Raw genomic sequence first — 144,179 nt, 5'->3', positions numbered from 1 at the left:
TGTGAGTGTGTCTGGTGCATCTACATGTGTATTGTGTGTTTGGTGTGTCTGGGAGTGTACTAGGAGTGTGTCTGGTGCATCTGGGAGTGTATTGTGAGTGTATCTGGTGCATCTACAAGTATTGTGTGTCTGGAGTGTCTGGGAGTGTATTGTGAGTGTGTCTGGTGCATTTGTGAGTGTTTCTGGTGCATCTGGGAGTGTATTTAGTGTGTCTGGTAGTATATTGTGAGTGTGTCTGGTGCATCTGGGAGTGTATTGTGAGTGCATCTGGGAGTGTACTAGGAGTGTGTCCGGTGCATCTGGGAGTGTAGTGTGAGTGCATCTGGGAGTGTACTAGGAGTGTGTCCGGTGCATCTGGGAGTGTAGTGTGAGTGCATCTGGGAGTGTACTAGGAGTGTGTCCGGTGCATCTGGGAGTGTATTGTGAGTGCATCTGGGAGTGTACTAGGAGTGTGTCCGGTGCATCTGGGAGTGTAGTGTGAGTGCATCTGGGAGTGTACTAGGAGTGTGTCCGGTGCATCTGGGAGTGTATTGTGAGTGCATCTGGGAGTGTACTAGGAGTGTGTCCGGTGCATCTGGGAGTGTAGTGTGAGTGCATCTGGGAGTGTACTAGGAGTGTGTCCGGTGCATCTGGGAGTGTAGTGTGAGTGCATCTGGGAGTGTACTAGGAGTGTGTCCGGTGCATCTGGGAGTGTATTGTGAGTGCATCTGGGAGTGTACTAGGAGTGTGTCCGGTGCATCTGGGAGTGTAGTGTGAGTGCATCTGGGAGTGTACTAGGAGTGTGTCCGGTGCATCTGGGAGTGTAGTGTGAGTGCATCTGGGAGTGTAGTGTGAGTGCATCTGGGAGTGTACTAGGAGTGTGTCCGGTGCATCTGGGAGTGTAGTGTGAGTGCATCTGGGAGTGTACTAGGAGTGTGTCCGGTGCATCTGGGAGTGTAGTGTGAGTGCATCTGGGAGTGTACTAGGAGTGTGTCCGGTGCATCTGGGAGTGTACTAGGAGTGTGTCCGGTGCATCTGGGAGTGTAGTGTGAGTGCATCTGGGAGTGTACTAGGAGTGTGTCCGGTGCATCTGGGAGTGTAGTGTGAGTGCATCTGGGAGTGTACTAGGAGTGTGTCCGGTGCATCTGGGAGTGTAGTGTGAGTGCATCTGGGAGTGTACTAGGAGTGTGTCTGGTGCATCTGGGAGTGTAGTGTGAGTGCATCTGGGAGTGTACTAGGAGTGTGTCCGGTGCATCTGGGAGTGTAGTGTGAGTGCATCTGGGAGTGTACTAGGAGTGTGTCCGGTGCATCTGGGAGTGTAGTGTGAGTGCATCTGGGAGTGTACTAGGAGTGTGTCTGGTGCATCTGGGAGTGTAGTGTGAGTGCATCTGGGAGTGTACTAGGAGTGTGTCTGGTGCATCTGGGAGTGTAGTGTGAGTGCATCTGGGAGTGTACTAGGAGTGTGTCCGGTGCATCTGGGAGTGTAGTGTGAGTGCATCTGGGAGTGTACTAGGAGTGTGTCCGGTGCATCTGGGAGTGTAGTGTGAGTGCATCTGGGAGTGTACTAGGAGTGTGTCCGGTGCATCTGGGAGTGTAGTGTGAGTGTCTGGTGCAAAAAAGCATCACAAGTACTGTCACCAATTATTGCAACACTCTTTAACAAATCCATCGAATCCTCCACCTTCCCAGCAATTCTCAAAATAGCGAGGGGTCACCCCGATCCACAAAGGAGGTGATCAAACTGACTTGAATAACTATAGACCAATATCTAACCTACCTCTGCTCTCCAAAATCTTTGAAAAATTAATTCACAGACAGATATATTCCTACCTCGTCTCACACAACATATTAACCCTTAAACTGTCCATGCAGATCTACATTCACATGCATGGTGCTCCAAAAGTAGATCTATGTTTCTTTTACATATTTTCAAATATAACAAAAAAAGAAGTAGATCAAAGTTTTTTTACACGTTTTCAAATGTAAAAAAAAAGATCTACTTTTTTTACATACTTTCAAATGTTGAAAAAATGTAGATCTACGTTTGGACAGTTTAAGGGTTAAACCCCTGTCAGTTTGGATTCAGGACTAATAAAATCACAAATGATGCTATTATACACATGCTAGAACTAATATACACTGCTCTCGAGAAGAAAGAAATCCCACTGGGAATCTTCACTGATTTTCTGCACATTAAATTAACACACTAAGGTATGAGAGGGCACTCCCTCAACTACTTAAGTCATACCTTAGTAACAGAAGCCAATATGTGTACACAAATGGAGCAAACTCTTCCACTCAACCAATCACAGTCGGTGTCCCACAAGGATGTGTCCTTGGCTCACTCCTCTTTTTCATTTATATCAATGACCTACCGAATGCATTACAGCTACTCAAACCCATATTATTTGCAGATGACACAACATACATCTTCTCTCACCCAAACCCAGCTATACTGGCTAACACTGTTAATGCCGAATTGCAGAAAATAACTTCCTGGATGATGACAAATAAGCTTACCCTCAATACTGACAAAACCTATTTCATTCAGTTTGGAAACAGAGCTGCAAATGTTCCACCTAAGACAACACTAAATGGATCACCCATCACAAGACTCACAGAGGGAAAATTCCTAGGAATCCACCTTGACAGTAGCCTCAAATTCCAGACACACATACAACAAATTTCTAAGAAAATCTCTAAGACAGTAGGGATACTATCAAAGATACGATACTATGTTCCACAATCAGCTCTCCTTGTGCTGTATCATTCACTCATCTATCCTTATCTCACATATGGAATTTGTGGATGGGGATCAACAACATTAAATCACCTAAGACCAATAATAACCCAACAAAAGGCTGCAGTCAGAATGATAACAAATTCCCACTCCCGACAGCATACTCCACAAATATTCAAAAGTCTAAAACAGCTCACCATTAAGAACATCAATACTTATTCATGTGCCTACCACATACATAGAGCACTACATTTAAACATAAACCCTCACTCAAACTTCTCCTCACCAACCTCAACAGGACGCACAACCACAACAGTCAGTGGTCAGTGGTCAGTCGTCACGTGAGGTCACAGACCCTGAGCTGCTTTGGGGATTAGCGTGGACGGTTACAAAGCATGGCTTGCTTCTGCAGTGTTTTAAAAACTGAGGTTGGAGAGTTGAAGGAGGAGGTCTTGCTTCTCCAGGAGGAGATTAGGAGGCTGAAGGTCCACCTCAATGGGTCTGGGAGAGAGTGTGAGGTGGCTGGAGTTGTGGGGAATGAGACTTCTAGCAGTGAGGTGCAGTCTGTCTCTCGCTGTGAGGAGGCTGTAGTTGGGGAGGTAGCAACGGCTACCAGCAGTGAGGTGCAGCCCAGCACCTGCTACAAGTGGCGAGTTGTTCACAGTAATGGGAGGCGCATCAGAGTAAGGAAAGTTAAGAGTGAAGATCTGAAGGTAGGAAATCGCTTCTCTGTTCTCCAGGATGAATGTACTTCAGTGGCCAGTGAAGGTAAGGGTACTACTGCCCCTGCTAATGAAGGTAAGCGCATTCTTGTGGTTGGTGACTCTCAGGTAAGATATATTGACCGTGCTTTTTGTAATAGGAATAAGAAGATGAGAGATAGAGTGTGCTTCCCTGGAGCTGGTGTTGGGGACATTGTCAACAGGCTGGATAATATCATGTCAGGTAATGGGAACAAGCCCATTATCTGTCTCAGTGCTGGTGGAAATGATATTGGGAAGGGTAGGAGAGAAGAGCTGCTAGATAAGTACAGGTCAGCTATAGATTTCATTAAGTCTAAGGGAGGGATCCCAATCATATGTAGCATCTTGCCTAGAAGGGGAGTAGGAAATGAATGGTTGTCTAGGGCAATTGGTGTAAATTGCTGGCTAGACAGATACTGCAAGGAACTTGCAATCCCATTCATTGACAACTGGAACAACTTTTATGGCAAACATGATATGTATGCAAGGGATGGGGTACATCTCTCTGGGGCAGGGGTGGTAGCACTTGCAGACTCGATTGAGAAGGCCATTGGTGAAATGCCTATGATTTTAAACTGATGGAAGATAGAGGTATGGGTGTGTGTGGGAAACAAGCAGGTTGCAACACTAGGGTTGGAAACAGTAAATGTATAAAAGGCATTCAGCATGAAGTTATAAATAAAGACAATAGAACAGGCCAGCAAACAAAGGGGGACAGCAGAGGGCAGCAAGGGACTAGCTCCCTTAAGGTTTACTATACTAATAGCAGGAGTGTTAGAAATAAGATAGATGAGCTAAGATTAATTGCAAGTGCAGGAAACATAGATATTATTGCTATAACAGAGACCTGGCTCAATCTGAAAGATAGAGAGATGCCCTCTGAATGTCACATACAAGGCTATAAATTATTCCACACTGACAGGGTCAACAGGAAAGGTGGTGGAGTAGCGATGTATGCCAGAGACAATTTAAATTGTTGTGTTAGACAAGATATTAAATTAGAAGCGTCAGCCACTGAATCTGTTTGGTTACAGCTTCTCGAGGGCCGAGAAAAACTAATTTTGGGTGTGATTTACAGGGCCCCAAATCTTGATAGGGAGTGCAGTAAACTTCTATGGGACGAAATTCGTAAGGCATCTACATACGAAAATGTTGTGCTAATGGGAGATTTCAACTATAGACAGATTGACTGGAGCAATTTGACAGGAAATTTAGAGTCGGGTGACTTTCTTGATACGATCCAGGATTGTTTTTTAAAACAGTTTGTGACAGAGCCAACTAGGGGAAATAACCTCCTTGACTTGGTTCTTGCCAGTAGGGAAACACTAATTAATAATCTTGAGGTTAATGATGAGCTTGGGGAGAGTGATCACAAATCACTCAGTTTTAATATATCATGGAATTCCCCTAATAATGGCAATCAAGTCTCCGTCCCTGACTTTCGCTTGGCTGATTTCATAGGACTGAAAAATTACTTAGGTGGGCTGAACTGGAATGACCTGACTAAGGGTCAGGTAGGTGGTGATGGTTGCCGATATGATGCTTTCCAGGGCATAGTTCTAGCTGCTCAGTCAAATTATGTTCCAAATAGGGAAATCAGATCAAACAAAAATGATCCTAAATGGATGAACAATAGATTAAAATATCTGATTGGTCAAAAGAGAGGCATATATAGGCAAATCAAAAGAGGAGAGGCGCAATTAAGAAATCGATATATTCAGTTAAAGAGAGAAATAAAAAAGGGAATTAGAAAAGCAAAAAGAGATTATGAGGTTAAAGTTGCAAAAGAATCGAAGACTAACCCAAAAGGATTCTTTCAGGTATACAGAAGTAAGATCAGGGACAAGATAGGCCCACTCAAAAGTTCCTCGGGTCAGCTCACTGACAGTGATAAGGAAATGTGTAGAATTTTTAACACATACTTCCTCTCAGTTTTTACACAGGAGGATACCAGCGATATTCCAGTAATGATAAATTATGTAGAACAGGACGATAATAAACTGTGCACTATTAGGGTCACAAGTGACATGGTCCTTAGGCAAATAGATAAATTAAAACCTAACAAATCCCCAGGCCCTGATGAACTGTATGCAAGGGTTCTAAAGGAATGTAAAGAGGAGCTTAGCACACCTTTGGCTAATCTTTTCAACATATCACTACAAACTGGCATGGTGCCAGATAAGTGGAAAATGGCAAATGTGATACCTATTTTCAAAACAGGTGACAGGTCCTTAGCTTCGAACTATAGACCAATAAGCCTAACCTCCATAGTGGGAAAATTTATGGAATCAATAATTGCCGAGGCAGTTCGTAGCCATCTTGAAAAGCATAAATTAATCAACGAATCTCAGCATGGTTTTACAAAGGGGCGTTCCTGCCTTACGAATTTATTAACTTTTTTCACTAAGGTATTTGAGGAGGTAGATCATGGTAATGAATATGATATTGTGTATATGGACTTCAGTAAGGCTTTTGACAGGGTCCCACATCAGAGACTATTGAGGAAAATTAAAGCACATGGAATAGGAGGAGAAATTTTTTCCTGGATAGAGGCATGGTTGACAAATAGGCAGCAGAGAGTTTGCATAAATGGGGAGAAATCAGAGTGGGGAAGCGTCACGAGCGGTGTTCCACAGGGGTCAGTGTTGGGCCCCCTGCTGTTCACAATCTACATAAACGACATAGATGAGGGCATAAAGAGCGACATCGGCAAGTTTGCCGATGACACCAAAATAGGCCGTCGAATTCATTCTGACGAGGACATTCGAGCACTCCAGGAAGATTTGAATAGACTGATGCAGTGGTCGGAGAAGTGGCAGATGCAGTTTAATATAGACAAATGCAAAGTTCTAAATGTTGGACAGGACAATAACCATGCCACATATAAACTAAATAATGTAGATCTTAATATTACGGATTGCGAAAAAGATTTAGGAGTTCTGGTTAGCAGTAATCTGAAACCAAGACAACAGTGCATAAGTGTTCGCAATAAAGCTAATAGAATCCTTGGCTTCATATCAAGAAGCATAAATAATAGGAGTCCTCAGGTTGTTCTTCAACTCTATACATCCTTGGTTAGGCCTCATTTAGATTATGCTGCACAGTTTTGGTCACCGTATTACAGAATGGATATAAATTCTCTGGAAAATGTACAAAGGAGGATGACAAAGATGATCCCATGTATCAGAAACCTTCCCTATGAGGATAGACTAAGGGCCCTGAAACTGCACTCTCTAGAAAGACGTAGAATTAGGGGGGATATGATTGAGGTGTATAAATGGAAGACAGGAATAAATAAAGGGGATGTAAATAGTGTGCTGAAAATATCTAGCCTAGACAGGACTCGCAGCAATGGTTTTAAGTTGGAAAAATTCAGATTCAGGAAGGATATAGGAAAGTACTGGTTTGGTAATAGAGTTGTGGATGAGTGGAACAAACTCCCAAGTACCGTTATAGAGGCCAGAACGTTGTGTAGCTTTAAAAATAGGTTGGATAAATACATGAGTAGATGTGGGTGGGTGTGAGTTAGACCTGATAGCTTGTGCTAACAGGTCGGTTGCCGTGTTCCTCCCTTAAGTCAATGTGACCTGACCTGACTAGGTTGGGTGCTTTGGCTTAAGCCGGTAGGAGACTTGGACCTGCCTCGCATGGGCCAGTAGGCCTTCTGCAGTGTTCCTTCGTTCTTATGTTCTTATGTTCTTAACACAAGACACGGATCTCTTTTCGATGTACCCCATGTCCATATCTCACTGTGTAAAAACTCTATGCACATAAAGGGCTCCAAAATTTGGAATTCATTACCAGTAAATACTAAAGTAACCAGGTCTGAACACCAGTTTAAGGCCCTTCTCAAAGCCACCTACTCACCCTAAACTAAATACTCATTACTCAATACTGAACTTTACCAAAAATCTCCCAATTACCTAAAACTTAAAACTTCAAATCTAGATGCCTAAAGTTCATACAATATTAATATTACATTATAGTATAAATACCTACCCAAAACAATACTATCCTGCACCCAATTGTAGCATTCACATACTGTAAACTACTTTCAACAACTCACAATGTTATATTCCCATAACATAATTTCAGTATTTATTACTGAAACTATTGTAATCAGAGTAAAATTACTGTCTACTATAAATAAAGAAAAATATGTACAACTTAAACAAACTATGATCAATTTCTTTAGTATTAAGTAGTGTGTAAGCCTTTACACTAAGTCTGCCCATAATGCCTAGGCATGATAGTGGCTCTTTGCACTGCAACTCATTATTGTAATTTCAAAATCTTAATGTAATCTTGCAAAGAAATAAATTTTATTTGTTTATTGTGAGTGTGCCTGGTGAGTCTGGGAGTGTACTGTCAGTGTGTCTGGTGAGTCTGGGAGTGTACTGTCAGTGTGTCTGGTGAGTCTGGGAGTGTACTGTCAGTGTGTCTGTGAGTGTACTGTCAGTGTGTCTGGTGAGTCTGGGAGTGTACTGTCAGTGTGTCTGGTGCATCTGGGAGTGTACTAGGAGTGTGTCTGGTGAGTCTGGGAGTGTACTGTCAGTGTGTCTGGTGAGTCTGGGAGTGTACTGTCAGTGTGTCTGGTGCATCTGGGAGTGTACTAGGAGTGTGTCTGGTGAGTCTGGGAGTGTACTGTCAGTGTGTCTGGTGAGTCTGGGAGTGTACTGTCAGTGTGTCTGGTGCATCTGGGAGTGTACTAGGAGTGTGTCTGGTGAGTCTGGGAGTGTACTGTCAGTGTGTCTGTGAGTGTACTGTCAGTGTGTCTGGGAGTGTACTGTCAGTGTGTCTGGTGAGTCTGGGAGTGTACTGTCAGTGTGTCTGGTGAGTCTGGGAGTGTACTGTCAGTGTGTCTGGTGCATCTGGGAGTGTACTAGGAGTGTGTCTGGTGAGTCTGGGAGTGTACTGTCAGTGTGTCTGGTGCATCTGGTAGTGTATTGTGAGTGTGTCTGGCAAGTCTGGGAGTGTATTATCAGTGTGTCTGGTGCATCTGGTAGTGTATTGTGAGTGTGTCTGGCAAGTCTGGGAGTGTATTATCAGTGTGTCTGGTGCATCTGGTAGTGTATTGTGAGTGTGTCTGGCGAGTCTGGGAGTGTATTGTCAATGTGTCTGGTGCATCTGGGAGTGTACTGTGAGTGTGTCTAGTGGGTCTAGGAGTGTACTGTGAGTGTGTCTGGTGCATCTGGGAGTGTAATGTGAGTGTGTCTGGGAGTGTATTGTGAGTGTGTCTGGGAGTGTACTAGGAGTGTGGTGTGTCTGGGAGTGTACTAGGAGTGTGGTGTGTCTGGGAGTGTACTAGGGGTGTGGTGTGTCTGGGAGTGTACTAGGAGTGTGGTGTGTCTGGGAGTGTACTAGGAGTGTGGTGTGTCTGGGAGTGTACTAGGAGTGTGTCTGGTGCATCTAGGAGTGTACTAGAAGTGTGTCTAGTGCATCTGGGAGTGTACTAGGCATATGTCTGGTGAGTGAGTCTGGGAGTGTACTAGGAGTGTGCCTGGTGTGTGGGAGTGTACTAGGAGTGTGTCTGGTGTGTGTGGGAGTGTATTAGGAGTGTGTCTGGTGTGTGTGGGAGTGTACTAGAAGTGTGTCCTGTACATCTGGAAGTGTGCTAGGAGTGAGTCTGGGAGTGTACTAGGAGTGTGTCTGGTGTGTGTGGGAGTGTGCCTGGTGTGTGGGAGTGTGCTAGGAGTGTGTCTGGTGTGTGTGGGAGTGTATTAGGAGTGTGTCTGGTATGTGTGGGAGTGTACTAGAAGTGTGTCTTGTACATCTGGAAGTGTACTAGGAGTGAGTCTGGGAGTGTACTAGGAGTGAGTCTGGGAGTGTACTAGGAGTGTGTCTGGTGTGTGTGGGAGTGTATTAGGAGTGTGTCTGGTGTGTGTGGGAGTGTACTAGAAGTGTGTCCTGTACATCTGGAAGTGTGCTAGGAGTGAGTCTGGGAGTGTACTAGGAGTGTGTCTGGTGTGTGTGGGAGTGTACTAGGAGTGTGCCTGGTGTGTGGGAGTGTACTAGGAGTGTGTCTGGTGTGTGTGGGAGTGTATTAGGAGTGTGTCTGGTATGTGTGGGAGTGTACTAGAAGTGTGTCCTGTACATCTGGAAGTGTACTAGGAGTGAGTCTGGGAGTGTACTAGGAGTGTGTCTGGTGTGTGTGGGAGTGTACTAGGAGTGTGCCTGGTGTGTGGGAGTGTACTAGGAGTGTGTCTGGTGTGTGTGGGAGTGTATTAGGAGTGTGTCTGGTGTGTGTGGGAGTGTACTAGAAGTGTGTCCTGTACATCTGGAAGTGTACTAGGAGTGAGTCTGGGAGTGTACTAGGAGTGTGTCTGGTGTGTGTGGGAGTGTACTAGAAGTGTGTCCTGTACATCTGGAAGTGTACTAGGAGTGAGTCTGGGAGTGTACTAGGAGTGTGTCTGGTGTGTGTGGGAGTGTACTAGAAGTGTGTCCTGTACATCTGGAAGTGTACTAGGAGTGAGTCTGGGAGTGTGTCTGGTGTGTGTGGGAGTGTACTAGGAGTGTGCCTGGTGTGTGGGAGTGTATTAGGAGTGTGTCTGGTGTGTGTGGGAGTGTACTAGAAGTGTGTCCTGTACATCTGGAAGTGTACTAGGAGTGAGTCTGGGAGTGTACTAGGAGTGTGTCTGGTGTGTGTGGGAGTGTACTAGAAGTGTGTCCTGTACATCTGGAAGTGTACTAGGAGTGAGTCTGGGAGTGTGTCTGGTGTGTGTGGGAGTGTACTAGGAGTGTGCCTGGTGTGTGGGAGTGTATTAGGAGTGTGTCTGGTGTGTGTGGGAGTGTATTAGGAGTGTGTCTGGTGTGTGTGGGAGTGTATTAGGAGTGTGTCTGGTGTGTGTGGGAGTGTACTAGAAGTGTGTCCTGTACATCTGGAAGTGTACTAGGAGTGAGTCTGGGAGTGTACTAGGAGTGTGTCTGGTGTGTGTGGGAGTGTACTAGAAGTGTGTCCTGTACATCTGGAAGTGTGCTAGGAGTGAGTCTGGGAGTGTACTAAGAGTGTGTCTGGTGTGTGTGGGAGTGTATTAGGAGTGTGACTAGTGTGTCTAGGAGTGTACTAGAAGTGTGTCTTGTACATCTGGAAGTGTACTAGGAGTGAGTCTGGGAGTGTACTATAAGTGTGGTTGTTTAGGATTAAAGCCTGCAGGAGAGTAATTAAGGCAACATGATGCCTATACACTGCCAATCAAGAATATTTTAATCCACAAAATAAAGATCAATCCCTGTGATTATACACTGACAGATACTCACCTCCTGGTGAATACTTTAAGAAATATCAGCTTTTGTAATTAGCAAGATTTGATTTTAGTTTTTACTAAAAAAGCATCCTGTGTATAGCTTTGATTGTTATTATTATAATGAAAAAGAAGCACTAAACCACAAAGGCTAATATAGCTTTGATAATTTAAAAGATTTTTGGTGCCACTATATTTTTCTTTAGTACACAACCCCTAAATTGAAAACTACAGTAACATAGGGTTTTCTTCAACATATGCTCCATGGCTTTCCCAGGTATTTTCTGGATATTCTTCATAAATATAAATTAGCAATTTAGAGCAATATTTACAGAGTTATGGCTTCAATACAAAATGAGCTCAAATATGAAATAAAATTTATTATACATATAGAATCTAGAATTATTTTTTAAATTTCACATTCATGAGACCTTTAGTCACAAATTTTTGGGGATTATTGTACTTAAAACCCATGTCTTTTGCTGTATTCTTCAGGCTTGCCAGTCACTGTTCACTGTTCTGGCTGCCTACCTACTTCAGCTCTTTGTCTAAGCATTAGCATCTGTTGTTTATTTCCATTCATATGAGCTTGTTCTCTTGCTAGCCTATGGTAACTGCTTGCAATTTGGTCACGTTGATTTAACTGTTCAATGGCATAATCAGAAGATTTCCTGAAAGAAGTTTTAAGATATAATATTCATAATGATAAACAACTGTATGCTAAAACCATATCAACCTAATAGAAAACTGGCATAAAACTTATGTGCGTATATATATATTATATGGGTGTGAAGCATGGGTGATGAATGTTGCAGCGAGGAGAAGGCTGGAGGCAGTGGAGATGTCATGTCTGAGGGCAATGTGTGGTGTGAATATAATGCAGAGAATTCGTAGTTTGGAAGTTAGGAGGAGGTGCGGGATTACCAAAACTGTTGTCCAGAGGGCTGAGGAAGGGTTGTTGAGGTGGTTCGGACATGTGGAGAGAATGGAGCGAAACAGAGTGACTTCAAGAGTGTATCAGTCTGTAGTGGAAGGAAGGCAGGGTAGGGGTCGGCCTAGGAAAGGTTGGAGGGAGGGGGTAAAGGAGGTTTTGTGTGCGAGGGGCTTGGACTTCCAGCAGGCATGCGTGAGCGTGTTTGATAGGAGTGAATGGAGACAAATGGTTTTTAATACTTGACGTGCTGTTGGAGTGTGAGCAAAGTAACATTTATGAAGGGATTCAGGGAAACCGGCAGGCCGGACTTGAGTCCTGGAGATGGGAAGTACAGTGCCTGCACTCTGAAGGAGGGGTGTTAATGTTGCAGTTTAAAAACTGTAGTGTAAAGCACCCTTCTGGCAAGACAGTGATGGAGTGAATGATGGTGAAAGTTTCTTTTTCGGGCCACCCTGCCTTGGTGGGAATCGGCCAGTGTGATAATAAAAAATAAATAATAAATAAATATATTATTTTCATGAACATCTTATATGTTATTGTTATTCTCAACTCCATCGGATGTAAGGCATATGGAGAGCATACCTGGAGTTTACCTGGAGAGAGTTCTGGGGGTCAACGCCCCCACGGCCCGGTCTGTGACCAGGCCTCCTGGTGGATCAGAGCCTGATCAACCAGGCTGTTGCTGCTGGCTGCATGCAAACCAACGTACGAGCCACAGCCCGGCTGATCCGGAACTGACTTTAGGTGCTTGTCCAGTGCCAGCTTGAAGACTGCCAGGGGTCTGTTGGTAATCCCCCTTATGTGTGCTGGGAGGCAGTTGAACAGTCTCGGGCCCCTGACACTTATTGTATGGTCTCTTAACGTGCTAGTGACACCCCTGCTTTTCATTGGGGGGATGGTGCATCGTCTGCCAAGTCTTTTGCTTTCGTAGTGAGTGATTTTCGTGTGCAAGTTCGGTACTAGTCCCTCTAGGATTTTCCAGGTGTATATAATCATGTATCTCTCCCTCCTGCGTTCCAGGGAATACAGGTTTAGGAACCTCAAGCGCTCCCAGTAATTGAGGTGTTTTATCTCCGTTATGCGCGCTGTGAAAGTTCTCTGTACATTTTCTAGGTCGGCAATTTCACCTGCCTTGAAAGGTGCTGTTAGTGTGCAGCAATATTCCAGCCTAGATAGAACAAGTGACCTGAAGAGTGTCATCATGGGCTTGGCCTCCCTAGTTTTGAAGGTTCTCATTATCCATCCTGTCATTTTTCTAGCAGATGCGATTGATACAATGTTATGGTCCTTGAAGGTGAGATCCTCCGACATGATCACTCCCAGGTCTTTGACGTTGGTGTTTCGCTCTATTTTGTGGCCAGAATTTGTTTTGTACTCTGATGAAGATTTAATTTCCTCATGTTTACCATATCTGAGTAATTGAAATTTCTCATCGTTGAACTTCATATTGTTTTCTGCAGCCCACTGAAAGATTTGGTTGATGTCCACCTGGAGCCTTGCAGTGTCTGCAATGGAAGACACTGTCATGCAGATTCGGGTGTCATCTGCAAAGGAAGACACGGTGCTGTGGCTGACATCCTTGTCTATGTCGGATATGAGGATGAGGAACAAGATGGGAGCGAGTACTGTGCCTTGTGGAACAGAGCTTTTCACCGTAGCTGCCTCGGACTTTACTCTGTTGACGACTACTCTCTGTGTTCTGTTAGTGAGGAAATTATAGATCCATCGACCGACTTTTCCTGTTATTCCTTTAGCACGCATTTTGTGCGCTATTACGCCATGGTCACACTTGTCGAAGGCTTTTGCAAAGTCTGTATATATTACATCTGCATTCTTTTTGTCTTCTAGTGCATTTAGGACCTTGTCATAGTGATCCAATAGTTGAGACAGACAGGAGCGACCTGTTCTAAACCCATGTTGCCCTGGGTTGTGTAATTGATGGGTTTCTAGATGGGTGGTGATCTTGCTTCTTAGGACCCTTTCAAAGATTTTTATGATATGGGATGTTAGTGCTATTGGTCTGTAGTTCTTTGCTGTTGCTTTACTGCCCCCTTTGTGGAGTGGGGCTATGTCTGTTGTTTTTAGTAACTGTGGGACGACCCCCGTGTCCATGCTCCCTCTCCATAGGATGGAAAAGGCTCGTGATAGGGGCTTCTTGCAGTTCTTGATGAACACAGAGTTCCATGAGTCTGGCCCTGGGGCAGAGTGCATGGGCATGTCATTTATCGCCTGTTCGAAGTCATTTGGCGTCAGGATATCATCGGATAGGCTTGTGTTAATCAAATTTTGTGGCTCTCTCATAAAAAATTCATTTTGATCTTCAACTCTCAGTCTGGTTAGCGGCTTGCTAAAAACTGAGTCATATTGGGACTTGAGTAGCTCACTCATTTCCTTGCTGTCATCTGTGTAGGACCCATCTTGTTTAAGTAGGGGCCCAATACTGGACGTTGTTCTCGATTTTGATTTGGCATAGGAGAAGAAATACTTTGGGTTTCTTTCGATTTCATTTATGGCTTTTAGTTCTTCCCACGATTCCTGACTCCTAAAGGATTCTTTTAGCTTAAGTTCGATGCTTGCTATTTCTCTGACCAGTGTCTCCCTACGCATTTCAGATATATTGACCTCTTTTACAGTATGTATCAGGTTATTTGGCAATATGTTCAGGCTGCTGAATGAGGTATCCTTGTCACAGTACATGTATAGTACGTATGTACTTTCAAAATTATTCTCATATGTATATACAATTAAATTAATGTACTGGTACTGTGGTTTTAAATATATATCATACAGAAAAACATCATTCCACTAACATTGAGATGAAAAAATGGAAAATGGTGCCAATAATCATAAAGAGAAAAGCTCCAGCTGCAATGTATGAGTTTGGTAATTTCTTGTTGATGCCTCGTATTCCATAATAAGGCCGACCTTCATACTTATGATCTTCCCTCCTGTCTCGCATCTCCCAGAGGGTATCATCTTTGAATACTCTGTGTGAGAAAAATTAAATACATGACTAATTAAGAAAATCTTATAAGTACATAGACTGAAATAATAAATACTGTATTAAGTTTACCCAAGACAGAATCTTGTGTAACAGTACAGTAAATTACTAAGTTGCACACTGGTTTCTGGGTTTAAAACTTATCAACTGCATGTACTTATCAGGTGCATGTGGGTCATTGAGGCTGCAATTCATATGAACACCAAAATTGGGAATACTTTAATCCCTAAAACAGAAATTAAAGTAGTCTTTCAGTATATATATGTTTGTGTGACAAACTAATGGTACATGACTTACATATATAATAGCGAATATAGTACTATACTCTAGAAAATTTCACTCATACAATAAGCCTTCATAAACATCCCTATATTCATTTGCTTACTTTGTCTCTATTACTTAACAATGTCTATCTCCTCTCGTACCTTTAGATTTAATGTTTCTATCCATATCTATAGTCTGTATATAACAATTCTATCATGATGCACTAATGTACATCTTCTTCTTCTTCTTCTTCTTTCAACAAACTAGTCGTATCCCACCTAGGTGAAACCTCTCCATCCGTAACAAGAAACTAAGCAGTTTGGATGTGACGTCCCTCTTCACAAAAGTACCTACCACAAAAGCCACCGAGATTCTATGACGTAAAGTCAATCAGGACCTTAATCTTCCTCTACCTCCCGGAGATTTTGTTGACTTGATTGAACTCTGTGTTAATTTCAACTGTTTTTCTTTCAATAACAAGCTCTACAAATAAACCTATGGCATGGGAATGGGTTCCCCATCAGTGCTGTCCTAGCCAACTTGTACATGGAACATCTAGAGTCCGAACACTTCGTCAACATCATCCCTTCAAGCGTCACTTGGTTACGTTACATGGACAACGTCCTCGTAATAACTCCCAAGCGTTTTGATGTACGGAATCTACAAGCAAGGCTCAATGCAGTTGAACCAGCAATCCAGTTTACACTAGAAGAAGAGTCCAATGACAAACTACCTTTCCTCGACGTCCTCATTCACAAAGTAGACAACAACCTAAGATTTCAAGTTTATCGGAAACCTACCAATAAAAATTATCTCACATACTTCTATTCCAGTCAAGATACTAAGACCAAAAGAGGCATCATCATCGGGTTTTTCCTAAGAGCATACCGAATTTGTAGTCCCGAGTTTCTTGACGAGGAATGTACATACTACATTCACCAAACCTTCACTGATTTACATTTTCCTAATTCTCCACGCACCAACACCACTCCCAACAAAGTTATAATTCTTTCCAACAGCCAGGTTGCACTGAACGTTTCTTAAGTACTACTTTCACAAGCTAACACCAGAGTCACCATCGCTTCCAGCACTTTGATAAAGGATCTAACCAGAACAAAATCCAAGCACCACGAACCACTCAATGCAGGGGTTAACACTCTGCCCTGTGGAGGCTGCGACAAGATTTATGTAGGTGAAACAGCAAGAAACCTCGACATCCACCTCAAAGAACACATTTATGCATGTAGGAATGATAACTTGAACAACGCCTGTGTACAACACCAAAATTCCACCAATCATCTCATGAAGTTCAGGGACGCCCAACTAGTGATCAAAGAAACTAATTTCCACAGACGTAAGTGTCTTGAATCTTCACTAATAGCTGTTTCTAATACAATTAAACAAAACAAAGGCAGCTTCACCATCTCTGAGGTCTTAGCAAGAATCCTCCTGAAAACGGTAAACCCTGCCATCACATAGTCTCTCCTGTTAATACTACATAAGCACATTACAGAGAATGAACATTGAAACAGGCCTTCTCTATCCAGCCTCCAATAGAAATATTTGTCTAACCTATTTTTGTTTCCCAAATAATAGCTTTTATATCCTTTTACTCATGTAAAAGTTAATTGTTCTAACATATTGTATTACTACTACTACTACTACTACCACTAGTATTGCACCTCACTCTGAGCCTATATATACCCTCTGTGTCCATGTATTGTTTGTAACGGCTTGACAAAGCTCCTGGAGAGCGAAACATTGCCACAATAAAATGTCACATTAGTTGCACTTGTGTCCTTTTACTTTACTTATTACAACAAGAAAAACAAAAGTTTCTCTTTTTAACTTTAGTAATGTATACAGGAGAAGGGATTACTAGCCCCTTGCTCCTGGTATTTTAGTTGACTCTTATGACAAGCATGGCTTATGGAGGGAGAATTCTGTTCCACTTCCCCATGGAGATAAGAGGAAATAGACAAGAAGAACTAGTAGGAAAATAGAAGAAAACCCAGAGGGATACCTGGAGTATACCTGGAGAGGGTTCTGGGAGTCAATGCCCCCATGGCCCGGTCTGTGACCAGGCTTCATGGTGGATCAGGGCCTGATCAACCAGGCTGTTACTGTTGGCTGCACACAACCCAAAGTATGAACCACAGCCTGGCTGGTCAGGTACTGACTTTAGGTGCCTGTCCAGTGCCTGCCAGGGGTCTATTGGTAATCCCCCCTTATGTATGCTGAGAGGCAGTTGAAGAGTCTTGGGTCCCTAACACTTATTGTGTTGTCTCTTATCATGCTAGTGGCACCTGTGCTTTTCATTGGGAGGATGTTGCATCGTCTGCCGAGTCTTTTGCTTTCATAGGGAGAGACTTTTGTGTGCAAGTTTGGTACTAATCCCTCTAGGATTTTCCAAGTGTATATAACTATGTATCTCTCTTGCCTGCATTCTAGGGAGTACAAGTTGAGGAACTTCAAATGTTCCCAGTAACTGAGGTGCTTTATCACAGTTATGTGGTGTGCTGTGAAAATTCTCTGTACATTTTCTAGGTCAGCAATTTCACCTCCCTTGAAAGGTGCTGTTAGCTTGCAGCAATATTCCAGCCTAGATAGAACAAGCGACATGAAGAGTGTCATCATGGACTTGGCATCCCTGGTTTTGAAGATTCTCATTATCCATCCTGTCATTTGTGTATGTGTATATATATACGTATATGCTTGTACAAGCATGAGTAGTGTGACCTAAGTCTAAGTAGAAGTAGCAAGACATACCTGAAATCTTGCATGTTTATGAGACAGAAAAGACACCATGAGTGTGTGTTAAGGTAGAAAGTTGAAAGTGAACACAGAAAAGAGTAAGGTGATGAGGGTATCAAATGATTTAGATAAAAGAAAAATTGGATATCAAATTGGGGAGGAGGAGTATGGAAGAAGTGAATGTTTTCAGATACAGAGGACACCCGACATTCGATGGCATCGACATTCGATAAATCCGACATTCGATGCATTTTAACGCAAAAAATTTCGCCTTGACATTCGATGGAAAACCCAACATTCAATACGATTCGTACGAGACGTGTCCATGTGTGGCCTGAACTGCCCCGTGTGTGCCAGTGTTTACAAGCCAGCCAGTGTGCGCGCATCAAAGGATACATTCGGTACATTCCATATTATCCATATTATCACTGTGTTTGGTGCTTGTTTCTGCAAAATAAGTCACCTTGGGCCCCAAGAAAGCTTCTAGTGCCAAGCCTTCGAGAAAAAAGGCACTATTGAAATGAAGAAAGAGATAATTGCAAAGTACGAAAGTGGAGTGCGTGTGTCGGAGCTGGCCAGGCTGTATAGTAAACCCCTATCAACCATCTCTACTATAGTGAGCAGGAAAACGGCAATCAAGGAAGCTGTTGTTGCAAAAGGTGCAACTTTGTTTTCGAAACAGAGATCGCTAGTGTTAGAAGATGATGAGAGACTGTTATTGGCGTGGATAAATGAAAAACAGATAGCAGGAGACAGCATCTCTCAAGCGATCATTTGTGAAAAGGCTAGGCAGTTGCATGATGATTTGGTAAAGAAATTGCCTGCAACTAGTGGTGATGTGAGTGAATTTAAGGCCAGCAAAGGCTGGTTTGAAAGATTTAAGAATCGCAGTGGCATACACGGTGTGGTAAGGCATGGTGAGGCTGCCAGTTCGGACCACAAAGCAGCTGAAAAATATGTGCACGAATTCAAGGAGTACATAGAGGCTGAAGGATTGAAACCTCATTTGCAAGTCCCAAATGAGTGGATAGAGTTATCAGAGCTTATTTCTTGGGTAGCATTGAGGACTGGGTTGGGAAAATGTTTCGTTAGTGGGATGAATTGTAAAGGACCTGCCGAGCATGGGCCAACAGGCCTGCTGCAGTGATCCTCCTTTCTTATGTTCATCAACCACTATCACAACTGCTTCCACTCTACCACCACCATCTTTGTATTTTTCTACAAACTTTTTCATAAATTATGTGTTTCTCACATTCTTTACCAAAGGGCTGGCACTAGAAGCTTTATTTGGAGCCATGGTAGCTTATTTAGCACTTGCAAGCACTAAAATCAATGGAATATTATGAAATATTTCGTAGGAGCATGTGAGGGGACCGTCACTCACTGGTAAAGAATGGCACACTGGCTGGGAAGGAAAGGCTGAGGCGGCTCAGAGCGTGAGTACGCTTCCGGGACGAAGGACTATTAGGACTATTAGCGAGTTACCGGACCATTTGCGAGCCAATATTTTGACGAAAAAACAGGACTATTTCCGAAATGGACGACTTTCAGGCCGGACGATTATTGAGGGACCACTGTATTCTATTGTTATTAATTTATTGTTATTGTTGTTATTGTAATTATTCTATTGCATTAAACTTAATATTTCATGTGGTAAAATTTTTTTTTCATACTTTGGGTGTCTTGCACGGATTAATTTGGTTTCCATTATTTCTTATGGGGAAAATTAATTCGACATTCGATAGCTCTCAGGAATGGATTAATATCGAATGTTGAGGGTCCACTGTACTTGGGAGTTGATGTGTCGGTGGATGGATTTATGAAGGATGAGGTTAATCATAGAATTGATGAAGGAAAAAAGGTGAGTGGTGCGTTGAGGTATATGTGGAGTCAAAAAACGTTATCTATGGAGGCAAAGAAGGGAATGTATGAAAGTATAGTAGTACCAACACTCTTATATGGGTGTGAAGCTTGGGTTGTGAATGCAGCAGCGAGGAGGCGGTTGGAGGCAGTGGATATGTTCTGTCTAAGGGCAATGTGTGGTGTAAATATTATGCAGAAAATTCGGAGTGTGGAAATTAGGAGAAGGTGTGGAGTTAATAAAAGTATTAGTCAGAGGGCTGAAGAGGGGTTGTTGAGGTGGTTTGGTCATTTAGAGAGAATGGATCAAAGTAGAATGACATGGAGAACATTTAAATCTGTAGGGGAAGGAGGGCGGGGTAGGGGTCGTCCTCAAAAAGGTTGGAAGGAAGAGGTATGGGAGGTTTTGTGGGCGAGGGGCTTGGACTTCCAGTAGGCGTGCGTGAGCATGTTTGATGGGAGTGAATGGAGACGAATGGTATTTGGGACCTGACGATCTGTTGGAGTGTGAACAGGGTAATGTTTAGTTAAGGGATTCTGGGAAACCGGTTATTTTTATATAGCCGGACTTGAGTCCTGGAAATGGGAAGTACAATACCTGCACTCTAAAGGAGGGGTTCAGGATATCGACAGTTTGGAGGGATATGTTGTGTATCTTTATACGTATATGCTTCTAAACTGTTGTGTTCTGAGCACCTCTGCAAAAACAGTGATTATGTGTGAGTGAGGTGAAAGAGTTGAATGATGATGAAAGTATTTTCTTTTTGGGGATTTTCTTTCTTTTTGGGTCACCCTGCCTCGGTGGGAGACGGCCGACTTGTTAAAAAAAAAAAAAAAAAATGTATGTGTAGTGTGACCTAAGTGTAAGTAGAAGTAGCAAGACATACCTGAAACCTTGCATGTTTATGAGACAGAAAAATGGACACCAGCAATCCTACCATCATGTAAAACAATTATAGGCTTTTGTTTTACACTCACTTGGCAGGACGGTAGTACCTCCCTGGGCGGCTGCTGTCTACCAACCTATTACCTAGTACTAATGTACATTTTTTTTTTTTAACAAGTCAGCCGTCTCCCACCGAGGCAGGGTGACCCAAAAAAGAAAGAAAATCCCCAAAAAGAAAATACTTTCATCATCATTCAACACTTTCACCTCACTGTTTTTGCAGAGGTGCTCAGAACACAACAGCTTAGAAGCATATACCTATAAAGATACACAACATATCCCTCCAAACTGCTAATATCCTGAACCCCTCCTTTAGAGTGCAGGCATTGTACTTCCCATTTCCAGGACTCAAGTCCAGCTATATAAAAATAACCAGTTTCCCTGAATCCCTTCACTAAATATTACGCTGCTCACACTCCAACAGATCGTCAGGTCCCAAATACCATTTGTCTCCATTCACTCCTATCTAACATGCTCACGCATGCTTGCTGGAAGTCTAAGCTCCTCGCCCACAAAACCTCCTTTACCCCCTCCCTCCAACCTTTTCGAGGATGACCCCTACCCCGCCTTCCTTCCCCTACAGATTTATACGCTCTCCATGTCATTCTACTTTGATCCATTCTCTCTCAATGACCAAGCCACCTCAACAACCCCTCTTCAGCCCTCTGACTAATACTTTTATTAACTCCACACCTTTTCCTAATTTCCACACTCCGAATTTTCTGCATAATATTTACACCACACATTGCCCTTAGACAGGACATCTCCACTGCCTCCAACTGCCTCCTCGCTGCTGCATTCACAACCCAAGCTTCACACCCATATAAGAGTGTTGGTACTACTATACTTTCATACATTCCCTTCTTTGCCTCCATAGATAACGTTTTTTGTCTCCACATATACCTTAACGCACCACTCACCTTTTTTCCCTCATCAATTCTATGATTAACCTCATCCTTCATAAATCCATCCGCCGACACGTCAACTTCCAAATATCTGAAAACATTCACTTCTTCCATACTCCTCCTCCCCAATTTGATATCCATTTTTTCTTTATCTAAATCATTTGATACCCTCATCACCTTACTCTTTACTATGTTCACTTTCAACTTTCTACCTTTACACATACTCCCAAACTCATCCACTAACCTTTGCAATTTTTCTTTAGACTCTCCATGAGCACAGTATCATCAGCAAAAAGCAACTGTGTCAATTCCCATTTTGTAGTTGATTCCCCATAATTTAATCCCAACCCTCTCCAGAACACCCTAGCATTTACTTCTTTTACAACCCCATCTATAAATAAGTGTATATTAAACAACCATGGTGACATTCCACATCCCTGTCTAAGACCTGCTTTTACTGGGAAGTAGTCTCCCTCTCTTCTACACACCCTAACCTGAGCCTCACTATCCTCATAAAAACTCTTTACAGCATTTAGTAACTTACCACCTATTCCATATACAGTGGACTCTCGACATTCGATGGCATCGACATTCGATACATCCGACATTCGATGCATTTTAACGCAAAAATTTCGCCTCGACATTCGATCGAAAACCCGCTATTCGATACGATTCGTACGAGATGTGTCCACGTGTGGCCTGAACTGCCCCGTGTGTGCCAGTGTTTACAAGCCAGCCAGTGTGCGCACATCTAAGGATACATTCGGTACATTCGATATTATCCATATTATCACTGTTTTTGGTGCTTGTTTCTGCAAAATAAGTAACCATGGGCCCCAAGAAAGCCTCTAGTGCCAACCCTTCAAACCACTTTAGGAAAGTCATAAAGGAACGGGAGGTACAGGCCTCTATGGACAGATATGTTGTGCGACAGAAGTCCAGTGACTCTCAAGTTGGTCCTAGTGGCATTAAAAGAAGAAGGGAAGTAACCCCGGAAAAAGACTTGATACCTCAAGTCCTAAAGGAAGGGGATTCCCCTTCTAAACACTAACACCATCCACACTCTCCTCTCCTCCTATCCCATCAATCATCACCAGATCTTAAAAATAACTATGGGCACCTTACTGACAAAGAGAATGAAATGTGCTTGATTTTAAATAATTATTTTCTCTCAGTTTTTACACAGGAAGACACTAACAATATTCCAGTAATTAATTTTTACAGTGGGCTAGAAGAAGATAAATTATGTAACATCACAGTCACTAGTGAAATGGTTGTGAAGCAGATAGACAGACTGAAGCAAAGTAAGTCGCCGGGTCCTGATGAGGTTTTTTCAAGGGTTCTTAAGGAATGCAACATGGAACTCTGTGAACCATTAACTAATATTTTTAATTTATCTCTTCAAACAGGTGTAGTGTCTGATATGTGGAAGATGGCTAATGTAACTCCTATTTTTAAAACAGGGGACAAGTCGTTACCATCAAATTACCGTCCAATAAGCCTGACCTCAATTGTAGGCAAATTACTAGAGTCAATTATAGCTGAGATTATAAGAAGCCATCTCGATAAGCATAGCTTGATTAATGATACTCAGCATGGATTCACAAGAGGCCGGTCTTGTCTAACTAATTTATTAACTTTCTTCAGTAAAGCTTTTGAGGCTGTTGACCACAATAAAGAATTTGATATTATTTACTTAGATTTTAGTAAGGCTTTTGATAGAGTTCCGCACCATAGACTGTTAAAGAAAGTGGCAGCTCATGGAATTGGGGGAAAAGTGCTCTCGTGGATCGAGTCATGGCTCACTGACAGGAAGCAGAGAGTGTCCATAAATGGGGTTAAATCCGAGTGGGGATCTGTAACAAGTGGCGTTCCACAGGGATCAGTCTTGGGCCCGTTGTTGTTTATAATATATATCAATGTTCTTGATGAGGGAATTACTAGTGATATGAGCAAATTCGCCGATGACACAAAGATGGGTAGGATAATTGATTCAAACGTAGATGTTATGGAACTTCAGGAGGATTTAAACAAACTCTATTCTTGGTCAGAAAAGTGGCAGATGCAGTTCAATGTAGATAAATGCAAGGTTCTGAAGCTTGGGAGTGCCCATAACCCTAGTACTTATAAGTTAAATGATGTAGAACTTAGCCATACAGATTGCAAAAAGGACTTGGGGGTTATGGTGAGCAGCAACCTTAAACCAAGACAGCAATGCCTAAGCGTACGTAATAAGGCAAATAGATTACTGGGATTTATATCAAGAAGTGTAAGCAGCAGAAGTCCAGAGGTCATACTGCAGCTTTATACATCATTAGTAAGGCCTCACCTAGATTATGCAGCTCAGTTCTGGTCTCCGTATTACAAAATGGACATAAATTCGTTAGAAAACATTCAGCGTAGGATGACTAAATTAATACATAGAAATCTTCCTTATGAAGAAAGATTGAAGACTCTTAAGTTACATTCACTTGTTAGACGAAGAATGAGGGGAGACCTGATCGAAGTGTATAAGTGGAAGATAGGTATTAATAAAGGGGATATTAATAAGGTCTTGAGGATGTCTCTCCAAGAGAGAACCCGCAGTAATGGATTTAAATTAGATAAGTTTAGATTTAGAAAGGACATAGGAAAGTATTGGTTTGGAAATAGGGTAGTTGATGAGTGGAACAGTCTACCTAGTTGGGTTATTGAGGCTGGGACTTTGGGTAGTTTCAAATCTAGGTTGGATAAGTACATGAGTGGGAGGGGTTGGATTTGAGTGGGACTTTCACATAAGAGCTTATTTCTTGGGTGGCATTGAAAATTGGGTTGGGCAAATGTTTTGTAAGTGGGATGAATTGTAAAGGACCTGCCTAGTATGGGCCAGCAGGCCTCCTGCAGTGTTCCTCCTTTCTTATGTTCTTATGTTCATTAAAGGTAAGTGTCAATCATTCTGTTGTTATTAATCTATTGTTATTGTTGTTATTGTAATTATTCTATTGCATTAAACTTAATATTTCATGTGGTAAATTTTTTTTTTTCATACTTTTGGGTGTCTTGCACGGATTAATTTGATTTCCATTATTTCTTAAGGGGAAAATTAATTCGACTTTTGATATTTTCGACATTTGATGAGCTCTCAGGAACGGATTAATATCGAATGTCGGGGGTCCACTGTACTTGCAACATCTGCCACATTGCTCCCCTATCCACTCTATCATATACCTTGTCTAAATCCACAAATGCAATAAAAACTTCCCTACCTTCATCTAAATACTGTTCACATATATGCCTCAATGTAAACACTTGATCTACACATCCCCTACCCACTCTGAAACCTCCTTGCTCATCCGCAATCCTACATTCTGTCTTACCTCTAATTCTTTCAATTATAACCCTACCGTACACTTTTCCTGGTATACTCAATAAACTTATTCCTCTATAATTTTTACAACACTTTTCCTGGTATACTCATATATTTATTCCTCTATAATTTTTACAATCTCTATTGTCCCCCTTCCCTTTATATAAAGGGACTATACATGCTCTCTGCCAATCCCTAGGTACCTTCCCCTCTTTCATACATTTATTAAACAAAAATACCAACCACTCCAACACTATATCCCCCCCTGCTTTTAATATTTCTGTCATGATCCCATCAGTTCCATCATTCTACGTAATGCCTCACGCACCTCCCCCACACTCACATCCTGTTCTCCTTCACTCCTAAAAGATGGTATACCTCCCTGGCCAGTGCATGAAATTACCATTTCCCTTTCCTCATCGCCATTTAAAAGTTCCTCAAAATATTCTCGCCATCTCCCCAAAACCTCCATCTCCCCATCTACTACTCCCCTACTCTGTTTTTAACTGACAAATCCATTCATTCTCTAGGCTTTCTTAACTTATTTAACTCACTCCACAATTTTTTCTTATTTTCATTAAAATTTCTTGACAGTGCCTCTCCCACTCTATCATCTGCTCTCCTTTTGCACTCTCTCACCACTCTCTTCACCTTTCTTTTACTCTCCATATACTCTACTCTTCTTATAACACTTCTGCTTTGTAAAAACCTCTCATAAGCTACCTTTTTCTCTTTTATCACACCCTTTACTTCATCATTCCACCAATCACTCCTCATTCCTCCTGCACCCACTCTCCTATAACCACAAACTTCTGCCCCACATTCTAATACTGCATTTTTAAAACTATTCCAACCCTCTTCAACCCCCCCACTACTCATACTTGCACCAGCCCACCTTTCTGCCAATAGTTGCTTATATCTCACCCAAACTTCCTCCTCCCTTAGTTTATACACTTTCACCTCCCTCTTGCTTGTTGTTGCCATTTTCCTCTTTTCCCATCTACCTCTTACTCAAACTGTAGCTACAAATAAATAATGATCCGATATATCAGTTGCTCCTCTATAAACGTGTACATATTGGAGCCTACCCATCAACCTTTTATCCACCAATACATAATCTAACAAACTACTTTCATTATGTGCTATATCATACCTTGTATATTTATTTATCCTCTTCTTCATAAAATATGTATTACTTATTACCAAACCTCTTTCTACACATAGGTCAATTAAAGGCTCCCCATTTTCATTTACCCCTGGCATCCCAAATTTACCTCCACAACATTTTTGCCCACTTTAGCAATGAAATCCTCAACCACCATTACTCTCACACTTGGTTCAAAACTAATGTACATATATGTATGTGAATAATATTTATTGCTTTTATACTTTTATATATGTCTTCTTTCAACACACCAGCCGTATCCCACAGAGGCGGGGTGGCCCAAAAGGAAAAACAAAAGTTTCTCCTTTCACATTTAGTAATATATACAGGAGAAGGGGTTACTAGCCCTTTCCTCCCGGCATTTTAGTCACCTCTTACGACACGCATGGCTTACGGAGGAAGAATTCTGTTCCACTTCCCCATGGAGATAAGAGGATATAAACAAGAACAAGAACTAGAAAGAAAATAGAAGAAAACCCAGAGGGGTATGTATATATATGCTTGTACATGCAATGTGTAGCGTGACCTAAGTGTAAGTAGAAGTAGCAAGATGTACCTGAAATCTTGCATGTTTATGAGACAGAAAAAAGACACCAGCAATCCTACCATCATGTAAAACAATTACAGGTTTTCATTTTACACTCTCTTGGCAGGATGGTAGTACCTCCCTGGGCGGTTGCAGTCTACCAACCTACTACCTAGGACTAATGTACATATATGTGAATAATATTTATTGCTTTTATACTTTTATATATGTACCCCTAAAATATAATTTTTTTCTCCATTCTCAACATAATTTTTTCCTCTCAATATTTCCTTGTCTACTGCTTTCATTCTATAGGATACCTTTGCCTATAATTATATACATTAAAATACATTAAGTAGCTGTATGATAAACAGCAGTTATCCAGGGAAGTACTACCTTCATAAATGTGCAAAATGGTAGCCTGTTAAATATTCTTACGTTTTTAATATGATCCTAGTGGGTTTAGCACTTGGTTTTGATTATAATAATATGTAATCTTAAGTTTTTAGTCTTGAAATACCTGTATCAGTTTTTAAATTCAGGAGGCCTACTCTGAAACTGGGCTGTGAGAACGATGATCCCCAGAGCCATTAAGATATACAAGATATATCTTTCAAAATCCCAAGTACAGTAGTACATAATTGCATATGCTAACAAAATAAAATAAATATCCAGAAGCGTACAGTAGTATTGACAAGAATTACATTCATCATTACTAATGGAACATTTTTACTCTAATGTCAATATGTAGTCTCTTGTAATATACATAACTGTAATCAGCAATGTATGACCCTAGTGGTTTAGTGCTTAATTGTGATTATAATAATAATCTATAACTGTAATGGATTTGCATACATACACTTTCTGTTGTGGAGCATCAGTCATTATACCACCATACTGGCGCATGTTTGGACGTTCTTGGTATGCAAGGTCTGCATCATAAGCAAGACGTAAGTGTGGCTTACTTAACACTGAGTAAGCTTCATTGAGAGAAATAAACTGTTGATGGTGTTTAGCGGAGTCAGGATTTTTATCAGGATGAAGCTGCAAGAAAACAAGAATATTAAAGCTATATTTCTGAAGGTAAAGCCATTTGGGAAAATTATATGCCTTCCCAATACATGTATACTGTATAATGTATTTTACAAAATTACTGTGCTGTAACAAACTAACAATTAGTGACTGCTGCTGTAACATTAAAATACAGTATACAGTACTGTTCTCACATACTAAATATTTTTTGCACATCTATGAAGATTTCCAAATACGTTATAAACTGTAATTCATAACATCTTCATGCTTATAAAAAATTAATATCTAGAGAGACATTATTATTATTATTATTATTATTATTATTATTATGGGGAAGAGCTTAACCCAGGTTTGGGGAACCTTTTTACGTTGGAAGACTGCATTAAAGTTAGCTGTAATCTAATAAGGCTGCATTCAAGAAGTTTTGATTAGATACACTGCAAAATGTTGGTTATTTTGTAAAAAGTTAATTACAATATGATATAATAACTTCAAGAAAAATAATTCAGTCAAAAGGCCGCACTTAATACACTAGAAGGCTGCAGGTTGCACTAGAAGGCTGCAGGTTGCACTAGAAGGCTGCAGGTTGCACTAGAAGGCTGCAGGTTGCTCACCCAGCCATAACCCAGTCTGGGAAATGGGAGGTAATTAGGTTAAATCTGAGGAAGGGAGAGGGTTTTTCCAGTTCTTTGGATTAGTAGCCTTTCACCAGCATCAGAGCACCACCCCTGGAAGGGCCTAAAGAGACAAAGAAATGAGAAAATGTTATCTTAAAACATGGCACAATACAGAGTACATGAACCAAAAACTCAACAAGAATGTCTTTTTCTCTTGAAATATTCTGAATGGTTTTCATTTATAAATGTGGCTGTACATAACACACATTGTTTTTACCTTTTACAAGTAAAGGAAATAATAATACTCTTACCTCTTTTGATAAACGGAAAAAAGCTTCTTTAATATCACTCTGAGTGCAGTCTCTCTGCAGTTCCAGAAGCTCATAATGATTTTTACATTTTGAGCTGAAAAAATAACTAAATATAAACATACATAAGAACACTCAAAGTAAATCTGGCTAGTATGAAATTAAAACTATTTGTACAAACACACAACACAATAAAATACCATCACACAAGGCATATGGCACTAAACCCTGTGGAGGGTCAAATACAACAATGTCCAATTTCATGTTACGGCAAATAATACCCAAAATTAATAAATTATTCCTGACGCAGTTAACATAACATAATTATATGTTTTCAATAAAAATAACTAAACATTAATGCAAAAATATACATTCACACAGTACTGTATATACACTGAGAGGTGTATAAATTCTGTAATATTTTGAGCATGCAGAAATGAATGGCAATTTAGCAAATAGTGTTTGCTTAAGTTGGTGAACAGGTTGCACAAAGACGTACAGGAGCACCTGTAGGCAATGGGTGAGGTATGTGAACAATTCTCAATCTACAAAGCATACCCTCTAGTGACAATTCTTGCTGAAAGAGAAAGGCCAAAAACCCACACCATGTTGAACCCTATAAGGGGTTCACCAAGCCAGCCACCTCCCAATAATGTAACTATGTACAGTATGTAGCCCATTAAAAGAGGGAAATAGTTATTATATATGACCTAAATGTGAGTTCTGAGCAGTGATCTCACTGCCAATGCCAGGAAAGTGTCAAGTTAAAAATAGTCTCTGTGAGATGTTGAAATGACAACTGATTTAACCAGTTTCATTTTGTTATTACATAGAACATGTATGTTTCAAGTCTAAGTTGAGGTTAAAAAACAATTATTTGTTGGACAATGTCCATGAATATTTATGACAGCATTGTATTTCAGTGACAGTGAAATAAAGTCAGTAGTATACTGTATGTATTTGCAGTATATTATCAAGATGTTGCAGCATTTTAGGAATCCCAACAGGAAAGTTCATACCTGCCAATGGAGAGATGCTGTATGACTTGGTATCTAAACCAGGAAAAACTTCCCATAAGTAATCTCTTATTTAGGGTCAAACGCTCTAGAGTTCTGCTCTGCATTTTTTATTCCTGGTAAACTCACGCCCAAGGCACTGTCTTATTTCTTGATTATGATGATTTTATCAAGGATTCTAAGGAGTAAAGGGTAATGATTACATTAACAAAAATCATTTACATAATGGCCAAGTAATACAGTGAATCACAATCAAGTCGTCAGGTTATTGTAGTTAATGAGGTCATTCCAGTTATGAACTTGGATTTACTGTATACATGTACTTCATGTATACATGTACTTCATGTACTGATAATGCTCAAATTAATTGCAAATAACAAGGCAGATTTCTAGGCCTATATCCTACAAATATCTATGAAAAAAATTAGGAACAAATCTGATATTACTATACAAGTGCATATGTAGTTCTACATTACTAAACTCTAATGGAAATAAACCACTCTGACTTTTTTTGGGTTATCCTGGGTAACTAACACATGTTACCATGTATGATAATGGTACCTGTGTACCTGTACCTAAATAAACTTACTTAAAGTAGGACTATATACCCTAGGAAACTTTTTTTTTTTTTGGATGGTTCTCCCGTACAGCAAATTTTATAATAAATGAAGACCAGTGGCAGCTCGTCAAAAAATAGAATGGGGGGACTGTGTGACTGCAAGCCTCATAGAACAGCATAATAAACATTACTAAAGTAATGATAACTGGGTGTGTCCTGCATCAAATGTAGCTCCTCGCTGCCAGTTGTAATGCCAGTAATACCTATACTATCGTACAGCATCAAACTTCTATTTTTAATAATTTTTTATCTCGTTTGAACAAAAGAATGAAAAATTCGCTTATAAATACATTGAAAAAAACATACAACAGATTTTTCCTGTAATATATCTGTCAGTTGCAAATTATTTTAGCATAAGGCTGATGAAGTCATACGTCTGGCAGTGAGCATCTGGTGGGGACTGCAGCTCCTATGGATGAGCCGCCATTGCTGAAGACCTTCTCTGACATGACACTCGTACTAAGAAAAAATGGATTATTTTCACAAAAAATCTAAAATAATAATTTGCCCAATAAATATCTGATTTAAGTTATGCAGATGATACCTGGTGGTAGCACAGTATACAGGAGAGGCTGAAAGAGACAGTACTAGGTATGATAATTGTATGTACTTATAATCATAATATATATTTTTACAAGTACAGTAGTACATGTATTAGGTTGTTAGGTAAGACACACATGCAACAGTTAGGTATCTTTATTTCTAAACATTTCGCCCACACAGTAGGCCTTTTAGTCGAGTACAGAAAAGTTGGTAGAAGCAGAAGAGATTTGAAGATGATGTAATCAGTCCATCACCCTTGAAGACGTAGTTTTGATTATTTAATATTATAATGAAGGGAGACTGCTAAACCCATAGGATTATGCAGCGCCTGTGGGGGGGGGAAATGTGTAAGGTATTCAGGCTTAATTCAGGGAACCGGAGCACAGATCCAATTCCTTAGATGAAGAACCCCTAACCAACATCAAGGAACCATCCTTGAGGGGACGCAGTTTTGAGGTGGTCAGTCTTCAAGGGTGATAGACTGATTACATCGTCTTCACGTCTCTTCTGCTTCTACCAACTTTTCTGTACTAGACTGAAGAAGCCTACTGTGTAGGCGAAATGTTTTGAAATATAGATACCTAACTGTTGCACATGTGTCTTACCTAACAACCTGTCAGTATTTCATACCATTTTAATATACATGTATACAAAATGCATGCTAAAGGAATAACAGGAAAAGTCAGTCGATGGATCTATAATTTCCTCACTAACAGAACACAGAGAGTAGTCGTCAACAGAGTAAAGTCCAAGGCAGCTACGGTGAAAAGCTCTGTTCCACAAGGCACAGTACTCGCTCCCATCTTGTTCCTCATCCTCATATCCGACATAGACAAGGATGTCAGCCACAGCACCGTGTCTTCCTTTGCAGATGACACCCGAATCTGCATGACAGTGTCTTCCATTGCAGACACTGCAAAGCTCCAGGCAGACATCAACCAAATCTTTCAGTGGGCTGCAGAAAACAATATGAAGTTCAACGATGAGAAATTTCAATTACTCAGATATGGTAAACATGAGGAAATTAAATCTTCATCAGAGTACAAAACAAATTCTGGCCACAAAATAGAGCGAAACACCAACGTCAAAGACCTGGGAGTGATCATGTCGGAGGATCTCACCTTCAAGGACCATAACATTGTATCAATCGCATCTGCTAGAAAAATGACAGGATGGATAATGAGAACCTTCAAAACTAGGGAGGCCAAGCCCATGATGACACTCTTCAGGTCACTTGTTCTATCTAGGCTGGAATATTGCTGCACACTAACAGCACCTTTCAAGGCAGGTGAAATTGCTGACCTAGAAAATGTACAGAGAACCTTCACAGCGCGCATAACGGAGATAAAACACCTCAATTACTGGGAGCGCTTGAGGTTCCTGAACCTGTATTCCCTGGAACGCAGGCGGGAGAGATACATGATTATATACACCTGGAAAATCCTAGAGGGACTGGTACCGAACTTGCACACGAAAATCACTCACTACGAAAGCAAAAGACTTGGCAGACGATGCACCATCCCCCCAATGAAAAGCAGGGGTGTCACTAGCACGTTAAGAGACCATACAATAAGTGTCAGGGGCCCAAGACTGTTCAACTGCCTCCCAGCACACATAAGGGGGATTACCAACAGACCCCTTGCAGTCTTCAAGCTGGCACTGGACAAGCACCTAAAGTCAGTTCCTGATCAGCCAGGCTGTGGCTCGTACGTTGGTTTGCATGCAGCCAGCAGCAACAGCCTGGTTGATCAGGCTCTGATCCACCAGGAGGCCTGGTCACAGACCGGGCCGCGGGGGCGTTGACCCCCAGAACTCTCTCCAGGTAAACTTCAGGTAAGGTATACATTATTATTATAATCATGGAGCGGTAAACCCATAAGATTATACAGCGCACGTGGAAGAGATGGAAGGTATTCAGTTTTAATTTATGGAACCGGAGCACAGATCCAATTCCCTAGATCAAGAGCCCCTCACAAACGTCAAGGAACCTCCCTTGAGGAGACAAGGTATACAGGCCAAGCTGACATTAGCTACTATACAGGAACCCCCTTGTTATGACAGATCATTTAGGGTAAATTAGGTTAATTTTGTCCATAAGATCCCCTTGATGTTGGTGAGGGGCTCTTGATTTAGGGAATTGGATCTGTGCTCCAGTTCCCCAAATTAAGCCTGAATGCCTTCCACATCCCCCCCCCAGGCGCTGTATAATCCTCCGGGTTTAGCGCTTCCCCCTTGATTGTAATAATAATAATAATAATGTCCATAAGATACGACCCACACCTGTCAACTTACACCAGGTGCCTATTTTACTGCTAAGTGAACGGGAACAGCAGTTATCTTAAGGAAACATGTCTTAATGTTTCCACCCGTTCCGGGGATCGACCACCGGATCTCAGTGTGGGAGTTGAGTGCGCTACCAATCAAGCTACGGGATACCTGTTGCACTTTAATAACTATATTCCTTTGTACTTCTCTGTATCATGTTCAAATAAATAAATAAATAAAAGTAAACCTACTAAATAATGTCTCTTTCCTCTTGCCTTTGTTTGTAGTTTATAGGGCCAGCCAGACTTCCACCGTACTGCTGGAACTCACATCCTGGGTAAGAGGATAATATAACAATAATAATAATATCTTCATTTACTACAAGTACATGACCAAGGTATACAGATCATAGCTGACATCAATGACATACTGCTATATAGAAAACTATTTTGTTATGCTGAGCATTTCCCGCAAATTAGGTCAGTTTTGTCCCAGGATGCGACCCACACCAGTCCACTAACACCCAGGTACCCATATTTCTGATGGGGAACATAGACAACTGATGTAAGGAAGCACCTCGTTACCTGCTGTGTTGCCTTGTTACCTGCTGTGTTGCCTTGTTACCTGCTGTGTTGCCTTGTTACCTGCTGTGTTACCTTGTTACCTGATGTGTTGTTTTGTTACCTGCTGTGTTTCCTTGTTACCTGCTGTGTTTCCTTGTTACCTGCTGTGTTGCCTTGTTACCTGCTGTGTTACTGCTGTGTTGTTTTGTTACCTGCTGTGTTGCCTTGTTACCTGCTGTGTTGCCTTGTTACCTGCTGTGTTGCCTTGTTACCTGATGTGTTGTTTTGTTACCTGCTGTGTTGTTTTGTTACCTGCTGTGTTTCCTTGTTACCTGCTGTGTTTCCTTGTTACCTGCTGTGTTGCCTTGTTACCTGCTGTGTTACCTTGTTACCTGCTGTGTTGCCTTGTTACCTGCTGTGTTGCCTTGTTACCTGCTGTGTTGCCTTGTTACCTGATGTGTTGTTTTGTTACCTGCTGTGTTTCCTTGTTACCTGCTGTGTTTCCTTGTTACCTGCTGTGTTGCCTTGTTACCTGCTGTGTTGCCTTGTTACCTGCTGTGTTTCCTTGTTACCTGCTGTGTTTCCTTGTTACCTGCTGTGTTTCCTTGTTACCTGCTGTGTTGCCTTGTTACCTGCTGTGTTGCCTTGTTACCTGCTGTGTTGCCTTGTTACCTGCTGTGTTACCTTGTTACCTGCTGTGTTGCCTTGTTACCTGCTGTGTTGCCTTGTTACCTGCTGTGTTGCCTTGTTACCTGCTGTGTTGCCTTGTTACCTGCTGTGTTGCCTTGTTACCTGCTGTGTTGCCGTGTTACCTGCTGTGTTACCTTACCTGCTGTGTTGCCTTGTTACCTGCTGGGTTACCTTGTTACCTGCTGTGTTGCCTTGTTACCTGCTGTGTTGCCGTGTTACCTGCTGTGTTGCCGTGTTACCTGCTGTGTTGCCTTGTTACCTGCTGTGTTGCCTTGTTACCTGCTGTGTTGCCGTGTTACCTGCTGTGTTACCTTGTTACCTGCTGTGTTGCCGTGTTACCTGCTGTGTTGCCGTGTTACCTGCTGTGTTGCCTTGTTACCTGCTGTGTTGCCTTGTTACCTGCTGTGTTGCCGTGTTACCTGCTGTGTTGCCGTGTTACCTGCTGTGTTACCTTGTTACCTGCTGTGTTGCCTTGTTACCTGCTGTGTTACCTTGTTACCTGCTGTGTTGCCTTGTTACCTGCTGTGTTGCCTTGTTACCTGCTGTGTTGCCTTGTTACCTGCTGTGTTGCCTTGTTACCTGCTGTGTTACCTTGTTACCTGCTGTGTTGCCTTGTTACCTGCTGTGTTACCTTGTTACCTGCTGTGTTGCCTTGTTATCTGCTGTGTTGCCTTGTTACCTGCTGTGTTACCTTGTTACCTGCTGTGTTGCCTTGTTACCTGCTGTGTTGCCTTGTTACCTGCTGTGTTACCTTGTTACCTGCTGTGTTGCCTTGTTACCTGCTGTGTTGCCTTGTTACCTGCTGTGTTGCCTTGTTACCTGCTGTGTTGCCGTGTTACCTGCTGTGTTGCCGTGTTACCTGCTGTGTTGCCTTGTTACCTGCTGTGTTGCCGTGTTACCTACTGTGTTGCCTTGTTACCTGCTGTGTTGCCTTGTTACCTGCTGTGTTGCCTTGTTACCTGCTGTGTTGCCTTGTTACCTGCTGTGTTGCCGTGTTACCTGCTGTGTTACCCTGTTACCTGCTGTGTTGCCTTGTTACCTGCTGTGTTGCCTTGTTACCTGCTGTGTTGCCTTGTTACCTGCTGTGTTGCCGTGTTACCTGCTGTGTTGCCGTGTTACCTGCTGTGTTACCTTGTTACCTGCTGTGTTGCCTTGTTACCTGCTGTGTTGCCTTGTTACCTGCTGTGTTGCCTTGTTACCTGCTGTGTTGCCTTGTTACCTGCTGTGTTACCTTGTTACCTGCTGTTACCTTGTTACCTGCTGTGTTGCCTTGTTACCTGCTGTGTTACCTTGTTACTGCTGTGTTACCTTGTTACCTGCTGTGTTGCCTTGTTACTGCTGTGTTGCCGTGTTACCTGCTGTGTTGCCTTGTTACCTGCTGTGTTGCCTTGTTACCTGCTGTGTTGCCTTGTTACCTGCTGTGTTTCCTTGTTACCTGCTGTGTTGCCTTGTTACCTGCTGTGTTGCCTTGTTACCTGATGTGTTTTGTTACCTGCTGTGTTTCCTTGTTACCTGCTGTGTTTCCTTGTTACCTGCTGTGTTGCCTTGTTACCTGATGTGTTGTTTTGTTACCTGCTGTGTTGCCTTGTTACCTGCTGTGTTACCTTGTTACCTGATGTGTTGCCTTGTTACCTGATGTGTTGTTTTGTTACCTGCTGTGTTGCCTTGTTACCTGTTGTGTTGCCTTGTTACCTGATGTGTTGTTACCTGCTGTGTTTCCTTGTTACCTGATGTGTTGTTTTGTTACCTGTTGTGTTGCCTTGTTACCTGCTGTGTTGCCTTGTTACCTGTTGTGTTATTATTATTATTATAATAAAAAAGAAGCGCTAAGCCACAAGGACTATACAGCGCTGCATACCTGTTGTGTTGCCTTGTTGCCTGATGTGTTGTTTTGTTACCTGCTGTGTTGCCTTGTTACCTGCTGTGTTGTTTTGTTACCTGCTGTGTTGCCTTCAGCGTTTGTTGATGTTTCTCACCAGGCCACCCGGCCACCATTTGCTGCTATCTGGCTATCTGGAGAGAGTTCCGGGGGTCAACGCCCCCGCGGCCCGGTCTGTGACCAGGCCTCCTGGTGGATACGAGCCTGATCAACCAGGCTGTTACTGCTGGCTGCACGCAAACCAACGTACGAGCCACAGCCCGGCTGGTCAGGAACCGACTTTAGGTGCAGTGATAGTGTGTGGTGTGTGCACTTGTTGAGTGATAGTGTGTGCACTTGTTGAGTGTAGGTGTGTGCACTTGTTGAGTGATAGTGTGTGAGTGCTAGTGTGTGGTGTGTGCACATGTTGAGTGATAGTGTGTGGTGTGTGCACTTGTTGAGTGATAGTGTGTGGTGTGTGCACTTGTTGAGTGATAGTGTGTGGTGTGTGAACTAGTTGAGTGATAGTGTGTGGGGTGTGAGTGATAGTGTGTGGTGTGTGCACTTGTTGAGTGATAGTGTGGGGTGTGTGCACTTGTTGAGTGTGGTGTGTGTGGTGAGTGATAGTGTGTGGTGTGTGCACTTGTTGAGTGATAGTGTGTGGTGTGTGCACTTGAGTGATAGTGTGTGGTGTGTGCACTTGTTGAGTGTGGTGTGTGCACTTGTTGAGTGTGGTGAGTGCACTTGTTGAGTGATAGTGTGTGGTGTGTGCACTTGTTGAGTGATAGTGTGTGGTGTGTGCACTTGTTGAGTGATAGTGTGTGGTGTGTGCACATGTTGAGTGATAGTGTGGTGTGTGCACTTGTTGAGTGATAGTGTGTGATGTGTGCACTTGTTGAGTGATAGTGTGTGGTGTGTGCACTTGTTGAGTGATAGTGTGTGGTGTGTGCACTTGTTGAGTGATAGTGTGTGATGTGTTGACCTGTGATAGTGTGTGCTGTGTGCACTTGTTGAGGGAGTGTGTGTGGTGTGTGCACTTGTTGAGTGATAGTGTGTGGTGTGTGCACTTGTTGAGTGATAGTGTGTGATGTGTGCACATGTTGAGTGATAGTGTGTGTTGTGTGCACTTGTTGATTGATAGTGTGTGTGTGTGCACTTGTTGAGTGTGGTGTGTGCACTTGTTGAGTGTGGTGTGTGCACTTGTTGAGTGTGGTGTGTGCACTTGTTGAGTGTGGTGTGTGTACTTGTTGAGTGTGGTGTGTGGTGTGTGCACTTGTTGAGTGATAGTGTGTGGTGTGTGCACTTGTTGAGTGTGGTGTGTGCACTTGTTGAGTGTGGTGTGTGCACTTGTTGAGTGAGTGTGCACTTGTTGAGTGTGGTGTGTGTGTGCACTTGTGAGTGAGTGTGGTGTGTGCACTTGTTGAGTGATAGTGTGTGGTGTGTGCACTTGTTGAGTGATAGTGTGTGTGTGTGTGCACTTGTTGAGTGTGGTGTGTGGTGATAGTGTGTGGTGTGTGCACTTGTTGAGTGATAGTGTGTGGTGTGTGCACTTGTTGAGTGAGTGATATTGTGTGGTGTGTGCACTTGTTGAGTGATAGTGTGTGGTGTGTGCACATGTTGAGTGATAGTGTGGTGTGTGCACTTGTTGATGGTGTGTGTGAGTGATAGTGTGTGTGTGTGCACTTGTTGAGTGTGTGGTGTGTGCACTTGTTGAGTGATAGTGTGTGGTGTGTGCACTTGTTAAGTGATAGTGTGTGGTGTGTGTACTTGTTGAGTGTGGTGTGTGCACTTGTTGAGTGTGGTGTGTGCACTTGTTGAGTGTGGTGTGTGCACTTGTTGAGTGATAGTGTGTGGTGTGTGCACTTGTTGAGTGATAGTGTGTGGTGTGTGCACTTGTTGAGTGATAGTGTGTGGTGTGTGCACTTGTTGAGTGATAGTGTGTGGTGTGTGCACTTGTTGAGTGATAGTGTGTGCACTTGTAAATTATGTGGTCAGAAATATGGTCACTGTCTTGAACACTATGTGCTTAAATGTCCACTTATTGAGGAATACAGAGACAGACAGTATAATAACCTATGTGACATGTCAAGATATCTTATTAGTGAAAATAAGATACCAGATATACTAAGCAAATTTCCTAAATTTGCTTGTAACAGATAAGTGAACTATAGATATGTAGATATAAATCTATATGTATTCCTGTTAACCCTTTGGGGCCTAGTTCCTAGGCCTTTTGTGTATCCATATGTTCTTGTGCTACCGTCCACAGGATGGATATGGGGTGCACAATAAACTAGCCACTTCAGTGGCAAAATAAAAAAAAAATAATATAGCGCTTGTTTACTAATATAATAATATGTACTAGTAGCTAACCCATATAACCCAGAATAACCCAAGAAGACAGGCAGTGTGGCATATTTCTATTGGGGTCCTATTTGGTTCTCCCCAGGATGCATCTTATAATTATCGACTAACCCTTTAACCCGTAAACGGTCCAAGCAGATCTACGTTCACATGTGTAGTGCTCCAAAAGTTGATCTACGTCTTTTTTACATATTTTCAAATATATATATACATATATATATATATATATATATATATATATATATATATACATATATATATATATAATATATATATAAAAAAGTAAATCAAAGTTTTTTTACACATTTTCAAATGTAAAAAAAAAAAAGATTACTTTTTTTACATACTTTCAAATGTTGAAAAAACGTATATATACGTTTGGACCGTTTACGGGTTAAAGAAGAAAATTTGATTTGGATTATTAGTAACTCAGAATAACCTATTGAGGCCCTTTGATCACCCTAGGATATTACTTGCCCTAGTCAGCTAACACCCAAGTACCTACTTACCAGTAGCTAGGTCCCAGTGGAAATAAGTCTGACTCTTTTGGGTTATCCTAGGTAATCTATGTTGCTATGTTTGATAATTTATATAACTGTATTTATGTATACGTGTACCTGAATAAACTTACTCAACCATAAATACCTAGGTATCTACAGTATTTACTGCTAGGCAAGAAGAGCAGCAGGTGTTGGGTGAGTTTCTCATACATCTTTCCTAGTTCATGGCACAACCTGGGGTCCTGTCAGGTGTAAGCCTGACACTACCTCTGCACTAATGAATTTTAAGCAAGATTAGATACAGCCCCATTGTGTGGTTACTATGACATACATGACTTATGAAGGATGCCCATTCTCAGATGTTGCATAATACATATAGGTTAATGCTTCCTTATGAATATAAAAATAATGAGATACTGTATACAGCACTTCACATGCCTAGAAGAAAAAACTATGCTTACATATCACCCTATTACAGGATAGTTTTGCCTGTCATTATAACAGAATGGTTTTCCAGCTACATATGCTCTGAAACACAGGTTTAACACTTAGTTTTAATCATAAAAATAATAATCTATAGCACAGGATGGTGTCCCTTTCATATATACTCCGTAACACAGGATGGTGTCCCTTTCATATATACTCCATAACACAGGATGATGTCCCTTTCATATATACTCCATAACACAGGATGGTGTCCCTTTCATATATACTCCATAACACAGGATGGTGTCCCTTTCATATATACTCCGTAACACAGGATGGTGTCCCTTTCATATATACTCCGTAACACAGGATGGTGTCCCTTTCTAACACAGGATGGTGTCCCTTTCATATATACTCCATAACACAGGATGGTGTCCCTTTCATATATACTCCGTAACACAGGATGGTGTCCCTTTCATATATACTCCATAACACAGGATGGTGTCCCTTTCATATATACTCCATAACACAGGATGGTGTCCCTTTCATATATACTCCATAACACAGGATGGTGTCCCTTTCATATATACTCCATAACAGGATGGTGTCCCTTTCATATATACACAGGATGGTGTCCCTTTCATATATACTCCATAACACAGGATGGTGTCCCTTTCATATATACTCCATAACAGGATGGTGTCCCTTTCATATATACTCCATATAACACAGGATGGTGTCCCTTTCATATATACTCACAGGATGGTGTCCCTTTCATATATACACAGGATGGGGTCCCAGTCAGATATACTCCCTAACACAGGATGGTGTCCCTTTCATATATACTCCGTAACACAGGATGGTGTCCCTTTCATATATACTCCGTAACACAGGATGGTGTCCCTTTCATATATACTCCATAACACAGGATGGTGTCCCTTTCATATATACTCCGTAACACAGGATGGTGTCCCTTTCATATATACTCCGTAACACAGGATGGTTCTCCTGACGTATTCCTTAATACAGGATACTTTTTATATACTCCATTGCAAAGGATAGTTTTTTCCAGTTATATTTTTTCACATTGTATGGTTTCCTTGTCATAATTCATAACATTGTCATGAAGCAGACTTTGTATGCAAATGCAGGAAGATGTGGCTTAGGTGTGATATGTATAATTTGTGAATAATAGCTATTATTTTATATATAAGCAATATTACTAGTAATTTATATTTTTCAGATGGAATTATGTCTATACCATATATAAGGCAGTAACTAGACACAACCAAGAAAAAAATCCTGTGGTTTCCATGTACACTTTTTTAAGATAAAATGGTATAGTACTCTTATAATGTACATATATAAATTAGGAGCAATTATATTAATTTTATGAAAGACATTGGTTTCAAAATCAGTTATGTACAGCTACAGAGCTAGAACATTATTGTAATAAAGTTGGCAGAATTAAGCAAGTAAGTTTGTTCAGGTATACACAAATACAGTTACATAGAATTATCATACATAGCAGCATATGTGTAGACAACCTGGGATAACCCAAATAAGTCAGACAGTAAAAGGACATATGTGCAACTAATGTGACATTTTATTGTGGCAACGTTTCACTCTCCAGGAGCTTTGTCAAGCTCCTGGAGAGCAAAACGTTGCCACAATAAAATGTCACATTAGTTGCACTTGTGTCCTTTTACTTTAGAACATTATTCACAATTCTGATTAGATTATAATCTTTAAATCAACCTAAGCATTCAAAAAATATCAACTTTGCATATGCAGTGTTTTTCATTTATTAGATTAAGTTCTAGTGATAAGGAATAATGTTAAAATACTTAATACTCAGCACAATCAGTGACTTTCCAGTAAGCTTGTAGTCCAAGTCATTTTTTTTTTTTACTATGTAATTTTTTTTAAATAGAAGTTACTCGTTTTTATTTTCAAATTTGGTTTAAAGATTGAAGGAAATGGTAAAATTTGCATTTGCAGTACATACTGTACAAATATTATACTGAACTTTTGCATTTTGCCAGAATTCAATCAAAAAAATTGTAATTTTATTGTGCTGACATTATCTTCCATAGGATTTGAAATTATTGCACGAGTTGGGTGCATGGTCTCAGCACGTACCACTGCCTCGTGTATTAGATCTGGCTGTCGAAGTGTTAGAGTTCTGCCGCAAGAAAAATGTCATATAACCTAACCATTTGGAAGATATTCTTCTGATCTTATCCTTTGCATTGCCCCATAATGCTAAGGGATGTTCCCAGCTTCTACAGTCTCTTCCTATGTAAGCAAAATTAGAATTAAGCATATAGAAATTTTTGCTGAGTGTGCCACTATATTTTCACTCAAAATCTTTCAGACATCAGTTCATATTTATGTTCTTCATGTATGTTTATAGGAATTTCTATAACATACTGCACTCTTTGTACTGTACTATATATTATCAAATTGTTAACACTAATATTGGTAATAATGTTGGTTGAATTACCACAGTAGTACTTGTGTCCTTTACCTAACGCTAATATTGGTGTTCCTAGTTGCTTTTAGTTTGTACACAAATATATCAGAAAATAAGAACATGAAAATAAATATGTAGCCATTTTTTTTTTGCACTATCATGACTCCAGTACAGTTCCATATACAGTGGTACCTCGAGTTATGAACTTAATTCGTTACAGAAGGCTGTGCGAGTGCCGATACCGAATGAATTTGTTCCTATAAGGAATAATATAATTAGATTAGTCCGTTTCAGACCCCCAAAAATACACTTACAAAAGCAGTTACATAATTGTTCGAATTGGGAGTTGTTCGAAACTCAAGGTACCATTGATTTGTAGATAAATATATAGCGAGACAAAAGTTATGTAGATACACCTACATAGTTGCTGTAGACAGGTATACATGTCCAGTATATATACAATTCTTTAACTTACCTTTAATTAATATTGTTTGTTTCCAGAAACAGCTCAGTATGGGATAAGCTAGAACAAGAGTTGTCTAACAAGAAATTTCTCTCAATAGAGATTACAATCACACTCTATGAACAGTATCCCTCTTCACTTGAAAATGAGATGCTGCGTGTCCTCACTCAGTATGCTGAAGTTGTGTACACAGGTGATTGGTGTAAAGATGTGGCACTTAGCATTGCTCACTTCAGTTCTCATCATGAATTTTTTGACATGGATCAGTCTCGTTACAAGAGTATGAAGAACCGCTCTCCATTTGAAACTCGTCAGCAGAGCAATAAAATAAATTTCTGGGCAGTCTCTCCAGTGATAAATGCTGCAGCCCGCAACAAATCTATATTTTTCTCATGTTTAAAGCTTCTGTTTAAAATTGTTGTAGAGACAAGATATTCAATAAGTTCTGTATTTGGAAGTATGGGCTATTCTGAAGAACTTAAAAGTAAAATACATAGAGAATTGCATGAATACTTCCCTTCAGATATACATCTTGTATACCTGTTAACATTACCAGTAACCACAGGTCAAGGACTAAAATATTTTGAAAACTATTCTCAAGTATTAGTTGTTCAGAATGCCTTGTCAGAAGCTTTGCAAAGAGGCGGTGTTACTACTATTCATGTCTTACTGTGCTTCTTTCCGTATTGGCTGCCAATACTTGAACAAAACCAGTTTTTGGACAAATATTTAAGACAAGAGTGGTGTGAACTTTCAAGTATTTCTTGATATATGTACAGCAGGTTAGGTTCCGGGCAACCGTTGTAAAGTGAAACAGCCTTTTTTTTCAGTTTCAAATGTATATAAAAGCCTGATAACATATTTACATTATCATATATTAAGTGAGCAATAGAGCTGGGCCTAAAAAATGCACATACAGTACACACATTACTTCTTCTTTCAACAAACCGGCCATATCCGACCAAGGCCCAAAAAGAAAAACGAAAGTTTCTCTTTTTAAATTTAGTAATTTATACAGGAGAAGGGGTTACTAGCCCCTTGCTCCTGACATTTTAGTTGCCTCTTACAACACACATGGCTCACGGAGGAAGAATTCTGTTCCACTTCCTCATGGAGATAAGAGGAAATAAACAAAAAGAAGAGCTAGTAAGAAAATAGAAGAAAACCCAGAGGGGTGTATATATATATGCTTGTACATGTATTTGTAGTGTGACCTAAGTGTAAGTAGAAGTAGCAAGATGTACCTGAAATCTTGTATGTTTATGAGACAGAGAAAAGATACCAGCAATCCTACCTTTGTGTAAAACAAGTACATACAGGCTTCCATTTACATACACTTGGCAGGATGGTAGTACCTCCCTGGGCAGTTGCTATCTACCAGCCTACTACCACAGGATGGTAGTACCTCCCTGGGCGGTTGCTATCTACCAGCCTACTACCACAGGATGGTAGTACCTCCCCGGGCGGTTGCTATCTACCAGCCTACTACCACAGGATGGTAGTACCTCCCTGGGCAGTTGCTATCTACCAGCCTACTACCACAGGATGGTAGTACCTCCCTGGGCGGTTGCTATCTACCAGCCTACTACCACAGGATGGTAGTACCTCCCCGGGCGGTTGCTATCTACCAGCCTACTACCACAGGATGGTAGTACCTCCCTGGGCGGTTGCTATCTACCAGCCTAATACCACAGGATGGTAGTACCTCCCTGGGCGGTTGCTATCTACCAGCCTACTACCACAGGATGGTAGTACCTCCCCGGGCGGTTGCTGTCTACCAGCCTACTACCACAGGATGGTAGTACCTCCCCGGGTGGTTGCTGTCTACCAGCCTACTACCACAGGATGGTAATACCTCCCTGGGCGGTTGCTATCTACCAGCCTACTACCACAGGATGGTAGTACCTCCCTGGACGGTTGCTATCTACCAGCCTACTACCACAGGATGGTAGTACCTCCCTGGGCGGTTGCTATCTACCAGCCTACTACCACAGGATGGTAGTACCTCCCTGGGCGGTTGCTATCTACCAGCCTACTACCTGGAGTTTACCTGGAGAGAGTTTCGGGGGTCAACGCCCCCGCGGCCCGGTCTGTGACCAGGCCTCCTGGTGGATCAGCGCCTGATCAACCAGGCTGTTGCTGCTGGCTGGACGCAAACCAACGTACGAGCCACAGCCCGGCTGATCAGGAACTGACTTTAGGTGCTTGTCCAGTGCCAGCTTGAAGACTGCCAGGGGTCTGTTGGTAATCCCCCTTATGTGTGCTGGGAGGCAGTTGAACAGTCTCGGGCCCCTGACACTTATTGTATGGTCTCTTAACGTGCTAGTGACACCCCTGCTTTTCATTGGGGGGATGGTGCATCGTCTGCCAAGTCTTTTGCTTTCGTAGTGAGTGATTTTCGTGTGCAAGTTCGGTACTAGTCCCTCTAGGATTTTCCAGGTGTATATAATCATGTATCTCTCCCTCCTGCGTTCCAGGGAATACAGGTTTAGAAACCTCAAGCGCTCCCAGTAATTGAGGTGTTTTATCTCCGTTATGCGCGCCGTGAAAGTTCTCTGTACATTTTCTAGGTCGGCAATTTCACCTGCCTTGAAAGGTGCTGTTAGAGTGCAGCAATATTCCAGCCTAGATAGAACAAGTGACCTGAAGAGTGTCATCATGGGCTTGGCCTCCCTAGTTTTGAAGGTTCTCATTATCCATCCTGTCATTTTTCTAGCAGATGCGATTGATACAATGTTATGGTCCTTGAAGGTGAGATCCTCCGACATAATCACTCCCAGGTCTTTGACGTTGGTGTTTCGCTCTATTTTGTGGCCAGAATTTGTTTTGTACTCTGATGAAGATTTAATTTCCTCATGTTTACCATATCTGAGTAATTGAAATTTCTCATCGTTGAACTTCATATTGTTTTCTGCAGCCCACTGAAAGATTTGGTTGATGTCCGCCTGGAGCCTTGCAGTGTCTGCAATGGAAGACACTGTCATGCAGATTCGGGTGTCATCTGCAAAGGAAGACACGGTGCTGTGGCTGACATCCTTGTCTATGTCGGATATGAGGATGAGGAACAAGATGGGAGCTAGTACTGTGCCTTGTGGAACAGAGCTTATCACCGTAGCTGCCTCGGACTTTACTCTGTTGACCCCTCAAGGAAGGTTCCTTGATGTTGGTGAGGGGCTCTTGATTTAGGGAATTGGATCTGTGCTCCAGTTCCCCGAATTAAGCCTGAATGCCTTCCACATCCCCCCCCCCCAGGCGCTGTATAATCCTCCGGGTTTAGCGCTTCCCCCTTGATTATAATAATAATAATTTACTCTGTTGACGACTACTCTCTGTGTTCTGTTAGTGAGGAAATTATAGATCCATCGACCGACTTTTCCTGTTATTCCTTTAGCACGCATTTTGTGCGTTATTACACCATGGTCACACTTATCGAAGGCTTTTGCAAAGTCTGTATATATTACATCTGCATTCTTTTTGTCTTCTAGTGCATTTAGGACCTTGTCGTAGTGATCCAATAGTTGAGACAGACAGGAGCGACCTGTTCTAAACCCATGTTGCCCTGGGTTGTGTAACTGATGGGTTTCTAGATGGGTGGTGATCTTGCTTCTTAGGACCCTTTCAAAGATTTTTATGATATGGGATGTTAGTGCTATTGGTCTGTAGTTCTTTGCTGTTGCTTTACTGCCCCGTTTGTGGAGTGGGGCTATGTCTGTTGTTTTTAGTAACTGTGGGACGACCCCCATGTCCATGCTCCCTCTCCATAGGATGGAAAAGGCTCGTGATAGGGGCTTCTTGCAGTTCTTGATGAACACAGAGTTCCATGAGTCTGGCCCTGGGGCAGAGTGCATGGGCATGTCATTTATCGCCTGTTCGAAGTCATTTGGCGTCAGGATAACATCGGATAGGCTTGTGTTAATCAAATTTTGTGGCTCTCTCATAAAAAATTCATTTTGATCTTCGACTCACAGTCTGGTTAGCGGCTTGCTAAAAACTGAGTCATATTGGGACTTGAGTAGCTCACTCATTTCCTTGCTGTCATCTGTGTAGGACCCATCTTGTTTAAGTAGGGGCCCAATACTGGACGTTGTTCTCGATTTTGATTTGGCATAGGAGAAGAAATACTTTGGGTTTCTTTCGATTTCATTTATGGCTTTTAGTTCTTCCCGCGATTCCTGACTCCTAAAGGATTCTTTTAGCTTAAGTTCGATGCTTGCTATTTCTCTGACCAGTGTCTCCCTACGCATTTCAGATATATTGACCTCTTTTAGCCGCTCTGTTATTCTTTTCCGTCGCCTGTAAAGGGAGCGCCTGTCTCTTTCTATTTTACATCTACTCCTCCTTTTTCTTAGAGGAATAAGCCTTGTGCATACATCGAGTGCCACCGAGTTAATCTGTTCTAGGCATAAGTTGGGGTCTGTGTTGCTTAGTATATCTTCCCAGCTTATATCGGTTAGGACTTGGTTTACTTGGTCCCACTTTATGTTTTTGTTATTGAAATTGAATTTGGTGAATGCTCCCTCGTGACTAGTCTCATTTTGTCGGTCTGGGGCTCCTCGCATACATGTCTGAACCTCAATTATGTTGTGATCTGAGTATATTGTTTTTGATATGGTGACATTTCTTATCAGATCATCATTGTTTGAGAAGATGAGGTCTAGTGTATTCTCCAGTCTAGGAGGCTCTATTATTTGCTGGTTTAAATTGAATTTTGTGCAGAGATTTAGCTTATAATGAGTGGTGAATATATTGTAGGTAGCCTTAATAATAAATGAAGAATGAGTATAATTGAAAAACCACTGTAGTATTAGCGCAACACTGTCAAGCAGGGCTCTATGCTTTTCGGTGTGCTAATTTGAAAATTTTTTAATTTTTATAGTACATATCAATACATAGTTACAAAATAAATTAATTTTTTATATTAGATAATGGAATCTGTTTTCTTGGATGTAAATTTATTGTACTAAATAATGTAATCATTATGAAAATAATCACACCAATAAAGAAATCCTTTATCATCTCAGAGGAACATTATCACACTGTAAATGCTACAGTTATATCAGCAAGGATATTCATGTTAAAAATAGACATTGGAATGACATTTTCTTTTCTAGTGTTTGGATTTCTTAGATCAGTCCCCATATGTAATAGCCCATTATGGCTTTGTCTCATTTTCCCTGATACCTTTTCTCCAAATTTGATTTAAAGAAGATCGAGTGTGAGTGGCCTGGTGGCTAAAGCTCCTGCTTAACACACGGAGGGTGGAAACATTTCGACACATTTAATGCTTTTCATAGATATAAGAGTGTGCTTCAAGAAGTTGAAGCTGCAGTCCACCATTGGTGAGTGAATAAAGGAGATATGGGAAGCTCATTGCTGGTTTTGTTGAATCAGTTGACTGGTCATGCATCACATCATGATTTGCTAGGTTCTGCTTGACTCAGGTTTGCTGCCAAACTTGTAGTCAATGGGTTTTGGTTTGTGGTTCCCTTTTTCTGATTGCAGACTGTAAATTGTAAGTTCAACGAGTGCCAGGTAAGATGAAGCTAGGCCTCCAGTGGTATGTGACAGAAAAGTGTATTTGGCTAGATTCTAGCAGACATTGGAGGGTACATGCCCTTTTGGTCTTGTAACTGGAAATCACTTATTTCAAACTTCAGGACTCTGTAACCTATGTGGGTTTAGCACTTGCTTTTTAATGCTGTATAATAATAATAAAGTAGCTACAGCATCCGGGCTATGATCATGGTGTCTCGTCTTCAATGTTAAGGGGGCTGTAGGGCAATTTTCCGCGCGCGCTCACCGAAAAATCGAAAAAATATGGAAATTGAGTTATATATACTGAAAAATAGCTCAACTCTTTGGCAACACAATGGTACCAGAATGAATGTTCTACGACGTTTCTACAAGAAATTATAGCCATTTATATCAGGTATGGTGACGGCGATGTTGGTACCGAGTCTGCTCACGGCCCATATATTTGGAAATTTTTCCTTGTTTTTTATCGCTTTTTTCTTGCATTATACTTTCTAATATAATAACTGACTACTTGGCATCATAAAACTGAAGACGGAGCTTATCCCTAGATTTAGCAACAGTCATTAATCATATCAAGATGCGCGGAAGGGTTGCCGCGCCAGGATAAATCACTCATTATTACGCTTATATCAGCTTATATATCAACTCTACAGCTTATTTTTCTATCAGAATTGATCTAATATGATATAATAAACACTCTAAATAACATACAAACATGTTATATACTCTAGACTGAATAAAATAGGCCATAATGTGACGAAAGATTATCGGGAATATTTCCATAAATATTGAGCTACTCCTCTCCAGGTCGTATTCTTTAGTCTGCGAGTAAGAGAAAACGGTGTTTTGAAGAGGCTAACTGCACTAGAACATCAGTTTACTAAGAAATACACCCAAACAAACGCGATTTTCGCGAAATTTTTTTTTTTTTTTTTTTGGAGACGGGGGCCGGCCGGCGCTCCCGGCCGATATCTCGGAAGTAACTTATTCAACAATTGTTCAACTTTCTCGCTTTATTACTGAATTAAATGGAATATAATACTCACAAAAGTTGTAGAATAATGATTTCTCTAATTTTCTGTGAACAAATTTTGGAAATATTCCAAATACTTTGGGAGTTATGTGGGAGTAAAGGGCAGATTTTTTTGCAATATTCCAGGAACTAACAAACTTTATTTTTTTGTGAAATAAAGAAACGTTCATTTAAAGAAAAGTGGTCACAGAAAATAAGAATAAGCATTGTTCTCTCGGCACCAAGTGTCCAAACAACCTCACGTAGTCCCATATAGGATAAAAGTTTAACACTATGGCATTTTCAGTAAATCAGTCATTTCTCAGTTGTTGTTTGAGGTATATTTTTGATAAATATTTTCAAGAAAGAGTGAAACGACTTTGTCTTGTGTACCAAAACTGGAGAAAATCGGACAGTAAACAACGGAGTTACAGATTTTGCCCGACGGCCCCATAGTGGTCTTCATGGGGACCACAGTGATAAACCAGTACTTCTACATCACTGGAGTAGGCTAATTCTACACCATCATTGTTACGAGTGCAAGTCAAGTCAGGTGAGGATTTACTCAGATTTCTGCACTGCGTAAGTTTAAAGACTATCATTATGGCCCCCCCCACCCTTCTGAGGAGGTTCCTTGAGATTAGGGGGAAAGTTCTGATCCAAGGAATTTAATTTCTAGCCTCGAAGCAAATCTGATTTCCTCCCATTCCCAAGGTGCTATATAACCCCTATAGGTCTAGCAGATCTTCTAAAAATAATATGTAATAATAATAATACTAGTAAGGTAATATAATATAGTCCCCTCAAAAAAATTTAAAAGAGTCACAATCCAGTGACTGAATAATACACAAATAAACTGCATGTAGGAATCAGCATGTGGATTGTGTAATATGGTCCCTCCAAGACTAGTGATGACTAGTCCCACCATCAAGATGGGTATGGGGTGCATAATAAACATATTAAACTAACTAACTAACATCAAGATCACCAGTATGGTTTCATCATAATCACCACTATGGTCCCACCATCAAGACCACTGTGGTCCCACCATCAAGATCACCAGTATGGTTTCATCATAATCACCACTATGGTCCCACCATCAAGACCACTGTGGTCCCACCATCAAGATCACCAGTATGGTTTCATCATAATCACCACTATGGTCCCACCATCAAGACCACTGTGGTCCCACCATCAAGATCACCAGTATGGTTTCATCATAATCACCACTATGGTCCCACCATCAAGACCACTGTGGTCCCACCATCAAGATCACCAGTATGGTTTCATCATAATCACCACTATGGTCCCACCATCAAAAAAAAAAACCACTATGATCCCTATGGTCCCACCATCCAACTGTGGACATCAAAAAAAAAAACCACTATGATCCCTCCAAGACTACCACTACTGTCCCACCAAGACCACTAGTATGGCCAATCAAGACCACTAGTCCCACTAAGAATACTGCTTAGTCCCCCATTATGACCACTATGGTCCCACCAAGACCACGATACAAATATAAATATCTTTTTCTGCAGTATACAGATAATATAGTTTACATGTAACAAAATATTGTTAAACACGAAAGAAAGCCAATAGCATGCTGCTTATTTCAGGCAGATCACTATGGTCCCAACAAAACCACTGCTATGGTTTCACCATCAAGACCACTACTGTGGTCCCACCGTCAGAACCCCCAATATGGTACCACCCCTAAGATCTCTCTGGTCCCACCAAGTATACATAAGTTTATTTAGGTACAGGTGCATATAAGTATAATTATCAGACATAGTAACATGTATGTAATTTATCTAGGAAAACCCAGAAAAGTCACCAGCACTATATAACAGCACTTCACTATATAACACGACTCTTACTAAATGATTCACTATCACTATATAACACAGCTTTATCACTATTCCTATAAGGTACCTAACATTCTTGTGGTGTATAAATAGATTTTTTTCTTTGTTAAAACTTGTATCTCCCTAGCCTAGTTGTTAGCACATCGCTCTGAGAGTGATAAGACTCAAGCGTTGTGGGTTCGAACCCCACTAGTACCTAGTAGTACCTAGTTAGTGTATCCCTCCCAAGTTCACCAGCAAGATGGTAAGTCAAGAGAAGAGTGAGGATGTGGAATTCCTTGGTGTATATCACCCTCTCATGGAGACTACCAAGCCATTGTCGGGATTTGATATCCAGACCATCGTTCGTGAGACTCCTCGCACTTTCGGTAAAGTATGTGAAGTCTGTAGCAGCGACGAGCTACTTCGCGGGCCTCCAATACCCAAAGGTCACGGTCGTATTGTACTGCTGTCTCATGAACCTCACTGCATCTCTCTGTACGTCTCTCATGATAGAGTATTAATCTACCATAATGGTGGTAGTGAACTTACCGCCCGCAGAGTGGTGAAGAAATACTACAAGAATAACCGTACCTGTTACAGAAAATTGAAAAGACTTACAAGAGTAGAACAGGTAGGCGGTACCTGCGCCTACCATGCACTGGCCTTCATGGACCTAACTGTCAGTTCTGGTCTCAAGGAGGCCAAAGACATCTGGCGCTGGTTCTACATGAGAATGCAATATCTCCCAGATGTTAAAGCAATCAATATGGTCGACTCAATGCTGACTGAATTCGACAATGATATAGATACTTCCACCGACAATTTCCAAAAAAGTGTACTGCGATCCGTGATTAAAAGTCATCTGGCTGATATAAGGAAGATGGATACGCCTGTTAAACGTCAACTGGACATAGAGACGCCCTCAGACCCACCACGAAAAATGATAAAGATCTGAATTATCAGATAAAAAGGACATAAAGTTAAATAAATAAATGATGTGTGTATGTGTGTGTGTGTATGTGTGTGTGTGTATGTGTGTGTGTGCGTGTGTGTGTGTATTTTTTTATGAGTGGGTTCGAACCCCACTCAAGGTATTTTTTTATGAGTGGGTTCGAACCCCACTCAAGGTATTTTTTTATGTGTGGGTTCGAACCCCACTCAAGGTATTTTTTTATGTGTGGGTTCGAACCCCACTCAAGGTATTTTTTTATGTGTGGGTTCGAACCCCACAAGGTATTTTTTTATGAGTGGGTTCGAACCCCACTCAAGGTATTTTTTTATGAGTGGGTTCGAACCCCACTCAAGGTATTTTTTTTTTTTATGTATTTTTTTGTGTGGGTTCGAACCCCACTCAAGGTATTTTTTTATGAGTGGGTTCGAACCCCACTCAAGGTATTTTTTTATGAGTGGGTTCGAACCCCACTCAAGGTATTTTTTTATGAGTGGGTTCGAACCCCACTCAAGGTATTTTTTATAAGTGGGTTCGAACCCCACTGTGGGTTCGAACCCCACTCAAGGTATTTTTTTATGTGTGGGTTCGAACCCCACTCAAGGTTTTTTTATGAGTGGGTTCGAACCCCACTCAAGGTATTTTTTATGAGTGGGTTCGTGGTACTCAAGGTTTTTTTATGAGTGGGTTCGAACCCCACTCAAGGTATTTTTTTATGAGTGGGTTCGAACCCCACTCAAGGTATTTTTTTATGAGTGGGTTCGAACCCCACTCAAGGTATTTTTTTATGAGTGGGTTCGAACCCCACTCAAGGTATTTTTTTATGAACCCCACTCAAGGTGGGTTCGAACCCCACTCAAGGTATTTTTTTATGAGTGGGTTCGAACCCCACTCAAGGTATTTTTTTATGAGTGGGTTCGAACCCCACTCAAGGTATTTTTTTATGAGTGGGTTCGAACCCCACTCAAGGTATTTTTTATGAGTGGGTTCGAACCCCACTCAAGGTATTTTTTTATGAGTGGGTTCGAACCCCACTCAAGGTATTTTTTTATGTGTGGGTTCGAACCCCACTCAAGGTATTTTTTTATGAGTGGGTTCGAACCCCACTCAAGGTATTTTTTATGAGTGGGTTTGAACCCCACTCAAGGTATTTTTTTATGAGTGGGTTCGAACCCCACTCAAGGTATTTTTTTATGAGTGGGTTCGAACCCCACTCAAGGTATTTTTTATGAGTGGGTTTGAACCCCACTCAAGGTATTTTTTTGATGAGTGGGTTCGAACCCCACTCAAGGTATTTTTTATGAGTGGGTTCGAACCCCACTCAAGGTATTTTTTATGAGTGGGTTCGAACCCCACTCAAGGTATTTTTTTATGAGTGGGTTCGAACCCCACTCAAGGTATTTTTTTATGTGTGGGTTCGAACCCCACTCAAGGTATTTTTTTATGAGTGGGTTCGAACCCCACTCAAGGTATTTTTTTATGTGTGGGTTCGAATCCTACTCAAGGTATTTTTTCAAGTTCGTAGGTATTTTTTTGATGAGTGGGTTCGAACCCCACTCAAGGTATTTTTTTATGTGTGGGTTCGAACCCCACTCAAGGTATTTTTTTATGTGTGGATTCGAACCCCACTCAAGGTATTTTTTTTGTGTGGATTCGAACCCCACTCAAGGTATTTTTTTATGAGTGGGTTCGAACCCCACTCAAGGTATTTTTTGATGAGGAGATGTGCCAGTACTGTCAGCACGTTGTCCAGCGGCCCCTAACACACTATCTTCTGGAGTGCGAAGTTACTGAGACACTCCGCAGGCAACTAGGAGTGATATTCCCTCCCGAAGAGGAACCAGAGATGACTGCGGCCACACTAGTGTACCATGGAGTCAACGAACCAGACAAGCTGTTACCTGTGATAACGACATATCCTCCTCCTCGCTAGTGTCCATAGTTAGGAGTACATACGGTGTTGTCGCTTATGAGATGCACCAGTTGAACTGACCAGAAGAGTGCTTGAACAGCATATGTCGCATCATTGTAGAAACCTTTCTCCCTCGGGAGCCAGAGACGGGTCATCGCAAGATTGAGACCCGTGCCAGGACTACGGTCTTGGCCAACATTATACATACATACATATTGTTTGTAATGGCTTGATAACGCTCCTGAAGAGCGAAACGTTGCCACAATAAATGTCACATTAGTTGCACTTGTGTCCTTTTACTTTACATATTGTCGGTAATTCTACCAACTTTATTACAATAATAATGTGACTGACTGTGGGTTCGAACCCCACTCTTTTTTTTTTTTTTACTGACTGTGGGTTCGAACCCCACTCTTTTTTTTTTACTGACTGTGGGTTCGAACCCCACTTTTTTTTTTTTCTGACTGTAGCGCTGTATAGCCCTTGTGGCTTAGCGCTTCTTTTTTATTATAATAATAATATGACTGACTGTGGGTTCGAACCCCACTCGTTTTTTTTTTTTTTTTTTTTTTTTACTGACTGTGGGTTCGAACCCCACTCGTTTTTTTTTTTTTTTACTGACTGTGGGTTCGAACCCCACTCTTTTTTTTTTTTTTACTGACTGTGGGTTCGAACCCCACTCGTTTTTTTTTACTGACTGTGGGTTCGAACCCCACTCGTTTTTTTTTTTTTTTTACTGACTGTGGGTTCGAACCCCACTCGTTTTTCTTTGTTTTTTTACTGACTGTGGGTTCGAACCCCCCCTGACTGTGGGTTCGAACCCCACATTTTTTTTTTTTTTTTACTTTTTTTTTTTTTTTTTCTTTTTTTTTTTTTTTTTTTTTTTTTTTTTTTTCTTTTTACTGACTGTAGCACTGTATAGCCCTTGTGGCTTAGCGCTTCTTTTTGATAATAATAATAATATGACTGACTGTGGGTTCGAACCCCACTCTTTTTTTTTTTTTTTTTACTGACTGTGGGTTCGAACCCCACTCGTTTTTTTTACTGACTGTGGGTTCGAACCCCACTCTTTTTTTTACTGACTGTGGGTTCGAACCCCACTCTTTTTTTTTTTTTTACTGACTGTAGCGCTGTATAGCCCTTGTGGCTTAGCGCTTCTTTTTGATAATAATAATAATATGACTGACTGTGGGTTCGAACCCCACTCAAGGTATTTTTTTATGACTTGGTTCGAACCCCACTCAAGGTATTTTTTTATGACTTGGTTGGAACCCCACTCAAGGTATTTTTTTTATGCAAACGACTATTACAAGTTCCGCCCTAATACTTGTAAAACCATAATTTCTTTATAATGTGTGAAAAATCATAAGAATATCTTGATAGATAGTGAAAAACAGTCTACTAATATAATAACTTTTAAGAAAAAACTAAAAACATGATTGATGGCCGAGAATCATCATAACTGGATGTTCAACATTGTAAACTGTATGTACTCATTATGTACTCAGTAGGCACTCAGTAGGTGTTCAGTAGGTACTCAGAAGGTACTCAGTAAGTGCTCAGTAGGTACTCAGTAGGTGCTCTGCTCAGTAGGTGCTCAGCAGGTACTCAGTAGGGACTCAGTAGGTGCTCAGCAGGTACTCAGAAGGTACTCAGTAGGTACTCAGTAGGTGCTCAGCAGGTACTCAGTAGGTACTCAGTAGGGACTCAGTAGGTGCTCAGCAGGTACTCAGAAGGTACTCAGTAGGGACTCAGTAGGTGCTCAGCAGGTACTCAGAAGGTACTCAGTAGGGACTCAGTAGGTGCTCAGCAGGTACTCAGAAGGTACTCAGTAGGTACTCAATAAGAGATAAGATTTCGTTAGTATTTTTAAGCTATGTTATTGATGTTTAATTATTGTTGGTTCCAATATGTTGTCACTAGAATTTATTTTTAGCAGTAATATATGGTATAAAGTTAATTTTTTATGTGTGTTTATTTTACTAGTGTTAGTATTTATTGTAGTAATTATTGTGAGTTGAAATAAGATTTATAGAGGCGAGTTAAACTGCTTTTGTACTTTTGTGAAGAACTTGTATTGAAACTGTGATGGTAAATTATTATGTAAACAAACTTTATAACCCATAACCCGGCCGGGTTTTAAACCCGCGGTCAGAGAGTCTCACAACTCCAGACCGTCGTGTTAGCCACTAGACCAGCTAGCTTAAACCCGCGGTCAGAGAGTCTCACAACTCCAGACCGTCGTGTTAGCCACTAGACCAGCTAGCTTAAACCCGCGGTCAGAGAGTCTCACAACTCCAGACCGTCGTGTTAGCCACTAGACCAGCTAGCTTAAACCCGCGGTCAGAGAGTCTCACAACTCCAGACCGTCGTGTTAGCCACTAGACCAGCTAGCTTAAACCCGCGGTCAGAGAGTCTCACAACTCCAGACCGTCGTGTTAGCCACTAGACCAGCTAGCTTAAACCCGCGGTCAGAGAGTCTCACAACTCCAGACCGTCGTGTTAGCCACTAGACCAGCTAGCTTAAACCCGCGGTCAGAGAGTCTCACAACTCCAGACCGTCGTGTTAGCCACTAGACCAGCTAGCTTAAACCCGCGGTCAGAGAGTCTCACAACTCCAGACCGTCGTGTTAGCCACTAGACCAGCTAGCTTAAACCCGCGGTCAGAGAGTCTCACAACTCCAGACCGTCGTGTTAGCCACTAGACCAGCTAGCTTAAACCCGCGGTCAGAGAGTCTCACAACTCCAGACCGTCGTGTTAGCCACTAGACCAGCTAGCTTAAACCCGCGGTCAGAGAGTCTCACAACTCCAGACCGTCGTGTTAGCCACTAGACCAGCTAGCTTAAACCCGCGGTCAGAGAGACTCAGAACTCCAGACCGTCGTGATAGTGTGGTGTGTGCACTTGTTGAGTGTGGTGTGTGCACTTGTTGAGTGTGGTGTGTGCACTTGTTGAGTGTGGTGTGTGCACTTGTTGAGTGTGGTGTGTGTACTTGTTGAGTGTGGTGTGTGCACTTGTTGAGTGTGGTGTGTGTACTTGTTGAGTGTGGTGTGTGCACTTGTTGAGTGTGGTGTGTGCACTTGTTGAGTGTGGTGTGTGCACTTGTTGAGTGTGGTGTGTGCACTTGTTGAGTGTGGTGTGTGTACTTGTTGAGTGTGGTGTGTGCACTTGTTGAGTGTGGTGTGTGCACTTGTTGAGTGTGGTGTGTGCACTTGTTGAGTGTGGTGTGTGTACTTGTTGAGTGTGGTGTGTGTACTTGTTGAGTGTGGTGTGTGCACTTGTTGAGTGTGGTGTGTGCACTTGTTGAGTGTGGTGTGTGCACTTGTTGAGTGTGGTGTGTGTACTTGTTGAGTGTGGTGTGTGTACTTGTTAAGTGATAGTGTGGTGTGTACTTGTTAAGTGATAGTGTGGTGTGTGTACTTGGTAAGTTGTAGTGTGTGCACTTGTTAAGTGAAAGTTAAGACACTTGTGCAACATCTGGTTATCTTTATTGTAGACGTTTCGCCATCCAGTGGCTTTATCAATACAAATTCTTGGACATAATAAGAAAAACGAAGAACTATATACAAAAGATGAGGTAATCAGTCCCTCGGCCTTGGAGGTGGTGTTTAGAGCACCGTGGTTGTAGAGATTCTGAAGCTTTTGCTTCTGATGACCAGAGCTTTGGTAAGATGGGTAAGGAAGAAGGATGGGTAAGGATGGAAATATTGGAAAAGGGTGGGAGGGGGGGGGGAGAGGTAGGATATAAAAGGTAAGTGGCCCAACCACTTTGGTGCAATTTAAAAAGTCAATGTGAATTAATAAGATATTCTTTAAGAGGTATAATACTAACCCATCAGAGTCACCTCACTACAGTATATAAGCCACGTCTACGGCCCTATGCTGTACATTCTACAAGATTGATGGACTGAACACATCGACTCCAGGCTGAGGGACTGATTACCTCATACTCCTCTCCTTACGCTTTCCTCTTTGTATTGGACTGATGAGGCCACTGTGTGGCGAAACGTTTCCTGAATAAAGATTCCCATATGCTGCATAAGTGTCTCAATCTTCAACTTGTCGGTTTTTCAAACCATTCATCACAATCCCCCTTATGTATGTTGGGAGGCAGTTGAACAGTCTCGGGCCCCTGACACTTGTTGTATGGTCTCTTAACGTGCTAGTGACACCCCTGCTTTTCATTGGGGGGATGGTGCATCGTCTGCCAAGTCTTTTGCTTTCGTAGTGAGTGATTTTCGTGTGCAAGTTCGGTACTAGTCCCTCTAGGTGAACAGGACAACAGGTATAAGAAAACGTGTTAAAATGTTTTCACTTCCCGGGCCGTGTGTGTGTGTGAAGCGAGTTTTGCCAACCAGGTCACTGGTCCACCAGCACTGGCACACAGTATTGTAATACACACAGTAGGTGGTCACGCCTCAAATATCTTTTATTATACAACAAAGAAGTTCAGTTCCATAGTCAGATAGTTCCTGACTATGGAACTGAACTTCTCCAGGCTGAGGGACTGACAACCTCAAATTCTACGACTTCAAGGGTGATGGACTGATTACATCGTCTTCACATCTCTACTGTTCCTGCCTACTTTCTGTATTCGACTGAAGAAGCCTACTGTGTAGGCGAAACGTTTCGGAATAAGTTGCCTAACTGTTGCCTATGTCTTATCTACCAACTTGTCGGTATTGTATACCATTTTGATATTCAATATTTTATTACATGTAAACTATATTGTGTATTACTGCATAAAAATTAAAATTTGTTTACTTAATAAATGAAAGTATAGAGAGGGAGGAGAGTGATTTCTTATATAATTAACATTCGTATAACTTAGTATTTTAAGTTGATCTCTATTGAATGTTTATGTAAACTATTCCTATTTCACCTCTTTTATTGTAAGTGATCTTCACGTAGCTGCTTTAATTTTAATTTTAAAGGTTATAATCATGAATGATATCTGCTGTTTCTTACAGCTAGGCTTTAAATAATAAGATATTACAAGGACCAGAATGGAAATAAGTTATTTCATTTGGCTTTTTTTGGATTATCCTGGTTTATTTACACATATTACTGTGTATGATAATTGTGATCATTTTAATTTATGTAAGTATTATGTGTACTTGTACATAAATAAACTTACTCTTCTCTGCTGGATGCTGTAAGACATACATAAATATATAACATTTCCATGGCATAATTTGGTAAGCATTGACTGGTAGTATAGATGTGACTCGACCAACATTAAACAGTGCCAACTTGAAGCATCGAGTTACAATTACTGGTCTAATTCTGACTACTGATAGTACAGTGCCAATGTTAGTGGAGTCTTATTTTACCTGAACTGACAAATTCCACTATTCTTCTCTAAAGGTCTCTAACCTTCATCAAGAACCGTGTTTGACACCCATATTTTTTTTCCAGATCTACGAATTTTTTCAGTTACTGTCTCAGTTGAGTGCTGGGCATCAACCTCTGGTGGGGTATGGGCATGGGTGCCCACCTGACCTACATAACAACCTGGTGTTGCCATTACTATTCTGACCTGACCTGTGTGTTCCTGGTTCTCGCAAGTTTGTGCAACATTTCTTGTGTAGGACGTGTGAAGTAGAACCTGTGAAGTAGAACCTGTGAAGTAGAACCTGTGAAGTAGAACCTGTGAAGTAGAACCTGTGAAGTAGAACCTGTGAAGTAGGACGTGTGAAGTAGAACCTGTGAAGTAGAACCTGTGAAGTAGAACCTGTGAAGTAGAACCTGTGAAGTAGAACCTGTGAAGTACAACATCACTGCTGCTGCCTCTCATAACAGTAAGTTTATTTACCTTAATTATGACATAAAATAATGACAAGTTGATTATTAAGACACATGTGCTGTACTTAGGTGACTATATTGTTGAAACCTTCCTCCTACACAGTAGCCTTCTTCAGTCAAAGATGGATTTAATAGGTGTTGTAGTGAAATAAAGACGATGTAATCAGTCCTTCAGATGGTCAGTCCCTCAGTCCTCAGCCTCAACCTTAACCTGAGCCTCAGCCTGAGCCTCAACCTCAGCCTTAGCTTCAACCTCAACCTGAGCCTCAGCCTGAGCCTCAGCCTGAGCCTCAGCCTGAGCCTCAACCTGAGCCTCAACCTGAGCCTCAACCTCAGCTTCAACCTCAGCCTCAGCCTAAGCCTCAACCTCAGCCTAAGCCTCAACCACAGCCTAAGCCTCAGCCTCAACCTCAGTCTCAACCTCAACCTCAGCCTCAGTTTGACCACCTCACATATTATTTCTCCAAGGTTGATGGACTGATTACATCGTCTTTATTTCACTACTACGCCTGCAGAATCTATATGACTGAAGAAACCTACTGTGTAGGCGAAACGTTTTAACAGTAAATATACCCGAGTGTTGCACATACATGTTAATCATTATTTAGTTACAATAACATAACTTTTATTGACTTTAAACTTTTACGTTTGTCCTTAGTAATCTGTTATGATTGTAACAATACAAATAAAATAAGTTTGAGTAAATCAAATGCATGAAAATGTTATAATAAAATTAATTACAATAGAAATAAATGAATAAATTGCATGAACAGTAGACAGCAAAAATCAACTTAATACAACAGTTACAGGAATGTAACTACAAGAAATATACTATAATAATATAATACAGTTCAAGTTTATTTCTTTTCTGCAGTGTACAAAATGGAGTGTACATGTAATAAAATGTTGTTAAGCCTGAAAGAAAATCACTTTCCCTCCCATTCTGTAGCTTCATTCATTAGATTTTTTTTTAGCTCCTTCTAAACTAATAGTTCTCTTTCTGAACTGTTGCTGCTGTTGCTGCTGCTGCTGCTATTCCTGGTCCTAGCTAGTTACATGCCTAGCACCTAGCACTATGCTGGGAAGAACAGGCCTTGTTCACCAAATAATATGGGGAGCAAGACATTTTTCACTAGCATCAAGGAAGCACTTGCAGTTGACATGTTGCAGGTTAGTCTCAGTATTTAGTAGTCATATACCATTGTACTTTATCTTGACCCCACAAGGGAGGTTCCTTGATAAGTAAATTTATTTAGAAACAGCTACACATACCATATTTCGCGGCTTATAAGACTTATTTTATTTTCAATGGTTTGGTATCGGACATTTCTGGGAAAGCTACAGCCCACCCCATACCCCAAACTTATAGCTCCTGTCACTGACCTTCAGTTTATAGGAGGCAGGCTGGTTTTTGGAGACATTTTACGGGAAAAATCCATCTAATAAGCCACGAAATACGGTAAGTACAATTATCATACATAGTGTAAATTACCTAGGCTAACCCACAAAAGCTGGTGACTTGCTTCCATTGGGGTCCATTGGTGGCCCGGTGGCCTGGTGGCTAAAGCTCCTGCTTCACACACGGAGGGCCCGGGTTCAATTCCCGAAAGGTGGAAACATTTTGACGCGTTTCCTTATACCTGTTGTCCTGTTCACCTAGCAGCAAATAGGTACCTGGGTGTTAGTCGACTGGTGTGGGTCGCATCCTGGGGGCCAAGATTAAGGACCCCAATGGAAATAAGTTAGACAGTCCTCGATGACGCACTGACTTTCTTGGGTTATCCTGGGTGGCTAACCCTCCGGGGTTAAAAATCCGAACGAAATCTTATCTTATCTTATCTTATCTTATGAGTAAGTTTATTTAGGTACAAGTAACTACAAAGGACTACAATGAAAATAAGTCACTGTTGACTTTTTTGGGTTATTCTAGTTAATTTACACTATGTATGATAATTGCATTTATGTGTGCCTGTACGTTACATATTATCATACATAGTAACATGTAAATTACCTAGGATAACCCCAAAAAAAGTCAAAAGTGACTCATTTCCATTAAGAGGGTAGCACCAGAATTTCTATACTGGGGTACTTAGGGATGACTGTTTAGCTGGAAGGGGGCTTAGAGACTTGTTTTGAAGTGGTATTATTATTTTTACTATTTTTATTTGGGAGGCTTTGGAGAGGCTGAGGGATTTTTGGGGGGCTTGAGCCCCCAAGCCTTCCCTTGGTGCTGCCATTTGGTGAGAGGCTTTGTTCCAAAGAATTGGACTTTATCACCTCTACCTTATATCTTACCTGATTTACTCCAATTCCTCTCAATGCTATATGACTCCAAGTATTAAACTTATGCTTCCCCAGTGAATGTAATAACTGTTGTACCCAACGAATATCAAAAGTAATCCTCGTCTCCAAGTAGGGTTGCCATTTTCACATTAATTGCTCCTCATGTATTTCTGCATGGTCAAAATGGACCAGAAATTTTAATATTTGTTATTCTTAGTTAGGTTTGGTTAGGCACGTATATTATCCTATATTTTATTATAACTTGACAGTAATGAAATTGACTCAGACAGAGTGAGGTGTACATACATGGTTCCATTTGAGTCATACATTTTCTCACAAGTGGTAAAAATTTGAGAGATGAGCTACTGAAGCAGCCTTCAAGGGATGCCTTGATGTGAATGAATAGTTACTGATCCGAAGAATTGGATCTACAGGTGTAGTAAGTTCCATTAATATAATAATAGTGTGGTATCTTAGTGTGTGAAGCATGACTATTAAATATATGCTAAAACCCTATCCAAATGTTTGTGTGGTAATAAGTATGTACTTGGGTGTCAGTTGACTGCTGTGGGTTGCATCCTGGAGAGGACCTAAAAAAAAATATCCCCATTGGAAATAAGCTGATTCATTGATGGGTTTTCTTATGTTATCCTGATGTTATGGAGGGATTGTCTCCAATGTCTTGTTTATAATGGTAGCATCTAGAGGTGGTCATGCTCACACCCTAGTTTTGTTAGTGTATTCCAGCCTCAAAACTACTTACTAATGAGGTCAGCTGCAATAGGAGCTGCCCTGGAGTTTCATGACTCGCTTGCTGTGAGTTCAAGCCCCACCGATACACGTACTGTGATTTGAATTAAATATTATCTGTGGCCGAGGAGAATTCCAAACATTGTGGAGGTCCTCTTAGCTATTACAGGAATATCAGGTTTCGCTTAGAAATCAGAAGTGATCTATATAGGTCTTAACATACTAATGGAGTATATTTAGCTTAGGAAAATTAAAAAAAAAAAGAATAAATAAGTTGGTAATCAACAGGAGTGTTTTGAATATAAATGAACCTTTTGCTGAATGAAGTCTTATTTTATTTGTGTTTATCATTTTACCTATAAAAAATTACTATTATCAGTGCTTAAAAGATGTTTCTGAGAATTTGCATATTCTCCTGCTGCATAAATAAGGCACTTAGAAGAAAACTGATAAACTTGGTAGTAAGGGTCAATTGCATTTTCTGTACTAACATATTCATCATTCTTTCATTAGGCAAGTTGATCAATTTTCTTCCAAGCATCTCAGATACATGAACCATTTTTTTATTTTTATATACAACAATACTTTAAGTCTTCAACAAGGAGGAATAGTTTATTTTTTTTTTTTATTATCACACTGGCCGATTCCCACCAAGGCAGGGTGGCCCGAAAAAGAAAAACTTTCACAATCATTCACTCCATCACTGTCTTGCCAGAAGGGTGCTTTACACTACAGTTTTTAAACTGCAACATTAACACCCCTCCTTCAGAGTGCAGGCACTGTACTTCCCATCTCCAGGACTCAAGTCCGGCCTGCCGGTTTCCCTGAATCCCTTCATAAATGTTACTTTGCTCACACTCCAACAGCACGTCAAGTATTTTTTTAGTTAGTTTAATATGTTTATTATGCACCCCATACCCATCCTGTGGGCGGTAGTCAAAAGATTACAGAGGTACATAATTGGTCCAGGGACTGGACTCCAAAGTTTTGATAGCTGAGCAAGTTACAGAGGTAATGAACTCACAATTTACAAAGGTCAAGTATTAAAAACCATTTGTCTCCATTCACTCCTATCAAACATGCTCACGCATGCCTGCTGGAAGTCCAAGCCCCTCGCACACAAAACCTCCTTTACCCCCTCCCTCCAACCCTTCCTAGGCCGACCCCTACCCCGCCTTCCTTCCACTACAGACTGATACACTCTTGAAGTCATTCTGTTTCGCTCCATTCTCTCTACATGTCCGAACCACCTCAACAACCCTTCCTCAGCCCTCTGGACAACAGTTTTGGTAATCCCGCACCTCCTCCTAACTTCCAAACTACGAATTCTCTGCCTTATATTCACACCACACATTGCCCTCAGACATGACATCTCCACTGCCTCCAGCCTTCTCCTCGCTGCAACATTCATCACCCACGCTTCACACCCATATAAGAGCGTTGGTAAAACTATACTCTCATACATTCCCCTCTTTGCCTCCAAGGACAAAGTTCTTTGTCTCCACAGACTCCTAAGTGCACCACTCACTCTTTTTCCCTCATCAATTCTATGATTCACCTCATCTTTCATAGACCCATCCGCTGACACGTCCACTCCCAAATATCTGAATATGTTCACCTCCTCCATACTCTCTCCCTCCAATCTGATATTCAATCTTTCATCACCTAATCTTTTTGTTATCCTCATAACCTTACTCTTTCCTGTATTCACCTTTAATTTTCTTCTTTTGCACACCCTACCAAATTCATCCACCAATCTCTGCAGCTTCTCTTCAGAATCTCCCAAGAGCACAGTGTCATCAGCAAAGAGCAGCTGTGACAACTCCCACTTTGTGTGTGATTCTTTATCTTTTAACTCCACGCCTCTTGCCAAGACCCTCACATTTACTTCTCTTACAACCCCATCTATAAATATATTAAACAACCACGGTGACATCACACATCCTTGTCTAAGGCCTACTTTCACTGGGAAAAAATTTCCCTCTTTCCTACATACTCTAACTTGAGCCTCACTATCCTCGTAAAAACTCTTCACTGCTTTCAGTAACCTACCTCCTACACCATACACTTGCAACATCTGCCACATTGCCCCCCTATCCACCCTGTCATACGCCTTTTCCAAATCCATAAATGCCACAAAAACCTCTCTAGCCTTATCTAAATACTGTTCACTTATATGTTTCACTGTAAACACCTGGTCCACACACCCCCTACCTTTCCTAAAGCCTCCTTGTTCATCTGCTATCCTATTCTCCGTCTTACTCTTAATTCTTTCAATTATAACTCTACCATACACTTTACCAGGTACACTCAACAGACTTATCCCCCTATAATTTTTGCACTCTCTTTTATCCCCTTTGCCTTTATACAAAGGAACTATGCATGCTCTCTGCCAATCCCTAGGTACCTTACCCTCTTCCATACATTTATTAAATAATTGCACCAACCACTCCAAAACTATATCCCCACCTGCTTTTAACATTTCTATCTTTATCCCATCAATCCCGGCTGCCTTACCCCCTTTCATTTTACCTGCTGCCTCACGAACTTCCCCCACACTCACAACTGGCTCTTCCTCACTCCTACAAGATGTTATTCCTCCTTGCCCTATACACGAAATCACAGCTTCCCTATCTTCATCAACATTTAACAATTCCTCAAAATATTCCCTCCATCTTCCCAATACCTCTAACTCTCCATTTAATAACTCTCCTCTCCTATTTTTAACTGACAAATCCATTTGTTCTCTAGGCTTTCTTAACTTGTTAATCTCACTCCAAAACTTTTTCTTATTTTCAACAAAATTTGTTGATAACATCTCACCCACTCTCTCATTTGCTCTCTTTTTACATTGCTTCACCACTCTCTTAACCTCTCTCTTTTTCTCCATATACTCTTCCCTCCTTGCATCACTTCTACTTTGTAAAAACTTCTCATATGCTAACTTTTTCTCCCTTACTACTCTCTTTACATCATCATTCCACCAATCACTCCTCTTCCCTCCTGCACCCACTTTCCTGTAACCACAAACTTCTGCTGAACACTCTAACACTACATTTTTAAACCTACCCCATACCTCTTCGACCCCATTGCCTATGCTCTCATTAGCCCATCTATCCTCCAATAGCTGTTTATATCTTACCCTAACTGCCTCCTCTTTTAGTTTATAAACCTTCACCTCTCTCTTCCCTGATGCTTCTATTCTTCTTGTATCCCATCTACCTTTTACTCTCAGTGTAGCTACAACTAGAAAGTGATCTGATATATCTGTGGCCCCTCTATAAACATGTACATCCTGAAGTCTACTCAACAGTCTTTTATCTACCAATACATAATCCAACAAACTACTGTCATTTCGCCCTACATCATATCGTGTATACTTATTTATCCTCTTTTTCTTAAAATATGTATTACCTATAACTAAACCCCTTTCTATACAAAGTTCAATCAAAGGGCTCCCATTATCATTTACACCTGGCACCCCAAACTTACCTACCACACCCTCTCTAAAAGTTTCTCCTACTTTAGCATTCAGGTCCCCTACCACAATTACTCTCTCACTTGGTTCAAAGGCTCCTATACATTCACGTAACATCTCCCAAAATCTCTCTCTCTCCTCTGCATTCCTCTCTTCTCCAGGTGCATACACGCTTATTATGACCCACTTCTCGCATCCAACCTTTATTTTAATCCACATAATTCTTGAATTTACACATTCATATTCTCTTTTCTCCTTCCATAACTGATCATTTAACATTACTGCTACCCCTTCCTTTGCTCTAACTCTCTCAGATACTCCAGATTTAATCCCATTTATTTCCCCCCACTGAAACTCTCCTACCCCCTTCAGCTTTGTTTTGCTTAGAGCCAGGACATCCAACTTCTTTTCATTCATAACATCAGCAATCATCTGTTTCTTGTCATCCGCACTACATCCACGCACATTTAAGCATCCCAGTTTTATAAAGTTTTTCTTCTTCTCTTTTTTAGTAAATGTCTACAGGAGAAGGGGTTACTAGCCCATTGCTCCCGGCATTTTAGTCGTCTCATACGACACGCATGGCTTACGGAGGAAAGATTCTTTTCCACTTCCCCATGGACAATAGAAGAAATAAAAAAGAACAAGAGCTATTTAGAAAAAGGAGAAAAACCTAGATGTATGTATATATATATATGCATGTGCGTGTCTGTGAAGTGTGACCAAAGTGTAAGTAGGAGTAGCAAGATATCCCTGTTATCTAGCGTGTTTATGAGACAGAAAAAGAAACCAGCAATCCTACCATCATGCAAAACAGTTACAGGTTTTTGTTTCACAGTCATCTGGCAGGACGGTAGTACTTCCCTGGGTGGTTGCTGTCTACCAACCTACTACTAATTATTATATTTAAATTTTCTGCCAATATCAGTTTGGAGGGATATGTTGTGCATCCCCACACGTGTATGCTTCCAGACTGCTGCACTCTGAGCACCTCCGCAAAAACAGTGACAATGTGCGAGTGCGGTGAAAGTGCTGAATGAATATAGTTTATCTGTATTAGAATTTGACTACACACTAACTTGAATGATGTTCTCGGATGCCTTGTATAGTATTGTAGTACTGCCATTCATTTACCCAGATTAATAATTTAAAGATAGTAAATTTTTATTTGTTTCTAAAATACATCCACAGACAAAGAGCTACGCTAATAGATGGGAAGAAGGTTGCTGCTGAAATTTACGAGGAGCTTTATTTAGAAGTTCAAAATATGGTAGCATGTGGACGGCGAGCACCTCATCTGGTGCTTGTAAGAGTAGGTAATGACCCTGCTTCTGGCACCTATGTCAAGAATAAAATCAAGGCAGCTGATAAGATTGGTTAGTAAAGAGGAAATCTTTTAGATGCTGTGTACAAATAATGTTAGAAAATACAGTACATATACTGTATATTTTACATAAATGCACATGTACTCTGTTAGCTGTTAGTACGAAAAATTAGTGCTCATTTTATTATCTGGCTTAAAGGCAACAGGAAAAAGAAGGGAGGTATCATAATGTTTAGTGTTTTATTATAATAAAACTGTTTATATCTTGATTTAACTTAGTACAGATGCCAAAGGCCCAGAAAACATCTACAGCATAAAATGAAGTACACTAACACTGAAGAAGATACTAAAAATTACTTTTGTTTTACCTCTATATATGGGAACTTGATATATGCACCAAAGTGGCCATATACTGTACAAAAAATAACAAGAAAAGCACAAAGTCATTCTCAGCTTCAAAACCTGAAGTATTTCCTCATTTCTTGACAGATTTGTACACAGAAACACTATATACTGTATACATGTCTGTCAGTGGAACGCCTTCCTACTGAACAAAAGAAACTAATGGAAAATTAAATAAATAAAGAAATGATTTAGGAAAAACAAGAAAAATGATTTTTGAGAATTTTACTTAAAATTTAAATATAATAAAAAAAAATGGCCTTCAGTTCATGTAGTTGGGCAGGAGTAGGTATGGCCCTGGATAGTTCCTCTGATGTTATTTATGAAGGTTATCCTGGGCAGATGGTAATCCGATGTTCTGGAATCTCCTACCACTTGGATGGAGCACAAGTAGAATAGGTAAGGGCCGGTAGTTGTAGAATAATGTTAATAAGTATTATTAACACACGTCTTGCCCCTTTATCTGGCGTCTATCCTGGAAGACCACGCCAGGAACAGAGCTGACAAATAAGAGAAAATAAAACTGGTTACCCATAGTCATGATAATATAACATTTAAGAAAGAAAAAGAATGATAAATGCCAAAATCATTACTGGTAACCAGCAAACACTAGAAAAGAACAAACAGTAATACTCCTGGTAGATCACCCTACCTGATTAGGAGAAGAGTGGAGGCGAAGTGACTCTCCAAACTTCAATCCACACCAGGTAAGGTCAATATTACCAAGAGTAGAAACTAACAAATCGGACACCAGGAACTAGTTTTGCCCCAGCCCGCCAGAGAGGGGGGGGGGTGTGTGCGCGCGCAACGTAACTCGCTAATGGTTCCTGGGTGCCCGAACAACCTTAACCCCACTTACACCTACTTTTCCCTCACAATACCCCCTTCCAAAACTTATGGACGGAGTCAATAAGTCAACGAACAGAGGGAAAAGCACTAAATACAACCTCGGCTCAGCCAATCTGAAAAGTGGTTTTCAGAGCCAGAAATATAAACGACTTTAAACTTATAGGGCTGAATAGCCAGAGCCCATCTCAAGAGTCTGCTATTTGACCCTTTAAAGTTTTCCAAGTACATCAGTGGCTTGTGATCTGTTTCAAGCACAAAGGGTTTACCGTATAGGTAGTATTTAAATCTACTTATACCCCATACTAAAGCATAACATTCTTTCTCCACAGTGGAATATCTTTCTTCTCTGGGCAGAAGCTTCTTACTGGCGAAAGATACTGGGAAAGGTGTCTCCTCATAATATTGAAGTAGTACAGCCCCGAGTCCAGAATGGGAGGCATCTGTTCGGAGACAAAATATTTTATTAATATCTGGTAATTTTAGGACAGGGGGGTTTGAAAATATACTCTTAATTTCTTCGAAGCTTTGGTTGGCTTCCTCAGAACAACTAAGAGGTTCCTTGACACCCTTTTTCAAATAGTCTGTAAGAACTGAAGTTAAGCTACTTAGATTTGGTACGAAATTTCTATAGAAGTTTACAGATCCGAGGAAACTTCTTAATAACTTTTTGGTAGCTGGGAACGTACTTTCTAAAACAGCTTTGGTCTTATTAGGAAGTGGTGAAAAGTTGTTATCAGAGATAATGAACCCAAGGTATTGTACCTTATGATAGCCAAGAAAGCACTTTTGTGGTTTAACTGTAAGTCCATGAGTTCTTAGTCTTTTCAAAACAAGCGATAGTGTATTTAGATGGTCTTCCCAGGCATTTGTCATGATATAAATATTATCAAAATACACTGATACATTCTTTAGATCAGAAAGAACTATTCTCATAAGCCTAATATACGTGGCACATGCGGTAACCAAGCCGAAAGGCATAGTGCGGTATTGCATTATACCTCTATGAGTAGGGAAAGCAGTGTATGGTTTCGAGTCTGGGTGTAATGGCACTTGATGGTATGCTTGTGAGATGTCTAATTCCGAGAAGAATTTGCAGTCATGGAATTTATACAAGTCATGATCAATTACTGGCATGGGTTCTGCATCCCATTTAGTTATAGTATTCAAATAACGAAAATCTTGTGCCAGTCGGTAAGAATTATCGGGTTTCTTAACCATAACAACTGGTGAACAGAAAGCTGATTTCGAAGGTTCTATGATATTTAAGTTAAATAGTTTGTCAACCTCATTATCAAAAGTTTTCCGTAAGTGAACGGGAACAGGGTAGATTTTCCGCTTTACTGGTTCATGATCCGACAATTCAATCTTGTGTACAATAGTGGTGGTAAGTCCTGGTACCTCTGTGAATACGTCAGAAAATGAATTTACTAAGGCACTTACTTGAGACTTTTGTTTATTTGACAAGTCGTTGTTAATGTTGACATTTGACTTCTTTGGTGAGGGATCATGCGTTAAGATATCCAGTAGTTCCTTCGATTCTGTAAAAGACTCGTCATCTATAATACAAACTCTACATTCGTACGAATCACCACTTGTATCCAAGCTGAAAGAAGAAGTATCTTCGTCAAAGGCATTTACGCACAGATTAACTTCTCTTCTATGGTACCGTTTCAAAATATTGACGTGATACATTCTCTCTCTACCCTTGACATCCAAGATATAATCTACCTTATTGCAGACCTTCACTACTTTATACGGTCCGCGCCATGTAATTAGCAATTTGTTGGATTTGTCAGGTAGGAGAACTAAAACTTCATCACCAACATTAAACGTACGCTTGGAACTTTTATGGTCAAAATAGGTCTTGTACGTTTCCATAGACATCTCTAGGTTTTTACTGACCAAATCGGCGGTTTCTTCCAACCTTTCCCTTAGATCTAAAAGAAACTGATAGCTGTTTTGAACCTCAGGTTTGATATCTTTGGACCAAAGTTCATTCAAAATAGATAGTGGACCACGAGCTTGTCTCCCATTAAGCAATTCAAAAGGGGAATAACCAAGGGAATCACTTGGAATCTCGCGCATTGCGAAAAGAGCACATGGTAAAAATCTATGCCAGTCCGTTGGTTTAAGAATACATAGTTTTTTTAGTATAGACTTTAGGATGGCATGTTGTCGCTCCACTCTTCCGTTACACATCGGATGGTAAGGTGTAGTGAAAAGAGGTTTAACACCCACAAGTTGATAAACGTGTTCCATTAATTCTGAAGTGAATTGAGCCCCTTTATCCGACAGAATTTCACGAGGTATACCTACACGTGAAAAAATAGAAAATAAGGCTTCTGCGACTTCTATGGACGTAATGGATTTTAAGGGTACCGCCTCTGGGAAGCTGGACGCGTAGTCAATCATAGTTAAAATATATTTATGACCTCCTGATGAGCGAGGTGTGATAGGACCAACTATATCTACTGCAACCCTTGCAAAAGGGACTGAGAAAATGGGCATCTTTACCATAGGAACTCTCCTAGTTCTACCCTTCTGCGTGGAAAGTTGACATACGTGACATGATCTGCAGTACTTATAGATGTCAGAGGACATGCTAGGCCAGAAATATAGGTCTTTGATTTTATTATAGGTCTTCCTATGTGAAAAATGGCCAGAGACAGGCAAGTCATGAGAAATCTTTAAAATAGTTTCACGGCAATCCTGCGGAATGACTAACAGGCTTCGACCAACGTCGTTGGGCTTGTCCGCAGACACTATAGTCTTGTACAAAAGATCGTGTTTGAACTCAAACTTGTAAGAAAATTTCTTTCTCTGGGTCACCTTGCCATTTAAAGCTAACTTCCGAGATTCCTCTAAGGAAGGACAAGTCTTTTGAAGACCCTCTAAATCTATATGAGACAGCTCGATTGGCTTTCCTTTCGAAAGAACTAATGGGTGGATAGGTTTTACCTTAGACTGAGCTCTGGTAACGACGTTAATCGAGTCTAGTTGTTGTATAGATTGTGCCACACGTAGTTTCCCACTGGCGTCTGCGTTGTCCAGTTCAAGTGACTGACTTACTAAAGGTGTTACCGGAGTTTTGTAACCATCAGCTCTCTGATTTAGGTTACCCAACTGAATCTCATCTGGAACTATCTGTGAAGAAACAGAGATATTAGGTTCCAACCCTTCCTTGGAAACTCCAAATTCCAAACAGTCCTTCTCAGATGGGAAAGTAGCCCCTTGTATGTTCCCAACCAAAACAGAACATGAGGTTATCGGGGCAACTACAGCATCTACCCATCCTGAGAACCATTTGCACCTAACAAAACATCTGGCTGTTGGAAAAGAATCGCTTCTTCCTAAATAGTCAGTTAATTTAGTGGACTTATAACGTGAAGAATCTAGGTTAGGGAAAAGCTTACTCGAGATAACAATACAGGAACATCCTGTGTCTCTAAGAATGGTTGATACATTCATACCATTGACTGTACCTTCACTAAAAGGTGCGTTTATGTTTGATTCAGTGAAACATTTACCGACATTTTCACCTTTTTTTCTAGGACAGTCGGGACGTCTATGACCCCACTCATTACAGTTGAAACACTTTACTGTGAAGGCCGTGGAATTCTTAGGTACGGAGGGTTTGGATCCCTCAGATTGCTTAGGCACAACAGGCTTATATCTGCTACGCTCTTTAGGGTAGTTATTATGAGCGCACGCATATATATCAGCAGCTTGTGCCATTTCTGCAGCCGTATGAACGTTTCGTTCTTTAATGAATATTCGTAAGTCAGAGTTTACAGAAGAAAGGAATTGATCTCTTACCATCAGGTCTCGTAAAGATTCGAAATCGTGGTCAACCTCAGCACTATCAATCCACGAATCAAATAATCTGAAAAGTGTTGTTAAGAATTGCATGTAATTTTGATGAGGAGTTATTTTAATGTGTCTAAACTCCGACCTGTAATGATGAGTAGTTTTTTTGAAAGCCTGTAGTATAGCTTTCTTCAGCAGGCTATAACTAGAAATAACATCAGAGGGTAGAGTGGAATAGACGTTTAGTGCTGAACCTGACAGTAGTAAGCCAAGCCTAGTAGCCCAAGAATCAACTGGCCAGTCACAGAGAGTAGCAGTACTCTCGAATCTAGTAATATATGCCGCTATGTCATCTTGTTCTGAGAAAGGTGGTATTTGAGGCATCCTAATATTAGGTTCTTGGGAAGGGTATTCCAGTACCCCTTCATCTATTTTCTGCTTAGATAGTTCTACCTTCTTGGCTTCTAATTCCAACCTTGATTGTTCTAACTCAATTTCCTTCATTTTGAAGGCTACCTCTCTTGCCTGAACTCTATCTTCTCTAGCTATCCTTTCCTGTTCGATTTTATCCTCCCGAGCTAGTCTTTCCTGTTCCTTTTTCTCTTCTCGAGCTAGTCTTTCCTGTTCCTTTTTCTCTTCCCGAGCTAGTCTTTTCTCCTCTCGAGCTAGTCTTTCCTGTTCCTTTTTCTCTTCAATAGCCATTTTAGCAGTAATGTAACTATCAAGGCTTTGTCCAGTAAATCCCATTTCCTTTCCAGCTTTCAACCAGAAATCTAAAGAATCCATCTTGTAAAAAGAAATATTAAGCACCCAACTTCAACTGACAATTAAAATTAATAGTAACGTCTGTTACAAAAGAGGGACACAGTCCGCACACTTTAAACTTCCCAAAGTAGAAAATGAAATAAATATTTCTCCCTGGAAGAATACACTTGTGGGCTCAATAGCCTTCACTAAGCAAAATACACACGGTTCACACAGGAGGGGTTATCATCAAAGTTCCCCAGGTCCAACAAATAGGTAAACTTCTAAACCGAACCCTAGAACCAAACAACGGTAAGTCAACCAGACTACCAGTAATGACTTGACACCTCAACTAACTCACCCTTTTCTATCTTAAATGTTATACTCACAACCAGTTGAACCATCAGGACGATGTTGCTTCTAGAGTCGTATCCTGGCAAGGTCGCCATTGTCAGTGGAACGCCTTCCTACTGAACAAAAGAAACTAATGGAAAATTAAATAAATAAAGAAATGATTTAGGAAAAACAAGAAAAATGATTTTTGAGAATTTTACTTAAAATTTAAATATAATAAAAAAAAATGGCCTTCAGTTCATGTAGTTGGGTAGGAGTAGGTATGGCCCTGGATAGTTCCTCTGATGTTATTTATGTAGGTTATCCTGGGCAGATGGTAATCCGATGTTCTGGAATCTCCTACCACTTGGATGGAGCACAAGTAGAATAGGTAAGGGCCGGTAGTTGTAGAATAATGTTAATAAGTATTATTAACACACGTCTTGCCCCTTTATCTGGCGTCTATCCTGGAAGACCACGCCAGGAACAGAGCTGACAAATAAGAGAAAATAAAACTGGTTACCCATAGTCATGATAATATAACATTTAAGAAAGAAAAAGAATGATAAATGCCAAAATCATTACTGGTAACCAGCAAACACTAGAAAAGAACAAACAGTAATACTCCTGGTAGATCACCCTACCTGATTAGGAGAAGAGTGGAGGCGAAGTGACTCTCCAAACTTCAATCCACACCAGGTAAGGTCAATATTACCAAGAGTAGAAACTAACAAATCGGACACCAGGAACTAGTTTTGCCCCAGCCCGCCAGAGAGGGGGGGGGGGTGTGTGCGCGCGCAACGTAACTCGCTAATGGTTCCTGGGTGCCCGAACAACCTTAACCCCACTTACACCTACTTTTCCCTCACAATGTCCCAAACAGTCATAATCATGGTGGTTACATTTCTGAGGCTCTTGTAATAATGAGAAAATTATTGAAGTTACAACTAAATACCGGGCAACTGGGCACAGTATGTGAGTGTATGAAGGGGTCTGGGTAAGTTACTCTCCTGGTACAGTGGGGTATAGTGAATAGGGAACAATGTATATTGTTGTATGCATATCACACATGCACCAAACAATCCTATACTGTACAGTAAGTAAGTGGCAGAAATCTGAATTCAGAATTAGTCATTTGCATTGTAATGTTTGTGCACTTCTGGCAAGACAGCTATTGTGTGTGAATGATGGTAATTTTTTTTTTTAATGCATCATGATGAGAGGTCCAGTGTGGTTAATTTCTTTTTACCCAAAAATAGGTGTATACCACATCAACGCCAACAGTTTTGTAGCAAAAGAAATGCTTTTAGTATAAAACGTAAAATCTGAAAGTTCGTCACAGATAACCTGCACATGGGAGACTGAAACTTATGATATTTTGGTCTAGCCTGGGTCAGTAACTAGTCTTTAGTTAACCCTTAAACGGTCCAAAGAGACTGACATTCAAATTCGTAGTGCTACAAAAGTAGATCTACTTTTTTTACATATTTTCAAATATAACAAAAAAAAAAATGTAAATAAAAGTTTTTTTACACGTTTTCAAATGTAAAACAAAAAAGATCTACATTTTTTTTACATACTTTTAGATGTTGAAAAAACGTATGTATATGTTTGGACCATTTAAGGGTTAATACTCTAAGTTGGATTGAAATGTCATTATAAGTTTGTGTCCTACATGCAGCTTACTTGTTTATTGTTCCAGTCCATGGTATTGTTTTTTTATTCTTTAACCCTTTCAGGGTCGAGAGACCATCTCCTAAACTTGTTCTCAGGGTCGAAAATTTTTCGAAAAAAAAAATCTTATGAAATGATAGAGAATCTTTTCCCGATCATAATGACACCAAAAGTATGAAATTTGGTGGAAAACTTACGGAATTATGCTCTCGTGAAGTTAGCGGTCTCGCTGATGTTTACGCATTGGCGATTCTGCCCACTTTGAGCCCTATTTTTGGCCAATTCCTGTGCACTAGTTGACAAAAATCATATTTATTTCGCTAGAACTCCATTTTTTCTATCGAATGAGTGCAAGAAACCACCCATTTACCAATTTCAACTATCCAATAAAGTGGTTAGAAATTGGCAATTTTGCCAATTTCACACAAATTTCAGAAGATGCCAATTTCCAAATAGGGTCCAGAATAAACAAGAAAGACATTCTTGGCACTAAAATAACAAGTTCTCTGTTTGTTAGTCATGTCCCCAGGCCCCTCTTATATTTCTTTTGCTTTTCACTTTGAATTTTTATTCTTACAAAAAATAGAAGATTTACTGTTATGCAGACTACTGCGCTAGTGTAGAAATGGTATAAATAATATCAGCGCACTTGTGAAAGAATATTAGACTCACCAGTTGACATGTATTGGACGCTTGGCATGATTTGTTTACTTTTGAACTTTGGTAAAAATCGAATATTTCTGCTACTTTGAGCTCAATTTCAAGGTACTTTTCATTGTGAAACCAGTCAAAATCATCTCCATTTCTGTAATATGTCTTCCATTCTGTAAAATGAGACCTGGAAAACTAGAATACAACCATAAATACCATACAAAAATACATTGCAAAGTCGCTGTTTTAATCCAAACACACAGTCAAAATTTTTTTTTTCTCATTACGCACTGTGTGCGGCAGGATTTTTTTTATACTGCTCACACTGACCACATAGACCCATTCTTTCATATGTAAGCCTACCAGCTTTCACTAGATTTGAAGGCGCTAGAATTTAGGTGTACTAGTACGTCAATGACCCTGGTGCGTAAGCCGTACTAGTATGTCGAAAACCCTGAAAGGGTTAAAAGTCAGTCAGTCCTGCCTGGTACTAGGGGTTAATATATTGACAAAAATTATTCTGCTGGTAAGTCTCCCCCCCCCCTCAATTTTTTTTTTTTTTTTTTTTTTTTTTTTTTTTGTCATTTGGCATTACCACTATGGGCATTATGCAGAGTTACTCTGTACTGAATGTGCTGTATAAGATTTTATTCATCTGAAACATAATTTTCATATTTGTGTATGATATAGTGGAGTACATTCACTATATATTGTAGTAACTACACTGTATAGGGTACAGCATTATATTTTTTGCCTATAAATTTACTTGCCCTTGTACTAAAGTTGCTGCCTGAAACTTTGAAATTCATTAAATATATTTGTCATATCATCTTTATTTATATTTTTTCTCAACACGCTGACCATCTCTCACTGGGGCAGTGACCCAGCAAAGAAAAACATTTTCACCATCATTCACACATAATCACTGTCTTTGCAGAGGCGTGCAGATATGACAGTTCATGTGTCACTCCAAACAGCAATTTAATAAATATATTTATTAAAAGTAATTGGTGGAATGATGAAGTAAAGGGTGTGATAAAAGAGAAAAAGGTAGCTTACGAGAGGTTTTTACAAAGTAGAAGTGTTATAAGAAGAGCAGAGTATATGGAGAGTAAAAGAAAGGTGAAGAGAGTGGTGAGAGAGTGCAAAAGGAGAGCAGATGAAAGAGTGGGAGAGGCACTGTCAAGAAATTTTAATGAAAATAAGAAAAAATTTTGGAGTGAGTTAAACAAGTTAAGAAAGCCTAGGGAAAGTATGGATTTGTCAGTTAAAAACAGAGTAGGGGAGTTAGTAGATGGGGAGAGGGAGGTATTAGGTAGATGGTGAGAATATTTTGAGGAACTTTTAAATGTTGAGGAAGAAAGGGAGGCGGTAATTTCATGCACTGGCCAGGGAGGTATACCATCTTTTAGGAGTGAAGAAGAGCAGAATGTAAGTGTGGTGGAGGTACGTGAGGCATTACGTAGAATGAAAGGGGGTAAAGCAGCTGGAACTGATGGGATCATGACAGAAATGTTAAAAGCAGGGGGGGATATAGTGTTGGAGTGGTTGGTACTTTTGTTTAATAAATGTATGAAAGAGGGGAAGGTACCTAGGGATTGGCGGAGAGCATGTATAGTCCCTTTATATAAAGGGAAAGGGGACAAAAGAGATTGCAAAAATTATAGAGGAATAAGTTTACTGAGTATACCAGGAAAAGTATACGGTAGGGTTATAATTGAAAGAATTAGAGGTAAGACAGAATGTAGGATTGCAGATGAGCAGGGAGGCTTCAGAGTGGGTAGGGGATGTGTAGATCAAGTGTTTACAATGAAGCATATATGTGAACAGTATTTAGATAAAGTTAGGAGGAGGTGCGGGATTACCAAAACTGTTGTCCAGAGGGCTGAGGAAGGGTTGTTGAGGTGGTTCGGACATGTAGAGAGAATGGAGCGAAACAGAATGACTTCAAGAGTGTATCAGTCTGTAGTGGAAGGAAGGCGGGGTAGGGGTCGGCCTAGGAAAGGTTGGAGAGAGGGGGTAAAGGAGGTTTTGTGTGCGAGGGGCTTGGACTTCCAGCAGGTATGCATGAGCGTGTTTGATAGGAGTGAATGGAGACAAATGGTTTTTAATACTTGACGTGCTGTTGGAGTGTGAGCAAAGTAACATTTATGAAGGGGTTCAGGGAAACCGGCAGGCCGGACTTGAGTCCTGGAGATGGGAAGTACAGTGCCTGCACTCTGAAGGAGGGGTGTTAATGTTGCAGTTTAAAAACTGTAGTGTAAAGCACCCTTCTGGCAAGATAGTGATGGAGTGAATGATGGTGAAAGTTTTTCTTTTTCGGGCCACCCTGCCTTGGTGGGAATCGGCCAGTGTGATAATAATAATAATAATAAAAAATATTTAGATAAAGGTAGGGAAGTTTTTATTGTATTTATGGATTTAGAAAAGGCATATGACAGAGTGGATAGAGGAGCAATGTGGCAGATGTTGCAAGTATATGGAATAGGTGGTAAGTTACTAAATGCTGTAAAGAGCTTTTATGAGGATAGTGAGGCTCAGGTTAGGGTGTGTAGAAGAGAGGGAGAATACTTCCCAGTAAAAGTAGGTCTTAAACAGGGATGTGTAATGTCACCATGGTTGTTTAATATATTTATAGATGGGGTTGTAAAAGAAGTAAATGCTAGGGTGTTCGGAAGAGGGGTGGGATTAAATTATGGGGAATCAAATTCAAAATGGGAATTGACACAGTTACTTTTTGCTGATGATACTGTGCTTGTGGGAGATTCTAAAGAAAAATTGCAAAGGTTAGTGGATGAGTTTGAGAATGTGTGTAAAGGTAGAAAGTTGAAAGTGAACATAGAAAAGAGTAAGGTGATGAGGGTATCAAATGATTTAGATAAAGAAAAATTGGATATCAAATTGGGGAGGAAGAGTATGGAAGAAGTGAATGTTTTCAGATACTTGGGAGTTGACGTGTCGGCGGATGGATTTATGAAGGATGAGGTTAATCATAGAATTGATGAGGGAAAAAAGGTGAGTGGTGCGTTGAGGTATATGTGGAGTCAAAAAACGTTATCTATGGAGGCAAAGAAGGGAATGTATGAAAGTATAGTAGTACCAACACTCTTATATGGATGTGAAGCTTGGGTGGTAAATGCATCAGCGAGGAGACGGTTGAAAGCATTGGAGATGTCCTGTCTAAGGGCAATGTGTGGTGTAAATATTATGCAGAAAATTCGGAGTGTGGATATTAGGAGAAGGTGTGGAGTTAATAAAAGCATTAGTCAGAGGGCAGAAGAGGGGTTGTTGAGGTGGTTTGGTCATTTAGAGAGAATGGATCAAAGTAGAATGACATGGAAAGCATATAAATCTATAGGGGAAGGAAAGAGGGGTAGGGGTCGTCCTCGAAAGGGTTGGAAAGAGGGGGTAAAGGAGGTTTTGTGGGCAAGGGGCTTGGACTTCCAGCAAGCGTGCATGAGCGTGTTAGATAGGAGTGAATGGAGACGAATGATACTTGGGACCTGACGATCTGTTGGAGTGTGAGCAGGGTAATGTTTAGTTAAGGGATTCAGGGAAACCGGTTATTTTCATATAGTCGGACTTGAGTCCTGGAAATGGGAAGTACAATGCCTGCACTTTAAAGGAGGGGTTTGGGATATTGGCAGTTTGGAGGGATATGTTGTGTATCTTTATACGTATATGCTTCTAAGCTGTTGTATTCTGAGCACCTCTGCAAAAGCAGTGATAATGTGTGAGTGTGGTGAAAGTGTTGAATGATGATGAAAGTATTTTCTTTTTGGGGATTTTCTTTCTTTTTTGGGTCACCCTGCCTCGGTGGGAGACGGCCGACTTGTTGAAAAAAAAAAAAAAAATTGGGAATAAGTGTTGACAGCATTTGATTTACCATTTTTTAACTCTAGTAGTCTGTCACTGAGGTAGGGTGACCCAAAAGAGAGGAAACACTTTCACCATTGCTCATTCAGTCACTGTCTTCCCAGAAATGTGCTGCAGCATCCCCCACCTCTCCTTCAGAGTGCAGGCATTGTACTTCCCACCTTCAGGACTAGTCTGGCTAACTGGTTTCTCTGAATCTCTTAACAAATGTTACCTTCCTCACTCATCAGCATGTCAAGTCATGAAAATATATGAAAATAATTAGTCCTGTAGTCTGTTAGTAATCTCACAAGTTATGTACAAAATTTCCCCATTGATAATTTTTGTTAGACATCCAGATACTAAAATGCTGTATGCATTTTAGTTAAGACAACTATTCAATAAATGGTCATTTGTGTGAAATGGTCTGTGCCCAATAATTAAAAAAAGGGTGTGGGGGTGTTCAGATGTCTAAAATTTTTTCTGTTTATTTCTATAATTATTCCAGGTATTCAAAGTACCATTCACCATTTGCCACAAGACACCAGCAAGTCGACTCTCTTAAAACTTTTGAATGAGCTCAATGTTGACCCAGATGTTGATGGCATTCTGGTACAGGTAAGCTAAGTCATTCAAAAATTACCATCACTGCAGCTCTTTTGTGTGTGTGTGTGTGTGTGTGTGTGTGTGTGTGTGTGTGTGTGTGTGTGTGTGGGTGTGAGTGTGAGTGTGAGTGTGAGTGTGGGTGTGGGTGTGGGTGTGGGTGTGTGTGTGGGTGGGTGGGTGGGGGGGGAGTCATTAGTTACTAGTTCCTGAGCTGGGTCAGAATTTGTACTACATACTGTACTATATTCCATTTGAAAGTGATGTACACAGTACAGTGAAACAAGTAGAACATGGTTGATACAACAGACCTCAATATAATGGACTCTGAATTTCAGACAAAATTCACTAAGTACAGTGGTACCCCGAGTTTCGAACTGTTCCCAACTCAGCCAGTTTTGTAAGAGTATTATTGTAAGTTCTTTTGTAAGTGTATTTTTGGGGTCTGAAACGGACTAATCTAATTTATATTATTTCTAATGGAAACAAATTCTTTCGGTAACGACACTCGAACAGCCTTCTGGAAAGAAGAAAGTTTGAAATTCGGGGTACCACTGTAAATTGTACTTTTAGCTAATTTAATTTTAGTGTTTATTGCAGTATATTTCTAGGTTTTGTAAACAAGGGGCTTGAACATACAGCAGGCATGTGTGAGCATGTTACATAGGAGTGACGAATGGTTTTTGGGACTTGACGAGCTGTTGGAGTTTGAGCAGGATGAGATTTTGTGAAGGGATTCTGGGAAACTGGTTAGCTGGACTTGAGTCCTGTAGGTGAGAAGTACAGTGCCTGCACTTTAAAAGAGGGGTTCGGTTATTTGGCGTTTAGAGTAATGTCTAAACTGTCGTATCTGCATGCCTCTGCAAAGACAGTGATAGTGTGAATGATGGTGAAAGTAATTTTTTTTTTTGAGGTCACCCTGCCTAGGTGGGAGATGGCCAGTGTATTAAAAAAAATCTGTTGTGTACATTGCTATATTAGGTATGCAGTATGGTTCTTCAGTGCTTTTTCTTCATTTTTTTTTATTTTCCTGATTTAGCAGACACTCTGACAAGAATTTTCCTCCTTTATGTGCATTATATCAAGAGTTTACTATGTTTTTACACCAAGACATTCACTGCTGCTTGAATGGAGACATGGGTAAGTCTCCTAATACTTGCTGCCCCTTGTTCACCTAGCACTAAATAGATACCTAGAAGTTAGTTTACTGTTGTGAACTAATAGACTGAGGAAAATCTGAATAAACTGATGCAGTGGTCAGAGAAATGGCAGTTGCAGTTTAATATAGACAAATGCAAAGTTCTGAGCCTTGGAAAAGAAAATAACTGTGACATTTATAAACTGAATAATGTAGATCTTAATCACTCTGAATGCAAAAAAAAAAAAAAAAAAAAAAAAAAAGGAGTTCTGGTTAGCAGTAATCTAAAGCAAAAACAAGAGTGCATATGTGTTCACAATGAAGTGAATAGAATTCTTGGCTTCATATCAAGAAGTGTAAATAACAGGAGTCCTCAGGTTATTATTCAACTCGTTATATCATTGGTTAGGCCTCATTTAGATTATGCTACACAGTTCTGGTCACCATATTACAGAATGGACATAAATGCAGTAGAAAACATACAGAGAAAGATGGCACAGTTGATTCCATGAATCAGAAACCTTTCATATGACGGCAGACTGAGGACACTGGATCTGCACTCTCTAGAAAAGTGTAAAATTAGAGGGATATGATTGAGGTGTATAAATGGAAATTAGGAATAAATAAAAGGGGATGTAAATAACATGCTAAAAAAAATATCTAACCAAAACAGGACTCACAGTAATGGCTTCAAGTTGGAAAAAAATAGATTTAGAAAGGATATAGGAAAGCATTGGTTTGGTAATAGAATTGTGGATGAGTGGAACAAACTCTCGAGTAGTGTCACTGAAGTTAAAACCTTGTGTAGCTTTAAAAATAGGTTAGACAAGTACATGAGTGAGTGTGAATTGGATCTGCTTCCTAATGGTCTTGTATTCTCATGTTGTGGATTGAATCCTGAGGGTGGCCTTACTTAAGGACCTTAATGGAAATAAGCTATGTTGCTTGACTTTCTTGAGTTATTGTGGGTTATTAACCCTCTGTGTTAATAATCAGAATAAGTTATTCTTCTACATTGATTAATTTGATGGAATGTCCTATGAGATCTAATATAATGATATTAGTTATTAGTTTATACCTAGTTGTAGTAGGTTGGTAGACAGCAACCACCCAGGGAGGTACTACCGTCCTGCCAAGTGAGTGTAAAATGAAAGCCTGTAATTGTTTTACATGATGGTAGGATTGCTGGTGTCTTTTGTCTGTCTCATAAATATGCAAGATTACAGGTACGTCTTGCTACTTCTACTTACACTTAGGTCACACTACACATACATGTACACGTTTATTTATACACACTCATCTGAGTTTTCTTTGATTTTATCTTAATAGTTCTTGGTCTTATTACTTTTCCTTTTATATCCATGGGGAAGTGGAATAAGAATCTTTCCTCCGTAAGCCATGCGTGTTGTAAAAGTCAACTAAAATGCCGGGAACAATGGGCTAGTTTGGAGGGATATGTTGTGTATCTTTATATGTATATGCTTCTAAACTGTTGTATTCTGGGCACCTCTGCAAAAGCAGTGATAATGTGTGAGTGTGGTGAAAGTGTTGAATGATGATGAAAGTATTTTCTTTTTGGGGATTTTCTTTCTTTTTTGGGTCACCCTGCCTTGGTGGGAGACGACCGACTTGTTGAAAAAAAAAAAAATTACTAAAAAGAATAAGAAGAAGAAAATTGTCAAAGTGGGAAGTCTGAATGTGCGTGGATGTTGTGCAAATGATAAGAAAGAGATGATTGTGGATGTTATGAAAGAGAAGAAACTGGATGTCCTGGCTTTAAGTGAAACAAAGCTGAAGGGGGTGGGAGAGTTTCAATGGAGAGGAATAAATGGGATTAGGTCAGGGGTTTCAAATAGAGTTAGAGCTAAAGAAGGAGTAGCAATAATGTTGAAGGATAAGCTATGGCAGGAAAAGAGGGACTACAAATGCATAAATTCAAGGATTATGTGGAGTAAAATAAAGATTGGATGTGAAAAGTGGGTTATAGTAAGCGTGTATGCACCTGGAGAAGAGAGAAGTGTAGAGGAGAGAGAGAGATTCTGGGAAATGTTGAGTGAATGCATGGGGAGTTTTGAATCAAGTGTGAGAGTAATGGTGGTTGGGGATTTCAATGCTAAAGTGGGTAAAAATTTTATGGAGGGAGTAGTAGGTAAATTTGGGGTGCCAGGGGTAAATGTAAATGGGGAGCCTTTAATTGAGCTATGTGTAGAAAGAAATTTGGTAATAAGTAATACATATTTTATGAAAAAGAGGATAAATAAATATACAAGGTATGATGTAGCACGTAATGAAAGTAGTTTGTTAGATTATGTATTGGTGGATAAAAGGTTGATGGGTAGGCTCCAGGATGTACATGTTTATAGAGGGGCAACTGATATATCAGATCATTATTTAGTTGTAGCTACAGTTAGAGTAAGAGGTAGATGGGAAAAGAGGAAGGTGGCAACAACAAGTAAGAGGGAGGTGAAAGTGTATAAACTAAGGGAGGAGGAAGTTCAGGCGAGATATAAGCGACTATTGGCAGAAAGGTGGGCTAGTGCAAAGATGAGTAGTGGGGGGGTTGAGGAGGGTTGGAATAGTTTTAAAAATGCAGTATTAGAATGTGGGGCAGAAGTTTGTGGTTATAGGAGGGTGGGGGCAGGAGGAAAGAGGAGTGATTGGTGGAATGATGAAGTAAAGGGTGTGATAAAAGAGAAAAAGGTAGCTTACGAGAGGTTTTTACAAAGCAGAAGTGTTATAAGAAGAGCAGAGTATATGGAGAGTAAAAGAAAGGTGAAGAGAGTGGTGAGAGAGTGCAAAAGGAGAGCAGATGAAAGAGTGGGAGAGGCACTGTCACGAAATTTTAATGAAAATAAGAAAAAATTTTGGAGTGAGTTAAACAGGTTAAGAAAGCCTAGGGAAAGTATGGATTTGTCCGTTAAAAACAGAGTAGGGGAGTTAGTAGATGGGGAGAGGGAGGTATTAGGTAGATGGCGAGAATATTTTGAGGAACTTTTAAATGTTGAGGAAGAAAGGGAGGTGGTAATTTCATGCACTGGCCAGGGAGGTATACCATCTTTTAGGAGTGAAGAAGAGCAGAATGTAAGTGTGGTGGAGGTATGTGAGGCATTACGTAGAATGAAAGGGGGTAAAGCAGCTGGAACTGATGGGATCATGACAGAAATGTTAAAAGCAGGGGGGGATATAGTGTTGGAGTGGTTGGTACTTTTGTTTAATAAATGTATGAAAGAGGGGAAGGTACCTAGGGATTGGCGGAGAGCATGTATAGTCCCTTTATATAAAGGGAAAGGGGACAAAAGAGATTGTAAAAATTATAGAGGAATAAGTTTACTGAGTATACCAGGAAAAGTATACGGTAGGGTTATAATTGAAAGAATTAGAGGTAAGACAGAATGTAGAATTGCGGATGAGCAAGGAGGCTTCAGAGTGGGTAGGGGATGTGTAGATCAAGTGTTTACATTGAAGCATATATGTGAACAGTATTTAGATAAAGGTAGGGAAGTTTTTATTGCATTTATGGATTTAGAAAAGGCATATGATAGAGTGGATAGAGGAGCAATGTGGCAGATGTTGCAAGTTTATGGAATAGGTGGTAAGTTACTAAATGCTGTAAAGAGCTTTTATGAGGATAGTGAGGCTCAGGTTAGAGTGTGTAGAAGAGAGGGAGAATACTTCCCGGTAAAAGTAGGTCTTAGACAGGGATGTGTAATGTCACCATGGTTGTTTAATATATTTATAGATGGGGTTGTAGAAGAAGTAAATGCTAGGGTGTTCGGGAGAGGGGTAGGATTAAATTATGGGGAATCAAATTCAAAATGGGAATTGACACAGTTACTTTTTGCTGATGATACTGTGCTTATGGGATATTCTAAAGAAAAACTGCAAAGGTTAGTGGATGAGTTTGAGAATGTGTGTAAAGGTAGAAAGTTGAAAGTGAACATAGAAAAGAGTAAGGTGATGAGGGTATCAAATGATTTAGATAAAGAAAAATTGGATATCAAATTGGGGAGGAAGAGTATGGAAGAAGTGAATGTTTTCAGATACTTGGGAGTTGACGTGTCGGCGGATGGATTTATGAAGGATGAGGTTAATCATAGAATTGATGAGGGAAAAAAGGTGAGTGGTGCGTTGAGGTATATGTGGAGTCAAAAAACGTTATCTATGGAGGCAAAGAAGGGAATGTATGAAAGTATAGTAGTACCAACACTCTTACATGGATGTGAAGCTTGGGTGGTAAATGCAGCAGCGAGGAGACGGTTGGAGGCAGTGGAGATGTCCTGTCTAAGGGCAATGTGTGGTGTAAATATTATGCAGAAAATTCGGAGTGTGGAAATTAGGAGAAGGTGTGGAGTTAATAAAAGCATTAGTCAGAGGGCAGAAGAGGGGTTGTTGAGGTGGTTTGGTCATTTAGAGAGAATGGATCAAAGTAGAATGACATGGAAAGCATATAAATCTATAGGGGAAGGAAAGAGGGGTAGGGGTCGTCCTCGAAAGGGTTGGAAAGAGGGGGTAAAGGAGGTTTTGTGGGCGAGGGGCTTGGACTTCCAGCAAGCGTGCATGAGCGTGTTAGATAGGAGTGAATGGAGACGAATGATACTTGGGACCTGACGATCTGTTGGAGTGTGAGCAGGGTAATATTTAGTGAAGGGATTCAGGGAAACCGGTTATTTTCATATAGTCGGACTTGAGTCCTGGAAATGGGAAGTACAATGCCTGCACTTTAAAGGAGGGGTTTGGGATATTGGCAGTTTGGAGGGATATGTTGTGTATCTTATACGTATATGCTTCTAAACTGTTGTATTCTAGGCACCTCTGCAAAAGCAGTGATAATGTGTGAGTGTGGTGAAAGTGTTGAATGATGATGAAAGTATTTTCTTTTTGGGGATTTTCTTTCTTTTTTGGGTCACCCTGCCTCGGTGGGAGACGGCCGACTTGTTGAAAAAAAAAAAAAAAAAAAAAACCTAGTTGTACTTTAGCTCATTCCAGCACAACACATAGACAACACCAACTCCATTATGTGTATTAGTGACTATACTCTACATGACCAAAATGCTATAGCTATATACTTGTCCAAACTTCCCACCACTTCAGATATCAGTACTAAAACTCAACACACAACTCAGGATATAAATAACCATAATTTAAACCTAGAAGATGATTGATCACGTTGACCCTGATCTAAACCTCCATAATCTGACACACAATCAAAACCTATTGGAAAGTAACTGCCTTTACTACACAGCATCACAAGCCGGCACTATCCTAAACAATGCTAAAAGTCTATCAGTACTTAACTACAACATCTGGTCCTTATGCAAACACTATGATGACCTCCTGGCACTCCTTGAATCACTAAAGACACCCTTCTCCTGCATTATTCTTACTGAGACCTGGCTTAAGCAGGACACAATAGATATCTACCCTCTACCAGGATACACAGCAATCCAGAACTGCAGACCATACCAAGTTGGGGGTGGTATTGCAATCTATTACTCTAACCAATTATCCTGTATTAGCACCACTTGCTTTAGTGATGAATATGGAGAATACATTTTTGCTAATTTTACTGTAAAAAACCTTAAGACGCCCATAACAATCGGTGCCATTTACCGGATACCCCACACAAACATCCCAAATTTCAGTGAGAAATTAAAGGAACTAATAACAAACAGACAAATGAATAAGCACCACCTTCTCTTAGCTGGAGACTTAAACATCAACCTTGGCCTACTAAATGATCAGCCTGTAACTGATTTCATCAACAATATGAATAACACACTTCTCATACCAACAATAACTAAACCAACCAGGCTCACTGAAACAAGTGCAACCATAATAGACCACATATGGACCAATATACTAGCCCCCCTTAAATCAGGGATAATCACAGATAGCACTACAGACCACTACCCTTCCTTCCTCTTGACAAACATTAGTAAACCACCACTTGAATACACCAAAGTTTCATATAGACTCCATGATGAGGCCTCAATAAGGAAGTTCACAGCTAACCTAGAGACTGTTGACTGGCCTACAGAATTCTCCAAGGCCAGTGGTATTGATGACTGGACAGACATTTTTCTTAACAAATTACTTAGACTATACAACAAACATTGTCCTATAAAAACGAAACAGATCACAAACAAACGGCTTGGTTGCCCATGGCTAACCAGCACCATTCTGAAATCCATTGATAAGAAACACCAATATGAAAAGCAATATAGACAGGGCCTAATACACAAAGATATTCTTAAACACTATTCATCAGTCCTCACCAAAGTAATAAAGAAAGCCAAACAACTATACTACTCCAGTAGATTCACTGACACAAGAGGAGATATAAAAAAGACCTGGAAAACGCTCTCTCAGATTCTAGGGACCCACAAACTAAAAAAAACCAAGAATATTGTCCTAACTAAACCTAATGAAACACCACTGCATCCCACTGACACAGCTAACAAGATAAACGACTTCTTCTCAACCATAGGTTCTAATCTCACCAATAAAATCCCACGTACCAGTGCCCATGCCGGGGACTACCTAGATGGGAATTTCCCAAATTCCTTCTATCTTGCTCCAACTGAGCCCACGGAAGTCACCGAGATTATAAAGTCACTTAAAAATAACTCAGGGAATCTGTCTCATGTCCCACCATTATTGTACAAGAGAGCGGCCCATGTCCTCTCGCATGCTATCTCATTACTTTTTAACAAGTCACTAGAAACTAGCACCTTCCCGAAACTACTCAAGATGGCATGGGTTACACCAATACATAAAGGTGGTGACCCTACAGATTTAAACCACTGTAGGCCAATATCAAACTTATCATTGCTATCCAAAATCTTTGAGAAACTCGTGCACAGGAGACTATATTCATTTATAATGGCACAAAACATACTCAACCCCTGCCAATTTGGATTCAGGAAAAATAAAAGCACTAACGATGCAATCATAAAAATGCTAGATCTGCTTTACACAGCATTGGAAAATGAGGAATATCCACTAGGAATTTTTATTGACCTAAGAAAAGCTTTTGACACAGTTGACCACGGCATCCTACTCCACAAACTTGACCATTATGGTATAAGAGGCCATGCGCTTGCATATTTCAAATCTTACCTTACTAATAGGTATCAGTATATCACCATTAAAGACACAGCATCAACAACACAGCCACTTGATACTGGAGTTCCGCAGGGAAGTGTCCTTGGTCCCCTGCTCTTCCTCATATACATCAGTGATCTTCCAAACGTATCTCAACACCTGAACCCCATTCTCTTTGCCGACGACACGACTTATGTCATCTCTCACCCTAATCTTGCCACCCTCAACACCATTGTTAATGAGGAGCTGATCAAAATATCGACTTGGATGACAGCCAATAAACTTACGCTTAACACTGACAAAACCTACTACATTATGTTTGGTAGCAGAGCAGGAGATGCGCAAATTAACATTAAGATCGACAACATTCTAATTGCCAGGCATAATGAGGGCAAATTCCTAGGCCAATACCTCGACAACAACCTGAACTTCAGCACCCATATCCAACACATAACCAAAAAAGCATCCAAAACGGTTGGGATTCTCTCCAAGATACGATACTATGTGCTGCAAACTGCCCTTCTCACACTATACCATTCACTTATATATCCATACCTCACCTATGCTATCTGTGCTTGGGGTTCAACTGCCGCAACACACCTAAAGCCAATAATAACCTAACAAAAAGCTGCAGTAAGAATAATCACTAAATCCCATCCTTGGCAACACACCCCCCCACTCTTCATAGATCTAAACTTACTCCCTGTTCAGTACATCCACACTTACTACTGTGCTATCTACATCTACAGGACCTTAAATTCCAATATTAACCTTGACCTAAAACGCTTTCTTGATAGTTGTGACAGAACCCACAGGCACAACACCAGACACAAACATCTCTATGACATTCCCCGTGTCCGACTAAACCTTTACAAAAATTCAATGTATGTCAAAGGTCCTAAAATCTGGAACACCCTACCTGAAAATTCTAAAACTGCATACACATTCATCACCTTCAAAACTACCATCAGAAAACATCCTATCTCCCTGATACACCCTGTCAACTAATTACACGAATACCACCTGGTGGTTAACACTTTCACTCACCCATTTGACCATAAACAGAAATATCAATCTCAATCTCAAAATAATGAATCTTAACTAGTCATAAGTTGGCCTGTGATACTCCAGTACTGAAACTATGTATAGTGCCAAAACAAAAGCATTTACATTGCTAAACTCACAAACTAGTATTTAGTCACTTAGCCATAATACCAACTTACCTCATAATTTTGTAATATTTGAAACTTAAGATTTAATTTAAGTCTGCCCGAAATGCCTAGCCATGCTAGGTGTTCTAGTGGTACACTCTGTAATTATTATTTTACTACATGTAAACCACACAATAACCAAATTCTGTAAACTCAGCATTGTAATCCTTATAGAGAATAAACTTTGAATTTGAATTTGAATATGATAAACTTGCATCATCATAACTACCCTTCAGTCACATTCATGAAGTCATTGTATTGGTAGTCTTCACCAGAGTAGCAGATGGCAGCTCATGCACTAGTTTTTACTGTTTTTTTAACATGTCGGTCGTCTCCCACTGAGGCAGGGTGACCCAAAAACAAAGAAAATCCACAAAATGAAAATACTTTCATCATCATTTAACACTTTCACCTCACTCATACATCATCACTGTCTTTGCGGAGGCCCTCTGATACGACAGTTCAGACTGTATAGAAATATAATGTACTGTAAGTCACTATGTAGGACAGCTATAACTAGCCCCTCAAGTGAGGTATCTAGTTGCTGTTGAAGGGCACTTGATCCAAGGAATTGGACCTATCCTCCTTTTCCTTGGATTGAACCTGCTTGTTTTCCATTCTTCAGGTGCTGCATGACCCTTATGGGTTGAACAATTCTTGCAAATATAATAACAACTGAAACTAAGCCTACACTTATGAAACTTTAGCCAGTTTGTCTGATCTCCTATTTTCTTACTTGCACTAAGTACCCTGAGACCTGAAAGAAGCAAGCTACTGAATGAGACCAAACACAGATAAGCATAAATTATTGATGAGGGGATTAAAAGTAAGCTTTTGTGGATCCCCTTTCCCATAGGCTTTGAGGAGCATGGTAAAGTCAGTGACTTGACTGAATTAGCAGTAAATAAATCTATAATTTAAGAAGTTTTTCTGCTTAGTAAATACACAATTAATACAGATAAACTGATATGAAATTAAATTACTCACTGTCAGTAGTGGGCCTACTTACTCAGTTACAACTCAGTACTGGGTCATGATTCATATTCTGAACTGTGATATAGTGAGAGAGTTCCAGGGGTCAATACCCCAGCAGCAAAGTCTGTGACCAGGCCTCATGGTGGATCAGGGCCTGATCAACCAGGCTGTTACTGCTGGCTGCACGCAATCCTACGTACGAACCACAGCCCGGCTGGTCAGGTACTGACTTTAGGTGCTTGTCCAGTGCCTGCTTGAAGACAGCTAGGGGTCTATTGGTAATCCCCCTTACGTATGCTGGGAGGCAGTTGAACAGTCTTGGGCCCCTGACACTTACTGTGTTGTCTCTTAATGTGCTAGTGACACCCCTGCTTTTCATTGGGGGGATGTTGCATCATTTGCCGAGTCTTTTGCTTTCGTAGAGAGTGATTTTCGTGTGCAAGTTTGGTACTAGTCCCTCTAGGATTTTCCAGGTGTATATAATCATATATCTCTCCTGCCTGCATTCCAGGGAGTACAGGTTTAGGAACTTCAAACGCTCCCAATAATTGAGGTTTTTTATCTCCGTTATGTGCGCCGTGAAGGTTCTCTGTACATTTTCTAGGTCAGCAATTTCACCTGCCTTGAAAGGTGCTGTTAGTGTGCAGCAATATTCCAGTCTAGATAGAACATGCGACCTGAAGAGTGTCATCGTGGGCTTGGCATCCCTAGTTTTGAAGGTTCTCATTATCCATCCTGTCATTTTTCTAGCAGATGTGATTGATACAATGTTATGGTCCTTGAAGGTGAGATTCTCCGACATGATCACTCCCAGGTCTTTGACGTTGGTTTTTCGCTCTATTTTGTGGAAGGAATTTGTTTTGTACTCTGATGAAGTTTTAATTTCCTCATGTTTACCATATTGGAGTAATTGAAATTTCTTATCATTGAACTTCACATTGTTTTCTGCAGCCCATTGAAAGATTTGGTTGAGGTCTGCCTGGAACCTTGCAGTGTCTTCATTGGAAGACACTGTCATGCAGATTCGGGTGTCATCTGCAAAGGAAGACATGGCACTGGCTTATATCCCTGTCTGTGTCTGATATGAGGATGAGGAGCAAGATGAGAGTGAGTACTGAGCCTTGCTGAACAGGGATTTTCACCGTAGCCGCCTTAGACTTTACTCTGTTGACTACTACTCTTTGTGTTCTGTTTGTGAGGAAATTATAGATCCATCTACCAACTTTTCCTGTTATTCCTTTAGCACGCATTTTGTGCGCTATAACTCTATGGTCACACTTGTTGAAGGCTTTTGCAAAGGTTGTGTATATTACATCTGCATTCTTTTTGTCTTCTAGTGCATCCAGGACCTTGTCGTAGTGATCCAGTAGTTGGGACAGACAGGAGTGGCCTGCTCTAAACCCATGCTGCCCTGGGTTGTGTAATTGATGGGTATCTAGATAAGTGGTGATCTTGCTTCTTAGGACCCTTTCAAAGATTTTTATGATGTGGGATGATGGCGCTATCGGTCTATAGTTCTTTGCTATTGCTTTACTGCCCCCTTTGTGGAGTGGGGCTATGTCTGTTGTTTTTAGTGGGACGACCCCAGTGTCCATGCTCCCTCTCCATAGGATGTTAAAAGTACGTGATACGGGCTTCTTGCAGTTCTTGATGAACATGGAGTTCCATGAGCCTGGGCCTGGGGCAGAGTGCATGGGCATGTCGTTTATTGCCTGTTCGAAGTCATTTGGCATCAGGATAACATCAGATAGGCTTGTGTTTACCAAATTCTGTGGCTCTCTCATAAAAAATTAATTTAGATCTTCGATTCTTAGTCTGATTAGAGGCTTGCTAAAAACTGAGTCATATTGGGACTTGAGTAGCTCACTCATTTTCTTGCTGTCATCTGTGTAGGACCCATCTTGTTTAAGTAGGGGCCCAATACTGGATGTTGTTCTCAACTTTGATTTGGCATAAGAAAAGAAATACTTTGGGTTTCTTTTGATTTCATTTATGGCTTTTAGTTCTTCCCGCAATTCCTGACTTCTATAAGATTCCTTTAGCTTTAGTTCAATGTTTGTTATTTCTCTGACCAGTGTCTCCCTATGCATTGCAGATATATTGGCCTCTTTTAGCTGCTCTGTTATTCTTTTTCATTGCCTGTAAAGGGAGCACCCATCTCTTTCTATTTTACATCTACTCCTCCTTTTTCTTAAAGGAATATGCCTTGAGCATACATTGAGTGCCACAGAGTTAATCAGTTCTAGGCATGAGTTGGGGTCTGTGTTGCTTAGGCTATCTTCCAAGCTTATATCATTTAGGGCTTGGTTTACTTGGTCCCAATTTATGTTCTTGTTATTGAAGTTGAATTTGGTGAAGGCTCTCTCGTGACCGTGCAAACATGTCTGAACCTCGATTATGTTGTGATATGAGTATATTGTTTTTGATATGGTGACATTTCATACTAGATCATCATTGTTAGTGAAGATGAGGTCCAGTGTTTTTTCCAATCTAGTAGGCTCTATTATTTACTGGTTTAAGGTGAATTTTGTGCAGAGATTTAAAAGCTTGTGTGTGTGAGTTCTCATCTGAGCTGCCTCCTGGTGTTATCACTGCAACAATATTATTTGTTATATTCCTCCATTTTAGGTGCCTTAAGTTGAAATCCCCCAGGAGTAAGATGTTGGGGGCATGAGCTGGAAGATTTTCCAGACAGTGGTTAATTTTCAACAGCTGTTCCTGGAATTATTGGGACATTGCATCTGGAGGCTTGTAAACTACCACACTGAACAGATTTTGGTTCTTGATCTATACTGCTAAAACTTCAACTACATCATTTGAGGCATTTAGCAGTACTGTGTAAATAAGTGACTCTGTGATATACAGGCCAACCTCTCCCTTTTGCCTGTTCACTCTGTCGCATCTGTATAGGTTGTAACCTGGGATCCATATTTCACTGTCCAAGTGATCCTTTATGTGGGTCTTTGTGAAAGCCGTGAACATTGCATTTGCCTCTGCAAGCAGTCCATGGATGAAAGGTATTTTGTTGTTCATTGCTGGCTTTAGACCCAGTATATATACAGTATTGTAATAATTTGTGAGTGTAGTATTTTTTTTAGTTTAGTCTAATAATTGTGTCTTGATACTAGTTGAACATTGCAGCTTCCACTACCAGGCCACATAGAAGAAAAGGTTGTGTGCAACTCTGTGAGTCCAGAGAAGGATGTTGATGGGTTCCATGTAGTCAATATTGGGAGGTGAGCTCTATCTAGTGTGTATATATGTGGATAGAAATTTCCTCTGCAGCACAGTATACAGCTTCTCCTCATTTAGTGACGTACTCATTTACTGACAATTCGAACTTATGACAGGCTCTGTGACTAGTATGCATACCTAAATAATGTGTATTAGAGGTGATTTCCTCTGTTCTGTTTATTACAATATACAATACACTACTGTATAAACATTTAAAAATATACCAGAAATGTTATAAATGGTGCAAAGGTGACATTAAATCAATATCAAAGATAGTTGGCACAAACTCACTACCATTATAGTATGCTCCTCACTTAGCGATGAATTTGTTTACCGATGTGGTCTTAGGAACGGAACTCTGTCATTAAGTGAGGAGAGGCTGTACGTATTAACATACTGAATTCATTAGTAACTTCAGCACTGTACATTCCACAAATAACTCTTGCTTGTATTTTAAACCTTGGATGATGTTTTTGTCCATCCTGGCTCATTATCAACTAAAGTCTTATCTCTTTTTTTTTTTTTTTTTTTGTGAATTGTTCCTACCATGATAATTTGCTTTTATTCTCCAGTATACTTACTTTCAGTGAATATTGGTGCCCTAAAAACTTTCCTTCTTCATATTAACTTTTAAATTTATACTGCTATATATTTTATTGTTATACATACAGTGGAACCCCGAGTTTCGAACTTAATCCGTTCCAGGAGCTAGTTCTAAAGTCGAAACATTCGAAACTTGAAGCAATATTTCCCATAAGAAATAATGTAAATACAATTAATCCGTTCCAGAAACCCAAAAATATTCACAAAATAATACATTTTATAGAGATTAATTATAGTTTTACACGCAACAAACATACATAGTACAATTAGTAATAGATAAATATTTCAATAAACATATAAAATAACATTTTTACTTATTTTTATTGAAGATTGTTGATGGCATCTGAAAAATAGAGAGGAAGAGTGAGGGAGCACTTATTGTTTGGAAAGGTAATCCCCTGCCATAAATACTTTAGGTAACAAGCCCTTATCTGGGGTTACTTCCCTTCTTTAAGATTTTCCTAAAATGGGACATGGTTCTGTCACTGAACTTGTTGCAGAGATGGCTTCTTTCAGCTTGCTCAGGTGATATTTTTCAGCAAATACCTACACCCTTTTCTACACTGCACAAATCTCCTTAATCTATGAAGAAGGCACCATCCACCACCGCCATCCACCAATACCATCCACCACCACCACCATCCACCAATACCATCCACCACCACAATCATCCACCACCACAATCATCCACCACCACCAGCATCCACCACCACCAGCATCCACCACCACCAGCATCCACCACCACCAATACCATCCACCACCACCAATACCATCCACCACCAATACCATCCACCACCAATACCATCCACCACCAATACCATCCACCACCAATACCATCCACCACCAATACCATCCACCACCAATACCATCCACCACCAATACCATCCACCACCACCACCATCTACCACCACCACCATCCACCACCACCATCCACCATCACCACCATGGTAGCTTATTTCATAGTCGCACTTAATAAACAAGCACCAAACACAGTGAATTAATTGTGAAATGTTTAAATGAGCATGCAGGTTAGTGTTCACTCAAGCATAAACAAAGCCAGACTGGCTCATGAGACCTGCTCGAGGGATGTAGGCAGGTGGACAGGTCTGGTATGCAGTTTGAAACATGGGGCAAATTCGATACTCGGGACAAAATTCGTTCGAAAAAAATGGTCAAAACTCGAAGCGTTTGATAGTCAGTGCGTTCGAAACTCAGGGTTCCACTGTATTTTATCCAACTATTCCTGTTTGCCTTAAAGTTATGTGCAACTCTAACATATGACTCTGTGAGTAAAGGTAAGTAGATCGGTTCTCTCATATAATTAATAATTTTGAGAGCTCTGGACTTTACAGTCGATACACAGTACGTATATGCAACAGATAGATATATGACTTGCAGTTCCTAGAAAATCTTAGTAGGTCTTTTAACAGACAAAAATAATAAAATAATAACAGACAGATGTGACAATTTAGGTTTCCTTTGCTTCATGTTGTTTTATTTTGTCATTTAGTTCCTATGCGCAGGGTAATATTTAGTGAAGGGATTCAGGGAAACCGGTTATTTTCATATAGTCGGACTTGAGTCCTGGAAATGGGAAGTACAATGCCTGCACTTTAAAGGAGGGGTTTGGGATATTGGCAGTTTGGAGGGATATGTTGTGTATCTTTATATGTGTATGCTTCTAGACTGTTGTATTCTGAGCACCTCTGCAAAAACAGTGATAATGTGCGAGTGTGGTGAAAGTGTTGAATGATGATGAAAGTATTTTCTTTTTGGGGATTTTCTTTCTTTTTTGGGTCACCCTGCCTCGGTGGGAGACGGCCGACTTGTTGAAAAAAAAAAAAAAAAAAAAAAAGTAATCACTTTATTTCTGCCGGTACTGTAATTTGCCATGTGTGGTAAAAATTCACTCTTGTGTAATCAACCAGGCCCAGCTCCACTTGTTTTAACCATATCTCCTGAAATATCACTATACAGTGGACCCCCGGTTAACGATATTTTTTTCACTCCATAAGTATGTTCAGGTGCCAGTACTGACCGAATTTATTCCCATAAGGAATATTGTGAAGTAGATTAGTCCATTTCAGACCCCCAAACATACACGTACAAACGCACTTACATAAATACACTTACATAATTGGTCGCATTCGGAGGTAATCGTTATGCGGGGGTCCACTGTATATTGACGAGGGGAAAAAAATAAATTTGGGCATAAGGAATCCAGAGTACAGTGGACCCCCGCATAATGATATTAATCCGTTCCTGAGAGCTCATTGTTATGCGAAATTATCGTTATGCGAATGAATTTTCCCCATAAGAAATAATGGAAATCAAATTAATCCGTGCAAGACACCCCAAAGTATGAAAAAAAAAATTTTACCACATGAAATATTAATTTTAATACACACAAACTGAAAAAGGCATGACACTTACCTTTATTGAAGATCTGGTGATGATTGATGGGATGGGAGGAGGAGAGAGTCTTAGTGTTTAGAAGGGGAATCCCCTTCCATTAAGACTTGAGGTGTCAAGTCCTTTTCTGGGGTTACTTCCCTTCTTCTTTTAATGCCACTAGGACCAGCTTCAGAGTCACTGGACTTCTGTCGCACAACATATCTGTCCATAGTGGCCTGTACCTCTCGTTCCTTTATGACTTCCCTAAAGTGTTTCACAACATTGTCAGTGTAATAGTCACCAGCACGGCTTGCAATAGCTGTGTGAGGGTGATTTTCATCCATAAAGGTTTGCACTTTCAGCCACATTGCACAGATTTCCTTAATCTTTGTAGTAGGCAACTTCTTCAATTTCTCTCTCCCCTCCTCTGAACCAGTTTCCTCAGATCTGGCCTCTTGCTGTTGAAGTTGATCTAGCAGCTCATCAGTGGTTAGTTCTTCATTGTCCTCCTCTGCCAACTCTTCCACATCATCCCCACTAACCTCCAACCCCAAGGACTTTCCCAATGCCACAATGGATTCCTCAACTGGGGTTAGCCTGAAACCCTTCAAAATCCCTTTGGTCTACACATTCTGGCCACAGTTTCTTCCAAGCAGAGTTCAAGGTTCTCTTAGTCACTCCCTCCCAAGCCTTACCTATAAGGTTTACACAATTGAGGATATTAAAGTGCTCTCTCCAAAACTCTCTTAGAGTCAGTTGAGTTTCTGAGGTCACTACAAAGCACCTTTCAAACAGAGCTTTTGTGTACAGTTTTTTTGAAGTTTGCAATAACTTGCTGGTCCATGGGCTGCAGGAGAGGAGTGGTATTAGGAGGCAAAAACTTCACCTTAATGAAGCTCATGTCCCCATAAAGTCACTCTGCCACGTCTGTAGGATGACCAGGGGCATTGTCTAACACCAGGAGGCACTTAAGGTCTAATTTCTTTTCAGTTAGGTAATCTTTCACATTGGGGGCAAATGCATGGTGTAACCAGTCATAGAAAAAGTCCCTAGTGACCCATGCCTTACTGTTTGCCCTCCACAGCACACACAAATTAGCCTTGAGGATATTCTTTTGCCTGAACGCTCTGGGAGTTTCTGAGTGATACACTAATAAAGGCTTCACTTTGCAATCACCACTAGCATTGGAACACATCAACAGAGTAAACCTGTCTTTCATAGGCTTATGTCCTGGGAGTGCCTTTTCCTCCTGAGTAATGTAGGTCCTGCTTGGCATTTTCTTCCAAAACAGGCCTGTTTCATCACAATTAAACACTTGTTCAGGTTTCAGTCCTTCACTGTCTATGTACTCCTTGAATTCCTGCACATATTTTTCAGCTGCTTTGTGGTCCGAACTGGCAGCCTCACCATGCCTTATCACACTATGTATGCCACTATGCTTCTTAAATCTCTCAAACCAACCTTTGCTGGCCTTAAATTCACTCACATCATCACTAGTTGCAGGCATTTTTTTAATTAAATCCTGATGCAACTTCCTAGCCTTTTCACTTATGATCACTTGAGAGATGCTATCTCCTGCTATCTGTTTTTCATTTATCCATACCAATAAGAGTCTCTCAACATCTTCCATCACTTGCGATCTCTGTTTCGAAAACACAGTTGAACCTTTGGCAAGAACAGCTTCCTTGATTGCCGTTTTGTTGTCCACAATAGTAGTGATGGTTGATTGGGGTTTATTATACAACCTGGCCAGCTCGGAGACACGCACTCCACTTTCATACTTATCAATGATCTCTTTCTTCATCTCTATAGTAATTCTCACCCTTATTGCTGTAGGGTTAGCACTAGAAGCTTTCTTGGGGCCCATGGTCACTTATTTTGCAGATAAAATCACCAAAAACACTGTAATAATACAAAATGTTCCGATTGTATGCTTGGGTGTTACCACGGAGGCTGGCTGGTAAACAATGCTACCGGCGGAACATGTGAGGCTGGCTCAGGCCGCACATTAGACGCGTCTCGGACGAACAGCGTTGAGTGGGTTTTTTAGCGGTATGCGAGGCAAAATCTTAGCGATAAAATGTATCGGTATGCGGATTTAACGTTATGTAAGGCCAACGGTATGCGGGGGTCCACTGTATATTTTGACCGAAATTCTATAGTTTTCGGTTTGCATTTCTTGTATCAAATCTGAAGAAAACAAACACCTAACCAGATGAAGCTGGGTTGAGCAAACACATAGTAGGGACTAGGGATGGAGGGAAGTAGGTAATAGTAGTAGGAAGAGGATGGAGGGAAGGAGGAAACACTAGTAGGGAGAAAATGAAGGGAAGAAGGAAATAGTAGTAGGGAGAGGATGGCAGGGAGGAGGAAATAGTAGTAGGGAGAGGATGGAGGGAAGGAGGAAATAGTAGAAAGGAGAGAATGGAGGGAAGGAGGAAACAGTAGTAGGGAGAAAATGAAGAGAAGGAGAAAATAGTAGTAGGGAAAGGATGGAGGGAAGGAGGAGACAGTAGTAGGGAGATATGTGTTCACAGGTTCATAGTTTGTTCATTTCAACCCTAATAGAGGTAGGCTAGTTGATTGATGGTGGACGGAGGGTAAGAGGGACGATTATGATTTAATTTTGGTATATGACTGTTGGTGTCTCTCTGTATGCTCATAATTTTGTGTAAAAAATAAGTAATGTGGATTTTTTCTGATTCTATATTGTATGTACTGTATAGGTATTGTAATTAAATTTTGGATTTAAATTTTTTCTGTTTTATGAAATTAATTTTTTTCTACATACCCATTTGTTGCATGTGTGGCAAGCTCATATTTTTTTAGTAAATGTTAGTCAAGTAATGTGAAATTTGCAAAGCTCCAAAACAAATCCATGTGTTTTACATGTTATATTGAGTTCACTTTATGCAGTCATCCAGGAACACATCCCTCTCATAAAGTGAGGGACACCTGTACTAAGGGAATAATTTAAGCTGCTGGGAAACATTGATAATCATGGCTAACACTGCAAATAATGGATGTAAGTTGACAAATGGTAATGGAAAGACTTGTAGCAAAGAACTTTTATTCATACAACACCTCATATATTGTCTTATACACACGTAGGTATTTATGCCAGTTTATTCATGGAATGTGATGCTTAAAACTTACTGTTGTTATTGCAGGTTTTGTTTAGATATGCACAGCATGGCTCCATGTACCCCTCTAGGGGTCATGGAGCTTATTAAGCGGTATGGTGAGTCGGATAAGACGGCAATGTGCATGATTGTTTACGTTGTCCCTTTCCTGGTGAAAACTCATGCAAACCTTGTTTTATTTCATTTTGATTTTATAGAGAATTTGCATTATTTTGCTAAATGTATGATTGCTTGAATACAGGTAAATTCATGCAAGGTATAATTTCATGTGTAAATATATTCCTTCTTTATCAGTAGGGTATTACAAAACATTTATTTTGGCTAGAAAAATGAGGGAATTTGGATAGTGTTTACAGTCAGACTTCACCGGCTAGTGCAGAATCTCTTGTAATCTTTTTTCACTCCAGCTCCAGTAGTAACAGCCTTCAAGGAGGGAAGGGGATGGGGTAGGACCATACCTTGATGCTTGTGAAAGGATGTTTGTTCAAGAAATCTGAGGTACCCTTCATTCTTTGGATCAAACCTAATTAACTCCCATTCTTAAAGTGCTGTATAACCCTTACACATATTGAGTGATACCCAGTGAATCTTATATAAGCATAATCCAACAGTGACCATCACTGTGTATATTTTCCCCAGAAACAAGCTCAACCTGCCTTCGCTTACTTGCCCAGACAACATAGCTGAAGTTGGTGACGGTGTTTCCAAGAAAATGGGTTTTTGCAAGCTGGTCTTTGTTCTCTACCATTGTTTCTCACCTCATGTCACAAAACTTTCTGTATGTTATAGGTCTTTTGATATTACAGTAATAGCTCATACCACTTGGAGTACTTATTAGCTTATTCTAGTTAGACAAAAGTACCTTGATGCCAGTGAAGGGCTTTTTTTTTTTATCTAGTGAATTGGAGCTATATGTCCTTTCAATTGAATCTGATTGCCTTTTATATCCCAGGCACTGTATAATCTTTTTTTTATTTAACAGTCTCCCCATTAATGTAACAGTAATACAGTAAACTCCCTTATTTAATGTATTAATAGGGGAGTGTAAATGGCTGGTTATGGCAATTCTTGTGGATAGAGACAAGATTGTTTTGCTGTGATCATAACTATAACAGATAATGCTGTAAACAACAAACTTTGTCAGCTTTTCTGAATCAATTAATATGGCAGTCTGTTAAATTGTGGGATTACTGTAATGATAAGAATACACAGGGGTTTTAATGTTCAAGCTTAAGAATGAATGAGGTGTTTATTCTGTGATGACCCTAGTATGCTGTATTATATTGTACCATATTGTACCAGTCTGTAGTGGAAGGAAGGCGGGGTAGGGGTCGGCCTAGGAAGGGTTGGAGGGAGGGGGTAAAGGAGGTTTTGTGTGCGAGGGGCTTGGACTTCCAGCAGGCATGCGTGAGCGTGTTTGATAGGAGTGAATGGAGACAAATGGTTTTTAATACTTGACGTGCTGTTGGAGTGTGAGCAAAGTAACATTTATGAAGGGATTCAGGGAAACCGGCAGGCCGGACTTGAGTCCTGGAGATGGGAAGTACAGTGCCTGCACTCTGAAGGAGGGGTGTTAATGTTGCAGTTTAAAAACTGTAGTGTAAAGCACCCTTCTGGCAAGACAGTGATGGAGTGAATGATGGTGAAAGTTTTTCTTTTTCGGGCCACCCTGCCTTGGTGGGAATCGGCCGGTGTGATAATAAAAAAAAAAATAAATATTAAGGTTTAAGAGTTTTCCAAGTTAAGATTGGCAATTGGCAAAAGTTTTTTTGTGATTAGCTGTTAGCTATTGCAACTTTATAATAGAGTAATAAATATATTGAGACTTGAATACAAGAGAAATATATTGAAGTTAGTAAATTTAATTATCTCAATATTGTAGTACAACACCAGTCTCTTAACCATCTCAACCATAAATATTATGAAGTTAATCTCTTCATTGGTAGGTAGCTGGTTGTGACTCACTGATAACATGTTTAACCCTCAACCTTAGTATGTACTGTATGGATAAATCACCATAGAATTGCTGCCCCTGTTCCTCTAACAGTAAATAGGTACCCAGGCATTAAGAGTGTTGTGGGTTGCATCCTAAGGACTATAATAGAAATAAGTCGCACTGTTTAGTTTTTTATGATCTTCATTTTATCAGAAGCATTATTATTGTGTTCTTAGGGAAGACAGGGGGTGCAAAACCTCTACTCTAGTTGTCATACAATGCTTGGCAAATAGGAGACAGTCAGATTCAAAAAAATAAAAGGAGAAGGTAGCTTTAATTCCCTGGGTCAAGAACCTTTCATCATTGAGGCAGCTACCTTGAATGGTCACCAACTTGCAGCAGTCCATTGCTTAATAAAGACTTACCCACATTTTTTTATTTTTCCATCACAAGCCTGCCTAGTCAGTGAATTTTGCAAACTAATTTTATCTGTCTGATAGTGTATATTTAAAGGGCACCAATCAAGAATTCCTAAGCTCATTATTCATATGTTCTTGTTACATTATATGAGTGTTACCCCCTATTGTTTGAAATAGCATGTGACATTACAGACACTGTAGGTACTTACTGTTGTTTAGTTACCTTGAATTTAATATCACTTTTTAAAAAAAATGGTCATAACTCCAAAAAAAGAAAACCTACAAGTTTTTTCTTTCAGGCATAAAGACCTTTGGTAAGAATGCAGTTGTTTGTGGACGTAGCAAGAATGTTGGGATGCCCATTGCTATGCTGCTGCACGGAGATGGTATTCGCCCAGATGGTACTTATCTGTTTTGAGTTTATAGCTCATTAGATTTTAATCATCATTACTTCTTGACTCAGGAAATCATAATAACATAATTACAGACAAATAAAAAAATGGATGGGATTCAAACCCATGGCAGGTGAGTCCTAAGACTCACAAACCAGTGTGTTAACCACTGGACCAGCTGGCTCAGTAGGATTCATTAGTGGTTAGCACACGAGCCTGTGAGTTTTAGGACTCTCCTACCAGGGGTTTGAGCCACACGAATTCTCTGATTTGTTGGCAATTGTTATGATTTTGTGAGTCGCAATAGTGGCTTTGAAGGGGCTTGAATTAGAGCACACCACAGCCATGCTGGTGTGGGATATATCTAGAAACCTGCATTTGTGGTCAGTGGGGTCCATGCTAACCTCCCCATGGTGTGTAGAAATATACCTAGTTGGAAATTTGCTGATAAGTAGTAGGTTGGTAGAGAGCAACCACCCAGGGAGGTACTACCGTCCTGCCAAGTGAGTGTAAAACGAAACCCTGTAATTGTTTTACATGATGGTAGGATTGCTGGTGTCTTTTGTCTGTCTCATAAACATGCAAGATTTCAGGTATGTCTTGCTACTTCTACTTACACTTAAATCACACTGTACATACATGTACAAGCATATATATATACACACCCCTCTGGGTTTTCTTCTATTTTCTTTCTAGTTCTTATTCTTGTTTATTTCCTCTTATCTCCATGGGGAAGTGAAACAGAATTCTTCCTCTGTAAGCCATGCGTGTTGTAAGAGGCAACTAAAATGCCGGGAGCAAGGGGCTAGTAACCCCTTCTCCTGTATATTTTACTATATGTAAAAGGAGAAACTTGCGCTTTTCCTTTTGGGCCATCCCGCCTCGGTGGGATATGGCCGATGTGTTGAAAGAAGAAGATATATATAAGTTAGGTAGTAGGTTGGTAGACAGCAACCTCCCAGGGGGGTACTACCGTCCTGCCAAGTGAGTGTGAAATGAAAGCCTGTAATTGTTTTACATGATGGTAGGATTGCTGGTGTCTTTTTTCTGTCTCATAAACATGCAAGATTTCAGGTACGTCTTGTTACTTCTATTTACACTTGGGTCACACTACACATACATGTACAAGCGTATAGTATATACACACCCCTCTGGGTTTTCTTTTATTTTCTTACTAGTTCTTGTTCTTGTTTATTTCCTCTTATCTCCATGGGGAAGTGGAACAGAATTCTTCCTCCGTAAGCCATGCGTGTTGTAAGAGGCGACTAAAATGCCGGGAGCAAGGGACTAGTAACCCCTTCTCCCGTATAAATTACTAAATTTAAAAAGAGAAACTTTCGTTTTTCTTTTTGGGCCACCCTGCCTTGGTGGGATACGTCCGGTTTGTTGAAAAAAAAAAATATGTAGGTAGTAGGTTGGTAGACAACAACCGCCCAGGGAGGTACTACCATCCTGCCAAGTGAGTATAAAACAGAAGCCTGTAATTGTTTTACCCAATGGTAGGATTGCTGGTGTCTTTTTTTTTCTGTCTCATGAACATGCAAGGTTTCAGGTACATCTTGCTACTTCTACTTACACTTAGGTCACACTACACATACATGTACAAGCATATATATACACACCCCTCTGGGTTTTCTTCTATTTTCTTACTAGTTCTTGTTCTTGTTTATTTCCTCTTATCTCCATGGGGAAGTGGAACAGAATTCTTCCTCAGTAAGCCATACATGTTGTAAGAGGCAACTAAAATGCCAGGAGCAAGGGGCTAGTAACCCCTTCTCCTGTATATATTACTAAATGTAAAAGGAGAAACTTTAGTTTTTTCTTTTGGGCCACTCCGCCTTGGTGGGATACAGCCGGTGTGTTGAAAGAAAGAGATATACAGGTCCTCCATCATAAATCTGGCATCACTGGGACCTGTAGTGTGCCGGATTACTGAGTTTGCCGGATTACAGAGTGGTTAGGTTAGAATACACTTAATAAAATTAACCAACTTGACTTACACAAAGTTCATTGAACATGGGCAAAAATCGAACATTTCCGCTACTTTGAGCTCAATTTCAAAGTACTTTTCCTCATGAAAGCAATCAAAATCATGTCTATTTCTGTAATATATCTTCCATTCTATCAAATGAGTCCAAAAAAACAAGAATACAACCATAAAAACCATGCGAAAATATACCGCAAAGAGGCGGCTAATGGCTGAGAAGTGAACTCCCTTATTTATCGTCCGTCTTTTTTATTTTTCTTGCACGTTAAGAAGCATCTTTCCATCATACATTGCCCAAGTTTCAATGAGATAGCCCAACAAACAACCAAGAAAAAAAAAAATATTTACCAAAAATCATATATGACAAGCCCAAGCCAGGTACTGGAAATAAGTCCCAGGTTCCCTATACATACACTGCTATGTATGATAATCTATGTAACTGTATTTGTGTATACCTGAATAAACTTACTTATTTACTTACTTCTAGTCTGTCAACTGAGTACAAGAAACCGCCCAGTCACTTATTTCAACTACCCAATAAAGTGGTCAGAAATTGGCAATTTGGCCAATTTCACACAAATTTCAACAGATGCCAATTTCAAAATAGGGTCCAGAATAAACAATGCAGACATTCCTGGCACTAAAATAACATTTTCTCTGTTCATTAGTCACGGCTACAGGCCCCTCATATATTACTCTTGCTTACCATTTGGAATTTTTATTCACAAAAAAATAGAAGATTTACTGTTATGCAGACTGCTGCATTATTGTAATAATTGTATAAATAATGTCAACCCATTCTTGACTACGCATTGGAATTTGGACTGGCAGGCGACTTGGACGGTGACGTCATTTGTTTACTCATGAGCTTCGCTAAAGAATAGAACATTTTCACTACTGTGAGTGCAGTTTCAAGGTACTTTTCGTCATGAAAGCAATCAAAATCATATCTATTTCTGTAATGTATCTTTCATTCTATCAAATGAGACCGAAAAAACGAGAATATAATCATAAAAACCATACAAAAATATACTAAGCGGCTGCTAATGGCTGAGAAGTGAACTCTGCTATTTATGGTCTGATTTCTTTCATTTTTGGTGTATGTTAAGAAGTATCTTTCCATCATACATTGCCCAAGTTTCAATAAGATAACCCAACAAACAATTGAGAAAATAATAATAATAATAATATCTTTATTTACTACACGTACATGTACAAGGTATACAGGCCTAGCTGACATCAGTGACATACTACTATATAGAAAGCCGCTTGTTATGCAGAGTATTTCAAGAAAATTAGGTCAGTGTCCCAGGATAACACCCACACTAGTCGGCTAACACCCAGGTACCCATTTACTGATGGGTAAATATAGACAACAGATTTTGGGAGATGTTAAGTGAATGTATAGGAACCTTTGAACCAAGTGAGAGAGTAATTGTGGTAGGGGACCTGAATGCTAAAGTAGGAGAAACTTTTAGAGAGGGTGTGGTAGGTAAGTTTGGGGTGCCAGGTGTAAATGATAATGGGAGCCCTTTGATTGAACTTTGTATAGAAAGGGGTTTAGTTATAGGTAGTGTAATACATATTTTAAGAAAAAGAGGATAAATAAGTATGCAAGATATGATGTAGGGTGAAATGACAGTAGTTTGTTGGATTATGTATTGGTAGATAGAAGACTGTTGAGTAGACTTCAGGATGTACATGTTTATAGAGGGGCCACAGATATATCAGATCACTTTTTAGTTGTAGCTACACTGAGAGTAAAAGGTAGATGGGATACAAGGAGAATAGAAGCATCAGGGAAGAGAGAGGTGAAGGTTTATAAACTAAAAGAGGAGGCAGTTAGGGTAAGATATAACAGCTATTGGAGGATAGATGGGCTAATGAGAGCATAGGCAATGATGTCGAAGAGGTATGGGGTAGGTTTAAAAATGTAGTGTTAGAGTGTTCAGCAGAAGTTTGCGGTTACAGGAAAGTGGGTGCGGGAGGGAAGAGGAGCGATTGGTGGAATGATGATGTAAAGAGAGTAGTAAGGGAGAAAAAGTTAGCATATGAGAAGTTTTTACAAAGTAGAAGTGATGCAAGGAGGGAAGAGTATATAGAGAAAAAGAGAGGGATTGAGAGTGGTGAAGCAATGTAAAAAGAGAGCAAATGAGAGAGTGGGTGAGATGTTATCAACAAATTTTGTTGAAAATAAGAAAAAGTTTTGGAGTGAGATTAACAAGTTAAGGAAACCTAGAGAACAAATGGATTTGTCAGTTAAAAATAGGAGAGGAGAGTTATTAACCCTTTGAGGGTCGACAGGCCCTCTCCGAAACTCGTTCTCAGGGTCGGCCAAATTTAAAAAAAAAAATTATTTTCTCTTATGAAAAGATAGAGAATCTTTTCCCGATCATAAAGACACCAAAAGTTTGAAATTTGATAGAAAACTTACGGAATTATGCTCTCGCAAAGTTAGCGGTCTCGGCGATGTTTACGCATCGGCGATTTTGCCCACTTTGAGCCCCATTTTCGGCCAATTTCACTGTACTAGTCGACAAAAAACATGAATATTTTGCTAGAACTCCATTTTTTCTATCGAATGGGTGCAAGAAACCACCCATTTATGAACTTCAACTATCCAGTACAGTGGTCAGAATTTAGCAATTTTGCCAGTTTCACACAAATTTCAAAAGATGCCAATTTCCGAATAGGGTCCAGAATAAACAAGAAAGACATTCCTGGCACTAAAATTACATTTCCTCAAGGCCCCTCTTATATTCTTTTGCTTTCCACTTTGAATTTTTATTCTCACAAAAAATATAAGATTTACTGTTATGCAGACTACTGCATTAGTGTAAAAAATGGTATAAATATTATTGGTGCACTTGTGAAAGAATATTAGACTCACCAGTTGACGTGTATTGCACGATTTGTTTACTTTTGAAGTTTGGTAAAAATTGAACATTTCTGCTACTTTGAGCTCAATTATAAGGCACCTTTCATTGTAAAACCAGTCAAAATCATCTCAATTTCTGTAATATGTCTTCCATTCTATAAAATGAGACCAAGAAAACTAGAATACAACAATAAATACCATACGAAAATACACTGCAATGTCGCTGATTTATTAAAAAAAAATGGTCAAAGTTTTTTTTTGCTCATTATGCACTGTGTGCTGCAGGATTTTTTTTAGACTGTGCACACTGATCACATAGACCCATTCTTTCATATGAAGGCCTACCAGCTTTCTCCCACTAGATTTGAGGCCGCTAGAATTTATGCGTACTAGTACGTCAAAAACCCCTACGCGTAAGACGTACTAGTACGACCAAAACCCTCAAAGGGTTAAACGGAGAGTTAGAGGTATTGGGAAGATGGAGCGAATATTTTGACGAATTGTTAAATGTTGATGAAGATAGGGAAGCTGTGATTTCGTGTATAGGGCAAGGAGGAATAACATCTTGTAGGAGTGAGGAAGAGCCAGTTGTGAGTGTGGGGGAAGTTCGTGAGGCAGTAGGTAAAATGAAAGGGGGTAAAGCAGCTGGGATTGATGGGATAAAGATAGAAATGTTAAAAGCAGGTGGGGATATAGTTTTGGAGTGGTTGGTGCTATTATTTAATAAATGTATGGAAGAGGGTAAGGTACCTAGGGATTGGCAGAGAGCATGCATAGTTCCTTTGTATAAAGGCAAAGGAGACAAAAGAGAGTGCAAAAATTATAGGGGGATAAGTCTGTTGAGTACACCTGGTAAAGTGTATGGTAGAGTTATTATTGAAAGAATTAAGAGTAAGACGGAGAATAGGATAGCAGATGAACAAGGAGGCCTTAGGAAAGGTAGGGGGTGTGTGGACCAGGTGTTTACAATGAAACATATAAGTGAACAGTATTTAGATAAGGCTAAAGAGGTTTTTGTGGCATTTATGGATTTGGAAAAGGCGTATGACAGGGTGGATAGGGAGGCAATGTGGCAGATGTTGCAGGTGTATGGTATAGGAGGTAGGTTACTGAAAGCAGTGAAGAGTTTTTATGAGGATAGTGAGGCTCAAGTTAGGGTATGTAGGAAAGAGGGAGATTATTTCCCAGTAAAAGTAGGCCTTAGACAATGATGTGTGATGTCACCATGGTTGTTTAATATATTTATAGATGGGGTTGTAAGAGAAGTAAATGCGAGGGTCTTGGCAAGAGGCGTGGATTTAAAAGATAAAGAATCACACATAAAGTGGGAGTTGTCACAGATGCTCTTTGCTGATGACACTGTGCTCTTGGGTGATTCTGAAGAGAAATTGCAGAGGTTGGTGGATGAATTTGGTAGGGTATGTAAAAGAAGAAAATTAAAAGTGAATACAGGAAAGAGTAAGGTTATGAGGATAACAAAAAGATTAGGTGATGAAAGATTGGATATCAGATTGGAGGGAGAGAGTATGGAGGAGGTGAATGTATTCAGATATTTGGGAGTGGGCGTGTCAGCGGATGGATTTATGAAAGATGAGGTGAATCATAGAATTGATGAGGGGAAAAGGGTGAGCGGTGCACTTAGGAGTCTGTGGAGACAAAGAACTTTGTCCTTGGAGGCAAAGAGGGGAATGTATGAGAGTATAGTTTTACCAGCACTCTTATATGGGTGTGAAGCATGGGTGATGAATGTTGCGGCGAGGAGAAGGCTGGAGGCAGTGGAGATGTCATGTCTGAGGGCTATGTGGAGTGAATATAATGCAGAGAATTCGTAGTTTGGAAGTTAGGAGGAGGTGCGGGATTGCCAAAACTGTTGTCCAGAGGGCTGAGGAAGGGTTGTTGAGGTGGTTTGGACATGTAGAGAGAATGGAGCGAAACAGAATGACTTCAAGAGTGTATCAGTCTGTAGCGGAAGGAAGGCGGGGTAGGGGTCGGCCTAGGAAAGGTTGGAGGGAGGGGGTAAAGGAGGTTTTGTGTGCTAGGGGCTTGGACTTCAGCGGGCATGCGTGAGCGTGTTTGATAGGAGTGAATGGAGACAAATGGTTTTTAATACTTGACGTGCTGTTGGAGTGTGAGCAAAGTAACATTTATGAAGGGATTCAGGGAAACCGGCAGGCCGGACTTGAGTCCTGGAGATGGGAAGTACAGTGCCTGCACTCTGAAGGAGGGGTGTAAATGTTGCAGTTTAAAAACTGTAGTGTAAAGCACCCTTCTGGCAAGACAGTGATGGAGTGAATGATGGTGAAAGTTTTTCTTTTTTGGGCCACCCTGCCTTGGTGGGAATCGGCCAGTGTGTTAATAAAATAATAAAATATTGTAAAGAAACATGCCTAATGTTTCTACCTTGGCTGGGAATCGAATATTTACCAAAAATCATATATGGCTAACCCAAGCCAGGTACTAGAAATAAGCCACGTTGACTTTTTTGAGTTATCCTAGGTTCTCTACACATATGCTGCTATGTGTGATAATCTATACAGGTCTCCCTCAACATTCGCGAGGGTTAGGGGATCAAGAGCCTCGCGAATGTTGAAAAACCATGAATGTTTGGTGCCCCAATATATTGTTGGGAAATATATTACAATACTGCTTCCTTAACTTGTTGAACCATGAATAATCATAAAATACATGAAAACGTCGTAAATTGTACTAAATATATACATGTTATGCTTTAATAATGTATGTTATTTAATAACATGTATGTTAATAACATGTATGTTATTAATGTATGTTATTAAATACCACAGACTCCACCACTGCGAGTCCCTACTACCCTCCCTCCGACCCCCGCAACTGGCAGCCAGCACTCCCACCACTCAGTGTGGTGAGTGTTTTGTTTGTTCATTATTTGCTATTAAATTACAGAATAAATTATGTAAACCCATTCATGACTACATATTGGAATGGCTATTGGGAAAGGTATTAGACGGTGACATCATGTGTTTACTCTTGAACACTGCAAAGAATCAAACATTTCTGCTATTGCTAATAATAACAATAGTAATAATAATAATAATAATAATAATACAGATATATAATTGAAGAAGGAAATTGTACAAAAATACGAGGGAGTGGTTGACACATCGTCAGTGTGACTTTGTTTATGCTGGAGTGAACATTAGTCTCCCTGCTCTTCCAAACATTTCACAATAATTCAACGGTTGAAGCAGTGGTATTTAATAACATATACAGTGGACCCCCGCTTAACGATCACCTCCCAATGCAACCAATTATGTAAGTGTATTTATGTAAGTGCGTTTGTACGTATATGTTTGGGGGTCTGAAATGGACTAATCTACTTCACACTATTCCTTATGGGAACAAATTCAGTCAGTACTGGCACCTGAACATACTTCTGGAATGAAAAAATATTGTTAACCGGGGGTCCACTGTATGTTATAAATAATAATAGTACATGTTATTATTAATAACATGTATTATTATTAACATGTATGTATTTAATAACATATATGTTATAAATAATAATAGTACATATTATTAATAACATGTATTATTATTATTAACATGTATGTTATTAAATACCATTGCCTCAATCACTGCCTCTACCACTCCAGTCACACTCAATCTACAAGCACCAAACACAATGAATTATTGTGAAATGTTTGGAAGAGCAGGGAGACTAATGTTCACTTCAGCATAAACAAAGTCACACTGACGATGTGTCAACCACTCCCTCGTATTTTTGTACAATTTCCTTCTTCAATTATATCATATTTATTATTATTATTATTATTATTATTATTATTACTATTGTTATTATTAGCTGTAGCAGAAATGCTTAATTCTTTGCAGTGTTCAAGAGTAAACACATGATGTCACAGTCTAATACCTGTCTAAATAGCCATTCCAATATGCAGTCATGAATGGGTTTACATTATTTATACTGTAGTTTAATAGCAAATAATGAACAAACAAAACACTCGCCACACTGAGTGGTGGGAGGGCTGGCTGCCAGTTGCGGGGGTCGGAGGGAGGGTAGTAGGGACTCGCAGGTGGCGGGAAACTTAAATATGATTTGGCGGCTGGGAATTTGGTGGCTGGGAATTTGGCGGTTGGGAATTCGCAAATGTGTGAAGCCCATGAAAGTTGAAAACGTGAATGTTGAGGGAGACCTATAGAAAAAATAACTTTTGTTTCAGGTTTATGGTGCAGTACGAGTGCATATCACAGTTAGCCCTGTGCTATACTCCGTTTTCTCTAATATAAGCCCCCAAGACAGGGATAGGAGAATGGTATTTGTATACCATATCCTCTTCATACCTCCGTCGAACTGCTCAGTGTTATGCCCAGTATTATTTATTCTGGAGTATTTAACAGTTTTATGTTATTTATATTGTTTATTATGTCATATTAGATCAATTGTGATAGGCAAATAAGCTGTAGTGTTGATATTAGCGTAATAAAGCATATTCTCCTGCATCATGAGACTGAGCTCATGGCAACCGACAGTGGCTTCAGAGCCGCCTTATCTTTAATGGATAATGTACCGTGTTGTTGCTTTACATAACGAGAAGCATTTCTTTTATTCATTGGAACCATGGCTAGGGCTAAAAGTAAGCAGGTTATAACAATAAATGGAGAAAAAGAAATTGGAATGACTTATGCAGCAAGTAGCGCCACCAAACAGTACCAGCAGGTTGGTGTGGCGACCCTGGAAATTTGAAATTATGCTACCCAAAATTAGTGCCAAATAACTGAAGGAACCGAATAACTGATTGCCGGATTTGTGATGGCGGACCTGTATATATGTAGGTAGTAGGTCGGTAGACAGCAACTGCCCAGGGAGGTACTACCATCCTGCCAAGTGAGTGTAAAACAGAAGCCTGTCATTGTTTTACATGATGGTAGGATTGCTGGTGTCTTTTTTTTTTCTGTCTCATGAACATGCAAGATTTCAGGTACGTCTTGCTACTTCTACTTACACTTAGGTCACACTACACATACATGTACAAGCATATAGTATATACACACCCCTCTGTGTTTTCTTCTATTTTCTTAATAGTTCTTGTTTATTTCCTCTTACCCCCATGTGGATATGGAAGAGAATTCTTCCTCCATAAGCCATGCGTGTTGAAAGAGGCGACTAAAATGCCAGAAGCAAGGGGCTAGTAACCCCCTTCTCCTGTATAAATTACTAAATTTAAAAAGATAAATTTTTGTTTTTCTTTTTAGGCCACCCTACCTTGGTGGGATATGGCCAGTGTGTTGAAAAAAAAATATATATATATATGTAGATATATTGTGTATTTTTTATACGTATATACTTCTAAACTGTTGTATTCTGGGCACCTCTGCAAAAACAGTGATTATGTGTGAGTGAGGTGAAAGTGTTGAATGATGTTGAAAGTATTTTCTTTTTGGGAATTTTCTTTCTTTTTGGTTCACCCTGCCTCGGTGGGAGACAGCCGATTTGTTGAAAAAAAAAAATATCTATGGATCAAAGTAGAATGACATGGAAAGCACATAAATCTATAGGGGAAGGAAAGAGGGGTAGGGGTCGTCCTCGAAAGGGTTGGAAAGAGGGGGTAAAGGAGGTTTTGTGGGTGAGGGGCTTGGACTTCCAGCAAGCGTGCATGAGCGTGTTAGATAGGAGTGAATGGAGACGAATGATACTTGGGACCTGACGATCTGTTGGAGTGTGAGCAGGGTAATATTTAGTGAAGGGATTCAGGGAAACCGGTTATTTTCATATAGTCGGACTTGAGTCCTGGAAATGGGAAGTACAATGCCTGCACTTTAAAGGAGGGGTTTGGGATATTGGCAGTTTGGAGGGATGTGTTGTGTATCTCTATACGTATATGCTTCTAAACTGTTGTATTCTGAGCACCTCTGCAAAAGCAGTGATAATGTGTGAGTGTGGTGAAAGTGTTGAATAATGATGAAAGTATTTTCTTTTTGGGGATTTTCTTTCTTTGTTTGGGTCACCCTGCCTCGGTGGGAGGCGGCCGACTTGTTGAAAAAAAAAAAAAAAAATATATATATATATATATATATATATATATATATATATATACACACACCCCTCTGAGTTTTCTTCTATTTTTTTACTAGTTCTTGTTCTTGTTTATTTCCTCTTATCTCCATAGGGAAGTGGAATAGAACTCTTCCTCTGTAAGCCATGCATGTCGTAAAAGGCGACTAAAATGCCGGGAGCAAGGGGCTAGTAACCCCTTCTGTATACATTACTAATGTTAAAAAGAGAAACTTTTGTTTTTCTTTTCATTCCACCCTGCCTCTGTGGGATATGGCCGGTTTGTTGAAAGAAAGAAGAAAGGAAATTTGCTGGGTCAGAACTGGGTGGTAGATAGTAGCTGCTGGTGTATGAGATGCTTTCTTAAGTAGCTTATTTTAAGGGAGGATAGCTTTTCTGTATGACAAATCAGTGTTTGGGTAATCCCAGATTTTTTGCAAGACTAGTTTTGTATGAGGACAGATTTTTGTGATGAACAATTGACTTTGCAAAATTGTAATACCACTGATTTCCAAAAGCTTTTGCATAACTGCATGACTCCCATGACTTTAGTCCTTTTTCATAATTTTTTTTAAGACTCCGGCCATCTCCCACTGAGGTTGGGTGGCCTGAAAGAGATGAAAACCCTTTCACCAATCTCATTTAATCACTGTCTTGCAGAAGCATTCTGATAGCACTATTCAAATGTTCAGATGACCCTCCAAACTGCAACAGCCCCACACCTTCAGAATGTACTACCAATCTCCAGGACTTGAGGACTGCTAACCAGTTTCCTCGAATCAGTTCATAAATGTTACCTTGTTTACACTCGAACACCATGTCATGTCATAAAACCCACCTGCCTCCACTTATTCCTATCTGTTGCACTCTCATAAGCTCCTTGGATGTCCTAGCACTCGATCTTCTTTACTCTATCCCTCCCTCCAACCTTTCCTAGATGACCCCTACCTCTCCTCTCCATCCTAGTTTTATATATTATCCAAATCATCTTATTTTGTTCTATCCTCTCTAATTGTTCACACCATTTTGACAACCCTACTCTGTTTTCCAAATAATATTTTTGGTAACCCCATTGTTTCTACTCTGCAGGCTCTGAATTCTCTGCATAATATATGCACCACATATTTCTTTCAAACACAGCATCTGCACTGCCACCAACCTCCTCCTTGCTATATTGTTTAAAATCTATGCTTCACATCCATATAACAATGTTAGTACCACTATACTCGGGTACATTCCTCCCCCTTCCCTTTTGTTTTTTCTTTTTGCCTTTATGGAGAAAGTTTTTTTTGGTACCACTTTTTTTTTCCTTTTCAGTTCTGTAGTTCACCTCATCTTTCATAGACCCATCCATCCTCCAAGTTCACTCCCAGATATCTGAACAACATTTACCTCCTTCATACTCCCTCCAATCTGATATCCTGTTACATTACTTAGACATTTTGTTACTCTTACCATCTTTCTCTTTCCTGTGTTCACTTTAAATGTCCCTTTACATTCCCTCCCAAATTCCTTAACCAGCCTTTTGCAATTTCTCTTCAGTCTCTCCCAAACAAACCTTGTCATTGGCAAAAAGACAACTGTGACAACTCCCACTTTGTATCCGATTTGTTATCTTTCAATCCCATGCACCTCCCAACACACTAGTGTTCACTTGTTTTACAACCCCGTCTATAAATATATTAGACAAACATGGTGACATCACACATCCCTGTCTAAGAACTACTTTTACTACCTGGAGTCTGCTTGGAGGGTATTCCGGTGGATCACTACCTGATCAACCAGGCTGTTACTGCTGGCCACATGTAGTCCAATATATGAACCACAGCCCGGCTGATCCAGCACCAACTTTGAGTATCTGAGAGGAGCTTATGATGACATTTCAGTCTGACTTGGACCATTAACAAAGTCACACTGTGTGGGTCATATGTGTATTGTTCCAATCACGGTATTGTGCCTTTTTGTTATTTGAGTATCTGTCCAGCTCCCTCTTGAAGGCAGCCAGGGGCCTATTGGTAATTCCCCTTATGCATGGTGGGAGGCTGTTGAACAGTCTTGGGCCCCGGACACTTATGGTGTTTTCTTAGTGTACCAATGACGCCCCTACTTCTGCATGCTCTAACCCGAGTCTCACTATCCACATAAAAATATTACTGCATTTAGTAACCTATCACTTGTATCAAGTATTTACACCATCTACCTCATTGCTTCTCTAGTCACCCTATAATGTGCCTTTTCTAAATCCATAAATGCAACAGAAAATGTCTACTTTTATGTATTGCTTACTTGTATGCTTCAGTGTAAACACTTGGTCAGCACATCCTCTACTCTTTCTAAAACCTTGTTCCTCTGCAGGCCTACTTCCTATGTTTAATTCTTTCAATCGTAACTCTGCCATACATCGTACTCGACAGGCTTACTCCTCTAATTCTTGCACTCTTTTATCTCCTTTTTCCCTTGTACAAAAGAACTATGCATGCTCTCTGCTAATCATTTAGTAACCTTTCCCCTTTCTTGCATATATTCAACAGATACACCAACCACTACAAAGCAACATCCCTACCTGCTGTCAGTATTTCTGTATAGAGCAGACACTTTTTTGTGACTATAGATTTTATTGAAAGAATTAGAGGTAAGACAGAATGTAGGATTGTGGATGAGCACGGAGGTTTTAGAGTGGGTAGGGGATGTGTAGATCAAGTGTTTACATTGAAGCATATATGTGAACAGTATTTAGATAAAGGTAGGGAAGTTTTCATTGCATTTATGGATTTAGAAAAGACATATGATAGAGTGGATAGGGGAGCAATGTGGCAGATGTTGCAAGTATATGGAATAGGTGGTAAGTTACTGAATGCTGTAAAGAGTTTTTATGAGGATAGTGAGGCTCAGGTTAGGGTGTGTAGAAGAGAGGGAGACTACTTCCCAGTAAAAGTAGGTCTTAGACAGGGATGTGTGATGTCACCATGGTTGTTTAATATATTTATAGATGGGGTTGTAAAAGAAGTAAATGCTAGGGTGTTCGGGAGAGGGGTGGGATTAAATTATGGGGAATTAAATACAGAATGGGAAGTGACACAGTTACTTTTTACTGATGATACTGTGCTTATGGGAGATTCTAAAGAAAAATTGCAAAGGTTAGTGGATGAGTTTGGGAGTGTGTGTAAAGGTAGAAAGTTGAAAGTGAACATAGAAAAGAGTAAGGTGATGAGGGTATCAAATGATTTAGATAAAGAAAAATTGGATATCAAATTGGGGAGGAGTATGGAAGAAGTGAATGTTTTCAGATATTTTGGAGTTGACGTGTCAGTGGATGGGTTTATAAAGGATGAGGTTAATCATAGAATTGATGAAGGAAAAAAGGTGAGTGGTGCACTGAGGTATGTGGAGGCAAAAAACGTTATCTATGGAGGCAAAGAAGGGAATGTATGAAAGTATAGTAGCACCAACACTCTTATATGGGTGTGAAGCTTGGGTTGTAAATGCTGCAGCGAGGAGGTGGTTGGAGGCAGTGGAGATGTCCTGTCTAAGAGCAATGTGTGGTGTAAATATTATGCAGAAAATTCGGTGTGTGGAAATTAGGAGGTGTGGAGTTAATAAAAGTATTAGTCAGAGGGCTGAAGAGGGGTTGTTGAGGTGGTTTGGTCATTTAGAGAGAATGGATCAAAGTAGAATGACATGGAGAGCATATAAATCTGTAGGGGAAGGAAGGCGGGGTAGGGGTCATCCTCGAAAAGGTTGGAGGGAAGGGGTAAAGGAGGTTTTGTGGGCGAGGGGCTTAAACTTATAGCAAGCGTGCGTGAGCGTGTTAGATAGGAGTGAATGGAGACGAATGGTATTTGGGACCTGACGAGCTGTTGGAGTGTGAGCAGGGTAATATTTGGTGAATGGATTCATTGGGTTATTTTATATAGTCGGACTTGAGTCCTGGAAATGGGAAGTACAATGCCTGCACTTTCAAGGAGAGGTTTAGGATATTGGCAGTCTGGAGGGATATGTTGTGTATCTTTATACGTATATACTTCTAAACTGTTGTATTCTGAGCATGTCTGCAAAAACAGTGATTATGTGTGAGCGAGGTGAAAGTGTTGAATGATGATGAAATTATTTTCTTTTTGGGGATTTTCTTTCTTTTTTGGGTCACCCTGCCTCGGTGGGAGACGGCCGACTTATTGAAAAAAAAAAAAATTATTACAGTATTCAAAAATATTTCAGTGAGGGGGGGGGGGTTTCTTGACTCAAGGATTTAAACTTGACCTGCCATTCCTTAAATGGAACCTGATTGCTTCCCATTTGCTACATAACCTGTACACTTCCTCATAAATATGATAATACTGTATGTTTCATATAGCAGGATAGATTTATAATGATATGATTTATAATGATTCTAAAAGCCCTCCTTAACTCTCATCAGGCAAACTAGGTGGTATGGATGCAACCACGACTATATGTCACCGATACACACCAGCAGAGCAACTCCGCGTTTTTATTGCTACAGCAGACATCATTGTTACCGCAGCTGGTCTTCCAGGTCTCATCACTGGAGACATGATCAAGCCAGGATGTGCCATATTAGATGTTGGAATTAATCGAATCAAAGATCCAGTTACAGGCAAACTCTCACTTGTAGGAGATTGTGATTTTGAAAGTAAATATAGATTCTTTGTGGGGTTTTGGGCAATATTGATCAAATCATGGTTTTACTCTGCATTAGTAAGAATATTGTAGATTTAGAACTGTATTGTACTATTAACTATTACAATGTCAGATCTTGTCTTTTTTTTTTTCATTATTTAAAAAGTCTTATATACTTTTTTTTTTTTTTTTTTCAACAAGTCGGCCGTCTCCCACCGAGGCAGGGTGACCCAAAAAAGAAAGAAAATCCCCAAAAAGAAAATACTTTCATCATCATTCAACACTTTCACCACACTCGCACATTATCACTGTTTTTGCAGAGGTGCTCAGAATACAACAGTCTAGAAGCATAAACATATAAAGATACACAACATATCCCTCCAAACTGCCAATATCCCAAACCCCTCCTTTAAAGTGCAGGCATTGTACTTCCCATTTCCAGGACTCAAGTCCGACTATATGAAAATAACCGGTTTCCCTGAATCCCTTCACTAAATATTACCCTGCTCACACTCCAACAGATCGTCAGGTCCCAAGTACCATTCGTCTCCATTCACTCCTATCTAACACGCTCACGCACGCTTGCTGGAAGTCCAAGCCCCTTACCCACAAAACCTCCTTTACCCCCTCTCTCCAACCCTTTCGAGGACGACCCCTACCCCGCCTTCCTTCCCCTATAGATTTATATGCTTTCCATGTCATTCTACTGTGATCCATTCTCTCTAAATGACCAAACCACCTCAACAACCCCTCTTCTGCCCTCTGACTAATACTTTTATTAACTCCACACCTTCTCCTAATTTCCACACTCCGAATTTTCTGCATAATATTTACACCACACATTGCCCTTAAACAGGACATCTCCGCTGCCTCCAACCGTCTCCTCGCTGCTGCATTTACCACCCAAGCTTCACACCCATATAAGAGTGTTGGTACTACTATACTTTCATACATTCCCTTCTTTGCCTCCATAGATAACGTTTTTTGACTCCACATATACCTCAACGCACCACTCACCTTTTTTCCCTCATCAATTCTATGATTAACCTCATCCTTCATAAATCCATCCGCCGACACGTCAACTCCCAAGTATCTGAAAACATTCACTTCTTCCATACTCCTCCTCCCCAATTTGATATCCAATTTTTCTTTATCTAAATCATTTGACACCCTCATCACCTTACTCTTTTCTATGTTCACTTTCAACTTTCTACCTTTACACACATTCCCAAACTCATCCACTAACCTTTGCAATTTTTCTTTAGAATCTCCCATAAGCACAGTATCATCAGCAAAAAGTAACTGTGTCAATTCCCATTTTGAATTTGATTCCCCATAATTTAATCCCACCCCTCTCCCAAACACCCTAGCATTTACTTCCTTTACAACCCCATCTATAAATATATTAAACAACCATGGTGACATTACACATCCCTGTCTAAGACCTACTTTTACCGGGAAGTAGTCTCCCTCTCTTCTACACACCCTAACCTGAGCCTCACTATCCTCATAAAAACTCTTTACAGCATTTAATAACTTACCACCTATTCCATATACTTGCAACATCTGCCACATTGCTCCTCTATCCACTCTATCATATGCCTTTTCTAAATCCATAAATGCAATAAAAACTTCCCTATCTTTATCTAAATACTGTTCACATATATGCTTCAATGTAAACACCTGATCTACACATCCCCTACCCACTCTAAAACCTCCTTGCTCATCCGCAATCCTACATTCTGTCTTACCTCTAATTCTTTCAATTATAACCCTACCGTACACTTTTCCTGGTATACTCAGTAAGCTTATTCCTCTATAATTTTTACAGTCTCTTTTGTCCCCTTTCCCTTTATATAAAGGGACTATACATGCTCTCTGCCAATCCCTAGGTACCTTCCCCTCTTTCATACATTTATTAAACAAAAGTACCAACCACTCCAACACTATATCCCCCCCTGCTTTTAACATTTCTGTCATGATCCCATCAGTTCCAGCTGCTTTACCCCCTTTCATTTTACGTAATGCCTCACGTACCTCCCCCACACTTACATTCTGCTCTTCTTCACTCCTAAAAGATGGTATACCTCCCTGACCAGTGCATGAAATTACTGCCTCTGTTTCTTCCTTAACATTTAAAAGTTCCTCAAAATATTCTCGCCATCTTCCCAATACCTCCATCTCCCCATCTACTAACTCCCCTACTCTGTTTTTAACTGACAAATCCATATTTTCCCTAGGCTTTCTTAACTTGTTTAACTCACTCCAAAATTTTTTCTTATTTTCTTATTTTCTTATATACACTGTAATTTAAGTCATGATGTCCATTGGTGTATTTTGTTGTATTTTGTCTAGGTACAGAACAGACCCACTTTACGGCGATTTGCTAATATGTATGGACATTTCTAATTACACCATAACATTCATTTATACGGCTCCCTGATTCGCTATTATGGTGTCTGCGCACCACTGTTTGTTTAGATCCTTTGTGAGCTTCACATCTGTTGATTATATCTGGAAACTTTCAAGTGTGTTAAAGTTATTGCATATTTTATATACGTATATGTATTCTGGTAAGTGTACTTGTGTGTTTCTGTACCTAAATAAACTTACACACTGTGCTGGCATGCAGGTACACATTAATATCACTAAGAGTGTCTCATTAGTGTTGAAGATGCAGTAATAAAAATAACTCTGGGGCACTTTAAATGTCATTCATTACATTATTTAAGACATATTCATTAATCCACCTACGATATTTTCAAAATTATATAAGAAACACTACATATCATATAAACATAATACATAAAGTCATAGCAGAACAAATTGACAAATATGAGAAGTGGTTGCCGGGCAGCTTGTAGTCCTGACCAAGAATTACATTTTCTCTAGTCCAACACCAGAGAGGCTGTGTACAGTATAGTATTGCTGGGAATAACTGTAGAAATATTCCTTTCATATGTCTTCACTCATATCATCATTTGCTCTCCTCTTCAAGGGGGGCTCCTTGGCATGGTGAAGAAGCTCTTGGTCTGAGGAATTAGACCTGTCGGTCTCCTTCCTCAGACCGAACCTAATTACCCCCCAATCCCCCGTTCCCTATCCCATCCTCCCCTTTTTCCTTTCCTCCTCCTCCTCCTCCTCCCCACCCCTCCCTTTTGCCCTTCCTTTTTGGCCTTTGGTTTTTTTTTTTTTTTTTTTTTCTCCGCAGGCACGCTAGTTCCTAGGTAGGGGAAAGGGTACTGGGGTCCATCCCATTCTGTTGAGGTTCTTGGCGGTGGCGTAGTTTGCCATGGAATCTGGATTGCCTGGGGATGTCCCGATCCCTCTCCGGTATCCCGGAGGGTGGCATTGGGTGTCTCTCGGGCGACGGGTGTATCTCTGGAAGCCACCTTTCGGATTCCGGGGGTGGTGGCCGAAGGAGGTATGCTTTGTGGCGGATTTCCGGCCGCCCTCTCTTTTGTCCACTGAGGTAGCTAGGCAGATGTGAGGTTGCTATCCCAGATTGCCGGTTTACTGGCATGATGGGTAGGGTATGGCACGAGTTCCATGCTGCATCTGCGCTACTTGCGGTGCTGAGGTCCTCTTGGGCACGGAGGGAGATTTCTGGCCCTTTCATTCCTCCTAGGAACTATCCCTCCCTGGTCCCCCCTTTTTTTCTTTTTTTTTTATTTTTTTCTTTTCTTTCTTTTTTTTTCTTAAAAACAAAAAGAAAGAAGTAACCTAACCATGGCAGCCCTAGTCCATGAACCTGCTACCCCTGGGCCCCTTCTTGATACCGCACCCCGTTCTGACCCCACCTTGTCTTTGGACCACTCTTCGGACACTCCTCATGCCTCTGTACCTCTTGCCGGTGCTGTTTCCTCACCCGCTTCAGGTACTGAGGCCTCGACTGACTCCTTCGATTTATCTGACCTTTGCTCTCCTCTGACTATGCTTCCGGCCTCTCCCTCTACGGTGTGGCAATTTTCGAATCGCCGACCCGTTCCACGTCGGACCAACTCTGGTCCCACGCCTAAATGCCAACGACAATTATCTGCTGATGATACTTCTCCACCTTCTCGTTCTTCTCAGAAAAGATCGACACGTCCTTCACTACCTTTCCACGCTCAGTTTCAGACTGCACAATGGACTAAATTCTTCACTTTACGACCGACTTCCTCTACTGCCTATCTTTCTGACCACAGTATTGGCAAGGCACTCCTACGCCATGTTGGTAAAGATATTTCTTTTCATGCTCTTAAGAGCGGTACGCGCATCATCGCCGTACAGAATGCTACCCAGGCTCGTGAGCTTTCTCGTCTTTCCCATATCGATACTGTTCCTGTCACTATTGAAAAACATCATTCCCTCAATTCTTGTAGTGGTACCATCATTCTGCCCCATACCATAGTTCAACAAAATTTCCAGACATGTGGCACTGACATTCTTGAACAGCTGGAACTCCAAGATCTCCCAATCCTCAAGGTAGACACGTTCTTCCTGCCCGCGGGCGGAGACGATACCCTAGCAATGTGGCTCGTTTAACTTTTGACAGCCGTGAACTCCCATCCTCAGTTTATGTAGCAGGACATCGGTTACAAGTTCGAAAGGTGATCCCTACACCACAACAGTGTAGAAATTGCTGGCGATTTGGCCATCCAGCGAAATATTGCAGATCTATCGCCGAATGCCCAGTCTGTGGTGCCGATGACCATTCTAATACGTCTTGCAATCGACCTCCCTCTTGCCTTAATTGTCATGAGGCTCACCCTTCGTACTCTCGCCGTTGTCAAGTCTACTTAAACGAGCGGGAAATCCGTTACCTCAAAGAGGCAGAAGGTCTCCCTTATGCCATGGCAGTTTCTCATCTCCGCCTCCAAGGGAGACTACCTCGTGTTTCTTATTCCCGCGTTTCAAAATGTCCCCCCACTTCTGGTATCCCATCTTCTGCACCCACCTCTGTGGTTACCTCTCCTGTATCTAATTCTTTTGCTGTCCTCGGCTCAGACGTCCCTACTTCAACGCCTCAGTCTGATCTCGCTTCTTCGTGTTCTCTCTCACAAGCCTCAGTAGCGACGAGATCTCGTATGACACCTCCTCCCAATCGTCCCTCTACTTCTCAAAAGTCAAAAAAAGGTCCGTTAACACCTCCTACCCATCTTCCACCTCCTCATTTTACCTTCCCTGTCTCTGTACCTGGTTCTCCCCCTCTCACTGGCTCTGTTACAAGTGTAGAGGTTCACCCTCCTCCTCGTACTGTACCTTCCTCCCCTGTTCCCTCCCAGGTTTCTGCCTCTTCTGTCCCCTTCCACGCTTCTCCAGTTCCCTCCACCCTTTCGCCCCCCTACCTTGGTACAGTCCAATACAGTTCCAATCTTTACTCATCCTCCCCCTACCATTTCCAATATTGTCTCCCATACGACGTCTCTGAATTCCGAAACACTTGAAGCAATCTCTGAATATATTGCAGTGACCAAACCATCAATGGACACTGATCCACCCTCTGCTCCTTCTCTCTCCTCTGCTCCATCTGCGCAACTCCTTTCTACACAGCGCACCGTTCCTTCGCTGCTTGAACGTTTTCCACTGCCTCCGCATGTGGACTTTTCTAACATATCTAGTCCGTAGGAACCCTTACCTGAGGATTTCAGGTATCTTTATCATTGCCAATCATGGCCTATTTACAGTGGAATATACGCGGCCTCATGGGTAATCGGGGCGAGCATCAGATGTTACTCTCCCAATTTTCCCGTTGGTGTTTGCTTACAGGAACCAAAATTACACTCTGCTGTTATCTCTCCCATCTCAGGCTATAATTTATTGTATTCTTCAGATCCTTTTCCTGATGGGACCCTTAATGAAAGTGCCCTTCTTCTACGCACTGATATTCCATGCCATCAGCTATTTGTTCTGTACTTCGCTGCATTACACAGCAGCCCGTATCCACTTGCATAGGTGGTATATGCTCTGTTCTTTATATCTCTCTCCTTCTCGGGCATTATCTATTCCGGATATTCCCTTTCTTGTTTCGTCATTACCGCCACCGATTCTGTTACTTGGTGATTTTAATGCCCACCATTTCCTCTGGGGGGGGTCTCACTGTGATTCCTGTGGCATTCAGTTAGAGGCTTTTCTTGCCACCCACCCCCTCCATGTTTTAAATACAGGTACTCACACCCATTTTGATCCTCGGACTCACACTCTCTCTTGCATCGATCTCTCAGTCTGCTCTTCCTCCGCCGCATTAGACTTCACTTGGTCTGTTCTCCCGGACTTACATGACAGCGATCATTTCCCAATCATTCTTACTTCCCCTTCATATTCACCACCTCTTCGCATCCCATGCTGGCAATTTGATCAGGCAAATTGGAACCTTTACTCACACCTAACTGTTTTCAGAGAGGTTCCTTCTTCGTCCTCCATCGATGAGCTTTCGCACCTCTTCTCGTCCTCCGTTTTAACTGCAGCTTCTCATTCTATACCCCAAACTTCGGGCAGGCATTCTCAGAAATGCATGCCTTGGTGGTCTCCTGCTTGTGCTCGTGCAGTACGTTTGAAACGCGCTGCATGGGGCAGGTACCGGTACAGTAGAACCACAGAGAGACTTCTTGATTTTAAGCAGAATCGTGCGATCGCTCGCAGTGTCATCCGTGACGCTAAACGCACTTGCTGGCGAGATTACGTCTCCACCATCACCTCTGCTTCCTCTATGAGTGCAGTCTGGAAAAAAGTACGAAAACTGAGTGGTAAATATTCTCCTGACCCGGCTCCTGTTCTGCGGGTTGCCGGTGTTGATATAGCAAACCCACTAGATGTTGCCAATGAAATTGGCAATCATCTGGTCCGTATTTCTCAGGGACTCCATCTATGCCCCTCATTTCTTTCCTCAAAGTCTGCCAGAGAGTTAGCACCCTTGGACTTTTCTTCTCTCAGAGAAGAACAGTATAATGTGCCTTTTACACTTCAAGAACTGGAGGCAACACTCTCAGCTTGCTGATCATCGGCAGCTGGGCCCGACGACATTCATATTCATATGCTACAACACTTACATCAGTCAGCCCTTGCAGTCCTATTATGCCTTTACAATCTTACTTGGTCACAAGGAGTTCTTCCACAGCTGTGGAAATCTGCCATTGTTCTCCCTTTCTGCAAACCATGCACTACGGGACATGAAGCCTCCCACTATCGTCCCATTGCTCTTACCAGTGCAGTTTGCAAAGTGATGGAACGCCTAGTAAATAGACGTTTAGTGTGGTATTTAGAGAGACACAACAGTCTCTCCACTCGTCAATATGGCTTTCGTAAGGGACGTTCTACCATAGACCCCTTACTACGCTTGGATATGTACGTTCGTAATGCCTTTGCGAATAACCACTCAGTTATTGCCATATTTTTTGACCTTGAGAAGGCATATGACACAACTTAGAGGTATAATATTTTAGCCCAAGCCCACTCCTTAGGCCTTCGAGGCAATCTACCATCCTTCCTTAAGAACTTTTTAACTGACAGGCATTTCCATGTTCGGGTTAATAATGTGCTCTCCCCGGACTTTATCCAAGCTGAAGGTGTCCCCCAGGGATGTGTTCTGAGCACAACACTTTTTCTCCTTGCTATTAATGATTTGGCCTCTAGTCTTCCATCACATATTTGGTCATCACTATGTTGATGACTTCGCTATTGCCTGTGCAGGCGCTGACTGTCACCTCATTACAGTTTCTCTCCAGCATGCAGTCGACCGTGTTTCCAATTGGGCCACCACACTTGGGTTTAAATTTTGCAGCACTAAAACCCACCAAATTACTTTCACTAGACGCACTGTCATCTCCGATCATCCTTTGTACCTCTATGGCTCACGTATCCCTGAACGTGATACAGTCAAGTTTCTGGGCCTCCTCTTTGATCGTAGGTTATCCAGGAAACCTCACATTACCTCTCTCTGAAGGCAACTTGTCACAGCTGGCTGAACCTTCTTAAAACCCTTGCTCATCTTTCATGGGGAGCTGATCGTCGAACCCTCCTTCGCCTACATTCCACCCTCATTTTATCGAAACTTGATTATGATGACCAGATCTATTCAGCGGCATCTCCTGCTACTCTCTCTAGCCTTAACCCCATTCATCACCAAGGATTACGTTTATGCCTTGGTGCTTTTCGCTCTTCCCCTGTCGAGAGCCTCTATGCAGAAGCGAACGTTCCATCCTTATCCGATCGCCGTGATGCCCATTGCCTTCGCTACTATGTACGCTCTCATGATCTCCGCAATCCTTCCATTTATAGAATGGTCACTGATATTAGTAGATGTTCTTTATTTGTTCGCCACCCGTTTACTCCGTCCCTTCTCTCTTCGCCTTCATTCGCTCTTGTCTTCTCTTCAATTACCACCTTTCTATGTTCCTGTAGCATCTCACTTTTCCCTACCCCCCTGGGAAGTTCCAGCTGTTCGAGTCTGTTCTTTCTCTCTCCCTTGCTCGAAAGCCCAACTGTCTACGGTCGCTTCCCGCTCTCTTTTTCTTGACCACTTTCACTCTCATTCTCATGCCATTGCTGTGTACACGATGGCTCTAAGTCTTCTGACGGCGTAGGATTCGCAGCAGTGTTTCCGGACAGCGTTGTACGAGGGCATTTACTATCTTCGGCTAGTATTTTTACTGCTGAATTGTATGCCATCCTTGCAGCACTTATCCGTATTGCATCTATGCCTGTGTCATCATTTGTGGTCGTCTCAGACTCCCTTAGTGCTTTACAGGCTATACAGAAATTTGATACACCTCAGCCCTTAGTCCTCCGTATCCAACTTTGGCTACGCCGCATCTTTACCAAGCATAAAGATATTGTTTTTTGTTGGGTCCCTGGTCATGTTGACATACAGGGCAATGAACATGCAGACACTGCTGCGCAGTCAGCAGTACATGACCTACCAATTTCATATAGAGGTATTCCATTTACGGACTATTTTGCTACAGTATCTTCCCACCTTCACACCCGTTGGTCTACTATGCTCAGCAACAAACTTCAATCTACTAAACCAAGTATAGGTTACTGGCCGTCTTCTTATCACCAGTGTCGAGGTTGGGAGACTACTCTCTCCCGTCTTCGCATTAGCCATACTCGTCTTACTCATGGATATCTCATGGAGAGGCGTCCTGCTCCTCTCTCTGAGAATTCCCAAGCTCCATTATCAGTCAGCCACATTCTGTTGGACTGCCCACTTTATCAACGAGCATGCAGAATTTACCTCCGTCGTCGTCTTCGCTCCGCTGCTCTCTCTTTACCTTCCCTTCTCGCTGATGGACCCACCTTTCATCCGGACTCTCTCATTGACTTTTTGACAACAACTGACTTACTTCACAAATTCTAATACCTTCAGCCCTTTCTACCTCAATCTTGCTATCCTCTACCCCAGTACTATCCCCTGCCCTGCTGTTTTCTGTAACCTACTGATCATCCCTCCTCCCTTCTTCCATCCAATACCCTCACTTCCTTCCCTACCCTGCAGCGCTGTATAGCCCTTGTGGCTTAGCGCTTCTTTTTGATTATAATAATAATAATCATTTGCTCTAAAAATGGTGTGTTGCATGAGAATGGGAGTGTTGCTGTTATTTATTCTACTGCACCAATATGAAGACAATTTGTACACAATGTAAGGTGTTTGTATTTTGGGGAAAAAAAGCTTCACAAACACATGCATTATGTGAAATAAATGCATATAAACTGCATTTGTCTGACCACCCACCACCCGTTCACTCAGTTTGTCTACGTCTCTGTCTCTCTCGTTTACGATGGCATCTAAAGATTTTTTTTTTTTTCAAACAAGTCAGCCGTCTCCCACCGAGGCAGGGTGACCCAAAAAAGAAAGAAAATCCCCAAAAAGAAAATGTTTTCATCATCATTCAACACTTTCACCTCACTCACACATAATCACTGTTTTTGCAGAGGTGCTCAGAATACAACAGTTTACAAGCATATACGTATAAAGATACACATCATATCCCTCCAAACTGCCAATATCCCAAACCCCTCCTTTAAAGTGCAGGCATTGTACTTCCCATTTCCAGGACTCAAGTCCGACTATATGAAAATAACCGGTTTCCCTGAACCCCTTCACTAAATATTACCCTGCTCACACTCCAACAGATCGTCAGGTCTCAAGTACCATTCGTCTCCATTCACTTCTATCTAACACGCTCACGCACGCTTGCTGGAAGTCCAAGCCCCTTGCCCACAAAACCTCCTTTACCCCCTCTTTCCAACCCTTTCGAGGACGACCCCTACCTCGCCTTCCTTCCCCTATAGATTTATATGCTTTCCATGTCATTCTACTTTGATCCATTCTCTCTAAATGACCAAACCACCTCAACCACCCCTCTTCTGCCCTCTGACTAATACTTTTATTAACTCCACACCTTTTCCTAATTTCCACACTCCGAATTTTCTGCATAATATTTACACCACACATTGCCCTTAGACAGGACATCTCCACTGCCTCCAACCGTCTCCTCGCTGCTGCATTTACCACCCAAGCTTCACACCTATATAAGAGTGTTGGTACTACTATACTTTCATACATTCCCTTCTTTGCCTCCATAGATAATGTTTTTTGACTCCACATATACCTCAATGCACCACTCACCTTTTTTCCCTCATCAATTCTATGATTAACCTCATCCTTCATAAATCCATCCACCTACACGTCAACTCCCAAGTATCTTACTTTAAATGCCAAGTTAGAAATAATTAAACTCAGTGAGCAAGGTATGTTGATGGCAGTAAGCATAATAATGATCACTGGGGTGCTTTGTTTTTTCAAAATTATATAAGAAATATGCTACATATACAAAGGAAATGTATAAATAGTAAAAGAAACATAATTGTGAGGTAAGATAGCCAGGTGGGCTACCACACCTGACTTCCTACAATGAATACTACTCACCTCTCACCCTACATTAAGTCTACAAATATTTTCAAGTAATGAGTGTACTGTATGTGCATTTGACCTTTTTTTTATGCCTAGTTCTGTTGCTAACTTAATATATGAGTGTCAACATATCAAGCATTTAAGTGCATTTAAAAGCGAGAGAGAGAGAGAGAGAAAAAGGGGGGTGGGGGTTTCACTTTACAGCAGTAGCCTGGAACCTAACCTGCTGTACAAGTGGGGCCTTCTTGTACACTATATGAAAAAAGTCATTAAGGTATATGTTGAATTATATTAGCTGTTCTTGTAGGCACAAGTAATATAACTGATACCTGATTTAACTAAAACATAATTGTATGCATGGGATGATACCAAAATTTTTGCAGGTGTGGAGTTAATTAAAGTATTAGTCAGAAGGCTGAAGTGGGGTTCCTGAGGTGGTTTGGTCATTTAGAGAGATTGTATCAAAGTAGAATGACTTGGAGCATATACATCTGTAGGGAAAGGAAGGCAGGGTAGGGGTCATCCTCGAAAAGGTTGGAGGGAGGGGGTAAAGGTGGTTTTGTGGGCGAGGGGCTTCTACTTCCAGCAAGCGTGCGTGAGCGTGTTAGATAGGAGTGAATGGAGACGAATGGTTTTTGGGACATGACAAGCTGTTGGAGTGTGAGCAGGGTAATATTTAGTGAAGGGATTCAGGGAAACCAGTTATTTTATATAGCCAGACTTGAGTACTGGAAATGGGAGTACAGTGCCTGCACTTTAAAGGAGGGGTTTGGGATACCGACAGTTTGGAAGGACGTGTTATATATCTTTATATATGCTTCTAAAATGTTGTATCTGGGCACCTCTGCAAAGACGGTGATTATGCACGAGTGAGGTGAAAGTGCTGAATGGTGATGAAATTTTTTTTTTTTTTTTTTTTTTTGTTACCCTGCCTCGGTGGGAGATGCCCGACTTGTTGAAAAAAAAATTAAATTTTAATGACAAGAATATGCTTATTGCACAATGGGTATTAAATAACAAGTAAGTTAAATATTAAATAATTTCACTGATATGACAATGTCATTACTTGGCCTGCTATGTTAGTTACTAGTTGTCATAGGCCCTTGTTGATAATTTTGTGTATGGATAACCCCTACGGTTATGAGGTAGTGTTAATATTGATATATTTAAGCACACTTGTAATATTTTAGCAAGTACAACCTCTCCTCACTTAGTGATGTACTTGTTTACCAATGACTCGAACTTACGACGGGTTCTTTGACCAGTATTCATACCTAAATAATGTATGGTAGAGCTGATTTCCTCTTCTGTTCATTACAGTATGTCATACACTACTATATAAACATTTAAAAATATACCAGAAATGCTATAAATGGTGCAAAGGTGACATTAAAACAATGTCAAAGATGGTTGACAGACCCACTACCATTATAGCATTCTCCTCACTTCCCAACGCATTCGTTTACTGACAAGGTCTTAGGAATGGAACTCAAGTCATTAAGTGAGGAGAGGCTGTATTGGTTTTTTCACCAATACCAATACTTTGGCACATCCCTACATAATTGTATTTACTTTTTTTTTCCATCTTTGAAAAATGCTAAACCTGCAAAAATTATTAGTGCATTTCTGACAAATATCAGCATATCAATTTCTCCCTCTCTTTCACAGGTTGTGTAGAAAAAGCATCTTACATAACTCCAGTTCCAGGTGGTGTTGGTCCAATGACTGTGGCAATGTTGATGTGCAACACAGTTTCAGCTGCTAAGAACAATGCTGTTGATATCAGGCTTAGCAAAGATTAGCTTTCATTTGCACTTGTTGCAGTATTAAGTGCTAAGCCTGTATGAGGCGTACAGCTAAGTGGGTTTTGCAATTTTTTAAGGTGGTATGTATCTGTGGCAAAGTGTTAAACAGGGAGTGTAGTGCCTGGGAAATGGGATTACTCAAGGAAAGTTTCTTAATGCTGGTAAGGGGTTCTTGATCCAAGGAATAGGACCTGTCCCACCCTTCCTAATTGTCTCCCAGGTGCTATATGACCCACAGAGGGATGACTAAGGGAACTAATGCGCCAGACAAGCTAACAAGAAAAGCTAAAGATAGGAGTTTTGGAAAGGAGCCAGTAATGTAATAATACTCAGGTGCTGGAGTGTGATCATAATTAATCCAAGAAGCTCTGATAACTGGGAGAATGAAATTAAAAGGTGTTGGACTATTTGTGGCACTTGATATGTTCATTTGTGACAACTGAAAACTACTTATCCTGTAACCCCCTACCAATGTTGCCATTAACCCCAAAAACTATTCCAGTTTTGTCCAAGTCAGAATAGGGTAAATCTGGCAAGGAAATGGACAAATTTTGGACACCAGAATGTCCAGGAACCCAGTAAAATACTCTGCTGCAGAGGCAGCAGCCAGTGTTGAAAGACAGAAGACAGTGAAATGTAGAGAAAGCTGCAAATAGCTAACAGTTCATTTGGTACAAGACCATGAATGAAATAACAAGGAGCTGTTTCATGGGAAGCTGCCCCAAATACCTGCGATGGAGCCTATCATTGGTACACTATAGTGTATTCACTGGGGCAGTGCCATTTACAGTATATTGAAGCACTGAATCCAGCAGTCATGTTTGATCCAAGGGAAGGTTTTACTCTTTACTAGAGGCTTCACTGCCATGAAGCTCCTCTAGAAGGGCATGTGCTATCATAGTTGGCCTTCTGTATGTTTAGTGTACCGACTTACAGGTAATACATGTATATACCATTTCCCGTTGTAATTTAATAAAACTTTTGCACATACTTTTTATTTGTCATTGGAAATGCAAGAACAGTCAACTTCACCTTTTGTGGGGGAAGTGCTATACATTTAGGGGGTCTCGTGCCACTGAAGTTCAATCCAAGGGTTGAAACATTCCTTAAACTGTTGTGACCCCTTGGAAATGAAGTGGCAGAGCATAGGTAGGAAACCATGATCCTATTGGAAATTTTTAACTATGGTTAGAATGGAAAGCACAGAATACCAAGGTGGTGGTAATAGCTCATATGGATAGTAGTTTGGAAAAGAATTGGGCAATCTCTATGGTGGGTAGAGTAACATTTCCACAGTGGTGAGGGCAGGTGCAAGAAATGGTATAAAGGAAGAGTAAGTTTATGGGTTAGTATGTCTAGATCAGGTGTTACCAATCTGGGGGTGTGAGATTGCATTTCAGGGGGTTCAGTTGGGTTAAATTTGTTTATCCACAGCACTATTTTGTTAAATTGGAGATTTAAAAATTAGAATTTTACTTAACCTTCAAATGTGATTACTTTTGTCGAGGGGAAGTGGGGAGGGGGATAGGTGGCAACAAACATTTACTAGGGGGTGCAGGGCATAGAAAAGGTTGGGAACCCCTGGTGTAGATCTTTAAGAACATTGGTTTAAGAGATGGAAAGTAAACTGGTCTCTGCCAGACCAATTTACTCTTGCATGGTCTGTACAGTTCATTTTTTGAATGAGGTAAAAGTATTTCAGGGACAACGGAAGACTTGGGGGAAAAATGACAAAGGGAACATACAAAGACTAAGGGTTGGATACCGTAGAGCACATTATTATAATAAAAAAAAGCACTAAACCACAAGGGCTATACTGCGCTGCAGGGCAAGAAGGAAGTGGGGGTATCAGGTGGCAAAAGGGAGAAGGATAATTAGTAGGTTACGGAGAACAGTGGGGCAGTGGATAGTACAGGGGTAGAGGGTAGCAAGAGATTGAGGTTTAGAAAGGGCTGAGGGGAGTGTGAAAGGTATTGTCATCAGAGTTTGCGGAGTAAGTCAGTTGTTGTCAAGAAGTCAATGAGAGAGTCAGGATTAAAGGAGAGTCCATCAGCAAGAAGGGAAGGTAGAGAGTGTAGTAGAGCCGAGACAACGACTGAGGTAAATTCTGCGTGCTCATTGATAGAGAGGGCAGTCTAACAGAATGTGGCTAACCGATACTGGAACCTGATACGTCTCAGAGAGGAACAGGGTGCCCCATGAGTAAGACGAGTGTGGCCAATGCGAAGACAGGAGAGAGCAGTCTCTCAATCTCGACAGTGATGACAAGAAGATGGCCAGTAACCCATACTCGGTTTAATAGAATGAAGTTCGTTACCGAGTAAATTAGACCAACATTGTTGCCAACGGGTGTGAAGGTGGGTAGCTATTACAGCAAAATAGTCCGCAAATGGAACACCTCTATATGAAACTGATAGGTCATGTACTGCTGACCACGCACCAGTGTCTGCCTGTTCATTGCCCTGTACGTCAACATGACCAGGGACCCAACAAAAAACTATCTTTATGCTTGGTAGAGATACGGCATAGCCAAAGTTGGATAGGATACAGAGGACTAGGGGGTGAGGTGTATCAAATTTTCGTAGAGCCTGTAGAGCACTAAGGGAGTCTGAGACAACCACAAATGATGACACAGGCATAGATGCAATACGGATAAGTGCTGCAAGAATGGTATACAATTCAGCTGTAAAAATGCTAGCCGAGGATAATAAATGTCCTCGCATGACACTGTCCGGAAACACTGCTGTGAATCTGACGCCATCAGAAGACTTAAAGCCATCTGTGTACACTGTGATGGCATGAGAATGAGAGTGGAAGTGGTCAAGAAAAAGAGCGGGAAGCTACCATAGGCAGTTGGGCTTTCATGCAAGGGAGTGAGAAAGAACAGACTTGAACAGCTGGAACTTCCCAGGGGGGTCAGGGAAAAATGAGATGCTACATGAACAGAGAAAGGTGGTAACTGAAGGAAGACAAGAGCGAATGTAGTCGAAGAGAAGAGAGACTGAGCAAACAGGGGTGATGAACAAATAAAGAATGTCTACTAACATCGGTGACTATTCTATATATGGAAGGATTGGAGATCACGAGAGCGAACATAGTAGCGAAGGCAGTGGGCATCACGGCAGTTGGACAAGGATGGAACATTCGCTTCTGCATAGCAGCTCTCAACAGTGAAAAGTGCGAAGGCGCAAATGTAATCCCTGGTGATGGATGGGATTAAGGCTTGAGATAGTAGTAGTAGTAGAAGCCGCTGAATAGATCTGATCACCATCGAGTTTCGATAAAATGAGGGCTGAATGTAGGCGAAGGAGAGTTTGATGATCAGCTCCCCATGAAAGATGAGCAAAGGTTTTAAAAAGGTTCAGCCGGTTGTGAGAAGTTGCCTTCAGAGAGGTAATGTGAGGTTTCCAAGATAACCTACAGTCAAAGAGAAGGCCTAGAAACCTGACTATCACGTTCAGGGATACGCGAGCCATAGAGGTACAAAGGATGATCGGAGATGACAGAGCATCTAGTGAAAGTAATTTGGCGAGTTTTGGTACTGGAAAATTTAAACCCATGCGTGGTGGCCCAATTGGAAACACGGTTGACCGCATGCTGGAGAGAAACTGTAATGAGGTGACAGTCGGCGCCTGCACAAGCTATAGCAAAGTCATCAACAGAGTGATGACCAAATATTGGATGGAAGACTAAAAGCCAAATCATTTATAGCAAGGAGAAAAAGTGTTGTGCTCAGAACACATCCCTGGGGGACACTCAGCTTGGACAAAATCCGGGGAGAGCACATTATTAACCCGAACACGGAAATGTCCGTCAGTTAAAAAGTTTTAAAGGAAAGGATGGTAGATTGCCTCGGAGGCCTAAGGAGTGAGCTTGGGCCAAAATAATATACCTCCAAGTTGTATCAAATGCCTTCTCGAGGTCAAAAAATATGTCAATAACTGAGTGGTTATTCGCAAAGGCATTACGAACATACGTATCCAAGTGTAGTAAGGGGTGTATGGTAGAACGTCCCTTACGAAAGCCATATTGACGAGTGGAGAGACTGTCGTGTGTCTCTAAATACCACACTAAACGTCTATTTACCAGGCATTCTATCACTTTGCAAACTGCACTGGTAAGAGCAATGGGACGATAGTGGGAGGCTTCATGTCCCGTAGTGCCTGGTTTGCAGAAAGGGAGAACAATGGCAGATTTCCACAGCTGTGGAAGAACTTGTGACCAAATAAGATTGAAAAGGTGTAATAGGACTACAAGGGCTGACTGATGTGAATGTCGTCGGACCCAGCTGCAGATGATCGGCAAGCTGAGAGTGTTGCCTCCAGTTCTTGAAGTGTAAAGGCACATTATACTGTTCTTCTCAGAGAAGAAAAGTCCAAGGGTGCCAACACTCTGGCAGACTTTGAGGAAAGAAATGAGGGGCATAGATGGAGCCCGAGAAATACAGACCAGATGATTGGCAATTTCATTGGCAACATCTACTGGGTTTGCTATATCAACACCGGCAACCTGCAGAACAGGAGCCGGGTCAGGAGAATATTTACCACTCAGTTTTCGTACTTTTTTCCAGACTTCACTCAGGAAGCAGAGGTGATGGTGGAGACAATCTCGCCAGCAAGTGCGTTTAGCGTCACAGATCACGCGGCGAGCGATCGCACGCTTCTGCTTAAAATCAATAAGTCTCTCCGTGGTTCTATTGTACCGGTACGTGCCCCCATGCAGCGCGTTTCAAACGTACTGCACGAGCACAAGCAGGAGACCACCAAGGCACGCATTTCTGAGAATGCCTGCCCGAAGTTTGGGGTATAGAATGAGAAGCTGCAGTTAAAAAGGAGGACTAGAAGAGGTGCAAAAGCTCATCAATGGAGGACAAAGAAGGAACCTCACTAAAAACAGTTGTGAGTAAAGGTTCCAATTTGCCTGATCAAATTGACAGTGTGGGACACGAAGAGGTGGTGAATATGAAGGGGAAGTAAGAATGATTGGGAAATGATCGCTGTCATGTAAATCCGGGAGAACAGACCAAGTGAAGTCTAATGCGGCGGAGGAAGAGCAGACAGATCGATGCAAGAGAGAGCGAGAGTCCGAGGATCAAAATGGGTGCGAGTACCTGTATTTAAAACATGGAGGGGGTGGGTGGCAAGAAAAGCCTCCAACTGAATGCCACGGGAATCACAGTGCGCGCCCCCCCCCCCCCCCCCCCGAGGAAATGATGGGCATTAAAATTGCCAAGTAACAGAAGCAGTGGTGGTAATGACGAAACGAGAAAGGCAATATCCTGAATAGATAATGAGAGATATAAAGAACAGGGCGTATTACCACCTATGCAAGTGGATACGGGCTGCTGTGTAATGCAGCGAAGTATGAACAAATAGCTGATGGTATGGAATATCAGTGCGTAGAAGGGCACTTTCATTAAAGGTCTCATCAGGAAAAGGATCTGAATACAATAAATTATAGCCTGATTATTATAATCAAAAGAAGCACTAAGCCACAAGGACTATACAGCATTATAGCCTGAGATGGGATAGATAACAGCAGTGTGTAATTTTGGTTCCTGTAAGCAAACACCAACAGGGGAAAACTGGGAGAGTAACATCTGAAGCTCGCCCCGATTACCCGAGGCCGCGTATATTCCACTGTAAATAGGCCATGATTGGCAATGATAAAGATACCTGAAATCCGCAGGCAAGGGTTCCTACGGACTGGAGGGGTTAGAAAAGTCCACATGCGGAGGCAGCAGAAAACGGTCAAGTAGCGAAGGAACGGTGCGCTGTGAAGAAAGGAGTTGCACAGATGGATGGAGGGATGGATGGAGAGAGAGAGATGGAGAGAGAGATGGAAGGAACAGAGGGTGGATCAGTGTCCATTGATGGTTTGGTCTCTGCAATATATTCAGAGATTGCTTCAAGTGTTTCGGAATTCAGAGACGACGTATGGGAGACAATATTGGAGATGGTAGGGGGAGGATGAGTAAAGATAGGAACTGTAATGGACTGTACCAAGGTGGGAGGGGGGGCAAAAGGGTGGAGGGAACTGAAGTGTGGAAGGGGACAGAAGAGGCAGAAACCTGGGAGGTGGCAGAAGAGGAAGAAACTTGGGAGGGAACAGGGAAGGAAAGTACAGTACGAGGAGGGTGAACCTCTACACTTGTAATAGAGCCAGTGAGGGGAAGAACCAGGTACAGAGACAGGGAAGGTAAAATGAGGTGGAAGAAGGGAAGGAGGGGTTAAAGGACCTTTTTTTTGACTTCTGAGAAGTCGAGGGACGATTGGGAGTTGGTGTCGTACGAGATCTCGTCGATACCGAGGCTTTTGGGGGAGAACATGAAGCGAGAACAGACCGAGGCGTTGAAGTAGGGACGTCTGAGCCTAGGACAGCAAAGAATTAGATACAGGAGTGACTGTGGGAGAGGTAACCACAGAGGAGGCTGCAGAAGATGGGACCCCAGAAGTGGGTGGATGTTTTGAAACACGGGAATAAGAAACACTAGGTAGTCTCCCTTGGAGGCGGAGATAAACTGCCATGGCATAAGGGAGACCTGCCTCTGAGGTAACTGATTTCCCACTCATTTAAGTAGACTTGGCAATGGCGAGAGTACGAAGGGTGAGCCTCATGACAATTAAGGCAAGAGGGAGGTCGATTGCAAGACGTATTAGAATGGTCATCGGCACAACAGACTGGGCATTCGGCTATGGATCTGCAATATTCGCTGGATGGCCAAATCGCCAGCAATTTCTACACTGTTGCGGTGTAGGGATCGCCTTTCGAACTTGTAACCGATGTCCTGCTACAAACTGAGGATGGGAGTTCACGGCTGTCAAAAGTTAAACGAGCCACATTGCTAGGGTATCGTCTCCGCCCGCGGGCAGGAAGAACATAAGTGTCTACCTTGAGGATCGGGAGATCTTGGAGTTCCAGCTGTTCAAGAATGTCATTGCCACATTTCTGGAAATTGTGAACTATGGTATGGGGCAGAATGACTACCACTACAAGAATTGAGGGAATGATGTTTTTCATTAGTGACAGGAACAGTATCGATATGGGAAAGAAAGATCATGAGCTTGAGCAGCAGTCTGTACAGTGATGATGCGCATACCGCTCTTAAGAGCATGAAAAATATCTTTACCAACATGGCGTAGGAGTGCCTTGCCAATACTGTGGTCGGAAAGATAGGCAGAGGAAGTCTGTCGTAAAGTGAAGAGTTTAGTCCATTGTGCATTCTGAAACCAAGTGTGGAAAGGGAGTGCAGGACGTGTCGATCTTTTCTAAGAATGAGAAGGTGAAGTATCAGCAGGTAATTGTCGTTGGCGTTTAGGCATGGGACCAGAGTTTGTGCGACGTGGAACGGGCCGGCGATTCGAAAATTGCCGCACCGTAGAGGGAGAGGCCGAAAGCATAGTCAAAGGAGAGCGGAGGTCAAATAAATCAAAGGAGTCAGTCGAGACCTCAGTACCTGAAGCGGGTGAGGAAACTGCACCAGCAAGAGGTACAGAGGCATGAGGAGTGTCTGAAGAGTGGTCCAAAGACGAGGCGGGGTCAGAACAGGGTGCGGTATCAAGAAGGGGCCCGGGGGTTTCAGGTTCATGGACTGGGGCTGCCATGGTTAGGTTACTTTTTTTGTTTAAGAAAAAAAAGGGGGGGGGGGGGACCGGGGAGGGATAGTTCCTAGGAGGAATGAAAGGGCCAGAAATCTCCCTCTGCGCCCAAGAGGACCTCAGCACCGCTAGTAGCGAAGATGCAGCATGGAACCCGTGCCATACCCTACCCATCATGCCAGTAAACCAGCAATCCGGGATAGCAACCTCACATCTGCCGAGCTACCTCGGACAAAAAAGAGGGCGGCCGGATATCTGCCACAAAGCATACCTCCTTTGGCCACCACCGCCGGAATCCGAAAGGTGGCTTCCAGAGATACACCCGTCACCCGAGAGACACCCAAAGCCACCCTCCGGGGTACTGGAGAGGGATCGGGACATCCCCAGGTAATCCAGATTCCACGGCAAACTACGCCACCGCCAAGAACCTCAATGGAATGGGATGGACCCCGGTACCCTTTCCCCTACCTAGGAACTAGCGTGCCTGTGGGAAAAAATCCCATAGGCCAAAAAGGGCAAAAGGGAGGGGTGCAGAAGAGGAAAGGAAAAAGGGGAGGATGGGATAGGGAAGGGGAGATTGGGGGTAATTAGGTTCGGTCTGAGGAAGGAGACCGACAGGTCTAATTCCTCAGACCAAGAGCCTCTTCACCACACCAAGGAGCTTCCCCTTGAAGAGGTGAAAACTTTCAATTCCATACTACTCCCCAATTTGATATCCAATTTTTCTTTATCTAAATCACTTGATACTCTCATCACCTTACTCTTTTCTATGTTCACTTTCAACTTTCTACCTTTACACACCAATTTGTCCACTAACTGTATGGTATCTAAATACCCAAGTCTTTGTACCAGTAGTGTCCAAAAGTTCCAAATTACAATAACCCACGACTAGCAACCTAGGTATCTAGTGAAAACTGGGGAGATTTGAGAGGCGTATCAAAACCATAGGGGCATTAATCCAGACAACTAAAAACCACAATTTTGAATAGTGCTCTGTGCCCTACTTATTTACCTAGCTAAACTTGTCTGAACTATATTAGAAAATGGTAAATGAACCAGAAAAACATTTGTGGACCAACAGATCTGGAGGCAGTGTTCTGTAATGCTTGTCAGCACTTCCATATGACCACCCAACAGGCTCCCAAATGCAATTTCCATTGAGTGGAGAAACTCCAGTACTACCCATGGGAGCTATACTGGAATAGGCTCTACAGTGGTCCATCTTGTCGAAGGCCCAATTTCAAAAAGGGTAAAAAAATTCATCAAAGATGAAATTGGGGTTTAGACAATCAAGGAGACAGGTGAAATAATTTCAGTTACAGGAAGGTACTCCACCTTTAAGAAAAATGCTAAAACTTTTTTTTGCATTTTTATTACAAAAATGATACTTTCACACAATCATCCATAATGAAATGGAGGACAGCAATACACAATTATGGCAGACATGAGAAGTGACTTTACTGGTTTGATAAACTCGTTAAAATTTTGCCCATACATTTGTTGGATAGACTAGGTAAATGGCAAAATTTACTGTTAATTTATAACTAAAATATCAAACCAAGAGGGCATGATAAATGAAAAATTTACCCTACCTCAAATTAGACCAGACACTTAATAGAACAAAGTACTCTGAACAGAACTAGCCACTATTACAACTAGCCATTTTGTACCAATCCCAGGTTTCAAAGCTCATCATGCATTTCTTCCACCTCTCCTGCATCTTCCTCCTCTTCATCAAGCAACTGCTCCTCGTCATCTTCCGGCTCTTCAAATTCTGGCTCTTCTTCCACTGGCTCATCCAAAGGTATTCCCAGTGATTGGCGCATCATTTCCTCTACAGACTTTGAAAAAGTAACTGTATCCTTCAGCATGTAACCAGATCTTAGCGTAGCTGGAATAGATTCAGTATTGCAAGATGAATTTTGTGAATGCTCAGAACTGACTATTATTTGGAACTCGGTAAAACATTAACAAAAGCTTACAAAATACTGTAAAATACCTACTAATAAAAGGTTTAAGGCATGAAAATTTACCATTCAAGCTTTAAAGTGAATTACCTGTATGATACATCATTGTAGCTATGTTCTTTGCTGTAGCATCTGCTGGATCATCTTCAATACGTTTTAAGAGTTCCTTAATCAGTGGGTGACGAGGATTTACCTCTAACGTCTTCTTTTGGCTAAGATAATAACTGAAAGAAAATGTTGATAATCAAATGTGCATGAAATGTCAAATTAGGAATGGTTATATTTGGCACTAAATCTTAATGCACTAATCCCTTATGGGCCAATGCTGTTAACCAAGATTTACAGAATTAGGACAAGCTAACCATTCTTAGCATTATGAACAAACTTTGGAATTCAATAACCTGTCCAGAACAATGTACATAAATCACATCTGAAACTTTCATGTCAAACAGTTCAGGTACTACATTTATGAAAGTTTTATATCCAAAAGTTACCCAAGAGAAAATTAGGTCAAATTAGTAGAAATTTTGCACTAATTTCACTGTGGTTAAGGAAAATAGACAGTTAAGCAACTAAGGTATTCAACAAGTTTGTATATTGCTAACCAAAATATGGTTTTTAGAGTCCTGTAACTAGTTATGCAATACTAACAGTGTTACAGGAAGTAAATTCATCCTTTACTTAATGGGTTCAAAGTTTCTGGCCTTAATACTGTTTAGGTTCTTAAATGGGAGCCTCTCCTTTGATCAAACCCAACTGCCCCTCGTTCTACACGTGTTGTACGGTCCTTTGGGCCTGGTACTTGCCATGATTACAAAGGTTTGGTCTAGTCACTACTGCATATTCCAATTCAGGCTTAATACTGTGAAAAGATATTCATACCTAAAGTCAAATTTTTGAAAATGCAGTAGTGGGGAGCCCCTTAAATGCATAGACAACTAGAAGAGGTCCGAAGTGCTACAAAATGATTACCAGAATCTAAAGCTTTATGATGGGCTTTAAGCAATATGCCCATGCTGGCTGATAAAGGGGACATTTGGAATTTCATATTAAACAGACCAATTAATTACTTACTCCCTCTGGACATCACTGCTTTTGGCGTGTGTTTGAGATGTCACAATACGTTGCATGTTTGCTGTCCAACCGAATTTTGATGAAACTAATGCACACGGTGACTCCGTCAGCCTCTCGCCAACTTCTGCTTTCACAATCTAGACGAAAAATGTCAAATATGCAACTTACCTTAGGTTTCCATCACATGGTTTAAACAACTGGTTACCAGTCTTACCTTCATTTTTATAGCAATCCATACTTTTTTTACAAGCCTTAAAAAGGGTTAACCAAGATCCATGCAATACTACAGAAGAAAGCCACCACCCAGATAATGTGAACTTACTCCCTATGAGTATCATGAGTCTTCTGATGAGCATTAGATATAGCCAACCGCTCCATATTTCCTGTCCAGCCAAACATGCTTGCCACTAGAGCACATGGAGAGTCAGAGAGGCGCTCTGAGATTATAGCCTTTGAAACCTGAATGAAGATTTAGATTTGAAATGTTAGGCACAAGTATTTATGCTTTCACTGAATACTGAAAACTATCGTGAAATTTTGTTCAAGAATGTTAATAGCATTAATGAAAGCACAAAAATTTCAATAGTAACTTTAAGTCAATTTCTATAAGCTACCAAAATTTAAGACCTAATTTAATTCAATTTTTAATAACTAAAACTGACCTCTTGAGAAGCACCACTTTTCAATTCATGCAATAGTTACATTTTTAACTATTTAAAATAAGAAAGGAACCCTTGGCATGATAAAAGAGGGAATTAAAACAAGTTGGGTGGAATTTACCAAGCTCTGATATAGCTCATTCAGCACTACATTAACCTAAAAAGCAAATGGCACATCCATTCACAACGTATCACCAGGTTCAAAACTTCAGCCACATATGAGCACTTCATTAAAGCTAATCATTGCAAGCACATTGTAAGTTAAAATACAGTGCTGAGTAATTTGAAATATACTAGACCAATGTTTAAAAATAATGGGTGCTGGGAAAGAAAGGAATCTTCTACTGGGAGAATAGGAGGCATTTTTGGTTAGTGCCAAAGGAAAAGCCATGTCCAATTCCTTGACTAATCATTCACTGGCATCAATGAATTTGCCTTGAGGGGCAAGTGCTAGACAAGTTAGATTTAGAGAGATCAACCCCTTTCAACAAGGATAGCAAGAGTGCAGCTAGCAAGTGGCGACTAATTCAGACTACTTTCTACCTGCCCAAACACTAACTCGTTTGACCAAACAACGAAAAAATATTGGCCTTACATTTAAGTGAAATTAAAGATGGAGAGGGAGCAGCTTTAAAAATGTTTATCTTCAATTCTACTGGGAGAGATCAAGGACAAATTAAAATTCATACAATCTCATTATAGAAGACCAAAGGCACAATTAAGTACAATACAGTGACTAGAACAAACCTGCACACTAAAAGTGTATGACTTACCAACTTGGACCATTTATAAGTAACAAGAGCCAGTATATATAGGCAAGAGGGACAGGACCAAGAGGAAGAAAAAGTGGTAAGGCTAGTAGTGGAAATGAGGTCAGTCCTAGGACAAGAAAATGGAGCACTGCAGAAGACCTAAGGGCCACATGGGGCAAGACCAAAAATCAGGAAAAAATAATGACAACACTTAGGCAGAAAAAGCAAAGGAAAAATTATGAAGGTAGGGAGAGAAAGGATCAGGTCCAGCTGTGAGTGTTCTAAAGTTTGGAGTATTTGACTAATGGAAAAAGTAAGGCATCCACAAAGAATGCCAGTGCTCCCCATGTGCAGGTTGTGTACAGAAAGCATCTACCAAGTAAGCTATAAAGGGGAAAACCAAATTAGGCCACAAACTGGAATAAAGAATTAAATAGGCCAAGATACTGTACAAAACATGCCCTGCAGAAGTTAACATTACAAAGCACTAACAGTTTTGAGATTATAAGCCTTTGAGCAAGTTTAACCCAGGAAACTTTCCAAACAATATCTAAATTAACACTAGGACATTTTGAAAAATGGGCATGGCAAAATTTGTAAATAGTAAACTAAGTGAAATCAAAAAGCCTGATGTACAAGCAGAACTTTTCTTGCTAAGACTAAACCCAGCCGAGTGGGCAAATTTTATTAAGCTGAATTTGCTGCTCCTTTATCGGCCAACTTATTCATGCAGAGTAAATGTTAAAATTAAATTTTACTGAAGACAGGACACCAAGAACAGCAATGCTCCTGAAGCCAAGGACTGCCAGCTACAAGAGCAAAATTCACTAAGGAGTGGTTTGGTATGTTCTGTCTTAGCTGACAAACTTAAGGCCAGTCTCCAAGAAGTATGCTGGCCCTATCACTAGAATGCCTCTTTGGACCCACTATCACTGCCATACTCTGCAGTTTGCCTCTGCATGTACCACAACTTCAGTCTGCCCTGATACCAGATTTTGGGAAGCACTGGTACAATGTTCCTCCCAAATCATCCATGTTAACAGGATTTAAAGGGAAAAGTGAGGGAAACCAAGTTGCATGGGCACCCAAATGTAGAGAATGAATACCACTTTAAACTTCCAGAGTAAAAATTTATTAACCACCCTCAGCTACCTAGTATTTTTTATTATCACACTGGCCGATTCCCACCAAGGCAGGGTGGCCCGAAAAAGAAAAACTTTCACCATCATTCACTCCATCACTGTCTTGCCAGAAGGGTGCTTTACACTACAGTTTTTAAACTGCAACATTAACACCCCTCCTTCAGACTGCAGGCACTGTACTTCCCATCTCCAGGACTCAAGTCCGGCCTGCCGGTTTCCCTGAACCC

At 40.9% G+C, this 144,179-nt stretch overlaps 3 protein-coding genes and 2 long non-coding RNA genes across 15 annotated transcripts in view; 3 read left to right on the top strand and 2 right to left on the bottom strand.

The window, feature by feature from the left end:
• Positions 1-7,822: 7,822 nt before the first annotated feature.
• Positions 7,823-33,159, bottom strand: LOC128684269 (dnaJ homolog subfamily C member 4-like). 2 transcript variants are annotated; one of them, XM_070097461.1, is made up of 6 exons: positions 33,056-33,159; positions 29,381-29,555; positions 28,365-28,458; positions 27,264-27,448; positions 14,448-14,624; positions 7,823-11,374 (listed from the first exon to the last, which is right to left on the bottom strand). In XM_070097461.1, exons 2-6 carry the CDS (start codon positions 29,482-29,484, stop codon positions 11,215-11,217), a joined length of 720 nt encoding a protein of 239 aa, XP_069953562.1. In that variant the 5' UTR covers positions 29,485-29,555; positions 33,056-33,159; the 3' UTR covers positions 7,823-11,214. The 2 variants fall into 2 exon arrangements, with proteins under 2 accessions (XP_069953562.1, XP_069953568.1); XM_070097467.1 differs by lacking the exon at positions 33,056-33,159 and adding an exon at positions 32,832-32,999.
• A 5,498-nt stretch (positions 33,160-38,657) lies between these two features.
• LOC138854409 (uncharacterized) lies at positions 38,658-47,247 on the top strand. Its single transcript, XR_011393610.1, has 4 exons — positions 38,658-38,974; positions 40,449-40,543; positions 41,302-41,507; positions 42,183-47,247. It is a non-coding gene; the product is annotated as an uncharacterized lncRNA (long non-coding RNA).
• Positions 47,248-52,034: 4,787 nt separating this feature from the next.
• LOC138854406 (uncharacterized) lies at positions 52,035-53,204 on the top strand. Its single transcript, XR_011393607.1, has 3 exons — positions 52,035-52,094; positions 52,495-52,959; positions 53,053-53,204. It is a non-coding gene; the product is annotated as an uncharacterized lncRNA (long non-coding RNA).
• Positions 53,205-55,085: 1,881 nt separating this feature from the next.
• Nmdmc (NAD-dependent methylenetetrahydrofolate dehydrogenase) lies at positions 55,086-131,751 on the top strand. Of its 9 annotated transcripts, none has more exons than XM_070097432.1 (10): positions 55,099-55,552; positions 58,821-59,203; positions 60,256-60,377; positions 66,910-67,094; positions 79,866-79,975; positions 93,530-93,624; positions 99,790-99,860; positions 102,417-102,518; positions 117,838-118,071; positions 130,624-131,751. In XM_070097432.1, exons 3-10 carry the CDS (start codon positions 60,283-60,285, stop codon positions 130,755-130,757), a joined length of 1,026 nt encoding a protein of 341 aa, XP_069953533.1. In that variant the 5' UTR covers positions 55,099-55,552; positions 58,821-59,203; positions 60,256-60,282; the 3' UTR covers positions 130,758-131,751. The 9 variants fall into 9 exon arrangements, with proteins under 9 accessions (XP_069953550.1, XP_069953547.1, XP_053626585.2 ...); XM_070097429.1 differs by having other exon boundaries at positions 55,099-56,296; XM_070097425.1 differs by having other exon boundaries at positions 55,099-57,805.
• A 7,991-nt stretch (positions 131,752-139,742) lies between these two features.
• Gp93 (heat shock protein 90 Gp93) overlaps positions 139,743-144,179 on the bottom strand; it is a 44,327-nt gene continuing 39,890 nt past the window's right edge. The window contains exons 13-15 of one of the 2 annotated variants that reach the window (XM_053770608.2): positions 141,722-141,858; positions 140,416-140,549; positions 139,743-140,249 (exon numbers count right to left, since the gene is read on the bottom strand). In XM_053770608.2, the coding sequence (XP_053626583.2) occupies positions 140,041-140,249; positions 140,416-140,549; positions 141,722-141,858 (480 nt within the window). In that variant the 3' untranslated portion in view covers positions 139,743-140,040. Of the gene's footprint in view, positions 140,250-140,415; positions 140,550-141,399; positions 141,537-141,721; positions 141,859-144,179 lie in introns of both variants that reach the window. The other variant, XM_053770609.2, reaches the window with a different exon arrangement.

This window comes from Cherax quadricarinatus, chromosome 4, assembly GCF_038502225.1.
Source record: "Cherax quadricarinatus isolate ZL_2023a chromosome 4, ASM3850222v1, whole genome shotgun sequence".
Taxonomy (NCBI): domain Eukaryota; kingdom Metazoa; phylum Arthropoda; class Malacostraca; order Decapoda; family Parastacidae; genus Cherax; species Cherax quadricarinatus.
The sequence above is the reverse complement of the archived record's forward strand: the minus strand, read 5'-3'. Positions and strand labels throughout refer to the sequence as shown.

Excerpts from the sequence above, each read along its gene's own strand:
- Nmdmc (XM_053770610.2), top strand. The coding sequence starts at position 60,283 with ATGCTGGGAAGAACAGGCCTTGTTCACCAAATAATATGGGGAGCAAGA. Across the intron at positions 93,625-99,789 it reads CATGTAGTCAATATTGGGAG|GTTTTGTTTAGATATGCACA; the intron begins GTGAGCTCTATC and ends TTGTTATTGCAG. Across the intron at positions 99,861-102,416 it reads GGAGCTTATTAAGCGGTATG|GCATAAAGACCTTTGGTAAG; the intron begins GTGAGTCGGATA and ends TTTTTCTTTCAG.
- LOC128684269 (XM_070097461.1), bottom strand. The coding sequence starts at position 29,484 with ATGCAGAGCAGAACTCTAGAGCGTTTGACCCTAAATAAGAGATTACTT. Across the intron at positions 27,449-28,364 it reads TTTTCCGTTTATCAAAAGAG|CTTCATCCTGATAAAAATCC; the intron begins GTAAGAGTATTA and ends GTTTTCTTGCAG. Across the intron at positions 14,625-27,263 it reads GATGCTCCACAACAGAAAGT|AGTATTCAAAGATGATACCC; the intron begins GTATGTATGCAA and ends TTTCTCACACAG.